Source organism: Opisthocomus hoazin, chromosome Z (genome assembly GCF_030867145.1).
Source record: "Opisthocomus hoazin isolate bOpiHoa1 chromosome Z, bOpiHoa1.hap1, whole genome shotgun sequence".
NCBI classification, from domain to species: domain Eukaryota; kingdom Metazoa; phylum Chordata; class Aves; order Opisthocomiformes; family Opisthocomidae; genus Opisthocomus; species Opisthocomus hoazin.
The window spans coordinates 76,500,259-76,637,333 of record NC_134454.1 but is presented as its reverse complement, the minus strand read 5'-3'; the positions used below and the strand labels follow the sequence as shown (position 1 = coordinate 76,637,333).

The window sequence follows — 137,075 nt, the reverse complement described above, 5'->3', positions numbered from 1 at the left end:
AAGTTATTTTGCAAAAAATGTTCTGAACAGAGATTTTGAAAAACAAAATTCATCTTGTAACTTTAAACACAGCTGAAATAAATTGTCAAACTTGCCAAATTAATTCCACAAATTGCCAGAAATCAGGCCAAGCATACCAGACCTTCCAAACACATTTCTAATGGGAAAGACAGGATTCATAGGTTTCAAATCAACTTTGCCAAGGAGCGTTCATACTTCAGCACAATCCTTCCACCTAGGCCACAGGAAGGTGTGGAACACAGGTCCAACCACCACTACTGTTGTAACACTACAGGGAATCTATTATTCTGCAAAAATGTAGAGAAACAAAGTCTTACACTAAATGATATCCTCCTGATAGAAATCTGGTTTGGTCATAGAAGCAGCACGGACGGTGATAGCCAAAGCGGTATGTGAAGTGATATGAAGTGGATAAGGCTCCAAGGATGTGTTCAAGAGCGAGATACCATTCCTCTGTGGAATTATGCTCATAGGGATCAGTGATCCCCTATGTTACCAAAAGATGCCTATTGTGTTAAAAGAAGCTATAAATCGAATTTATTTTGAGATTTTGAAAATCTAATGGAATGGTGACAAATGTTTTAGGCTATCTTTGTTTCCGTAGCAACAAATTATGAAGTCTTTATCAATACCGCAAGATTATGAGCCAAGCCAAGCAGAAATGCCCAGATCAGCGTTCAAGGAAGAAATGGCTCCTTAGAGCAAGGCAGGCATGGACTTGATTGAAAGACTTTTCAAAGGATCATGCACAGATTTGAAAGAAACATTGTTAAGAAGAAATTACAGTAGCAAAATGACACAGCTATTTTTGCTACATAACTTATATTCTGTATCTAACAAAAAGCTCCTGGATATGCATTTAAACAACTTGTACTAATTTAAATCCAAATTACTTTCCGTGCCATTTAAGCAGATGTATTGAAGCTACTGATGACTACTGAAAACAACATTAGAATGATAAATAAACTGCTCATTAATGATGAAGAGTCAGACCCTTATCCATCTTTAGTATTCTTAAATCAAGGACAGCACTAATGAAATCTGGTTTGTCATCTCTCAGTTTAAATGAAGACAAAGAAATAGAAAGCTTACTATAATCAAAGCAGGGTTCAAAATGAAAAGTACACAAAATCCCAACAGAATATGGGATGAAGCTGCCATCACTGAATGAACAATTGATCGTGATTCTGGGGCAGAAACTGAAATAGTCACAAAGAGTAGTGTTCCTTGTGTCGGCTCGTGTGTCCCTGACATGACTTGTCATCCCAGATGGCATACCTATATGTGAAGAAGAGCAAAGTAAGACATGGGATGCCTATAATTTGGCCCAGAAAAAATTAAAATTATGCAATAATCACACCCAAGACACACAGTCAGGACATAAACAGAGCTCTCCACTGCAATGAAATTTCAAAAGAAATGGGTCAGATAACTATCTAACTTGAAAAAGGTGTAAATGTTCTGCTTGGCTTTAGTTCTGTTAATAGGAGATAGGGGATCATATTTCCATTCTTTAACAGAATTAGTAGTAAACTTGGTTAGCCACATGGTAAGGAATAAATTGCCATGATGAAGAAGTAAAGCAGCAGTTAAAGTGGAGGTTCTAAGTGCCGATACTCCATAGCTTATGGAAATCCTTCTCCTTGGAAGTGCTGTATCATATGGTGCCACACTACATGCTTTTGCAAACAGAACTATCCAGGCACAGCAAGATTTCTGCTAAGAGACAAAAATGCCACCACCAGATTTTTAAAGTAAACTGTCTACCTCTGGCTCATCACAAGTTTAATAAACATTTCCTAAAATAACACATTCAGCCTTCTGCTTCTACTAATGAGATTTTCAATCCTTCTTCAGGTCACTCACAGTTCAGTTATGTAAAGAAATGTAGAAAGAAGTAAGAAATATGTTTCAATGGTTAATGCTACTACTAAATTGTAAAACTTTTATAAACTGATATGAAAACAGAGGTCAGAAGACAACATTGGATTTCACTTCATACTTCTGATGTCAGAAGAAGAGACTGGAATTATTTTGAAAAGTAATATTGTTGATATAATCAGTTACATTCACCTAAAATTGACACTTCAGTGTTTTGGAAATTGAGACAAGAACAAAGAATTTCTTCTGAGTTGCTGTTCTTTGGAAGCTTTACATGTATTGCACCTTTCACCTTGAATGTGAATGTGAGGCCTTCGGTTCTTTATAATATCTTCTTCTGAACTTAGAAGATTTTTTAAAAACAGGTCCAACTGTAATAAATGTAACTAGGATAATGGCAAATACTTTTAAAGAAATAGAAAAAAAAAAACCCTCTCAGAAATAAAGTTTTAAATTAATTTTAAAAATTCAGATCTTAGCAGATTCACAGTGACAGCTTCTGGTTCACGCTTTTTGTCAAAAGGCCAGAGGCAGACAGGATATCCGGAGCTAAGACACATTAGAGGCATGGCTCTACTTGAGGTAATCAGAAAAAGTAATATCCAGTGGATACACTTGGAGATGACAAACATGGCTACTTTGGATCAGATTTTTTTAATCTTGTGGAGACTTAAACTAAACTCACTGTTTTTAAAAGGATACAAGCTTCTGATTTACCTGAAACAATTGCAGAAGTTGCTTAAATACCTCAGAATCTAACCCTGTCCTCGCTGTAGTGATTGTTCAAGGTTTGTGTCAGTAGCATTAATATTCTTCATTTCTGATCTGATCACACATGCTCAAATCAAGCATGTTCTAACCCTTTCCATAAAAGAAAGGCATCCAGGTAGTGTTCATTCAATAGATGCTGTGACGATGACTATCTCTCACTTATTACTCACTTTGCATGTTTTACAGTTTACTGCACAACTGGAGGGCTTGGTTGATGAGGTGAGAGCAGTAGGTGTTGTTTGTTGCAATTTCAGTAAGGCTTTTGGCACTGTCTCCCAAAACAACCTTATAGACAAACTGATGACATGCAGACTAGACAAGTAGATGGACAGACAGGTGGAAACCTAGCTGAACTGCCAGGCTCAGACAGATGTCATAAGAGGCACAAATCCAGCTGGCAGCCAGTCACTTGACCCTGGGGATCAGTACTGTCACCGATACTGGAGCAAGTCCACTGAGGGGCCACAAAGACAGTTAAGGTATTGAAGTGTCTAAATAGAAGCAGGGGCTGAGAGAGCTCGGACTGTTCAGCCTGCAGAAGACAAAGCTCAGGGGGGTGTTATCAATGCATGTAAATATCTGAGGGAGGGGCAGGCAGAGATGATGGACCAAAGAAGATGGAGTCCAACTTTTCTCAGCGCCCGTCTTTTCACAGATGCCCTGTCACAGGACAAGAGGCAAGGGAAGAAACTGAAATACAGGAAGTGCTGTTTAAACAGAAGAAAAACTTTCTTACTAAAAGGCTGATTGAACCCTAGAACAGTTTGCCAAGAGAGGATGTAGAGCCACCATCCTTGGCAATATTCAGAACCCGAATGGACTCAGTCCTGGACAGCCTCCCTGTCTGACCCTGCTCTGAGCAGGGAGGTTGGACTAGACAATCTCTAGAGTTCCCTTCTGACCTCAACTATTCAATTATTCGATCATTTAATACAGGTCATAAATTCTTCTAAACAGGCATCTTACTGTCTTGTATATTAATAAAGCATAACGTGACAGTCTACAGAAAATTCTAATGATTGATTCTATTACACTCTGAACTGATCTAGAGGCTTTCTGTCACGTTTCGCTAGTGGGACACTTGGAAAAAGAAGGTCTTCTACTTTCTCTGATATGCTTTTTTTCAAAGGCTGAAGAATTATTACCATCTGCAAAACATTAACTGAATAAGCAACACCCAATAATTTAAAACATCTGCTTTTTTGTGAGCAAATCTGAAAAAACAAACTGAAAGCTTTCTAATAAAAATGCTGTCTATCAGCATGATCTTGAAGCAGTCTGACAAGTTGCCCAATTCCTTTATGGCTGGTGCCTTTTAAAACTGCTCCCTGTAGTGCAGCTGTTTGCTGAAGTTCCTGAAGTCTGTTTTGTCTTGCCAGCATTACTTTCCTTGCTCACAGTTCAAAGACATGCCATGCAAAGCACAGATTTTTACAACATTAACAATTATCATTGTTTATTATTTTATCTTGCCCTGAGTTTCTAGATATTTCTCAGCAACTTTCAGATATTTCACAGAAACACATGGGCCTGCCTTTATCTCACTGATGGTCTTCATGCCAAATATGGCACATTTCCTTTTTGCCATGTTGGTTATTTGGTGCCACACAAACAGCAGTTTCTTGTGTTCATGAAATCACTTACCCTATCATCCAGAAAACTCAGGACCATAAGCAATTGTCATCTGCACACTGAGCTACAGACTGGAACAATATAACGAACAGTTGGTTTGGCCCTTCCCTGGGATGGAAGAAGAGAAGACGTTAAAAAAACCTATTCATTCTTCCCTCTCTGGCTGCTGCTGGCAGCAAGTTCAGCACACCTGAATCATTGTGTGATCTTGGCATTGCCTTGGAGTCAGACTTTGTTCAAGAAGGTTCCACCGTCTTGCAATGAGTCTGCGTTTGATCACCACTGATTTTTATCTGAAAAGCAGAGTTCCCTCTTCACTTGCGCAGCAAAACTTTTGAATCTTTGTTATCACATTTCCATTAGGACTTTCCTGTGTTTGGCAGATGATGTGTTGTCCTGCTCATACATTTGAAGAAGAAATCTTTTTTCAGCTTGTTATTTTGGCCTGGATACAATCTTCTGGGAAGTTTTTAATGGATACTTTTTTCATCCTCTCTAGAAAATACAAGACAATGTCCTCTTTCCCTATCTCTAAGATTCTTTTGGACCCACAGCTCTATCTATTATTTACCATTTTTACTGAGATATTGACTTCAGTATTCCATTAACTACCTTCTCCTGAAATATCCCTGATGCTTATAAGCAACACTCTAAACCAGTCTTCATTATACTGCCTAAGAAAGCATGATAATTCAGTTTGTGGTTTGCTTATCATACTGACCAACAGTATCTCAATGTCCTCTTGTACTTGTCGGATGTTAACTAATGTCACTTTTTTATATTGTTAGTTTTTTTGACAAAAAATCACACCGTGGACGCCTGGGCCATGAATGAGGCTTATTGGCATTAAATTAATGCTGTTACTGCACAGTGAGATAATGTAAGTAATTAAGTTATAACAGTCATTACAACTATTATTATTATTATAGTTAAGACACATCTTTAAGCTATTTATCTTGCTACAGTGTAAAAACTGACAATATCATAGAGTAATAAATTCAAATGCAGACTTTCAATAATAAACGAGATCGCCTCCATCCCTACAATCACTGAGAAATACTGGCTTTTACCAGAAGGTGGTGCTTATGTGCCACGAAATAAAAACGACGACACTCGTCCGATCTCCGCCAAGTTCGACGGAGCAGAACAGAAAATACAACAAATCTTATGATTTCTGTGTTTTGTGTTGAAAAGATTGACTGAACTGTCAAAATAAGGAACCAATATCTTTCTTCCACAAGAGATGACTTTTCCAAGATTTCTAAACTTGGCTTTCATCTTATTTTACATGCAGAATGACAGTTCTAAAGAATTTTTAATGCTGTCAAATATTAGTCAATGCAAAAAACATTGAGAAATAATTTTTTTTTTACAGTAAGACAACTTATAAGGTGTTATAAGTATGGATAATTTAAATTTATATTGCTAAACACTTGACAAGAAGCTGCAGTATTGATAACTGGTTTTTACTATTTTGGATTAAGGAAATGTTTTTTAAAACTGGAAAGTGAAGATAAAAATATATCCTCAAAAATTTGCTCCAAAGAGGCTCTTTGAATTTAAACTGTGAGTTGTCTGGGTGTAAAAAGAATCTTTGAAGAAACCAATTTCTTTAAACAACAGAAATTTAATTTATGCATCATCTTTCATCTCAGAGGAACACAGAAGTTATTTTAGAGGCTTTGGTATTTAGTACGTAGAATTTCAGATGTTCTATTTAAAAAGCTTATTTGGAGAGGTGAGAATAGTACCCTCTCTTTCTGTTATCAGTTGCTTGTAAGTTCTTGATAACTACCTGTCTTGGTCTGAAACTTTGCTTAGTATGCCTCAAAAAAATTGTCAGATTCACTGATTTCAAATGCAGGACTGAAAGCACAAGAGACCAGAAGTTGCTCTTCTGTTCAGTGCCTCCACAGATTTGCTGTTATTCCAGAGCACAGCATCTCCAGAGATAACCAAACTCTTCTGGTATCTAAAATGCCATGATGCATAGCAGTGCTACAGTCACCACAGTTATTCCTGGCCATCAGCCCTGGTTCTTTCTCTACAAGCATGTAGCCTTTGCTGCAGACCTCTGTGTCTTGCTCAAGTTCTCTGCTGGGTGAGGGCATTTAGTTGAGTTTATAGATTGGATAGTAACGCTGTGGTGAATCAGGCAGATATCTCTCCAGTCTTGGTCGGATGGTGTGTCTGTATATTTTGTTCCAGGATGTGACCATTATTCTGTGAACATGAATTAATCTAAAGCTTTAAAAAAAGCCCAAAATAAACAAACAAAGAAACCCCAAACAGAATTACAGCTAAAGGGAAACAGGCAATCCAGTATGGCTGAATAATTTCAGTATTGAGATTTGGATGTTCATTACACTAACTATCTGCTTTCTTGACAGAGCCTATCTTCTTCACACCACTACGTATTGTGACACTACTGGGCTGAAAAGTTACCCAGAATTCAGGGCCTTGCTGGGTTATTTCCATTAGGATCAGGAATGGGGAATCGAAGTCAGGAAGTCTCCAGACCTATTTACAGGAAAATGCAGTCGAGGTTTTATTTTCTTGAAGGTACTGAAACCAGCAATAGGTAGAGTCTTCAGCTAGAAACAGCCCAATCCATTACCCTGGCAAGTTTTTTGCTCAGGACCCTCTATCCCACTTCTCAGGCTCAGATTTGCAATTATTTTCCCTCCGATTTAAATACATTCTGTGCCTATTCTGAAATTTTTGCCATTGGCAGCTACTTTGACTTGCTGCTGAATGTGACTGATAGCCAGAGATAGTAAATTCTGCCCTAGGCCTGGAGAAAAGCAGGACACCACCTCCATTTCCTTTACCTGCATCAACATGCACATCCAATGAGTGTGGATACAGTACTTTCAACCAAGATGCTGGCATCTGGACCGCATTTACTCTGTTACAGGAAAAAAAAAAGAAAATAAAAATATCCTCAACCAACTCAAATGTGCTGTCTCAATCTGTGGTAGGGCAGCAGAAAACTACCGAGGCAGATAGCATTGTTTTACTTCCTATCCCCACTGCTTGGTTACCAACTGAGTAGGCGTAGATACTGTTGAGAGGAATTGGGCATTATGTAGCAGTGGACTCAGATCTCTGAGCTTCAAAAGGAGTGAGTGTCTGCAAAATAAACAACATTTCCAGCCCTGTATTATTTGTTGTATATGCATGAGCAATGAAGGGAGTTTTTTTCAAACCTGGTTTGGTAGAAGGACAACGGACAAAAGGAATATGCTGCATGAGGAACAGAAAGTAGATCTACAAGTTGTCCTCACTTTAGTTTATTTCCTGGAACTACCTCTATCTGTTTTGGTAGAACATGAATGACTTAAAGTCTGAATGTCATCTACCTAGAGCTTGCTGCTTCCTTGTTAGGAGGCGCTTTTCCTTCTCTTTCACCTCTACTCTGTGGAGCTCAGAAACATGATATCTTGCACAGTTGCAACTGTGCAGTGTTAGCCTCCCCCCCCCCCCTCCTCGGAAGAACTGTGTGAGGGTCCCCACAGAAGGAGTCAGTCTCAACAGCTGGTCCAGTTTTTCTGTCCTGATCACCTGAGGAAACAAGGCTCGGGAGACCACACTCTATTTCTAGTGTGATCTAGTCTTAGTGAGCCAAGGAATCTCCTGTTTCGACTCTCTGCTATCTCATCCAGTACAAATTTGAATCGAACCTTTTCCCACAGCATAGATGTTCTTAGTATTTTTGTCTCATTTTCTGATGCCTGATAAGGGCTGAGCTGAAAGCGTAACCTCAGCATGATTCAGTGAAACAGTTACTCAACCAGTGCGTACAGGAAACCAGGCTTCACTAGGTCCAACACTCACTGCAATGCTTCTCGTTCCACAGAGTCACTGCCTCTCATCCCACCCTTCCACCTGGTGCCTGGAAGTCCTCCAATAACAGACTGTAGGTATTTCTTTCCCAGAGTTTCCCAGGAAGGGTGGCCTGCATGGTCACTGCCACTTCCTCACAGCTACTTGATCTACCAGCATACTGGGATTGTAGCTCTTGTTCCTCTTTAAAAACTTGGACTGGCAGAAATGCACTTTTTATTCAAGGCTTCTAAGGGGAGCTTCTGTTCAGCCACACCTCAGCCAGCAGAGTTGAAACCTCTGGCCAAGAGGTTGACATAAGGCATTGTGGGGCAGTTATTGCACAATGGTTAAACACAACAAGAGCAACGGCATGCCTGTACTGGATGTGGAGTTACTCAGCCCACACAGAGCTGAGGACTTGCTGCCTCATATGCGAAGGCATATTGGGGTTCTCTCTAAGGAAAGATCTGAACCACAGATCTTGATTTTTGCAAGTGTGCACACAGACTGCTGACAAAACCAAAGTCACCACCCCCCCCCCCACATAGAATTCAGTATTTTACAAAATAAGGGCTTTTCCATCCTAAAGTATGCTAAGGAGACAAAATAGATTAACATTAGTATAAATCCTGTTCTTTGTTTAACTGTAAATATGTTGCAGGATTCTCTCATCAGTAGTTCTGAGAAGCTTGATAGTGCTACACATCCACGAAGCAGCAGCATGAAGTTCACAAGGCTACCCTGTGTTGGACAGTTCTAGATTCTAGTTCGTCAAACACCTACTTCATATGTTTACACGGTGTTTTACATATTTCTGAATGACTTTCAACTTCTAGTAACACTACATTTGTCTAGTACTCTTATGATACTTTTTCATCTTGAAGCACTCTGCATACATTAACTAACATAATCCTCTTAATCCTCTTCAATAATCACTTAAGGACTTCTTGTTATTCCCCGCCCCACCCCACCCCCTGAAATGTTAAGGACCAAGCTGAAGGGTTGCTGCTACAGCATTAACTCCACGTCTTAAAGAAATCAACACAAAGCTCACCTACATGCATGGAAAACACTTGATTCTACTGCAGAAAATTTGAAGTTTTGCATGAAAGCAGTGTAAATTTTTAGAACACTGAAAAGAAATTCAGTAAGACTTTCTTACTGCATACGAAGTAATGAAAGAGTTTTTGAGAAAAGGTTGTCATTGCAAAGGAGTTAGAGGAATTAAAAAAAAATCTCTAAGAAATAGCCTAATACTTATGAAACACTGGTAACATATGCACACATATATTCAAGGATTTATTTTAAAAGAGCACTGTTGTATGTGCCTCATCTTTTACAATACTTCAGTATGAAAAAGTACTTCATACTGAAGAAACAGGTTCATTCAATAACTTGATACATATGATATTTTTCTCAGAGGTAACAAAGATGAACATGGAATGAACATGAGAAAGGACTGGTTAATCAAGATGGGAAAAGTTACATGTTTTTTTGAAATTATAACTTGAGCTCAGACAAAATGGATTAACCTTTTATAAACAAACAGAAGGTTTGATGAGGGAGACTTCTTTGAGGAGAAAAGTATTTTCAGAGAAGTCATGTGCTTGGGAACAAAATGAAACAAAGCTAATTCTAAGAAAAGTTTGAAAGCTGAGAAAAGAAAACCTTCCTATTCTACCAATGTTAACTGCTGTCAATGGGAATGTTAGTTTTCTTTTGGTTATAAAGTTTGGCTCAGACTGGAAAAAGAAGTGCTTGAATTTTAAGGACTGAGTCAATCGTTAGAATATTTTCTGCAATCATGCTTTTTCTGTATTTCTTTCTTGAACTTTATCCCAAGTAATCTTCATGTGCGCGCATTGCATGCTAAGCCATTAAGGGTTTTTTTCCACCTTGTTTTGAATGGACCAAGGACCTGCTTCAATAGAACAACTGCTGTACTCTAAATCAGTAGCTCTCAAACCATTGTTTGCAGTCATCCACAGAAAACTGGCTTGTCACATGGTGCTGGCTGTAACCTTGTAAACAGAAATAAAAGACATTAAAAAGACGTATTAAATACTTTCTCATGACACGGTCTCAGCAAATAAAACTGAAGTGACCATGAAGTGCTCTAAGAGAATTGGGAGTGTTCTTTGACGAATCTTGGATGCTGGATGTGATTTTGTGCACTTCTAAACATTCAGAAGCCTTCCACTGCTTCCCTGATGTATCAGAACTACTTACCACACAGAAATCTCTTATGAGAATAACAGTAAAGAGCAGTGAAACCAAAGAGAGAAATGCAAAATAAAAACAATAAACTTCAGGAGGGTAGATTCCAGTAAACTCAGGGAAACATTAGTTAAGAATTTATGGCAGGCAAGTTCATAGGGAAAAGGAGTTGAAGAGACCTGGCAATTCTTCAAAGAAATGGTATTGAGGCACAAGCACAAACTGGTCCTTTGCAGAGGAAGGATGGAAAATGCATAAAGAGACCAATGTGGCTAAGTCATGAGCTTGTTATTAGCCTCAAACACAGGAAGAGAGCACAGAGAAAGTGCAAATTAGGTTAGACTGCTAGGGACAAGTATTTTTCAGATGACACAAAACTCAAGCCAAGGTACAAACGGCTGCAATTAGCAAGGAAGACCAAGAGTAACAAGAAAGGAATATATAAGTAATAATTACATGAGTAACAATTAGAAGAGCAAGGATAATAGAGCTTTGCTCCATAGGAGAGATGAAAAGTTGCAGGGCTTCAGAATTCACTAAAGAGATTATTTTTGAACAGGACACTAACACACTTGACAGAGTGACAAAAACTGTGACAGTAGCTTAAAATAAGGAAAGAACAAGAAAAGCATTTTTAAAAGATGTTAGAAATTAAGGCAGTTTAAAATAATTTTCATATTAGTTTGATCTACTATCAAAATTCACTTAGCAAAATGCCTCATACAACCTCAGGGCATAAGCAATCCTCTGAGTACTTGTGAAAGAAAACTGAGAGACGAGAAGGGTCTACGGAGGGAAAATGTAATACACAACTTCAACGGGAGAGGAGGGAGATGGAAAGAAGAATTAAGCTTCAATTACTGGAAAAATCCCACTAACAAATAAACCACTCGTAAATGTCAAGAATAATGTTTTAGGTAGTCCTGCAAGGGGCAGGGAGTTGGAATTTATGATCTTTATGGGTCCCTTCCAACTTGAGATAGTCTATGATTCTGCAAATTCATGTCAGGCCCTTTACTATAAAGTAACAAGACTTGCAGCTGAGGACGCAGCAGATAGCGCCGTATTTCCAGACACTAGTAAGGCTTTTGACAACAGTTCCATCTGACATTCTCATGAACAGCTTAGGGAACTCTTTTCTTGACTCTTCTAATGTAGAGTGGGTGCGTAATTTGTTGGAAAATCATACCCAGAGAGAATTTATATTTACCTGTCAAAATGGAAGGAAGTATTGAGCGGTGAGGGAAGTATTGAGTGGTGAGTGGTGCCATGATTTGAATGAAGCTCAGCAGGCATGCATAAAAGTACTACATGAAAGCAGGAGTAATCAACCAGCTGTACAAATACCGGACATGGAACAACTGGCTAAGGAGGAACTAGGGGTAAATCACAAGCAGAATATGACCCAGGATTGGCTTGCAGTTACAGAAGAAGCCAAGCTCAGACTAGGTTATATAAATGGAATATAGACAACAGAACAAATGAAATAATCCTTCTAGTCTTATCAGCACTAATAAAATCACAGGGTATGCAGAACAGGGTACCCAGTCTGGGGTACTGCCTTTCAAGAAAAGCTTAGACCCACTGGGAAGAATCTGGCAGAAAGCCACCGGATTTTCAGACATCTAGAACACATAACCTAAATAAAACATAACCAAAAGAACCAAGAGATGTTTTTCTCTATACATGCACGTGACTGCCATCAGCTGATGGACCCGTTTTTCTATGTACATATGCAGCAGAATTTCCAAATTCAGACACAGTCCTATGGTTCCCATCAGGCATTAAATAAGCGTGGTAGAAGACAAACTGAAGTTGTGTTTATGCTTTCATTACTGTAATGAAAATATCACATTATATATCAATCGTACCTTCACACTCATCTCCAACTCAGAATTGTCATGTTTCTCAGCCCAAGTAAAGTGTAATACATATACATACACATACAAATACTGTTCCCAATTCTTCATGTTTATTTAATGCTTCTTCACTTTCCTTTTAAGGCAATGCATCACCCGAAACTTAGTAATGGTCTTCCTTCTAGCTTCCTTTCGTGTTCCTCCCACACACACAGCAGCCACCAAATACGCCAGCTAGATACCTTTAATAACCTCTCTTGCACATACTTGGAAAGCTCTCTTGAAACAACTCCTAAAAAAAAAGGTGCTGGTGTCCTGATCGCTCTGCTAGGTCTGCTTTCACAATTAAGCTTGTGCAATTAAAACAGAACTGAAAATTCACAGCAGACCAACTATGAAAATTCTCATGCTTAAATTTCACCTTGGAATGTGATTATGATAATGGAAAATTTACGGCTATGTCAAATTATAGGTTTTTAAAATCAGATTTATCCACTGACCAAAGACATTGAACACTCAGGTTTCCTGCAAATATAAAGCACTTTCCAGTACAAAATGAGATGCTTTTACAACACACTTTTCTTTAGTTCTTCTCAACGTGTTTAACAAGGCATTAAAATAACTCCAACAAAACACCTAGTCAAGTAGCTCACCTGTACAAAATAAAACACATGTTAAGGTTGAAGCTCAAGCCTCTCTTTGTACCTCAGTGTGCAAATCCCAATGACTTTTGTTAGGAATAATTCTTAGCAGTGTTTTGTTGCTAGTTTCTTTTTTCACAAGGGAATGAAAGAGAAATCCATACGCGACATTACTCTTGCAACCATGAGAGATGAATTACTTCAGTTTCCAAAAAACAGCTAGTTTGACAAAGACACAGTCTTCCATACATTACACACTGAATGCACAGAAAGAATTCTTGGAAAGAAACTGAGATTCATTACTGTTTCGAAATACTATGGTCAGAAAAGGTTCATATATCATGAAGTCAGCAAGTGGATTAATACAGAATAACTCATACTCTGTTTTGCCCACTGAGGCTAAAATCTTTCCTCTTTAAAATGCCAATTCTAGAATCTGAAATGGATTTGGAAACTGTTTAGAAGAGATTTTTTTTTTTAAACTGTTATTCATTTATTGTCCTGATAAGAAACCAAGATTTTTAGGTCTCATCTGCTGCTGCTTTTTGAAGGGTTAGTTAACAGATATACTACCAGGTGCTATGGAAGAATTTGAGATATCAAATATTATATATAAACTACTCCTTTTTCTGCTTTCACCAGCAGATAGTAAAAATTCAGCCCTTCACAATATTTAAGTGAAAGAGCAGATATAAAGACAGGTACACAAGAGTGCAGTCATACAGGTACAAGAGCACAACAGAGTCCTGGTTATTGCAGGAGTGGATATTATTTTGTTCTTGAGGACAAGGGGCTTCACGTACTTACAGACAATGCCTAAACAACAAGCTGATGGGTTAGATGCAGTAGCTGCATATTTGGGAAATAGCTACAAACACGATTAACATTGCAAAAATCAAGCACTGAAGAATTAAGAAATTCCCTCTGCAACCTTAAATTTTACAAGTTCACAGTATTTTCACACTGAATATCCTTGCAGATATCCTCCTTCAACAAAGGGTACGTTCCTAACTCAAAAAGTTTTGAGTCTTTGTAATATGATGTGAGGAAAATATATCTTCTTCTAGTGTCTTTCTGGCAACAGCTAAGCTGACAGTCCTGCAAGAAATTCCAGCCCAAGACACATGAAGTTGGGAAGAATTCTGAGCATTAAAAAAGAAGATTTCATAAAGTTTTAACAGAAATATGAAGTAAATTATTTAATTACAGTTATGTTACATACACACAGCTGTAGGCACAGACAGGCATACTCAACTTTTCCAGACTGACAATAACAGTAGAGAAATTTTGTGCCATTCTGGCAGTTACAATACTATTAATATAGGCAAAGGACGCATTTATAATTTTAAAAATATTCATGAAGTATCCGTAACATATACTTGTTCTGTAGGTAACATCTAGGCAACTTCATGTTTGTAGTGACACTTAAATTCTGATTGGACATGCTATAATCTTTTTTTTTCAGTTTAGAACAGTGGTACTTCTATTATGCAGCGATCTGCGTAATGCAGTCTTCACATTGTTTTGTGAGGGATTGTACTGTCTTTTCTTCTTCATTTCAGTGTGCTTCCTTTCTCAGAGTGTGGTTTCCTGTTTCATGGAGAATCACTTGCAAGTACCCTAGAAATGCTAGATCTTGCAATGAATCTAGAGGGTTACACTGTCTCTCTTGTTTTTGGGGTCTCTAATTAGCATTTGGTGCAAAAAGGATGCCAGTTACTGTATGCTCAACTGATTTTTTTTTAGGAAACATTTACTGATTGCCTAAGAGAAGAGTAAAATCACATACCTGCTACTAAGCAGGTGCTGATAAAACAAGATCTTATTCTTCTTCAGACATGAGAACAAGCTGTAGCCATTTCTAGTCAACAGCAATTGAAGAGAAGAGCAGGGCTCATTTGAAGTTTAATCCAGGCAGAGCACAGTAACAGCACTAGTTCCACTGTGCTGGTCATGTTTCTGTCCTCCAAGTGACCCTACAGGGCTCCTATTCCCTGTCTCAGCATCAATGCAGGGCGTCCCCTGAGGCTGGACACTCCCTAATCCACCTTCAGGAGGCTAGAAGGACTACATAATAGATGTAAGATTTATTTACAGGTAACTGGAATGCTGCAGTGCTATTCTGTGCCACATGGTTCAAAAGGTCTTACACCAGACGATAAGGCTGGCAATGAAAGGAGGCAATTCAAGTGATTTACCTAAAAAGGAAGGAAATAGTATTTTTGAGGTCAAATCACAGTTCCTGCAAAATCAGTTAATTCAGTGAGACCAGCTATTCACTCTGGTAAGATAACTTTAATTGTTTGCAAAGGTAGCTCTAGTGTGCATTTGCTAATTGAATAAGTACAATTGAAGTTCATCTTCTGTTATTTAGAGTTTTCCCCCTGTTTTGGTGAATGAAAAACACACTATTCCTTTAGACAGCAAGTCTTACTTTAATCACTAAGCACATTTTTAAGAAAAAAAAACACTTTGTTTTATCAACAGAGTTCTTATATACTATTATTTCTCTTCAGCTGTACTTGTAACAGCACAACAGGCACAGCAAGTCTTGGAGCTGAAAAGAAATGAGTGGTGATAGGGGGCACGTTTGCCTGCTCTTTCCATTTTCCTGGCTTTCATTGATGACCGCTGCTGGAGATCAGAGTTTGATGGACATTTTTGGTGTGGCACAGAATGGCCATTCTAGTATTCTGAACTGGTGATTCTTCCTGTTCAGGAACAAACAATGACTGATGTGATTAGGTGTGGTTTAGCAGATAGAAACTGCACTGCAATATGCTAATCTTTAATTCAGCTCAGATATCCAACGTTACCTTATCTGTGCGAACTTACACTACTCTCAAATCTTGGTCTCTAAAAACGCAGGTTATACATCTGGGAGGCTTAAATCAATTCATGACCTTATCATAAAAACAGAGGTCCAGCTAGTGGATTGCCGAGTTTCAGCATCCATGCAGGGACAGGAATGACTCTCACACATTGATGCAATGCACAGTCGATTCGATTTATTTCTCTGCTTACGTGGTTATATACATTTTTCATAGCTGCACACACGATCACGCTTATTCGGATAGGCTATAGACATAAATCACGCGTTGTTCACGCACCCCATATTCCCTTATGACTGGTAACTATGCACTAACGCTAATAGCAACAGACCGCCTCCACGTCCTTGAACACGTCTTGTTTTTGCTAACCCACATCATGTGCACTGTCAGAACTTTCTCAATTGTTATTCTTAGCTGTCCTTTCCAGTGGCCTGTTCAGTTATGCTAACTGTTTTGCTTAAGTGGCCTAGTCATGCTAACTCTCAAACTACATCGTCCCCAACAGTGGATGCTTCTATTACAATGCCATGTGCCGAACCTAACTTGCAATGGGAATTTGAGTTTATGTCTGTCTACATGACATAGAAATAAATAAGTCTGTGCTATACAGAGGAGTGTTGGTTTATTGCAGCTGCTCCTTGCAGAGTCATTTTAGCAACATACCTTTGCTGCACAACTGAGCATAACATAGAAAAATAGCTATAATTAGAGAAGGAAGAACTAGAAATTAGTCCTAAGTAAAAAGATCTGACAAGTTCCTGAACACTTGTCTTGCATAGCCACATTTTTCTAAAAAAACTCCTGAGATACTTCCTCCATTCATCCACGTAGTCATGGGGATAAAGTTAAGTTGCATCTTTAGACATACAGAGTTATCTGCCGTAACACACTAAACTCTGTCCGAATCAGAGGTGTTTAATAAAAGTAAATTGAAGAGCCTAACATTGGAAACAGAAGACTATTGGGAGCTTTAGAAAGGTAAGCATTGTGAATGGAATAGAGTCATAATGCCTTGATTACTGACAGGTTTAGGAAAGTGTTTTCCAGTGCAAAAGAAGCATAGTGTTCCATCTCCTGACCAGCATGCTTAAAACTTCGAGCCCGCAAGCAATAAGAGGAAGTAGCTGAAGGGCCATACAGTAGCACAGATCCTCAGTCTTTGTTTTTCTTACGTCACTAGTGTAAGATTTTTATCATTTGTTTGAATTCTGTATTTGAATTGCTTTTATTGCAAGCATTTGCTGCCCTCAGGAGTGGGCAGCTCAGTTCCCATAGCACTGTGCACTTTCTTAAAAGCTGTTTCATATGTACAGTATCGCGTTTCTGTGGTTGCTATGGTAATGAATGTACTTGTCTTTTACAAAATTACAGAGTGAAAAACAGGGATATAGAACACGAAGATTAAACAGCAGTGTTTTAAGTTAATTTCTGGGGGGGGGTTTGGCTAATTTGGTAACTGATGTTTCAGTGCACTGTACTTTCTTTCTGCTTAATATTAACATAAAACTGAAATAATATAATGAAAAAACCCCTTTATTTAGACAATAGAAGTTCTGCCTATTTGATTTGTGCATTATTTGCAAATGCATATTTGAATGTGTTCGTTTTTTAAAAATGTGTCAATAAGTAATCAGGAAAGAAGTATCTTGTTATTTCTGCATTTTCCTGTACAATATACTAATCCCATTACTTTATAATGTATATTTTTATTAGTGTTTTTACTGAACAATGGCAATGTGGCTCTTTGTGTCCAAAGCTAGAATACAAAGCAATCCCTGCACTGTAAAACTTATACTTTGAAGCTTAGGTGCCCCATCCAGTCTCATGTAAAGAGAGAAGCACAGTGCCCCTCACCAAAGGTTACTAACCTACAGAGAAAGAAAACCAGCTGGGATACAAGGGCAGCAAGGAAACAAAGGAAAGGGACATTGACAAAACAGAAGTATAAACACAAAATAACAAAACAGGACCTATTTGGGGAAAATGGAAGCTAATCTACTGTAGAAGTGATTGAGCATCTCACACACATACATTGTTATATACCTTCTATATAAACACACAGAAACACATGTAAACATAATCCTATACGTGCAAAGTATAAATGCAGCATATACCTAAAAAGGCATAAGTAAAAAGTGGCAACGTAGCCAAATCAGACAACAGATAGGAAATAAGCTACGAATGTGCAAAGATATATGGCTAAAAAAACAATACATTTTGAAGTGCTTATACCCAAGTAAGCTGACATTAAACAAAAAAGAACTACCTACACTCTGTACAGTTCTAATGCAACCATGACTGTAATACTGGATTCACCACATTTGTCTGAGTAACACATTAAATCCTTTTGCATCTGTTGGAAACAGCTTTTTCCAACAGTTAATCTCCTAGAAATGTTTCCAGTGATCTAGAAATACATTACCTTACACTTCATGCTATCACATTTTTATTACTCCAGTCTCAAGGCCATTCAAATCTTTCTGTATTCTCTTAACTAACTTCTGGTTCCTCCCAATCTTAAGACAGTGCATACAGGCATTATAGAGGTTCTTGCCTTGAGTTTAGGGTCTGAAATTATTGCATAACAGAGAAAAGAAATAATACACAAAACTAGATGAAAACCAAGGCCACTGAGCCTATGTGAGTTAACTATAGTGTCACACAGCAGGTCTGTAACTAATCCAAGACGTGATCCCAGATCACAAGGGTCTGAGGCCAATGCCTAAACTGCAAAACAGTGCTTTGTGGATGGGAATAATGCAAGGTAAAACAATCCCTAACATCATCACTGACACTACAAACTTGGTAGATTTTTAGTTCCTCTTAATGATATCAGTTGCAACCATTCTATTTGCAATAAACATTTGTCACATGTAAGCATTGTCTTGCGTTTTTTACATGTCACAATTTTTTTTTATGCTCATTCAAATAATAATGGGAACGTTGCTCATGTAGTAGTGTTTCTAGGAACTATTTAGCACATACTATTAAAATCCTGTTTGACAACAAGGATTATTACTTTCCCTGTGTGATTTTCTCTGGTATTTATTAATATAACATCTAAGCTTTTCATTCTTTTTAATTTAGCTTTTGCAACACTTACATGAAATGAAGGGGAGGACACATCACTTTACAGCTACAATAAAGTGGTTGAGTAGAGACTTACACATTCTAGGCAATTACTCTAAGGCATACATTATTTGCTAGGCTTTACCTGAAGCAAATGAGAAACAATAAACAACAAAAAGCCCCAAGTTTCATCATGGGGTTTCCAATCTTTCTTTTCTTTCTTTCTTTCTTTCTTTCTTTCTTTCTTTCTTTCTTTCTTTCTTTCTTTCTTTCTTTCTTTCTTTCTTTCTTTCTTTCTTTCTTTCTTTCTTTCTTTCTTTCTTTCTTTCTTTCTTTCTTTCTTTCTTTCTTTCTTTCTTTCTTTCTTTCTTTCTTTCTTTCTTTCTTTCTTTCTTTCTTTCTTTCTTTCTTTCTTTCTTTCTTTCTTTCTTTCTTTCTTTCTTTCTCTCTTTCTCTCTCTCTCTCTCTCTCTCTCTTTCTCTCTTTCTCTCTTTCTCTCTTTCTCTCTTTCTTTCTTTCTTTCTTTCTTTCTTTCTTTCTTTCTTTCTTTCTGTCTGTCTTTCTGTCTTTCTGTCTGTCTTTCTGTCTGTCTTTCTGTCTGTCTTTCCTGTGTTCGGCCAGGACAGGGTTAATTTTCACTGGAATCCAGGAAGGGGCACAGCCGGGTGGGCTGACCCCACCTGGCCAAACAGAGCAGGGCATTCCATACCATGTGCCACCATGCTGGGTTCCGGGGGGGGGCGAGCTGGGTGGCGGGAACTCACTCGCGGCTCGGGAGCACGTGGCGTTGGTCCGGTCTGGGAGAGCGGCTCTCTGGGTTGTTCGGTTTGTGTTGTGTATTCCCCTTATCTGTATCGTTGTTGTTCCTGTTCCCTTTGTTTGCTGTTCTGTTAAAGTGCCCTTATCCCGACCCACCAGTTTCTGCCTCTTTCTTTCCATTCTCCTCCGCACCCCGGCGGGGGGAGGGGCGGCCGCGTGGCGCTTTTGTTGCCGGCCGCAGCCAAACCAGAACACATTCTTTCTTGCATGCTTGCTTGCTTGCTTGCTTGCTTCCTTCCTTCCTTCCTTCCTTTCTTCCTTTGTTTTTGTTTGTTCTTTTATCTTTTTTAAACAAAAAGAACAAAAAATTTAGACTTACAGCACATCTGCTGTGTGAAAGAGTAACTTCATTAGCAGTTGCAGTCCTTAACAAGTCCCTGAGCGGTACCAAGACAAACTGCTACTTGACCAGATGCATAGATACGTGTTGAGAGAGGAACAATGAAACACAGAAAACCTGGACATAAATTTTCTTTAATATACTGTTTTTCAAATCTCCTGTACTGTCCATACTGCATTATGCTAAAGGATGCTAACTGAATTCTGTGAAATATATGCTATGTGTTCACACTTACAGGTCTTCTAAAAATTGTTAAGCAACCTGTATTGCGTCCACCCTTTGGAGGGAAACAGTTCTAATGATATACCAGTATCTTCTTAATTCCAATCCCATTCCCCTCGCCTAATCATTCTACCACAAACCGAATAGGATTATCTTCTGTTCTCCCCTTTTAATTTTCACCATGTTTCAACTTACAGTCCCTATGCATACAGTGATAAAAACAAAACAGAAGTAAATTCACCCTCTTAGTTTATTGTTCACTTTACCATTACCAGCAAAATTCCTATTCCCATTGCCTTTTCAGACATTCTCACTTGTCATTTTGTTACAGTCAAATCCATCTTGCTTGCATAGTAAATCTTGTCAGACTTCTCTCCTTTGACCTGCAGCTCATGTCCCCACCATTACCCGTACCTTTGTTCAGATTTTTAGCTACCCATCAGTTCCCTCTGTGAACTCAGTTCCAAAAAATACACTGAAAAAACTGCCACAAAAAGCGAGACTCTTTGGGTGACTGCAGTTTATTCTCCTCCGCTCTGTGCTATGGGCTACATCCTTCTTCCACTTACTTCATGGTGGCATTGGCACTAGTTGGACTCCTTAGATGGTCACTTTAATATCCTAATGTTGCTTAAGCCAAACAGATTCAAAAAAGCTGGGTAGGTTTCTGCTGAATGTAGGGCATCAACACAGCTAATGGTTCCATGATAAGTGTCAAGGCAAAGAACAGGATAATGTACCTAATGAAAGAAGGGGAAGGGGGAGGAGCAGGAAGGGAATGGGGATAAAGGGATGTGGCACAGATAATCTCCGTCCTGGTTTGCTCACTCTTCTAAGGAACTGCAGGCTAAATATAGTTTGTATCTGTCTACCTCAGCATTTTCCAGCCTCTTTTCTTATCAGTTCCCTGCCCATAACGTTGAGTCGTGTCCCATCCCCCTCCCCTCCCCCCCAGTTCAGTACTCCATTCCCTTTGCCCATCTGGCACTCACAAGTCAACACCCAGCTCCCCATACTGCCTGTGGTTTGATCCTTCTCTCCACCGACCTCCAGCCAGGAGTTTCCTGCCCAGGCACTGTCTGCACAACTGAGTGCAGGAGAGACCCCTCAGTTCCCAGTGTTTGCTTGCCTGGAACTGAGCTGGCCCACAAGCAGCTGGGAGTAACTGTGCCGAGAAAGGGTTTGTGCCTTGGCTACCAGACAGCATGAACAGCTGTGTTTTTGGAGTGATGTGTACAGGCTGGCCCGGATGGAGAGCTGAAAGAGGCCGTCTCCATCAATCTTCAAGTTAAGGTGCTGAACTCCGAAGAAGTCTTGGAGCATGTTCCAAGTGAGGTAATTCAAAGTGTAACTTGGCTATGAGTGGGTGGAGCTCCATGGAAATAGCTATAAGCACACTCTGCCAAACTGCAAATACTGTAGTAAAGAGATGGCAGGGCTTTCCAAAAAAACGGCTGATACGTATCTTGTTTAATTTGAAAGAGAAAAAGGTTTATTCCATCTGAATGGAACCATTATGTACAAAAGCATTCCAACAAATATTCAGTTTATGACATTCAGTCTGAAATGGGGGTAAAAGCTTGAAAAAGCTGTAAGCAATCAAAGGCAGATTCTTAATAAAAATGTCAGTTTCATAAAAGAAAGGGCTACCAGCACTACCTATAATTATTGCTGTGTACATTACAGCTACAGGATTGTGTGGTTTTCGACAAGTTTATACAAGTTATAGCCTATTTCTTGCAAGTTCAAGGAAGTTGGTATCACAGAATTTTCTGCTAGGAGAAAATAATTCCACAAGAATTAGTTTAGGCAGTGCATTCACACAAAGGAAAAAAAAAACAAAACATCATACTTTAAGAAAAAGCCAAATTCATAGTACAAGTCAGGATTATCAGCATTTGTAATGGGACAATATGATGCAAGTCTCTGCAAACAAACAGAGAGTTCTCATAAATATGAAATATGAATGGCCTGAAATGCAAGGACAAGAACTGTAGACATTGGGCAGAAGTTAGCTAATGATGTTAATTCAAAAAGTAAGTAATGTGGTCAGACAGTGAACTACAAAGATTTCATTAACTGCTTTGAATGCTGTAAAGGCTTATAATGTACGTACTCTAAAGGCTTGTTTTACTACTAAAGAAATCTATCTTAAAGCAATTTATATAGCATGACAAGACAGCATGAATTTCGCGTTTAGACCTTCTTAAAACCAGACCCTCCTCCAATTTTTAACAGGTGATGTTCAATGGGATCTGGAAAACCAGCCTAGCTCTGTGAAAGTTTACCTGTCTTTTGGCCGTGTTGTTAATGTAGTTTGTTCATCCTAATGGATCGAGTTTATGGAGACTAGACACAAATTACTGTATTTTTTGAATAGGCACAAATGAAGGGAGGATTCCACTGACAGCTCTCTAGAGCTTTGGATGACATGAGGGTAAGCAATATAAGGTAAGGCCAATATTGACTGATTTTGAAAATCTTTACCAAACTGTTTTCACTCCTGGAACTTTTTTTTCCTTTATCAGGCTGGTGGAGCTTTACACCAGAATGGCATAAAGTCCATCTGTGGAACTTAGTGAATAACTGATCCTTCAGTTCACTGCACAAACAGAAAAAAGGCCATTTTGGATGGATCAGAATGATTTGTTGGCTAAAATAAACCCTGCCCCTTATTTTCAGGTTTTCTAACTTTTTCCAATTAAATGTAGAAAAGTGAGACATTTCAAAACAATGACAAAATACAAAATACACTTATATAAATCTGCATTTTGTTTTCAAAATCCCTGAAATTACTTGCCGAGTTGGATGAGTTTCACCTGAGATTACTTTTTCAGATGACATTTTATTTTCTATTTTTTCCCCACCTACTATTTGTTCACGTATGTTTTAAGTCTTGGTTAAGATGTTCGACTGTGATTTCACAGTTTACAGATTAAAATTAATTCTATTTGGAAAAACATTAAGCAGTAATTTCTTTTGCAGCTTTAAGACTTTTGTTCACCTGCACACAGTGATAAATGTAATAGAGGCAGTCTAAAACAGCAAAAGAAAACAAGAAAATTCCCAAATATATCAAATTACTGTTAAAACTTTTGTTAAATTGATTACCTTGGTTCTGTGTGTTTCTAAAGAAACAGATGATGAAGAAAGAAAACTAAAAAAGGTCAATAGCAGTAGGCATTGGTTCTGAAAAGTAGCCAGTACTGTTATGCCTGAACTAGATATTTTTTGTGACAAAACCAAAAGCTATATCCTTGTAATGCTGTTGGTCATGAACGTGATCAAACAAATAAAATGTGATCTGGGCTAGTCCAGTCTTTTTCTGGTGAAAGTGATGGAAGTATTCATGTGCATTACAATCCATTAACAGAGAAAATACTATTATCCATTGTGGCCTGAGTATAAACACTGTCCAGATTCTTTTGAATTCCTATTGAGAAAAATAACCCACAATGGAATGAGACACTTCTAATCTTGCCTGTTTTTTAATTTTTTTTATTTTTTAAATAGAATTTCTAAGAAGACTCATTTTGATGAATGTGGTAGATCATACTACATGAAGCAATTCCTTGATCACAAGTCCAAGATAGTCTTTCCAGACAGCATGCAGAAAAAAAATCTTCTGCTCTCCGCTTGCTTGTATGTATATGTTTCCAACATACGTCTGCTTTTCAGATGTTTTTAATACATGCAAACACCTTCATCCTCACCTTCCCTTTCATAGATACTGTACAAGACCCAGCAAGTACCCAAAATCTCGAATACTGATCTACAAACAACTTAGCATTTAGATACTAAAAGGGTGCTCAGTCATCATCCTTCACCTGCCCAAGAAATAGTTCACATCGCAAAGTTTAGCGTCACAGAAAAAGCAAGGGAAGCTGGAGTCCGTATCATATGTTAGCAGCTTTTATGCTTCATAAATTTCTGGAAAGCTTTTCTTTCCTAATTGGGGAAACCAGAGTGACCTTGTTCACAGATTCATCGAAATGGTTCCCCAGGTTTTGTGTTTGAATGATGTCTCACTCTGGTTTACGCATCAGTCAAAGAACAATAAATGTACGTGTTTCCACATCTTGACTGAGTGGGTGGCAGCTAACACCCTGATCAGTTTGAGTGAAGTCTGAAACATCCCCAGGCCAAAGATGCTCTTACTAGCAACCATACAACATCTAGTGTAACATCATGTTTTTCTCTAATGAGCTACAAGCAAAATCACATCTGCATATGTGACTGTGGGAAAAGATAAAAGTCACAGGAAATACCTGACAGGAATGCAGACACAAGCTGATCTAAGAAACTAAATTGCTTGCCCGGCCAAAAGAACTTGCTGCGAGACAGTGAGAGCCAGACGGGCACAGAACACAGCGGGAGAAAGAGAATGACCGCTGTAACAGAAGCACCGGTCTGTTCGAGTCTGTTTAAGATCAAACTGATGCTTGAGACTGAACTGGCATCATGGAGACTACTTGGGCTCGGATACTGTAGGGTGTTCAGCGACGGACATGTTGTTGAATGTTAACAAGTGCCACAACTTGCCTACTGTGCAGCAGCCATGGCGCAGCCTGGGAGAGAAGCTGGGCTGCTTAGCACAACGGCTTTTCACGCGACCTCCCTGTCCTTCAGCAGGCCACAGTGTGATCCAGAAGAAAAGTCCGGGTGGGCCAGGGCGGTGGTCCCAGCTGGCAGTGCACATGCAGGGGACAGGGCTGCAGTGTCCCCCTGCCGCCATTAGCCCTCAGGAGCTCTGGGAGCCTTTCAGAGGTCTCTGCTGAGTCTACCCAGCAACCGCAGAGAGGGTGCAGAGTACCCGGTTCTGATTGGCTCAAATTCCCGTGTCGCCTGCCAATTGGCTGTTGCCACACTCACAGCCTGCCCTTCTGGAAGGTTCTCCACATGTCGGTGAGGTCTCAGCCGAGGGAAGCCTGGTTAAGTCATATTCAGTAATGCTGTGACAGTTTTTGGATAATACTCGGTACTTAAAATATATTGTGAACAGCCTTACTTTCAGACGTAGAAAATACAACACACAAACAGAGTCTGAACTGTATTCGTGCTTTTTGATTGCTGTATTACCGTGTAACGTATAGAAATCTTTCAAAGCAAGCTATAAAATAGCTGGTAATAAATTGCAATTCCTGCCATAGGAAGGTGAACAGAAAGCGCTCGGACAAGACTCAAAGCCAGACACTGTACTTCCTGTCTTTTAGATCTTCTAACATGTAAATTGACCGTTACAAAGAGGATTAACTACTAGCAGTGTACGACTGAAACCCAACATTCAGCCCCGCTCTTTATTCACCACCAGAACAGACCAGGTGTCCAGAATCCTAATGCTTGGCTCTGCAGTTTGTGTTTATATGATCTGCATACTAAGCACAAGTCACTATTATTTTCTGGCTTTAATTTATTGGTGGCCTTAACAATTGGCTATTTTATTGCTAATTGCACTTCAGATTGCCAGTATAAAATCAAGCATCAATTGGGACTCTAAACATGCACTTAATTGAAGTATGGTTATTTTTAAAAATAGTTTATTTTATCAGGGAATTAGATTTATGCTCAGAACCCTCAGACTTCCTCACAGAAAATTACCTTGTGGTATTTTAGTTACGTTAATGGCTTAAGTTTAGCATTATTTTCTTAGGAGAGCTTTATAATATGTACTAGAAATGGGATGAAGGTATAAGAAATTACTTTCAAAAGTTGCAATAATTTAATCACATGTGTATCTGTGTCATTGTGAAATGAAGCCTCAGGCATTTTAGAATCTCCTCTCAGCGCTTCTTGCAAAAACAGGCCCAAGTATTCTTACAAATTCCATTTCGGAAAATTTGTCTTGTTTACCGAAAGTCACCGCAAGGCTTCAGTATGTAGTTGAAAGTATGTCTTGTCCTGGTGGCTGTGGGACAGAGTGGAGGGCTGCAGGGAACATTGAGTCCACCACGCCTAACCGCAGATCTGGATGTTATTCAGGTACAGTCTAGTCCGTATCTTCTAAGAAGTAATTTCTACTTGGAGGAAGTGAATTTGTACCACATGGCTTGCCAAATATTTTGGGATCTGTCTTGCTGAAAGACACCATGAAATAATAAAAGCTGGCTTCTCTCCCTGGAGCTCAGAGAATTTTACAGATCTAGAAAGAGAAGTCTCTTCTTAGCCCATTTTTGTAGATGAAAAAATACTTAGGTTTAATAATTGTAAGTTACTTACCCTTGGTCACACTAAGCATCCCTTGGAAAGCTTGAGGCAGACACTCAATCTCTCATTTCTATCCTGTGCTCTACAAGACCATCATTTTTGGGTAAAAAATGAGGGTCATCTTGACGTGCACAAAATACAGGGGTCAGCACATAACTCAGAAACAAGATCCACTCTACACAGTGCAAGACTGCATGCCTACTCTTCCAGGGCCTGGCTTCATTTTTTCACTTCAAAATACTGTCCAGTCAGAGTTGACAGAGTTTTTGTATTTCTCTATGTTTACCAGATGTGCAGTTGCCTGTGGTGAAAGTATAATTTCTAATGTTATGGGATTGCAAGGTCAGAAAAATGTAGTGAGATCTATGGCAGCCATGTAGTCAACTCTTGGTTATGCATAAGTAGTTATTTGGGTTGCTCTATACTCAACCTTGCCAAACAAGCTTGAATCCTTCTGCTGTCAGAATATCAAACGGTTGTGTTTCCATCCTGTGAAACACAGCCCTCATTTTGCCAGCCATGGAATAGCCTTGGGTGCTTTGAACAGCAGTGAAGCCATTAAAGTGCTTGGAATAAGAGAATGAACATAATGAAAATGTAAACATAAAATTTAATACCGAGAAAAATACTACTAAAACCAAATTGTATCTGAAACTCACATCATAAAAGTAAAATTGTGGTAGCAAAATCATGGTAGCAAGTGTCACTTGTAAAATTTTCAATTCATTACAAAAAACTTTAGAAGGATATTTTAATGAAATTCTTTAAAACATTAAACCTGGGTTGAAAGCTGTAAACATTTGATGGTTTTTAATGCATGATAAGCAGTAGATTTAAAATTCTCTGTGGAATATGTAATCTCAAGTTTACTCTGCTTTTTAGCTCCCAGAACTGAAATCCTCCCCAAACGCATTGGAATCTCTGTAATTTACTTGAATGAACACACCCACTGCTGAAATACAGACCTCCCCCTTCAGCCTCCCGCCCTGTGGAGAGGCACGCAGTAGTTGTTCCAGGCCGTGCAGCAACTCAGCGAAAAGTGGGAAAAATTTGTAGGGCTACTTCAACAGGTAGTTTTTCCTTTTAATCTTCACAAAGACACAAAGGTAAATACCCTGCTTTTGAGAATAGTGCAGTAAATATTTTCAATATTCAAATGAGGACAAGGGCTTGCTTTCACACTTCATTAAAGTGGTAGCAGCAGCTAGTGTGCTATAACATTGCTGAGACAGTACCTAAGACAATGTCTGGCACAGAGAAACTACTATGAGCTGAAACACCAAGATGGTACAACAGCAGCAAAGTTTTTTTCCAAGCTATGACATACAACTATTGAACCTAACAGAATAATTTTAGAGACTTCTTTAGATTACACACTGACATAGGATTTGGCTAGGTTATGTAACACCTACAGCATTTTCTCTGATGAGAAGCGGTCACCTCACAGCTGCGAGGTGACACTTAAAACTGGGTTATTGGAAAATGGGCATTAGACTTGAAAAAGATTATTACTCCTTCTTGCTGCTACTCCACTTTTGAAGCAAGAAAAATTAAACCGTCATTATTTATAAACCCTGAAAAATGTAAACAGAGTACTGAAACTTTACTAAACTTGAAGTTTTCAAGATTCTTTGTTATTTGTCTTTAGAAATTTGATAATCTCATGTGACAGAGGCTTGGCAGACCTCTACTTTGTGCACAGTCATTGTTTAATTGCTCTCTAGAGCTGCATTAAGTTGTAAACACCAACCTGTGATTCTTTCCCATATTTTTAAAGTGTATTGTGTGTAAATAGAAATGAGGAAAAAAAGCCTAGAACAGGGATACACTGATTCAACCTGCTAAGATTGAAAGATACATTTATTTTATGAGTGCTTGATTTTGAAGGTCATATCCATATATCATATCTGTACATCATGTGTCAGGAATTGTACCCTTATTCAGCCTGTTCTACAGATTTGGAAAAAAAAGGTTAGATTGTCAGTCTGGCAGATATACATATATATACTTATATTTTCACAGTGTTGTCACTTTTCCTGTTCTGTGTTCCTTACAATCATTCTGAAAACCTTAGAATTAGCTCAGCTGATATTTGACTTACTTCCTAATAATTGTTGTGTCTGAGTTACATGGAAGAGATCTCTGTCTTTATAATCTACTGTAATACACATTTATGTGGCGCTTCCCATTGGGATAGAACAAAATGCTTTTCAAAGATTTGTGAGCGGAGGATGACTTTTCACTTGTATTTTGTTAAAGAATAAGGCGCAGAAAGACTGTATTTTCAAAACTTTCCGAAATAGCTGTGCATGGGCCATTTTTCAGACAACCCGCTTGAAATATTTATAGTGAGAACCTGATGCTGAGCCTCTGTCTTTTAACTTTGTTTGAGTGGTAAATGTAGATGTTCAGTCCTTTTGAAAATCAAGGACAGCTCTCTCAAATGTTTTATAAAGATGGTCGTCACTTTTGAAAATTTTGAGCTGCATGGTATCTCATAAATTACAGAGGATTTCGGTGAACAATTCAGGATCACATACGCAACATATATATCAACATATGCAGCCCAGTTGCTTTAGCAGGAGGAGTCACTCCTTTCCATTATGACTTTTGCATTTTACTGCTGAACAGAATGAATGGCCTTTTCCTGAAAAGGTATTTAGTTTAAGGATTCAAACCAAAGAACAGAAAACATATTTTTCTGTACCTCTAAATGCACTTTTGAAGTTCTAGTTCTTACCAGACATTTACTAAAGGATAATCTTTCACATCTCCTTTTTCAAGCCTAGTGATAAAGCTAAGTTCATGAATATGTTAAGCTTAGTACATTTGAAAGTGCTCTGAAATAACTTTGAACAGGAAAGCATCTGGTTCTTATTTATGTTAGTGAGACCCATATGTGTGCAGCTTAGGTCAAAATATGCTCCGAGTGATTTATATGTTTGCAGATGGTCCCTATCTCACAGAAATAACTAGAAGGACTCTCACTGAGTTGGAGAATTTTACAAAGGAAAATTTGTTCTCTAGTTTAAACCGCCAACACTGATAGATTTCAGCGGGAATCATATATTCATCCACACATGGAAGAGTGAGAAATAAGAAGAAAGCCAAGAAACATAAACACTACCTGTTTGTATCTATTGATGTATAAAGAATAGTACCAGGTACTGGTCATCTAAATAGAACACTAGAGTGAGGAATAACTATATATAATTGCTAAAGAAATGAGACATAAATAAAATTAAGACTGCAGAGATTAAATCCAAGTTGATTAGGGTCCTGTCGGATCCCAAGCTATATACTTCATTGTATATTTGTATTTGTATACTATTTGTATAGCTTCTATTTCCAAACAAACTAAGCTGCTGATAGACACACAAGAATATTATAGTTTAAAGGCTATGAAATACAGAGTTTCTCCTATCTGAAAGCCTGTACTTTCAATTGAAAGCCTCAGTACTCTGAAATTCTGTTGGGATGTCTTTACTCAGGGGGAGCAACTCCAGAAGACTTATTCAAAAAGTCCATGAAGTTCTGGGCTGCAACTGCTGTAGGTGCTAAAAATGCCACAGATATCCAGACCTGTCTCTGTCTGGGTGGTTCTTTGATTGTTGTGTCTAAATTGCTGCAACTCAAGCTAATAATTTTTATTTAACAAAAATCTATTTATTTCATTTTATTTAGGCCACATATTCAAAATCTTTGGTGCCGCAGGATTTAACTTCTGTTCATTATCAGACCAGAGTTTCCCAAAAATTTTGCAGTGTAACTCAGATAAATACAGTTTACAAGGAAACAAGAAGGGAGCTAAGCTCTCTAGAGATCTCCATTTCAGTCCTGACCATTCACTACCCTATCCATACTTCTAAATTTTTACTCAGTTTAGCACTGAAGCTAGCTTACCAGCCCTGTAAGTGTACACCCCCTGTTACTGTCTATTTACTGAAGTCATAATTTTAAAAGGGGAATGTCTCATTTCCATAGTTCTTCCTACCATGTAAATACTATTTGTCATAGGTTATTACCTAAGACGAAACTTGTTGTTCTGTTTACATGGCAAACTAAGTCTTTGTGACAAAATAAATGAAGCCACATATGCTAGAGAACATCAAGAAGTGCTAAGAAATTATCAATTCCAAGTCCTTTTTCCTCCCTTTGCTATGGTTTCTCTATCTATAAAATGAGTAGAAGATGCAGAGTTACCTTGTGAAATACTTTCAGATCTGCAGATGGGAAGCATTACGTGACAAGTAGGTATTATTTTTTTATTATAACTAATGTTAGTAATATTGAGTAAAATCTACATTTTGAGATACTAGCTTACACAGAAGTTTTGTGACTTTAGACACCCTACAGAGATGCATGTAAATGGAAATATGTATTTACTTTAGTATCTCCTTTCACATCATAACATGTCCAAGCAGCTTTACAGTAAGTGAGTAGTTGACAAGCTGAGCTTACAGCAGCATTCTTTCAAACTCTAATAGGAGACAGTGCTCTGCATGTATGATGAAAGACATTTTGACAGTCTGAAAAGACATGCCTGAAAATTTGAAATCTTAGGAAAATAATTACAATAAACTGGACAATACATGCAATACACGTATACTTTTTCACTGTGCATGTGTTGCCTGATATCACTCTTTGCCTTAAGAACTGAAAATGAAGGCCTAACAAAAGTTTTCAGATTTCCACAGATAATGCTACATTCCAGTAGACGTGGGTTGAACTGTACTTACAAAATTCCAGGATAACTCTTTTTACATCTTTTCCCTTTGTTTAGCTATCAAAACTCCTTATTTAGTCCAACCTGTCTTTCAGTAGAAGCAATTTATGTCTTCATGTCTGACCCACAGAAGAAAATATTATGTGCTATATCAGTGACCTCTACAGCAGAACATAAAACAAAACTGTAGTACATTTTCATATGAATGTTAATTTTAGAATAATAATTAGTTTTAAAATTCTGTCATTCTTCAAATTGTAAACATCTTCCACAATACATTTGCTTAGGGGTTTTGGTTTTGGGCTTTGGTGTCTTGCTGTTACATATTTGGACAAAAGAAATGTAGTAATCACTTCATTCATAAGTAATTTGCTGTCCATTCTCTTGCCTAATTCTTTCCACCAGGATGACACTAATCCATGGACAGTGCACATGAAAGTGTAACCTACCAAATTAGTGAATAAAACAGAAACCAATCCATAGCCTTTACTGGAACTGGAAGCTATAAATTCTGTGAAGATTCAACTGTGACTTTATTATAAGTAGTTGGCTACTGTGCAGGTATGCTGCCTCAGGATCACACCTGAAGCCGAAACATAAATCATAATATTGTAATTCAATCGCTAGTTTTCCTCTGTGCCACCTCTTTAAAGACGTCAAAGCAACTACCCTTGCCTTAAGCGTGTTTTGTACCATTCTATAAACTTGCTGAACTTACTTTTGTCTGAATGCACATAAACTCTTCTCCCTAAATTAAATGAGAAACTATGAATAACATACACCTCATACAAGATTCAGATTTAATTGCAGATTCAGATTGCAGTGAAGTTTAGATTTGTTTCATGAAATGTTTTTGATTAAAAGAACAATTCATGTTTTGTTCTTTCTGAAGATCAAGACTTTTTTCCGTTTGAGAAGGTGATATTTCTGACTAGCTAGGTGAAGAACCCACAGCAAAAACCACAATGCAATTCAAACATTTCCTGTTATGAATTATCTGTGAATGATAAGACACCAACAACCAATTTGTTTGTTGTTTCTTATATTAACTGATTAAACTGATTGAAATTAAACTGATCTGAATTGTCTCATTACTGTCTTTTTTTCAGAATTTTGCTCATGAACAAAGTAACAATATATTTCAAGTGCCTGTCCAAGTATTCAGTACTTCATGACACAGATCTTCAATATATTGTCTGCTGCACGTTTTGTGATGCTTGCTTCATGCTAGGCCTCACAGAAAATAGCACTTCCCTGCTATCTAGTGTACTAGTAGGCTGTGCTAGTAAAGAATGGAAACAAACCTAAACAGAGTGCAGTGATATGCAGTTTGAAGGTGCACTATGGCAGACCAACACATATTATATAAATTTACTGCGGGAATTCCAATTAATTGAACCCAGCCAATGAAGCTGTGTTGCCTGCAGCTTCTAAACATGACTGAAAAATCATAAAAGGTAGGCAAAATTAAAGAGCAAAATGAGACAGGTATGTAACTTCCTTATGTGCTCTGAAGTAGAACAAATACCAGTGGAAGGGTGGGGATGTCCTCCAGTAAACTTTGCTGTACTAACATAAATGAACATAAATGAACATTAGTGACAAGTGTCAGCAGAATTTGTGTCCTCCAGCAATATAAAAATTAATAATTTACACCTACTGCGTGTGAGTTATCTAAGTAATCATGGATTATGATTTTAGGCATTATATTAGGTGTAAGTCAGTCATACATGTGCATTTTGAGCACCTCTCTGATGGAAAAGTTTTACAGAATTTTATGTTCTTGTAGGAGGCCTTGAAACCATGGATATAAATGGATGCAAAAATTGACAAGCAAGGTATATAGGAAGAGGAAATTGGTCTTTATTAGACCAAATGATGTAGCTGGAAAAAAAAGGCAAGTGTTTTCCTTTGTTACTTTGTATTCACTTAATTTGAAATTATTTTTATAGAACTATATCTGTTTCACTCTACCAAATTTGATGACTTTCATCTTGCACTTTCTTTTTTAAATAACTGCACTTTTTCTGAGATCTTGGCTTCAAAATTAAATTCATTAAGTTCCCAAAAGTCTCTCAGATAGAATAAGACATGGGGAAAGTTTTGCCTGTGTTTGAAACTTCCAGATTTCTCTTTACAAAAACCATTAGTACTAGCAAGTCAGAGCATGTCTCAGATTTATGTCCTGACTTTTTCAACTGTAATTTCATTGCTGTTTTCTGTAAATGTCTCTGCAATGTCAACCTTACGAATGATTTCCGTAATCATTTTGTATGTAAGATTTTAATATCATTTCAGCAGCAGCAGAATAACTGGGATAGAAGCAATCTCTATATGTAGTGCTAGCACTTGATATTAGTATTCAGATTAGTCAAAAAGTTAGGGTCAGCTTCCCTTTTTTTTGGCTGAGTTTATTTCTGACAGTGGCAGCTTTTATTCCTGGCTTACTGTAAAGATTTGTTGTTCCTTTTAAAATACAGTTCCATACAGACATACTTATATGCATTTTGCTGGTAAAGCCAGCACAAGAATCCACAAAGAGGAATTAAGATTCCTGTTCACAAATCTCTTCCATTCTACAGAGGCCAGCCAAATTGAGCAGCTACACAGCTCACCTCCAGCCCCAGCAAGTCAGGAAACTGAGGGAGGATGCATAGTGTCTGAATGTTTTCAGGTGCAGTTGTGATCCCTTGCAATATATTTATTTTATTTCAGATTCACCTGCACTCTGATTGTTTCATAGTGAAGGCTATTATACCTCATTACATCTTTGAAATTATAAAACCCTGGGCATGAAAGGCAGATAAATTACAAAAAATGCTAGACCTTTTTAGTTGGTTTTTGTATTGATAAAAATTGCAACTTCTGAATGTGAACTTCAGAATCCCTAGGAAGAAGAAAAAATAGAAGAATCATTCATGGAGGCTTATTGGCCTATGCTACCCCGTCACACAGAAGAAATGAAGAGCAAAATCATGAAGCAGGTTCTTCTAACTATTATTTTTCTCTATGCACCGGTACATTGCAAGCGAGCCTGAACAAGAATTCCAGAAAAATGCAGCAGTGGAAAACGTGATTTTTGTGTACAATGACTGCAGTTTTGAGAACACTGCAAAGAAGTGAGACCCATCACCTGTAACAGAATCATGTTACTCACCATGTCCCAAGGAACCTCTATTCATTTTTATGTGCCACTCAAGCATGGTGAGTACTCATTTTTTTGAAAAAATGCTTCCTTCTTCAGTGGTGACAGTAACTGCCCACAGTGCTGCTGTTTGTGTGTTCTTCCTCTTCCAAATTTTGGTCACATAATTCATTTGTTTACGAATACCATGGCAACAATGACTGCTATGGCAACTGTTAATAAACTACCACAAGAACACAGAAAAGAAAAGGAGAGAAAAGGAGAGAAAAAAAAAAAAGAAGAGTTAGGCAAAGGAAAGAAGGAAGGGAAGGGCAGAGAAGGGCAAGGGAGGGGAGGGGAGGGGAGGGGAGGGAAGGCAAGGCAAGGCAAGGCAAGGCAAGGCAAGGCAAGGCAAGGCAAGGCAAGGCAAGGCAAGGCAAGGCAAGGCAAGGCAAGGCAAGGCAAGGAAAGGCAAGGAAAGGCAAGGAAAGGAAAGGAAAGGAAAGGAAAGGAAAGGAAAGGAAAGGAAAGGAAAGGAAAGGAAAGGAAAGGAAAGGAAAGGAAAGGAAAGGAAAGGAAAGGAAAGGAAAGGAAAGGAAAGGAAAGGAAAGGAAAGGAAAGGAAAGGAAAGGAAAGGAAAGGAAAGGAAAGGAAAGGAAAGGAAAGGAAAGGAAAATCAGAGAAAACACATCTTGCACTTTGCAGGAATATAAAACATTTTTATCTTCAGCTCACTTGCTACAGGACCAGATTCCATTACATTCCCCTTTCTCACTCATTGAGTTAGGGCACAGGATTGATTATGGAAAAAATAGCTAGCAGAAAAAAATCAGACTATTTGAATTTACCCCATAAGCTGAAGTTTCCCACTTCCGCAGAGCTCTCTTCGACTTCCACTACGCTGCTGACTGAAAAAACTTCTTTTAGTAGACCTTAGCTTATAACCAGCCATTATCACTGTTTTCACAAGTTACATGGGTCATAAAAGTTCACAAGTACCAGACAACTTCTAGTGTATTTAGCTTCACATATCTACTGTACAGATAATCCAGTGAGCCAGGCAAACATTTTGCAGAGGAAAGACTGAGATACAGAAAGAGTAAAGCATCAGACGCTTAGCTGAGTGCATACAGTGTAATGAATTGCAGTCCACAGCAAAGGCATGATACACTTTATGCATGCCCCTAGCTGTGACAAACATTAATTAAATGCATTACTTTATAGTTCAGAAATGCTGTAAGAAAGAGATCATGGTATTTTAAAGGCCAAGTTGAAAGTCATGGAATCCAAATCTACTACAGCTATACTTCATCACTACTATGTTCATTTTCAGAAGGCTTAAAACAACCTGCATGTGTTATTTTCATTCATATAATAAACAGTTACCAGCATGGCCATATTTATAAATGTCCTAAGTTTCAGTTTAAACTTGGAGTTTCAAACTAAACTCCAGCTCACAGGGCAGATAAGACTATTTTCCTCACTGAAAGAATTTATAGTTCTTAGCAGATTCTGTTTGTTTCTTGCACAGAAGACTTTTCAACCTAAATAGGCCCTGCGGGTTTTAGGGTTTAAAGCGGTAAACCCTCCCAAAAAGGGTAACATCTTTATTAAGTTACATTCACAGAAATCTTAACTGAAGAAGAGAAGCATGTAGGTTAAGTCTGAGTAAGAAGGGAGTTTGAGGACAGGGCACCATGTTCTTATGAGCTTTGAAAATCAGAAGACAGGACCCATCTGAGAGCACCCAGTATCTCAGTGAAAATCTTAAGGGTGTCCAAGAGGTAACAGGATAATTCAGCTACCTGCATGGGCAAGTCTGGAGGCTGCAGTATGTGAAAGGGAGATCTTTAGGTGAGCAGACCAGAGATTCTTTGACATCAGTGTGACAGCAGGGAAAGAACCTAAACTCCACAAGTTTCTTCTTCGGAGAGTTTGCAATGTGTCGTCTCCCTTGGATACAAAAACAATGGGGTTTTGAATCTGCTGAACACAAAAGTGAGAAATAGCAACATTTTTTCTTATCATAGTTATTTTAAAGAAACCTTTATCTGGCTTGCAGAATAAGCAGCACTGGGGTATCACACAAAACTATTCCTAGAAGTAGCGTATGCAACTATAAAGAAAACCTGCTTTGTCAGTGTATTATTTAGTAGGTCTCAGTCAGCAGCCTTGGAAAGAAGATAAAATTATGAACTAAAGAAAGAATGCAGTATTACAACTCACAACCACATTAAAAATTGTTAGCAATGGAATTATAAAACATAAGGAGTCACAGAATTGCTTGCAAATGCAGCACACTCTGAGTTCCCTAGTATTTCTCCAGGATTTCAAACAGCACTTCCCAAACACATATTTTCTTCATAATTTATTTTTGGAGAGGAGCTAATTTTGCATACAGAATTCTAAAGAGAAGCTTTCTTTCTGCAGCATTTTAAATTCCTGAATATAGACAGTCATAACATATAAATCATGTAAATTAAAACGTGTGTGAACATGAAACAATTTTACTCTCACTAATACCTACTCAATGCTTAAAACCTAGTGGAATCTAGTTAGACAAGATTGACAGAAGAATGAAGATGTTTGTGTGAGAGCTGGGTGATATCTACAGCCTAATGTACGATGGCTAAGTAATGGCTGGACGGTGATATATGAGAGATTTAAGCCACAGATTTATAAAGGAAAAGGATATTATTTTATGGTTGTGAAAGGACATTATAGTGAAAAAGGTTCATGAAAATAACTTTGCTACCGTCATGGTGTCTTGCAGAAAACATTTGAAAGTAGCTGAAACAAAATACCAAGTAATACATTGTAGGAGACTGAGATGGATTCTTTCCTCCTGCCTGCTCAGAATATATGAGAAAGCAGTAAAAGGGCAGAATAAATAAGGAAAAAAAATGAAATCCACATCGCCTCTTTCCATCTTGTAGAGAATTTCTAAAGCTGTGAAAATGAGGGTCCTTTGTGGAGCAGACCTATCAGCCAGAATGACTCCTGCGCTAGTTGTGCTCTCTGGAACTCAGCTGGAGGTGTGGGGGACACGGAGTCATGCAATCTTCATTGAGTTTTCCATCTGTCATTGGATATCTGCCATGTTTGGGAAATAGGCACTGTTCTCATTTTTTTCTCCTAGGGAGCATTCCTCCCCTAAAGGAGAATCGTTCACTTATGCACATCCTTGCTCAGACTGTCCTACTCTGCTGCCTTCTTTTGTAAGGGGATCACTTAGGCAAAAAGTCTTGTTCCTGCACCTCATCTTTTAGAGTTATTTCTAGCTGTTCTCCCCAGCTTGTACATTGTGCCTCCTTCATAGCTGGCTCTTAATCAAATTCTTTAAATGCTTTATGTTCATCACTTTCTTAAACAAAAACACACTACTTGCATATATCCTGGCTTCATTAATAGGATAACCACCACCACTAAACACACACTCCAGCATTCTTCAAGGAAAGCGTCTGTCTTTCCAGCATGATGCCAGGTACCTTCTCCCTTTAAGAAGCTCTCATAAAGTAAAAGGATATGCTGCTAGGTAATACTTGACATTTACCCCGGGAAGACAGCACATCAGAGGGCAAAACAATAACTGAAGTCAGGAAAGTACTTGTGGCAGAACATCTTCCAAGACAGGCATAAGAGGCAAACAGAAAAGACAGTTGTTACTCTGCACCTTTTGCCTCTGAACAGCTGTTATGCATATATCATTTCATATCAATAATTATCATTGGCAAATACAGTAGCAAATCTTTCATCTTCACATCAAAAAGAGACCTTTCCAAGGGGTACTCGTATGAAAGGGAAAATCCAGTTCTTTATACTCATGTTTTCAGAATGCTTTATTTACATACAATGCAGGTGCAGGTTAATTAATTACAGAAAAATAGCATTTTTTTCCAAGTACTGTGACTAAAGGGCTAATTTTTATATTAATATCTTTGTACACAGGAGTCTAAATTTAGGATTTATGTGTAAGACTCAGGTAAGTCATTTATTCCACATACATTTATATTATGCTGTTAGCAAACCAACAAACAAAGAAACAAAAAAAGCCCTAATTGGGAAAGTTATATATTCAGTAAGAAAAAACAGATTGTGTTATAGTTTTTATATATATTATATAATTAATGTATTGTATCAGATGATGCCACATACAGCTATCAGTTAACATTTTTCCAAACCATAGGCTCATTTCAAGAATTATTTCACCAAGGAACATCTTTAAGTGATGTCAGGTCTGATCTGGCATGACACAAATTACTTGAACACCTTTATAGACAAAAGTGATAAAACAGAAACGTCCCATTCCATTTCTCCACCCCTCCCGCCAATAAAATGAGTCACTAAAGGTTTGGAATACTTTCTGTAGTCTTTCCTGATCTGTTCTTGAAAGTCCTTCACTGGGCAAAATCCAAAGCATGAGTTTAGTACTGAGATGCTTAATTCTTCAGTACCTAAAAGTTGAAATCCAAGGTGCTGATGAATTCCCTGCATAGTGACTGGGAGAGAGTTACATATCTAGACACCAGCCGGTGTAAGGCGGAGGTAATACCTAATCCAAGTGGCAGGAAATGTTAAGGAAAAAAGTGGTTTGAAATGCTGTGTCTTCCTTGTCCAAAAGCTTTAGTTGTGGAACTTCAGTTCAGAGCTCGGAGCCCTTGGATACATGTTGCCACTGGGACATGCATTTGCCTGGGGAGCCACTTCCAAATCAAGGAGGTGACTGAGCTGAAAACTTGCAATTTTGCTATTAATACCATGAAGTCAATTCTGAGCCAGATCAGTCCCCAGAATCGGCCAACTGTTTACCTTGGCTAGCATTCATTCTGGCAGATAAGACTTTGGGCAGCAGCTTGAGCAAAGGCTTAAAGAAATAAAGAAGCTGCAGCTCAAGGATATGGTATAATGGCACAGCCAAGTACATCCAATAGCTGAAAACTGCTAATAGGCAGAGCAGCTGTCCCCTTGGTCCCTGTTGGTATGTTTCTACTCCTTCTCTTGCATTAGCAGTGGTGCTTCTTTGACACTTCAGTGGTCTGTGTCAGGAAGCTAAACTGACTTAAACAAACATGATCGGGGGGAAAAAGTCGCGTTCCCATCAGATCTCACCGCTGTCTCTGCATCCACTTAGATACCGTGCAAAACACTGAGGAGTGCAACAGGGGTCAGAGAGGTGAGGTGAGGGCAGGACACACAGCAAACAAAGTGGAGACAGGCTGGACTAGCTGCTAGAGCAGTCAGAATTTTTTGATGTAGGTGTTAGATCACTTCAGCTGTTAACAGCAAAAAGTAAAGTAATGAGTTTGAGTACAGGCACACAGGTCGTTATTTTCTTCTATCAACATAAAAGAATGTAAGTAGGGACTGGTAGTTTTACCTTTAACATGGCAGTTTAGTGATTTGAGTACTTACCTTGTCATTAGAAAATATTGGTCGCGTTCAGTCTCCCCATGTGAGATTTTGGATGATTGCTGGGTTTTTTTTACTTTGGTCTAACATCGTACATGAAAGACAAATGTGAAACGAGCACATGAAATGTTTATTTTGGAGTATTTTGGTCTTCATAGAATCAGCAAAGATAGACGAGTAAAGCATTCTACTGTTTATCAGAAGATAAATGAGGCAACTACAGAATCATGCAGGAACAAGAAATAAGATTTTAAATGTGTATGCTGTTAGTTCTGTAAAGATCAAAACTCCCTCTATAAAACGAACTCACTTTGCATTGTGCTTTCTATAATGTTTTAGCATTTGTTCTGTCTAGAAGTACAATCTGTACCCATATGAGAAAAGATAAATTTAAACAGATTTTTTTTGGACTCCGTCCACCCCATGCAGTACGGCTATGACCTTATCTTCCTGTTCTTTGCACTCTATGCTTTAGTTTGAATACACAAATCCCTGAATAGTGAATACAAAATAGCATCTCTTTTTTCACTTTCCCTCAGTTTTACAACTTTATATGCAACATTAGTTAGGTCTAAAAACGTTTCTCCAGGTTTTAAGGCATTCAGCCCGTTGCCTACTTATTGTTATGAGTCTTTACAGACATCCAAGTGCTAATAAATGCAAAAGAAAAGAACCTGTTTTTCGTGTTGCCAGAGGAAAACTTCAGACAAAAGGAAAAGCAGGAAAGGAAATATTTGTTCAAGATTCTCGAAACTTCATTGAGAACGTGAGTTCTAGTTGTAGTAATGGCATTTCCTGCACTTTCACACACATCTCTCGACTGAAATAATTTATGTGTAAGTAAAATTATAGTGTGTGGTGATTGCTAATGCTTTAATCATGCTATGCAGATACCAAAGTCACAGCTTCTATGATTTCTTATCTTACCCCTTCAGAAGAAGAAGTAGAGTAGGAACACATTTCAAACATTAAATAAATAAGCCCAGTTTCCTCTTTTGCATCTCTTATGACTCTAAGTGTGGTTGCAGGAAAAGAATTGTAGCCTTAATACTGTTGGGGAGGGCTAGTAAAACATGTTTAAACCTCTTCCCTTCTTCGTCCCCATCTTTGGCAAAATTAAAAGTAGAACTTGGGCTCTCGAGTGTAATTTGTGCAGAATTTAAAAGCTTATGTTTGTGACAAGCCAAATCTGCAGTATCAAATGTTTTAAACCAAAACTTTTTACCTGTCTCAACTTGACATACTCTGCATTCCAGATGCACTGTCAGCTATCCAGCTCTCACCCGAAGCCACCCAGAACCCAGAGCAATGCCTGTGTCTATGTCCTCAGAAATGGGGCGGGTGGGGGGGTGGAGAGGTGTGGGAGGGGGAAAGTGTGCTCTGCAGTAGAGAGAATGAAGATAATATTTGCCCTAAGATAGAAATTCTGAGTGAAGGCAAGAATTTGTCCTGAGGGTTTATGCTGCACAGAAGTAGGTGTAAATTATCTCATTCTTATCTTCTGCAAATGTGCCCCAGGAATTTGAATTCCTTCTAGACCACTGAATTAGGGTATCTCAGCACTAAATTATTCCTGCATCTGGCATGACTAGTTTCCTAGCCTCTTTTATTCACAAGATCAGATTTTTCTTAAGTTGTTTAACGACAAAATACAATTTTACAAAAATATAAAGACAGAATATAACACTCTCTCTTCTTCCATCTCCAAAAACCAGGAACCTTAAAGGAAAAACAGTGGCAAAAGTTTGCTAATTAAATACTGTTGAAATTTGACTTGTTCAGAGCATCCATTTTTGTATATATTTAGATCTGTCTCTGTACAAATTTTAAAATTTTATTTCTATAAATCATGGAAACACATTTCTGATGTTTCTAATGTTTACATGTAATACTCCAAACCTTCATGCAAAAATGGCTGAAAAGGACCCAGCCAGCTAACACACTGAAACAAGTTACCAACCAAAGCAGTGGTTAGGATTTAACAGTTCTTATCTGACAGAAGTGTCTAACATGGAAGAACAGAGCTAAGAACCAAGATGTTCAGGGTAGATTTAAAAACTGAAATCAAAGAGTTTAAGAACAAAAGGGACATGCCGCCTGAAAAAAAAAGGCTGTCTTACCAGTTAACAGTGAAAGGCAATATGCACAAATAACAAAGAAAACACTATACTCTAAGGAAGGAGCCTGAAGTAAGGGGTGAAGTCGTTGTGATTTCACCTGAATGACCATCTTCCCAAACCCCAGAAGTGGTAAGGGAACAGAGACACAAAACATCGTTTCCTCTGTCTTTCACAAGACAGCTGAAAAATCCATGGCTCCTCTAATTCTAATTTGTTGCTAGACTGTAACAACAGCTGTACTGGGTCAGTCTGAGGATCTCTCTAGTGCAAGACTTTGTTTCCAGTAGTGGCCAAAAAGAGGATCCTTAGGGAAGAGTATAAGAACAGAACAAACATCAAAGAACAGACGAAGCACACAGTGACTTCCCCATATACTCATCCTGTGTTACTGGTTTATACTTGCTCCAAGTATGTCTTGGAGGATTACGCTAAAACTAGTGTACCCTAAGGCTGCACCGTGAGCAGGGTTTGTTTTTTAAGCTAGCCAGGGAATTTTGAGGGTGTTCAACCCTACATGGTGAATACTAGTGGCGAAATGGAGGACTCTCAGGGACGTGTCATACAGAGAACCTGTGCTGAAACCAGTAAACCAAAAAGCCCTGGCAGTCCTTCGGTCATTCAGACCAAGAAATTAGGTGTATTTCTCCCCAGAAGGTACACTCGGCCTGTGTTCTAGCAGGAGCCAAATGAAATTGGTAATTTCCAAGTCCCAGGCTTAGTCGCAGACTTATCTTAGCCGGAGGAAAACTTACACGGGTGTTTGGCCAAGGTTGCTATATACAGCTTGAAAATGAACAACTAACCTGTTGAATATGAATTTTATTAAACAACACCTAGCTGCACAGTTTCATAGAACTCATGAAAAGATGTGAGGTATAGATTTTATACCAGGTCAGAACTTCTTAGTGTACAGGCAGCTAGTGGAAGTCCATAGCAAATTCTGTAGGAGAAAGTAGCCAGGCCACCCCCTCACTTGAGACTCTGCAAAAATCCTTCATGATCTGCCAACAGAAGAGAGACAAAGAATCCAATTTGCTGTAAAGTGGCAGACCCAGTAAAGGCCAATACTATCTAATTGCTGTCTCCATTGACTCACTACTTTGATCAGTGCAGTTTCTCATTACCTTCCTGATTTTACCCTGATTTTACTTTTCCAGAGCTTATGATAATGGAAAAAGCTCTGAAAGACTGCACGAAAAGAGGAAGAAGGGGAAAACATTGCATAAAGGCCATATAGTGCCACAGCACAGCTCTCAACTACATGACTAAATGTCCATCCCCCCTAAAACAGGGCAGTATAACAGTCCCTGGCAAGTTTTGCATGCTGACGTATGCCCAACCACTTTAAAAGCATGAGCTGGTCCACAGCAAAAACAAGACCAGGTAGCATGTTTCAGTTAAGCAGAATGAACAGCTACAGATCAGTGCTGCAACTCGTACAATGGCCCTGCTCCATTTATTAATACAGATGTTGTGATACCAGTGCAGTAATTTATATTATTAAGTTCTAGGCAAAAATAGAAATCCATATTCGAGGGACACATTCCTAGCACTTAAAGACTGTACTCATGTTGTATTGACTTCATGTAACAATGATGAAGACTCATTACTGCATCATTTATCGAGGCAAATTTAAGCAGCCTCTTTTGCACTACACCAATAAACATACAAAGATGCATAAGAGCATTTAATTTTTTTCCTATGAGAAAAACCAAGGAATTTAAGTAATAGCTTCTGCTGTCATTCATGATGGCATCACATCCAGTACCAGAGAAATCTTCTTCACATATGAGGGTCCTGTAATATTCTCTATAAGTAAATAGAGAGAAACCTCTACAACTACTCACTTCAATTCTCACCTTGTACTTCAGTCTAATTTTGTAGAAGCTTTCATTGAGAAAAACCTTTTGAGGCCAATATAAATCTACGCATCTGGGATGATCAGCTAACTAAAGGCAGGTTTCACTGTATATATTGTATCTCTGCTATCGAACCCTTTTTGTTATTTTAGAATGAAACTGACTCACATTCTTTCCTCCATCACATACTTCCATTGGTTTAAGTTTACTAGCACTGTGAATAGACACTGTTATAGTGACTGAGGTACAGCTGTATTGATGGAGAAAGGAAGATCTGGAATGCAAGAAGCAACACACCAGTGCGCTGCAAGATCTGAGTGCTTTTTCTCCCTGTGTCAGTGACGAAGGCTTTGCTTTTTGTATGTCACTCATTACATTTTCCAAAACGACTGTGTGGCAGTGGGGAAATTCACTTCCAGCACAAATACATCCCCTGTGGGCTACACCCTGATCCCTCAGTCTGCCCTACTGGAATTTCAGAGCAAGAGAACTGAAGGACAATTTGAGTCTGTTTTATGGTGATGCACATCTCAGGCCAAATTTAAATAACATTACATTCACTTCAGCAAAATATAAATAAATTCCGTAGCTCAGGACAGTTTTGTTCCCTGTTTTTGTCTTTTGAGCTGGCTTAAGGTCTTTATCTGTAGTATGCTGCCACCTAAATTACATTCTGCTGTGTCTTCCAGGGTAATGTCCTCAACACAATGGTAGTGTGCAAGGTCAACAGCATGCCAACAGAATGACAGACTTCTGTGATTTAAGGCCTTGCTTCTCAGGGCCTTGTCCAGTTGGATTTTGAGTATCTCCACTGATGGGGACTCCACCACTTCTCTGGTCCCCTATCAGGTTCCAAAGTCCATCACCTTTGCTGTAAAAAAATACCACTCTCATATAAAGTCAGATTTTAACTCATTCCAACTTGTGTCCATTGCCCTCTTGTCCTTCCACTGTGCACCTCTGTAAAGACTCTGCATCCATCTTCTCCACACTCACCCATATTTGAGCTATTTGAAGATGGCAGTAACATTTGGCCCCTTTTGTCTTCTCTTTAAAGGCAGAACAATCTCATTTCTTTCCTCATGCCATATGCTAAAACCCCATGACAAGCTTCAAAGCTCTCTGCTAGACTCGATACAGTGTGTCATGTCTTTCATGTACTGGGGAGCCTAAGACTTAGTGCAGATGCCTGACTGAGGTATCACTAGTGCCAAGTAGAGGGGAAATACATTTTTCCTTGACTTACCCACTGCACTCTAAAAGTCATCTTGTTAATGTGGTTGGCCTTCCGCAAGGGCACAGTTAACGTATCTGCAAAAATACATTACTTCTAACAGAGGTAAGGATGCATATGCACTGACACTGAGTTACAAAGCCAGTAAAAACAAAGGTTCTGTTTTGATTGTACACTTAAATGTATCATCAGGCCTTTCTTATTCAAATTTCAAACAAAACAATTATGTATGTCTTATATTTTACTGTCCAGCTTAGGAGATATTCTCCATTTGAGATGGCAACGTACTCCTTAGCCCTTAAGGGAAAAACAATACAAACATTATTTGATCTCAATGACTAAAGAGTGCAATAGGAAGAAATGTTCAAAGAGAGAGATGCAATGAGAAGCAGCAAGGATGAGTAAAGGCATGGGAAGAAAGGCAGAGGGACTAATGAATGGGCAAAATGGGTGGAGGTAGGGGAAAGGGCAAGATAATTATTGTAGAGGTGAAAGGTAGGGAAGAAATAGTCTTTAGTTTTTATAAGAACCTGGCAAGTCTGGCTACATTAGCAAAGGTCTTTTCTTAAGCTCTAGAGCCTACTGCAAAAACAGACCCTGCTGACCTCCTCCTTCAAACCCTTTTAAAGTCTTAAATGCTACGAAATCTCTTCTAGTGTTTCAAATAAACTCAGTGACTGCTTGCAGTTTGTGAATCCTTGATCAGTTTTTTGGCTCTGCATAATCAACTTTCCGCAGCACACTGAGAGTCTGGCATTGCTTCTCAGCAGCCAGTGCCAGCAACAACCTGAGTTTCAACCACCTTAAATTTGGAAGGATTAAGAATTTAAATCCAGTGTCTTATTTGGCCTAAAGGAACATTTTATGCTTCGATTTTATTTTTTGACAAAAACAATCACGAGGACTAGCAGTTCTCCCTAAAACAGCTTATTTTCTGTTAATTTCACTTTTCAGCTTTCAAACTTTGCATTCAAACTACCCCTTCTATTTTTTATCTATTTGCCCCAACGGGATCAAACAGGGAATTTTTGTGTAATGAACTCCTTTCTCCATGACCACAGCTTTCACTGTGGACAGCAAGGACGTTGCAAATAGGGCTCTATTTATTTATTGTATTTGTTATATAACACCCATCCCCATGTATCTGGCTGCTCTACAAATGTTAAAGACAAGAATAAATAAAATAAGGCTATACTCAGTGGCCAGAGAGAAGCAGCTGTTCTGCCAAGAGAACAGCCAAGAAAAAACAAGTCAGAGAAAAGAGCTGTTGAGAAAATCAAGATAAAATGATCAAAGATGCACTATCCAGAAAGGTCAGCAGAGTTTATTATTGAAGCGTTCGCATACCCTGTCTGCTTGATTTCCATATATAAGCATTTTACAGTCAATCCTGGAGGCTAATGCAGGTGGAGATGCTGTGAAAACCTATCAATGGAACCAAAAAATGCTCTGCAGCTATCCAAAAGTCATGGCAGTGTGAAAAAAAGACAGCATTGCAACAGCCAGCTGTAACTGCTTAACAAAGCTGAGGATGGTTTACCTTCATTTTCCAGAGACACCACCACAAACCACGTAAAATCTACTGTGGTTGCATAGCAGGAACCAAACAGAAGGAAATTAAATTATCTTTACTACTAAAAATAAAAGTCAATACAAAGGTACTGTAGAGAAGTAAGTTTTTCATAACACAAAAAAAACATCAAAATTCCATAGAATTAAAAAAATGTATTAGCACTCTATTTATCTCCAGTCCTGCTGAGTATCTTATACAGCCATTAGTAAACTGTTCAAAAATAAGTCACTCTAGAAAACAGTGGAGGGGGGGGGTGTTCATTATTCTATTTGTTTAACACAGCAGAATCCAGAAAATGGATTAATTTCGAGTCCCAGCAGTACAGCCATACGGTCTTAAATTCTCAGATAGTATGAATGCCAGCCAGATCCTCCCAGCTTTTTAGTCAGGATACTATGTGAATATGTTGAACCCTGCCTGGAAGACGCACAGACAGAATCAGTTCACAGCAGAGCTGAATTATGTCATTTGTACTACTGGGCAGGCAATGAGACTGTTCTGCTCTTTTGCTATTGCTTTTTTCTCATGTTCCCTGCTGACCTGGCAGGTTCCACTGGAGATACCTACTCATACAGTAGTGGAATATGTGTATTTTAGGGCACACTTAGGGTATGTATACTTCCTCTCTGTGGCTGTGCTGTCTCAAACATCTACAACTCCTATTTGTCCCTGGCTACTCACTCTTGCACCCCTTGCAGCGTTTACCACGTTTTCTGTTCTGGCAGGAGAGCTTCTCTGCAAATGCTTCCTAAAACATTTCAGTCAAACTGAGACAAATTCACAGGATTCAGCATGGAATCTTACATGTATGTCTGGTTCCTAAATAAATCCTAACAGTTTAAAGCAGCATGGGTCCAGGCTAATTTATAGTAAATAAAATAAAGTCATGACTCCATAAATATTACCTGTTGTTATAAGAACTTTACACTCTCTGCTTTTTCCCTTTCACCACCAAAATCCTAAGCACCATTAAAATTCCTTCTGTGATGATATTGCACTTTGGAAAACCCTCCTTTTAAAATTCCAATAAGTAATTGGAAGTTACTTTATTTCCACCAAATCTCTCCATAAGGCCTCAAGCTCCTGGCAAATTTCCAGCTATAATGATTTTGTGGCTGTTTCCCACCCCTGTATTCCTTTTAATGGTCCTTACTTCCCAATGGAAGAAAAACAAAAGAAACAGAGCGCATTCCATGCAACTCCGACAGCAGGGCCAATTCCCCAACAAATTGATTTGTTTGGTACAGCCTACCCTTACTCTGTGTCTTCAGACAGAAAGAACTTCAGGGCACAGTCTGTTGCTTTTCTGTGTTCAAAGGACAAAAAAGGCTCAACCCTCCATGGGAACCTGGACCTGGATTCTAACAGATGCTTTGATGTCCCTCCATTATCAGTCCATCCCTACAAGACATCTGGCTCAGACTGCTGAGGCTCTGCTGCATTCGTCATCAGACATTAAATCTGTGTACAAGGGGACACACATTTCTTCTTCTTTTAAAAAAACTTCTTGTCCTTAGTCTCTTCGTATGTCAGCCTGAGCACAATGAGTCTATCCCTTACAGTCTCTGAATCTGATCACGATTTACAGCATGGAAGAATCCTGTCGTTGCTGGCAGCCCAACATGAGCTGGCCCAACAGTCAGAAAGTGAATTTTCCAATAGACATGTCCAAATATGGATTTTTGAACATGCAAAAATTACAGATACAATAGTCACAGTGGTAAGTACATGGAATACAAATTGGTGCGAACATTTTGACTCCATTGTCCATGTGAAGTTATACCCCCATGCAAATACAAAAGGTGTTTTCTAAACCGTTCTTCATGCTAGGCCCAAACCGAACACGCGCAGAAACTGAATTACCTCTTCTCCACGAAGCAAATATTGCTTTTGATTGCAGGACTGAGGCTTTTGGCAGGGTACCAGGGAGCTCCCAGTGTGGCTGCCTGTATCACACAGAACTGTATATGGCTAGAGGGCAAACCTAAGATTCCCACTGTGCCAACATATCAACCTTTGTAAACACAAACATGGAATGAAAAATATGAAGCAGTAGGACTATATCATGCCAGCGGTACATAGCATATTTATTATTCCAGTGCATATGCTTTGAATAAAACTATCTTTGTGGGGGTTCCACTGCCATTCTCCTCAAAATCAGAGATTTCTAAATGCACAGCAGCTGATGAGAATAATTTTCAAGCTGAAAAAATCATATGCAGGTTTAAGATTGTCTTTCTTACAGCCTTTACAGTTTTTATTTTCTCACTATGATATATCTCAAATCACTGTCAATCAATGAGTTGCATCCATTAGGTACCCTTGCAATGCAGTGTTTAAGGACAGCAGCTCTCCCAGCCTCTTCAGTCACCAGCTTCCTGCCATTCAGTGGGTTATGGAGAAGGTGCATACTGTAGGAATAGTATATCACATAAACCATCTGTGATAACAGAAATTTTCACCATTTGAATTGTCTCTTTTCACAGCTATAATGTGATTAGAACCTTAATTAGAAACAGATCTGAGGAAAAGAAATAGTTTTCTAAAGCTGTTATGATTGTTCCATTTTTAAATATTGATAGAAGATGGGAAATAATGGAATAATCATTTCAATTCAGTTTCACTCTTTCAGTTAATTTACATCTAAGTTCTACATGCAATATCTTCACAGTAGCCCTGGGAAAGAATTCATAGCTTTTACTGTAAGCTATGTCAAGTGTCATTCTTTTTTCTCTGAGTTTGCCCAGAGACTGCACATTTTTCTGAAAACAAAACAGCATATTTCTATACGTCATCTGAATCACAGCTCTCACATTCTCATGTGCTTGGAGAATCCACTTTTTGGTCTTCATTCACAAAGAACTCACAGGCACCACCAGAAAGAGAGCTGTGCCAGGAGTAAGGCAGCTTCAAGATCAAAGTGCAGATTTATCAAGAAAACAATCAAGAATAGGAAAACAAAACCACTTTAACTATACAAAGTCATAGTACATTCATACCAAGAAGATTTCACTCATTACCACACTTGTGAACAAAGGGGAGAGGCAGGCATAAAGAGGAAAGGCAGAAAGTTAAGGAGGTTGCAAAAATGTAGCCGAAGTTATGTCCCTCAAGTTTCCTATGTGTGTAACATAATCAGTGATGGATTAACATGCTGGAAGTGAGGGATTTGGAAGCTATTCTGAACCTAGAAGAATGTCTGGTGTAACAGAGGTGTGGTAGCTATTTGGAACAGTTCCCCCAAAATTTTCAGAGAGTACCTACGGCAAAAATATTGCAATATTAAAATTTTCTAATGGCATTCTTGTTTTAATCTTGGTAGAATTTAGAGCAAGAAAATGCAGGAGGACCTACAGGGAGAAGAAAGTTAATGTTTTCCTGTCTGCAAGACTCTTGTTCAAATATACTACAGAATGCTATACTGATGGCCCCAAAACACTGTAAAAAACATTCTCCAAATGACATGATCCTGTCAGTTTAACAGAATAAGCTGTCGTGGCAGTAAAACTAGAGAAACAGTATATAAAGCTGGTCCTATATGCATTTATCCTTTGAGGATCCCTTTTAAGACTTCTCTGTCCCAAATCCATCAGTTCAGAATTTTTCTATTTGCATATTTGCTGATCAGTGCGCAGTTTGCACAGAATTCCTGTGAGTTAAAAGTCAGTGCTTGTACAGACTTTCACGTGTATGAGTACAGCAAAAAAGCCAGGAAATTGTCTTACATGTACAGTTAGAAAAGGAGAAAACGTTGGTAAGAAGGAGGCTCTTTTTGCTTGTTTGTTTAGGAAAGGCCAGGCTGTTTGTGATCAAAATCAGGAAGAGAAGGATATTCTTAGGATAGCAAGGTAGACAGGATGTAAACTACTCAGGTCTGGCTGCTCTCATTAATTCCAAGTAAAAGTGTGTCCACTTTCTCTGCCCTGTGGTAGAACTAACATTCCTGTCCAGAGAGTGAATGACTTCAAAGATCTTAGCATGAGAAGAATAGTTTTTAGATTAACACATATAGCTTATTTAAACATGGAAGCCTAGATTTAGAATCACAATGTTTGTACTCACTCTATGGCAGCACCCAGATTTTACCGAGTATTTTTCTGGAGAGCTATTTATCTGTTGATAATGTAAAGAGGGGCAACTAAAGATGTAGAGCCCTCAGCATTTAGCCAGTTTCAGGAGCAGAATCAGATTTTTGACTAGAAAGATGATAAACAGGTACCTCTTTGTTTTCAAAAACGTGCATAAGATCATGTTTCACTAATTATTCAGCATATGAGCTAATAGGTCACTCCGAAGTTCAGAGAAGTGTCCATTTCTAGTGACAGCCATTTTCCAAAGAAGCTATTGCTCTCTGCTTCTGGCAAACACATGCATCAACAGCTACAGTCTGTCAATCCTGTAGCCGCATATTTATAACATAGGAACCTATTCGACATAGCATCTCATCAGCTCTTCTACCTCAGCTGTTGCTTTGGGCTGCAGTTCCTATTGACTCATAGAGGATAATCTGACTATTCCTTCATTTACCACCTTTTTTAGAACCAAAATCTCTGACACTAACATTTTCTATAATCATTGTAGCAAAAAAACATAGACATTATCTTGTCTATAACAATAAAAAAAATCAGCACTTGGCAATTACAAATGTTGTTTCAGCCCAAATGATAAAAACTTTTACTAGCTAAGGATATGCACATATACATATAACCAACTGTTTACAACTTTCTGGAAGATACATCGAATTTGCTTTACGCACAACATCAAAGCTGGTTTTGAAAGGAAGTTCATCCTAGAGTAATTTCAAAAATTACATGAATGACATTTGAGAACTGTTAAGACTAAGTCTTTGACATGAAAGTATTTAGTATTGTAGTTGGTGACTGATACACAAACAAACAATGAATATAGTATGGAAAAAAATAGTGCTGTGAGTGTCAGTAAACACAACACATGCTTAAACATGCTCCTTTTCTTCCCTGGAAGTTTTTTCATATCCTATGCCAGTTAATTTCATAAGATGGATGAGACCATCAAAGATCATAGCTCTTCCAAAGGATCATCTTCTTCCACTCTGCCCACCTTTCTACTCCCAGCTGCACTCTCCTGTCTTTTATTCTTACCTGGCTCTGATGCTTGTTGGATCCTTTTGTGATCTGGTTCAAGTTGCAGAGCAACAAGGAGTTTTGAAAGAGGAAAGCTTCTAAACAATTTGTAGATGACTTCATAGCTTGTATTCCAGCAATCTCATTTGTTGGCCAAGAATTCCTTCAAAAGCCACATATAGCTCTTAGTACTAAACTGCAAATTTTGCAAGCTCATGAAAGGCAAATACAGATATCATAAAAGTGTTCTCTTCTGTGGGCTGATCCCAGCAAGTAATGTGATCAAATGGCCACCTACAGAATATTCATGAGAGTAATGGTCTTGTTTAAAGATCTTAAGAAATATCCAAAGCAACTGGTGGATGACCTAACATGTTATCTCAGATTGAAGAAGACCTTCTAAACAAGATAAAAATCAGCTATTAAACAGAAGCTTCACAGGATCCTCCACAGTGACACCTTTTCAAAACATTTGGCTTCAACTCAGCCAAAGATACTGACTTATGCTAATGCCAAATAAAATTATAAGCTTTTATCTACAAGCGATCTTAAAATCACAGTGTAGGAATATGTTGATTCATCTCTACTAGGAAGAATGGGTGATTTCTGCTATTTTTTATGATGCTTAAAAATTACCTCAAAACCTTCTAACTCTCATAGTTCATTTAGCATCTCGTAGAATTCATTAGAATAATACCTCTTATTCTACTTTTAAAAAGGAAAAGTTCATACTGTGTAAGGGTTGAATAATATACATTCAAATAGTTTAAATAGTTTCAATAGGCAGCACCCTGGTTGAATACATCTTGTGTCTTCTTGTTCAGAAACATGTTAAAATAGTGGCATATATGAATAACTTTGAATTTTCAGACTGAGTTTGATTGTTCAGACAGAATTACACCTTTGTGGCTGGTTCATGCAACATTTTCCATGTAAAGAACAAAAGTTGCATCATATATAGAATACCATTGCCAATATTCCACAGTAAGTGGAGATTCCTCTTTGCTGTTTGATTTTAATCAGCTTGTGCAAAAAATTTACACGGGTTTTCTTTTTTAGTATTCACTCTAAAAGTCATTATTTTGTTATAGTAGTTAATCTAAAAGCCATTATTTTATTAAACTCAAACTGCTGTAACCTGCTACAGGTTTTGAGGTTCAAATCTGAAAAAAATAAAACACTGACAAACACGCAGTTCCCTTTGATTTTGCAAGCACTTCTGCAGTTCTGTTTCACACAAGATTAAGCAAAACAAAACCCATTTTCCCATGTTGGACTCCTTTTGTAACAATACTATTTACTTACATATATTTTGAGGCCTAAAAAATACTGAATGTTACTCTCTCTTGAAGAATGGTCTACTGTGTCAAAATGCACCTGACTGTTTTATCGATAACTTTACTATAGATAGCTGTGAAGGGTACATGCTCTTTTGCTAAAAGATTCCAAAGTGACAAATATAGTAATTTCATTTTTTAAAATTTAAAAAGAACTTCGTGAAATAGTATTAATATTGCATATAAAGTATGTAGCAATCAAAAGCAAAAAATAATGAAAAAATAGCTGAAGATTTATTTTCATCTTGCTGTACTCTGATGTACCATAATATGCCATAACATTTATAGTCTGTTACAAATAGTATTTCAAAATGACTGCTGGGGTTCTAATTAGACATATACTACACACGTTCATACTCTTAGTTACAAATGAGTATTCCAAGGAAAATAAACCAGTGTCACGCGTTCTAATACCAGTTTTCTTTACAGAGCAGTTCTGCTGAATAAGAAGTGTGCAATTTAAAAAAAAAGGAAGGAAATGTACAAGAAAAAGAGACAGATCGTAATAGAAATTGTCTTGCTACTTGAAGATTGCTATGCATCCTGGGTGCGGAGACCTCAGCGGGAAGTGATGTATGACGACACTTAAAATAGTGCTGTATTGTACTGTGTTAAAAGCCCCAGGAAGAAGTGAATAGTTCTGAGATCTTGAGACTGGGAGAGGCTATTATCATGTACTGACACCCTGCTTCGGGTACTGAATGTGTCCCTTCTCCAGGGCTCTTATCTGAAGCACTCAGAAAGTGAATAGAACTGTTAATTGTTCTAACAGTGCTTAGAACTCCAGAGCTGAAACCTCCCTCTGCAAAGCAGTTTAGTAACAATTTTTTTAAAAATTAAAAGGTCAAGAGGAATCTAGAAGATCTTTTTTAAGCCTCTTCAAACAGCTTTCTTATTGTAATCTACATAATCACAACGACAAAATAAAATAATTTAAAGGTTAGAACGTACTGATAACTTATGAAAAGAGATGTGATAGGTCATTTTACATTCAACGATGTGATGTCAGAGGAAAACAGTTCAGGAAACAGTCTGACACAGAAGAAAAAAAAATCTAGTTTATATTTATCTTTCAGGTCTCTATGGAAATTTGGGCTTTTATGGAGATTAGCTTGTGATGTTTACTGGAAGAAACTCTAGGAAACCAATATTTGGGATGAGAAGAAGGCCTGAGATTACCCTGTATCAATCACAATAACCAACATTATAGTCTGGCAGGAAAAGATTACTTCTGTAGAACAAAAAAGCACTTCAAAAAGCCATTAAAGTAAGTAAAAACCCTACAAGGAAAAAAACCATCAGCAGAGCGCTTTCTCTTGAAGGATGAAAAATATTGGAATATTCTATATGAACGCTGTGTCTAAAAATGATCTTACATAAGAGAAATCTAGGACACCAAATGGTGAAAAGCTAAGAACCAGAACCCAAATTAATGCAAAATCCTGATTGATGAATGGTGATGGAAATCTGATACCTAGCTGATCTCCATCCCAGAATACTGGGCAAAATGCTTTTCCAGGATTATCTGAATATTTCTATTTAATAAATTGCCTGGATACACATTCATTGGATATACAAACTATGTGCTTCATGACTCCTACACTATGTTGTCACGTTTGAGGCTTTGAAGGTCTTGTACTAAACATCTATATTTTTAATGTAATCCAGGGAAAGTTCTGTCGTAGGCAGAGAGCTGCACTTTCTGGATCACTGCTCCCACGTCTTACAGAGTAGCGAGTTATCTGTGGAAGATTGATAGAGGGGACTGAAGAAACGTGAAACTATAACGAAAAAGCCTAAATATTTTCTAGTTTTTAGTAGTCTTTAGTACTGTAATGGTTGTTCCTACTGGATCTTCGAATCAAGATGACAGTCGCTGTTACAGATGGTTCCTGAAGTTTCTGGTAATGCAAATAAAGTACACTAAGGGTTATACTTCATATCCATTTAAAGTATAATTTTGTAGTACATTGCAAACGTGTAAAAAACAGCCTCTATTCAAAATGTTTACAGAATAAACATTAAATACACAAAACCTACACAAGTATCCACATCAGTGGAATTAGTGGGAAGTGAAATTAGTAACATTTTACACTTCTTTTGCACTACATTTAGAGAATCTTTAGGTATCAGAGGAAAAAAAAGAATGAAGCTGTTCACATATCACTGCCAAAATGGGGGAAATACAAAACAAAAAATTTTTATCCAAGGTAAAGAGCATTTGATTTCATGGTACTCACATATGTCCATCTAAGTAAAATATTTTTCCTGCAGTTTAAACAATATTTCAACTGTTCTAACTACGTTTTGTATGTAAACAAGAATTCTGAGTTACATTTGTTACTGAACTACTGCAGACTTTAATTATTTGTGATTATATAAAGTTCACATAACTTGTTTTAAGCTGTTTGAATACAGCATGACAAAAGCAGCTGAATGTGATCATCTCAGTTCATTCATCTCTCATTTTATTCTCCTATTTTCAGTCACTGAATCACTGGAATTCTCTCTGTAATAACTTATAAGGAACCTGATCAAAGAATTAAATGCTTTCATATTCCTAGGCTTAGAGGAAATCAAGAATAGAGAGTATTTTTCAAGAAATATTCAGATCTCAGAGAAAATACTGCTTTTCTCAAGATGACACCTTCTCATAGGAGAAGTGGTTTTAATGTTTAGGCTAAACCAAAATTCCTAGCTAATTCCACAAAGAATTTCATAGTGATTTTACAGAACTAATATCAAAGCACGGCTGAGTGGATTCCTGTTCAGCACTTCTGAATCACTGCTCATTGAGCAAAGCAAGCACTGTACAATGGGGGTTTTGCCTGAGAAAAAAGTGAGTCAGGAGACCTGGAGTCCCATTGTCTTCACGGGGAGTTTTGCCTCCAGATGAAGTGAGCTGGGACCTCTGGTGAGTGGAAGCCATTCACAGAGCAGCTAGGTAAATCACCCAGCACAGCACCATTTTGAAGTTAACACTAGGTGATGGACATAACTGGAAGAAATACAACATTTTTGGAGCCATGTGAAACACTTGTATAAAGCAGCACTTCAAATGTATTGTCTCATATTTCCCCCTATTTTGGTATGAGTGGGTTTTTTCATTGTTATTTTGAAAGGTATCTGGCTGTTCACTCCGACATGCCATTTGGTTTAACAAATTCATTAAATTAATATCCTTTTTGCGTGCAGTCTGTAGGCAGAAGAGACATCTCTGTTAGGAGGGGGAAGAGTTGATATCCTTGCAGCTGAAAACAGAAATCTGTTCCACTGTCCATACTCTCTATCACCATTTAGTTGGAGGAGGGAGAGATTTCTAACTAACCAGTTCTCAGCATGCTGCTATGTAAGTGCATATCCACTGATCTATAGAGACACTCACAGCTATACATTTGTGAATACAAACTCCTCCATGAACACATGTCAGTACGAGCAAGACCTTCAATCCCATTTCCCAACCCAGATGAAAGTTGGCATAAGCAGAACACAGGGGAAAACTAAGGGGGAAAAAGGAGATAGAGTGTAGTAAAGCATCATAGAATCATAGAATCACAGGTTGGAAAAGATCTCTAAGATCATCGAGTCCAACCTTCCACCCAACACCACCATTCCCACTAAACCCTATCCTGAAGTGACACATCTACATATTTTTTAAACATCTCCAGGGATGATGACTCCACCACCTCCCTGGGCAGCCTATTCCAATGCCTGACCACTCTTTCAGTAAAGAATTTTTTCCTAATATCCAATCTAAACCTCCCCTGACGCAGCTGGAGGCCGTTGCCTCTCTTCCTATTGCTAGCTACTTGGGAGAAGAGACCAACACCCACCTCACTACAACCTCCTTTCAGTTAGCTGTAGAGAGCAATAGCCTTCGCTTCTCCAGACTAAACAGCCCCAGTTCCTTCCTCATAAGACTTGTTCTCCAGACCCTTCACCAGCCTCGTTGCCCTTCTCTGGACACACTCCAGCAGCTCAACGACTTTCTTGTCGTGAGTGGCCCAAAACTGAACACAGTACTCCAGATGCAGCCTCACCAGGGGCACGATCACCTCCCTACTCTGCTGGCCACACTACTCCTGATACAAGCCAGGATGCTGTTGGCCTGTTGGCCACCTGGGCACACTGCTGGCTCGTGTTCAGCCGGCTGTCAACCAACACCCCCAGGTCCTTTTCTGCCAGGCAGGTTTCCAGCCACTCCTTCCCAAGCCTGTAGCATTGCATGGGGTTGTTGCGACCCAAGGGCAGGACCCGGCACTTAGCCTTGTTGAACCTCATACAGTTGGCCTCAACCCATCAATCCAGCCTGTCCACAACCCTCTGCAGAGTCTTCCTGCCCTCGAGCAGATCGACACTCCCGCCCAGCTTCGTGTCATCTGCAAACTTACTGAGGGAGCACTCAATCCCCTCATCCAGATCATTGATAAAGATGTTAAACAAGACCGGACCCAACACTGAGCCCTGGGGAACACCACTCGTGACCGACCACCAGCTGTATTTAACTCCATTCACCACCACTCTCTACACTCGGCCATTCAGCCAGTTCTTTATCCAGCGCATGGGCAGCCAGTTTCTCCAGAAGGATGCTGTGGGGAATACTGTCAAAGGCCTCATGAAAGTCCAAGTAGACAACATCCACAGCCTTTCCCTCATCCACTAGGCGTGTCACCTGGTCATAGAAGGAGATCCAGTTGGTCAAGCAGGACCTGCCTTTCATGAACCCATGCTGGGTGGGCCTGATCCTCTGGTTGTCCTTCACATGCCCAGTGAGCACACTCAAGATGAACCGCTCCATACTCTTGCCCGGAACTGAAGTCAGGCTGAAAGGCCTGTAGTTCCCAGGATCCCCCTTCTGGCCCTTCTTGTAGAAGGGTGTTACACCGGCGATCCTTCAGTCATCTGGAACCTCCCCTGTTAGCCAGGACTGCTGATAGATGATGGAGATTGGCTTGGCCAGCTCCTCCACCAGCTCCCTCAGAACTCTTGGGTGGATCCCATTCAGCCCCATAGACTTGTGAGTGTCCAGGTGGCATAGCAGGTCGTTAACTGCTTCCTCCCGGATTATGGGAGGTTTATTCTGCTCTCAGCACTGAGGGCTGAGTACCCTGGAAATAACCAGTCTGACTATTAAAGACTGAGGCAAAGAAGGCTTTAAGTACCTCAACCTTTTCCTCATCCTTGTTGACAATATTCCCCCTCACGTCCAATAAGGGATGGAGATTTTCCTTGGCTCTCTTTTTGTTTCCAATGTATTTGTAAAAACATTTTTTGTTGTGCCTTACAACAGTGGCCAGCCTGAGTTCTAGCTGGGCTTTTGCCTTTCTAAGTTCCTCTCTGCATGACCTAACAAGACCCCTGTGCTCCTCTTGAGTCGCCTGCCCTTTCTTCCTTAGGTAGTAGACCCTCCTGCTTTTCCTGAGTCCCAGCAAGAGCTCCCTGTTCAGCCAGGCTGGTCGTCTTCCCCGGCGGTTCGTCTTGTGGCATATGGGGACAGCCTGCTCCTATGCCTTTAAGGCTTCCTCCTTGAAGAATGTCCAGCCTGCCTGGACCCCTTTGCCCTTCAGCACTCTCTCCCAAGTGACCTTCTTAACCAGCGTCCTAGACAGACCAAAGTCTGCCCTCTGAAAGTCCATGGTGGTGGTTTTGCTGGCTCCTCTCCTAACTTCACCTCGAACCAAGAACTCTGTCATTACATGGTCGCTAAGCCCAAGACGGCCTCTGACCCCCAGATCTCCCACCAGTCCTTCTCTTTCAGCTAATCACAGGTCTAGCGAGGCACCTGCCCTGGTAGGCTCCCTTACCAGCTGCGTCACAAAGTTACCTTCCACACACTCCAGGAACCTCCTAGACTGTTTCCTCTCTGCTGTGTTGTATTTCCAGCAGATGTCCGGGAATTTAAACTCCCCCACAAGAACAAGAACTAGCAATTGTGAGACTTCTGCCAGCCTCTTGTAGAAAACTTCATCTACCTCTTCATCCTGGTTGGGTGGTCTGTAACAGACCAAGCCTTGTTGGCTTTCCCCCCCATCTTTACCCATAAGCACTCGACATTGTCATCACAATCATCGAGCTCTATACAATTGAAACAGCCCCTAAGATACAGAGCCACCCCACCACCTCTCTTTCCTTACCTGTCCCTTCTGAAGAGCTTATAGCCATGCATTGCAGCACTCTAGTTATGAGAGTCATCCACCATGTTTCTGTGATGGCAACCAAGTCATAGTTGTCCTGCTGTACAATGGTTTCCAGCTCCTCCTGTTTATTGCCCATGCCATGTGCACTGGTGCAGATGCACTTGAGCCAGGCTGTCAATCTCACCCCGAACCCTGGCATGCCACACCTGGGTTAATCTCTGGTGAGCTGTGCGATGTCCCCTTCCCCCTTCAAACCTAGTTTAAAGCCCTCTCAATGAATCCTGCCAGCTCGTGGACAAGAATCCTTCTTCACCTTTGAGACAGCTGGACTCCATCTGTCACCAGCAGGCCCGGTGCCGTGTAACCCTCCCCATGATCAAAGAAACCAAAATTCCACCAACAGCACCGGTCTCTGAGCCACCTGTTAATCAGGTGACTTTTCCTGTCCCTTTCAGAAAAAGAACAAAGTGGCAGGACAAGAAAGCCTACAGGGAAAACAGAACATGAGAGACAAAGAGAAAATGAGCATTACACACTACACAGCGAAGGACCATAAACTAAGGGATGATGTGGAACAAGGGATGGTGTGGAACAGGTGTCTAAGAACCAAAGAGGGTCAAGAACTAAGCTTCCTTCAAAACTTGGATTTACTGATTCAAATCAAAATAAGACATGTCCTTAATAATTTTTCTCTGACTCAGAGGAAAGTAGTGGTGGGGTTAGGAGTAAAAAAGGGAGCTAGGAGAAGTACAGGGAAAAGGCGAGAAATGAAGCTGCAAAAACATGGGAGTAGCTGGCCTACCAAGGGAGGGAGGACAAGGGTGGGATGTAGCGCTGTCTTGGGGTAGCGGTTCAGAAGGGAGCAGAAGAGATGGAGGAAGTGACTACATGAAAAAGCAAACCTGATACATATTATATAGGCTATCTGTAGATGAAGGATAGGATACTATGCTATAGCTGAAATATTTGATTTACATGTTTCTTTTAACACTTTCTGGTTGAAATGAAAAGACCATTGTTTGTGATTTTTCTGCAGATGTATTTCTAATGTGTGTCAGAAGATCTTTCATTGCACACCAAATAAAACTAAATAAAAACAATGTATAGTGTATCAATCCTTTGTGTTGATGCAGAAAAGACAGTTTTAAAATGTGGACTCAACACATTTTTGTTTCTTATTTTCTTAAATTTTAATTAAAGTTTTCTGAATTTCTTTTGTACAACAGTAACAGTCATATCCTCTCAGACACTGAGTGAAGAACCTAGTCCTTCTGGACAGAACAAATTGAGCTAATACATCACACCAGTAATATGTCATCTTTCCTGTGAAACATACTTGCTCACCCTCCTATCTAACTCTTGATTTTGCTATAAAGATGATGACAGGTATTTGATTGCATTTCAAGAAAAAAAATGAATAGTAAATATTAAGGGACCATTCTGATTTTCTTTTAAGTAAATCAAAGATTACGAATGAGTTCTGTGGGCCCTGGATCCCAGCAGAGAATGGAATTTCAGAATGAAAAACACAGCAAGAAAATAAATGCTGACGACCACACAGTCTGAGTGTCTGGATGCCAGGAATACTATGAAACAAAAGTATTTTGAGATCTTCCATGGTATATTAAACAGAGATCATCTAGAAGAACCTACTGACTTTAAATCATTTCAGCCTATGTGAACTGGAAAGATAGATGCAAAGAAGACTTTCTGCCATTCTGTTTTCCAAACCTGATGCTGGTTTTTCCCTTGCTGAAAATCTGCATATTTTCTCAGAGCCTGTTTCTTTCTCACAATAAACAATGCAAAGCCCTTCTGCCAATAAAGTGTCCAAATGCTAAACAGTTGCTATTATAGTCTTTATTATAACAGCAACTTTGAGCTGTGTGCTTTTAAATTATAATTATTTCTACAAAAGATTTTTATGTGTCTTGATTGCCATAATTATTATTTCATAGTAGTAAATGTGTATTTAAAAAGTCATGTTAGCTTACTGCTCAAAATAAATGAGTTTCCTTAAATGAACTTCATACAAATGTGTGGTTTTCTTTGTATGTGTCTTATTTGCTATGCTAACAACACACAAGGATGTATTAAACAGCCAATAAACTATTGTTTCAGTATAAAAATAACTATGGACAAAGATGTCAAATGAAAATCAATGATTTATATGAAATATGTTTCACACAGATAATAGCAGATGTTAATTCAGAAGTGTGCATTTCTCTTTAATTCTGTTTCTCACCCGTCTGCTCTTGCTTTGTTTAAGGAGACCATGTCAAGAAAACAAGGTGATGAAAAAGGAAAAAGGAATCGGAGACCATGTCTGTTGTGCAGGCTAGCACATGTATTAGCAACAAACCTGTACCCTGTGTAAAGAACATCCAGTATAAAGAGCATCTCAGGGTCCAAGATGTTTAGTTCTGCAACTAAAATTCTGGTAGGGAATAAAGACAGAAAACAGTCATCCAGTGGGACACCCACCAACGGCGCCATCATCCCAAAATAGGACCTATGTCAGATCATTGCTCTGTTGCTACTGTGACCAGCAGGGATTGGAGGTCACAATTTAGAGTACCCGTGGCAGTGTGTACTTCCAGACAGAGCTTTCCTAGGCGCCTCTCAGTACCCCAATCGATTCACAACCTACTGAAATTTACAGCTGATCAGGGAAAGGGTTTGAAAAAAAAGGAGTCAGGAAGAGGAAACAGAGAGGGACCTGAGAGAAAGGGGGTAGCAAGTTCTTTTGTAAATAGCCACAATGCTGTATGAACTTTTCAAATAGATCTGTCTGTCCGTCGGCACCCATTTAAGTGGTTGCCACTAGCTGTGGGAAAGCCGGTGAAGCTATACTATACAGCGGTTTGCATCTGAAACACTATCAGTTATTGATGCTATCCTTTCAGACTTCTTACAATGACACAACCCCATCCTATCTCCTCCTAGACAACCTTGCCTATTCTTTTGTGAGAATTGCTGCATTGTACACGCAGACATTCACATTCTTGATAAGACAGTCAGGGGAAAAGATCACAAGCCACTTCCTCTGCTGGTATAACTTGATTTCCCTTCCCCCTGCTCCTGAGAGTGAGTGGGTGATCTGACTCCCTGTGTTGAAAGGAAACAAGGTTGTCTATTCAGCTGCAGTCAGACTCACAGTATGTGTTAAGGCCCGGACAGCCCGTGATGCTGAATGGAGATACTAGAGGTTCATGTTTCTCTGCTGGGAATATTCACAAAGCAGAAAAGGAATGCCGCGTTTTTGTTGTACAGCTTCTGAGTGAAAACTGACAGAAATTGAAAGTACAAAATCATAGTTATGGCACAAGACCTCAAAATCTAGGGAAAAAAAGAAGACAGAGGATTTGTTGGCCGGTTTGAGTGCGCAATGTTAAGGCTGTAATGGGACACTAAATACAAGTATAGAAACAGATCACTACAAATCTGTGTCCTTCTGATTAGATTGGCCATTACTACTAATCATTCCGCTTAATCTCAGGCAAAACACTTTGCTTTCGAAATATTCTTTTGATGAAATTGTAGCATTGTATAATGATAATTTAATATTTACCATCAACAGAACATTTTACAACATAGTTTTAATTGACAACGGAGCTTGACTAATGATTTACAATGCATCAAAGAGAAACTCAGATTCAGCATAACCAGTAGATGGAGTTTCCTACTAAAACTGACCAACAGCAACATGCTTTGATTCATGTCATGGAGCAGTCTTAGAAGGTGTGGACTGGATTCCTTTAGGAGAAACAAAACCAGGTCATACAGTCCAAGCACTAGCAAGTATTTTTGCTGCAAAATGAGATTACAACTAATCTAAAGTAACACTCCTGCAGTGAGTACACTGCATATGTCACATCCTCAATACCTACTACAGATCTACAGAGCTTTTCCTGCAGCTTTTCCTATTTGCTAATAGAACATAACCTGTGTCCTTTTTGATATATGTAAAGCACATGCAAGTATATAAATTACAGCACACTCTCTCTTCCCACTGTCTTCTACAAAGCAATGTGTTAACTTTCATTGCATGAGATCTCAATAAAAAAAAAAAGTATATTTTTCACTTCTGGCTGGTCAAAACTGAGATATTTGTCAAATCTCACTGTGATAAATGAAAAGAAACAAACATCAAACCTCAATTTCTCATACTCATTTTATCACGCTCAGAAAGCAAGAGCCAACAAAGTGTTTCCAGAATAAAAACATACCATGATGCTGTGGAAATACTCAGGAGCCTAAGGCTGCATCTTAGCTCAGCCAGCTATTTGCTATCTTATATGGATTAAATATGATCTCTTCGAGACTCAGTTTCTTCATTGGTGCAATAGTCTACAATGGTAATTTACAGTTCTAAGCTGGTTTGGACCTTGCAAGGGAGTCATATATATCCTTACTTTGTCCAACTAAACTGAAGACTGAGGACATACCGACATATCGTCTACCATTAATAAACTTATTTATTCACAAGAATTTTTTTCCAGTTTTGCCAGTGTGGTTTCAACAATACTTCACTGAGCTTCTGCCTAAAATTCCAACACTTCAAAGATTCAGCCAGTATTAATTTATAGTGCTGATTTAGTAATATGAACACTGGGTTACTTTGAATGTTAAAAAGCTTATTTCAGCTGGGAACCATGCACTCTCATACTAGATTTATTAGTATCTGGGAAATGAAATGGTTGTACAGCTTGCTGTTTCATTTCCACTTCTTGCATTTGCTGCAACTGACTTCCCTGGGTTTTTGTTTGATAGCTCTAGTCAGCTGAAAACAACAATACTTATGTTTGAACAACAGCTTCCACTGTAATACCTGTACTTATTTTACAAAAGCACTCAGATACTTTGCCGACATTTACTGACTGATTTTGCTAGCCACAACCAAACAGGGTTTGAGTTTACTATGACGTGATTTCAGCTGGCTGAATCCACACTGCCTGTGAGGATGAGGTCCAAGTTAAAGCCAGTCCTTACCCTATACTTGCACTTCCCTGCTTTGCAAGTTGCCTGGTGTGTTGTCAGCCAAGGGCTGCAACTGAAGCCCACAACACAAGTGCTGACCTAATATGACAACATAGACAGGCTCATCAAGGCGTTAGGTCATTCCTTGTTGATTTTTACGAAAAAAAACCCAAAGCATGTAGAAATGATTTTGTCAATGTAGAATTGGTAACAGCAATGACTGATGCTCTGTGTTACTCTACAAAACATACCAATGCTTTTGTATATTCTTAGTGTTGGTTGATCCAATCTACAGTCTACACTTTTCTAGAAACTTTTATGTTTTAAGTTTCTCTCCTAGAGACTAATAATACAATTGAAAATTACAGAGAGAAGCATTTAACCAGTAACATTGCAAATTTGTCCTAGTCAGTACGAAACACCTTATACTAAATCTGCTAGATCTATTGTATATGTAAAAGGAAATTCCAGCGCATTGTAATTTCATGTATCGCGGGGTGACACCTGACCATGAACTGTGATTCATTTGTTGCTGTCCAGGGATATCTAAAATACATGTTTATTGTAATATAAGGGATAATAGACTTTATATAGTATAGTTTCCTTATTTCACAGTCAAAGTTAAAATCAATAAAAGAAATGGATGTTAGGAAAGAAAATAAATTTTTGAACAAGAGAAGGTTGCCAAAAATCTCTTAATATTCTGTTTTTCTAAGGATTGTGTAATAATGTCTGTTGCCTGCTGAGAGCTAATAAAAGTACCACTGCTGAAGTTAAGGTAAGCAGTACAACTCCTTGTTGTCTATTTTCATTTTTTCTCACTGAATAGCTAATTCTCTCACAGGATTATCCTTATTTCTTATAGACTCCATTATTAATGAAAGCATAAACTGTTGACATACTTTTGGATCACCTCGTTTGGGGCCTGACCCTTGTCCCATTAAGGCAACTGCAACATTACTATTCATATGGACAGAGGGCAGAATGAAGTCCTTATCCAGGAGGTTTTACAGATAGTATGCCATACTCCAGAAAGAAAGATCAAAAAAAGCAGATCGCCAAAGGTCACTTAAAAGGTCACCCATCTCCAGGCAAAATGGTGAAAGTATTTTAAAACTGTACTGCAAAAAAGAAGAATGAGATAGACATTTACGCCGACAGGTATAAGAAAATACAGCAAGTACTTCTACCTTTGCAACACAAGCTGTCAACACTTTTTCTTGCTTTCCTAAGTCAATTAATAACTAAATTCAGATGCTTGCTTTCTTTCTTAAGTTGGATACCTAAGATCAAGATTCTACGGTACACAGTTCATTAGTCTTGAGCAAGTTTGCATTGTACTGCAAGATTATTCTTCTCTACTTTACATGTCATTCTTTGACGCACTTTCAAAGTAGAAAACACTTCAGCAAAACTGTTGCCGTGATTGTGTGGAAATAACACTGCTCTTAATCTTATTTTGTGCCTAACTATTTTTTGTGTGTCTAGTACATAAGATTATTTCTGTACACTTAAAATACCTTTCCAGGAAAAAACATGTTAAACATTAAAAGCCACATCATCGATAAGTAAACTTCTTAAATTATATTTTTAGCATAAATTTATGACATTTTTAATTTGCAGTATTTGTTAATCTTGTAAGAAAATACACTTTAAAAGTCTCATGAAAGATACATTGAAATATAATTATTGAATATTTTAAACTGATTTTACCAACATTTAAAATGAAAGTGTTACTATAAAAAGTGAAAGAAGGTCTTTGGGAATTCCCCTGACTCTCCTCTGCAAATATCTTTTCTATAGTAGAAACTTTCAAATGCTAAAAAAACTGAAGGCCACTTCTTTCTCAAAAGTGGATGTTTTATGCTTTTCCCTTTGTCATTCATTCCATGCTATTGAAACAGGCTGAATGGGGCTTAGTACCAGTGAGTTTGAATTGCTAGACAAAAGGCAAGTCTCATCCTGTGTTTTGAATATCTACAAGAAACATACAAAGAATTATAGCTGATTATGTTTTTCTCTGTTCTTGATAATGCTCCAGTTGCTTCTGAGAGATATGTCTGGTTCCCCACCCTGGGAAGGGTAGACGGTGAATAACTGTCTTTAAGCATTCGAAAATTCATGATAGCTTCACACCATCTCTCTTTTTAGAAAAAAAACTAGTATGGTCACGCATTTTACCCTTTATTTTAAAAGCACAGGGATAGCCTTACATAATTGTGTTTAGGCTTTTCAGATCTCCAGTCTGGAATATCTAACGCAGAAGCCCACCAGCCTCCCCTGCTCTGTGTATGTGCGATCCTTCAGTTCTTCCTGGGCTCTGATTTTGCATTTCTAACGAAGCTGAGCTGACAAAGCGTGAAAGTGGTCTAAAAGCAAAAACAAAGAAAGTGACCCTGCTTTCACTGTGCCAAGACTAATCAATATTCCAGAAGCTCAGCTTTCCCCGCTCTTCTGATGCGCTTTCATTTTTTTCAGCGTTGGGCTAGCAGTCTCCTCCCCTTTCCTTAAGTTACAGGGATAGTAAATTGCTGTATGCCAGAGCACATGCAGATTGTCAGTTTTCTCTGTCTGCTGCTCGCTCAACTCTGCAGCTCTGCAGCTGTACTTGCTGGGAAACCCCTACCTTACCTGGCACTACCGTGTTCTTAGAGTACCGAAGATCTGAAAAGGTGAGCGAATTGCTTCATTTGGGGGGTTTTGAGGGTAAAGTCTGAAATTTTCACTCTCTGCCTTTGTATGTTACCTAATGTAATGATCCTTTTGGCTGTACCCATGCTGTTTCTTGATATTAATGCAAGTTATGATGGATGGATTAGCTACATTAATTACCTTGAAAAGAAAAGGCACGGTAAATTAGCATCTTTTTTTACAAAATACTAAAATTAATTGTTCTGAAAATAATCCTGCTTGCACACGGTAGTCGTGCCTAAACTAGAATACTTATGAATTTAAACATCTAGCTCAGTCTCAGAATGTTCCTGCTCTCTAAAGAAGCAAAGCATATACCATTCTCTTAAAATTCAGAGACAATATTGCACTGAAGTGGCCATCTTGAAATATATGGTAGAAGCAGCAATCAAATCCTATAAAAATAAATTTGTTAAAACATGGTATTTCCTCTAAAACATGCTGTTTAAAAACCCTGTATATTGATATTCTAAGTGCTTCCTAAAAAAGGTGTTTAGGCACTAGATTTATTAAAAGATGTTAGAGTTGGACTGTGTATAAATGGAGAGAGATTTCAGTAGAAGCAACTAACTCTATCCATTTATTAATTTCTAATTTCTTCATAAAAACATGCCAGGGTCTTAACTAAGACTTCAGAAAATGGTGTTCTTGGTCTGGAAAATATGTTTGTGCAGGCTCCACTACTAAATAAATTCACACCAAGAAGCCACAAAATAATTCACTTTAAAGTGAAAATTAATGTCCTAATGAAGGATTATTAATGTAAAACATTTTAGCGTTGATTCAAGGTGTGATTTCTTAAAATCAGATTATATCCTCATAATAGTTGTCAGGCCAAGCCAAGCATTACTTTGCAATGTGAACTGGTATTACAGTTTGAAGCAACAAGCAAAGTGGTACATAACTTCAGATGTTTTACAGATGTGCTCTGAATAGTTTATACACTTCGAAGATGAATGTTATCAACATAAAACTGTCAAAGCATACCTTCTAAATAGTGGTTGAGGGAGAAATAAACTATTCCTGCTGTATTTTGCCATGTCAAAAGGAGGATTTCAGCCAATGCATTCAACTATTTAAAAGCATGTGAAATGCAGAACATTTTAAATGTATCAGTTCAAGCAAAATATGGTTAATGTGAAAGTGAGCTAGAATTTTTTTCAGATAATATGGGCCTGCTAAATAAATGAAAAGCAAGCCTGACAGGTAGTTTTAAACATTAGACCACCTTACACTTCTACAAATTGTACTAATTTTACTGTAGTATATCTGTAGGAACTGCAAAATAAAAGTTACTCCTGGGTCTTACAGCATGACAGCAATTCAGATTAATTTCTGAAGACACAGGACACATGTCTGATCAGTCCACATAACAGTTTTTTTCAGAGTTCCTTAAAAATCATTGAGGCGATTTATCAAAAATGGCAATCAATAATTTAGCTAGTACAAATAATATAAATTTTACAGAAACATGAAGAATATTTGCTTCCTTGTAAACATATGGCTAATCATTCCTCTCAAATCTATGGCAATATTTGATATTTCTTGTCTTGCAGGTTTCTCCAGTACCTCCCACGGGAAAGAGCCTTCCACTCTTCTGAAGGGATATTCACAGAAGTTAATTGTAAAGGAAAACTTTCTGAAAGACAGATGACTAAAGGCAACGGAGAAGATCCAAAAACTGGAAGTAGGATGGAACGCATTCAACAAGGAGTCCGGAAACGTACACTGTTGGCGAAAAAAAAAGTGCAGAGCATTACAAAGGATGATGTTAAAAGTTATTTATTGAGGAATGCCTTTGTGCTCTTCACCGTTGTTGCTGTGATTCTTGGTGAGTAATTTGTTCGATAGGAATATTCCATTCTCCAGTGCATTTGACAATGACGATTTGCCTGGGTGATTTGCATTACAAATGAGGTCCCAAATTCTTCTGCACTGATAAGAATGTTCTGGCTTAGAGAGTTTTGGCTTTGACAGCTGCATGTTGAAGTTTAGGGAAGAGCCATTTTAATTATTCTGGTATTCCTAAGAAGAATTTAGGTGAAAAAAAATCAGCTGTTTTATGGATTCTTCTCTTAAGAATCAGATGCAATAACTGAACTGAAGGTTTTCAATGAAATCTTTTTCTACCAAAGCCAGCTGCAGCAAAGTGCTCAGGAGGCAACTTTTATTTACTAATCTATCAAATAATAACACCTTGCAATGTCAAAGAGAAGTCCTCAATGAATGAGTGACATTTCTGAGCAAAGGTGTATATTTGAGCCTCAATCTTTTCAGTTTTCCTTTGATAAATACAAGACATTCAAAAGTAACTGCAGGCTTGTGCTTTCTCAATCAATCACAATCTTACACATGCATCTTTTGGATGCAATTGGGGCAACAATGGGAATGCTACTTATTCAAAGAACTGCAAGATAGCACCTGATTAAATGCCTTTTTAGAGTATATGGAGAGGAATCCAGAACATCAAACAGCATTTAGATTTGGAATGCACCAAAACGTACATTTAAAATATTGCTACACATGTTGAATTTACATTAGAAAGACAACCTACAGAGAAAAACATAGGATTTTTTATACAATTTTTCTTTTATATAATTACGAGATCACTTTTGGTGATTTTCCTTTAACTACAGGTTTCCTAAATGACACCATATGTTTCATGAAATACCATTCTTTATAGCACGAGCAGGAACACTACGGCTTTACTGTACTACTTTCATTTTAATTTTATGGCTAGTTTAAAATATAAAACTATGAATCTGCTCATGAAAACACGAATGTTAGCATCTAAAGATAAAGGTATATATCCTACATCTATTTACGTCCTAGTGTCCTTGATAATGCTGTTCTGTATAAATCTGTTTGCTATGATTCTATAGCTTTTTTAAGAATTAAAATTTTAGGGCTTTACCTTTATTGTTGCTTGATAGCATATCTGCAGGGTTAATTTAATTTTGGTTTTGAAGGTCTTTTTCTGGTAGATAGTTATATTAATTTGCATATTGGTAAAATAAAGTATATTGTTGCTATAACAGAAATGTCAGTCTCTCCTACCTATCAACAGTATATCATCACAAGTGTTTTTAATTCCTAAATAATCATTTGTTCAATACAAACCCCCCATTAATGTCAGAGTTAAAATATTTAAGCATTTTATCTGCAGTGGTCAGAAAAAGCAGAACAAATTAAGCAAGTTTTGAAACACTCTTCAACCTCAAAGGAATGCAATTGTTAGATTGCCACCTGTCTATGCTGCACAAGGCCAGTGTGCTCTTGCACTCTTTTCACTGTCGTCTACCTCTAGTGTGACTCCCATAGATTTGGCCATATGGGAACAGAAACGTAGGCTGGACTAGTATTTTTACTGTTATTTCGTGTTCCAGTTAGCTTCAGATGACTAGTAACACGCCTGCCTGTGGCTCCACTACCACCTACAGCAATGGCAGAGTGCCAGTAAAGCTGGAACATAAGTTGGAGAACTAATGAAAATGTGCAGCCTAGGATGAGCCGGCTGCTCCAATTCTGCTCATGAACCTGTAGACATATCTGGTGTAATATGTGGAAAATAGTGTCCTCATTACTATGATGGGATACTTCAAAATTTTGTCACATTTTTTATTTGTGGCGTTATTTTACAGTATATATATATGATTAGGACAGTAAGTTGACACTTGGTAGTCCATAAAGAGGTAAGATTTGGGTGTTTTGCAGTTTTTTGCTGTTGTGGAAATATTCAGAACTAAGGAACAGTTGCCTAAAGAGTTTGGAAAACACTCAGTGGTTGAACTCCATCTGTCTAGTTTGGCAAGGATTAACTTGTTATCATCTCTCAGCTGTTTGGTGACCTGTGGAAAATCAGATGGTGGGCTTGATCCCTTTCCTAGGAGACAGTAATCAATATTGTGAAAGTAACTCACCAATTAGCACCACTGGCTGTCTCTTCAGAGACGCTTCAATTTGAGTGTAGGTGGAAATCAATCTATACTCAGGACAGGGTTGAATCATTTACAAGAAATTATGTTTAATGCTCTCAGTAATCTAAACACACAGACAACATCACTTTTTAGGGCTGTCAGTCCAACAATTTTTGTAAAGACTAAACTTAGGCAAAGCAAAATTTTGGCTTTAAAGAGAGTAACATTTCTTCAGAAACGTTGCTTTCAGGCTTGGTTTGTCAAGGAGCAGACATGAAAAAACTTCTTTAACAGAGCATTTCTGATTTCTTTGCTGAGCAGCATTTGTGCTGGTAGAGGTTAAGTGTATAGGATCATATGTCTTAGCCCAGTTTCAGGACTACAGTTTCTAACAGCACTTGACTTTCTGTCTGTGGAAACGTGCACTTTGTTATGAAGTGGATAGCTGCAATATGTATTTGTCTGTGTTGCATACTGATACTCTGCAGACAGAGTAAAGATTTTCTGGAATTCACAAGATAAGGAGAGATACAGTCATTTACCCCAACTTCCATTTTTACTCTGATTCTGAACTGAATTCTAAACTGAATTAACTAGCTGCTACAATACAAAACCAATTAATCTTTAAAAACTTAATGATGAACATGTAAGAAGTTATAATTAATGTTGAGAATTACTCAGCACTACTCTCCATTTCCCAGAAACCTCCAGAAAGGTCTTTCTGTCTTCACATCCTGCATAGGCAGGGTCTGTCTAGCACATCGTCATAATCATCATTGTTGCCAGTTTTAGTGAAAGTTAAATTGCTTTCTAGCCCTTTGAGAAACTTTGAGAAAAGCAAGGTCAATGAGTAAGTTATGGTGCAGTTTGAAATTTCAGATTCTTTTGGTGCACCTAGTTCTGCAGTGGATCTTGGCAAGGGCAAATAGATGGGAACAATTATGTGAGGTGAATTTGGGAAGCTGACTGGTGGTAAATTCACGATGTCACAATGACCAGGAGCAATTTAAGGTAGGCTAGGGGTCTTGGTGGGTCAAGGAAAATCTGCAGGATGTCTTACAAACTTTGAAGTGCTAGCCAAATTACTGACGAAATCTCAGGCAGCGCCCTCTCTCCCACGCTACTTAGCTTCATCCTCCTGTCCCAAAAACGCCTTCCTTTCAGATACCCTTCCTTCAGGAGACCATCTTGATTCTCTGCAACTTACCTCCTATTTTCCAGAAATGCCACAGGAGTCCAGACTTTATTCTGGCAGGACTCCTAAATGCCAAAGAATCTCCTGTGGATTCTGAATTTGTACTGAAGGAAAGATCAAGACACACAAAGCTACTGAGGAGACATCCTGTGAAGCTGTTCACAGAGAAACACTGTTTTAACTGAGGGGCTTAGTGAAGTAGAGGGAGGTTGTGGAGCCAGTACTATAAAAAACAGTTTCTGTATAGTTATGAAGCCATGATAGCTCCAAATTGTTAACTGAAATCCCCTTTGCACTGCCAAAGTTTGATGCTGCAGCTGTCCACCGCGACATTCAAGGGGGATGGAGGAGGATCCAGTTCTGTTTTCTGACTACCTGTCCACCAAAGGGAGCGCAGGACTGGCTGTGTCATTGAACCCAATCTTCTGTAATTGCGGGCAATCTCACAATAGATGTGAAATGTAGATAGGCCCATACAACATCTGTTCTACAACAGCATGCACCGTATATAAGATTCCAAGATTTTCCAATATCTTCATGAAAACAACTAGTTAGAAGTACAGGAAGAAGACAGGAGAGACAAAGGCATTGCCAATGTCCCTACATCCCTAAAAAAAAGAAAAGAGTTAAATAAAGTCTGCAGAACATCCTTCATAATACAGCAGCCAAAACCCCCACAAAACTCCCCCAAAAATATCAACAGTGAAAAGCTGTGCAGAGTACCAGATTTTCCTATCTCAACACACCCTAGGTCTGAACAATAGTTTAAAATGAGTCCTAAGAGGTACAAGTCTGTAGTTCACAGGTAGACAGAATCCTGGATAATGCCCACAAAAGCGACAGTCTCTTGCAAGTTGAAGTGACATCTTTTCTGCTGCTGGCAGATCCTCAGTATCCACTGAAGACTGAGGCTGACATACCCAGAGAAGGGTATTTGACCCCACTACACACTGACAATGAACATGATGACAGTGCCTAAGGCAGCCTTGGTAAAATTTACATGAGTAGAAAGCAAAGATCCATCACTATAGGAGAAACAGCTGTGGGAGGTGAGTCCTAGGTAAGAGAATATGTTAAGCTATAAAGAGAGAAGTACGATACCACACAAAAGAATAAGATATACATGAAAAAATCAAGGCAGTTTGTGGACAGCTTCAGAGAAATTAATTCTATTTATGCTGAGCTCACAGGCTGCCTCTGTCCCAGGGCTCTCCTAAAGAACCTGTCCAGCACAATTGCTTTCCCACTGACTGACAAAATCTTCATAAGTAACATTCTGAAAAACTGCAAAGTAAAGCCTTAATTCTTTTTTGAAGTCAACAAATAGTTTTATTTCGGGGAAAAAAAACATAAACAGTCACTGTAAGATCCAGAGGAACACTTAAAAATTCAAAGGAGATGATTCTTTTCAAAAAGGAGAAAACGTATAGAAATACACAGAACTTTAATTCTGCTGATGTGTAGCCAGTAATAAAAGTCGGACTGCAAAATATGAACAGTACGCTAGTTTAGCAGTTACTTGCAAAAGAAAATTATATTAATTTATTATCACAATCTTAATTTCTTGTCGTACGCTCTGGTGTTACTGAAGTGAAACAGCACTGGTTGTTTGACTGCCATACGTGGCACAGAGTAAGGATAAACTTCGCTACTTTGTGAATCACAGCTGTGCACTCTGGAGACAGCAGCTGTGCATGTACACACAGTCAAGATACAAAATGTGCTAAATACAGCCTTACTACCTTCTTATTTGCTCTAAATTGTCAAATCAGTGGACTTGCAATGTGGAGCTCCAAAAAAGTTTGTCTGAGTGGTCATAAAACAATCCAGAGAAACACATGTTCACTGCACTCTGCATACAGCTTGTGAAAAGGAAGGTGAGATTCTCAAAATTCTCTCTAGGAATTAAATTTAAGTTTATTTATGTAATATCACTTCTTACAAAGCAGACTTCAAGGGTGTCCTGGGTGGAATGCAGGACAGTAATGGCATGAGACATTTGGGATGTTTACATGGTTTCTCAGAGATTTCACAAGAAAATTCCCTGAATGCCAGTAGAATACGGCAATCATGCTATCAGAAGATATGTTACAACAGAAATAGTGGTCTTGTCAAAGACTGTAAAAAAAATCTTGTGTTGAGCATTAAAGGGGACTAAAAAGGCATTTCAGCATCAAAAGAACTAGTATTAGGGCTTGCCAGTCCTTTCCACTTTTCAGTATGCCTGCAGTGTAGTCACTATGGTGACTGCAAAGCAGTACAAAATTGTAAGAAAGGTGCCAGTGATTTATATACTGAGTAAATGTTTAACGTTGTCAGATCCTTACTAGCACCCTCGCTACAGTAAAGCTACAATGAGTTGTCATCTGCACTGGAACGCTTTTGAGCTGGCCAAAGTGAAGGTATAGCTGAAGATGGCATGTTCAGTTGTTTATGAATTCCTGAAACTTACATTCACGTGACTTAAATTTCTCACGTAATTTCTTGAAATAACCATGCATCTAAAAGATTAGATTTTATGACACCCAAGAAAAAATATTTTTATAAAATATTGATGTATTTAGGTGAATGAATGTAAAATGCATTTGAAAAACTAAACAAAGAAATCCAATACTAAAGAGAGGTAAACAAGTTAGATTTTTCTGGATGTTACTAAGGCTGCTAAAAACGTACAATATAAACACAGGTATTGAGATAATTTGGGCTGCAACATTGACTTCTAGATCAGCAGCTGAGAGACATTGACTTTTTTACCTTTTCTTGCCTTGTTAAAGAATGCAGACTTTCTGGAACCACAAACTGCAAAAAATAGTCCATGCTGTCACATTAGTTGCGTATCTCCTCTGTCCTTCCTCCTAATTCCTTTCATTTACTGTGCAGTCACTTCAGATTTTGTATTTCATTCAGTTTCAGATTACAACTCATCTTCTTTGGGATTTAGTATATTTTGTCATATATTTGTTTCTCAGCATATTACAGCTCAGTTCATCCTGGATCTTTGGAGCGTTACAGCAATGCAAGTGATAAAAAAAAAAAAAAAAAGAAATTTCTAAGAGGTTAGAGATTTCTTCCTGCCATATTAATTTCTCTAACAGTGTTGTTCATAGATTATACTGTGGTGTCTGCAGTGTATATTAGAAAACAAATAGGCTTCTCACTGAGGAGTTTAAAATTAGTCGTTTATGCAACAAAAAAATACAAGGTATGCAATAGTGAAGAATCTATGGAAAACAGGGAAAGAACAAATGGAAAATATTCTAGAAAAGTTTTACTAAGAGCTGGATTATTAATCTATTATGTCAACGCATCAGACTTGAAGTTGTACTGACTTTATATTTAATCAACAGGATGAAACCACCATGTCAGTAACGTTATAAAATCCATACAAAAGAAATTTATCTTGATGATAGATTTTATAAGGCTTTTTTTAACAAGAGAGGAACATAATAGTTCTGGTGAACGATACAACAGCAAAAAGGATAACAGTTAAAAGCAGGTAAACAATCAAAGAAACCAGAAGGATAACAGAAGAATCAGGAGGACAACAAAGTGTTACTGTTACTCATATTTTGTGGTTGTTCTCTCATGTCGTTTCACTGAGCAGCAGTTATATCCACCTTTTGAATTCTTGTTCAATTCTATAAATTGAAGAAATGCATTTTCCTGCTTGAAATATGACTTGTCTCTATTTTCGGTTGGCATAGATAGGAGATCATAAATGGAAATCAGCTTGACAGTTACAAAGTGTGTACTTGGTTTTCACCATCTAATGTAACTCGGCATAACTGAAAATTCATTTATTCAAAAAAAGTCTAGAAAAATTGGTCCAAAGTGTTAAGCATTATTTACACTGAAACATAAGCTAGTCCCTCCAACTGTCTCTACTAAACACTCAGGTTTTACTAGTCACAAGGACTAAATTAAAAAGAAACATAAAATTGCCTTCGTGCGAATATAGCAGGCCAATTACTCAGGGAATTCCTAGAAGTGCTAACCAAAGGCAGTTGATACATAAAGCTACTGCTTATATTTGGATATCTTTTAAAATAATTTTGACTTGGGAATACACACATTAAACAAACACTGCTGTACAATCAGTCCTTCGAAGACTAAAATGTAGGCAAAGGAAGCTGCATAAGGAGTCCACATCTCAGAGCTGGGTGTCTTTTTAGAGCACAAGTGAGAGCTAGGAGACTCAAAAGTGTAATCACACAAGTCCACAAGCTAAGCGTATAACTGCCTAAAACTTGCCAGGAGGAAAAAAAACCCCAACAAACAGATTTACGTTCCTGCTCTCACTCCTTTCGAAATGATGGTGTCAGGAGCGCTTGAGGAATCGGCTTACTCTTTTCCTTTCAAAAGGCAAGTTATAGGAGGATGCAATTCCATCATTCCTTTCAAAGTTGTGTCATCGGGTGGAAGGAAATGCAAGAATTCTAAAGGCAAATACATATGCCAAAAAAACAAAGGGCGGCATGATATTTTAACCTGATAGCTAAAACACTCATATACAACAGGGAGCCCCAGGTTGTGAAGTCATCCTTTGAGCAAGAACGCAAACACAGGGCATCCCAAATCCAGGTAATCCTCTGCACGTGTATGTCAGTCATGTTCATTTTCTAGACCCTCAGGACTTAGCATGGAATTAGGCAAATAGAAGTTCAGGGAATGGCAATTCGGAGAAAAACACAAGCAGAACAGTGAGAATTGAGGGGTCTTTCAAAACAAATGGAGAAGTGCCCATTAACTTTATGGATTTCCAGAACTAAGATTTTTTATCTAGAGAGAGTTTGAAGGTCACAGTTCGGACTCAGGTACTGCCAATGTAATGAAGTATTGTTCCAGGTGCCAGTTTCCCTTTGCTGATTTTGTGACCTCTAAGATAGGGAAGTCCTTTCATTCTGAATAACACCTAACAGTGAGGAGAGGTGTCACAGCCTGTATGGAAGCTACATCTAAATTAATCCTCTATGCTACAACATATACTTCAGATGAGTTAACTTCCAAGAAGTTAGGCATGAGACCTCTTTTTCATCAACTGAAATGAAACACTTTTGGAAATGCATGTGTTGAAAGAGGTTGTTGACCTCTAACTAAATAGATGAAATGTTCTAGTTATGAATAGTTTCACAGTCATATTGAGGTTTTTAGGGACAAAGTGGCTGAACTCACAAAATTAAACAGCTAGGGACTGAAAGCATCCTAACTATCTTTTTAAAAAAACGGTAACATGATTCCATGTATTTCAGTCATGAAACTGATTTCCTTATCGAAAGAAATCACTGAATGATAAATTAAACATAAATATAAGATTCTGGTAATGCTTACACCTGATATGGCAAAAGTCTTGTATTCTACAATAGGAAATCTTTCCCTTCAGTCTGCCCAGGTTGTTTGTATGTGTCAGCAAAATACTGGATAGAAAAATTCTTTAAAATCTCTTAACAAAGTCTGCCACGTGAGTTATGTTCCATGACCCAAACAGTTCTGGCATAGGCATATCTTGATTCAACAAAATGCTTAATCCTCCGAGCCAAACATCTCAATTACAGATTTAGACTATCAGAACCAAGCTAAATTAGTGGCTGGTTTTGCAGCATGAAAAGTTGGGCTTTCTCCATAGAGATGTGAATGTATCATTTGAATGTCGCACAAACGATGGTGTGAAACTGTCAAGGAAGCCTACAATGAACTATTTTGTAGTGTATATCTAAGGTGGAATTAAAAAAAAAAATAAATCCAACTATCAAAGTTGAATTTCCATCTCCATGTTAAACTACACTAGAAGTTCTTCAGAGTAGAACTCTGTTTTCTGAGCATGTTTGCACAAAGTTCTTGGCACTGAGAGATCTCAGTCTTGTTGACTGTGATCCCTCACTATTAGTGTACTGTAAAAAAGGACATAATAATATAGGTGAGCAGCTGAAACTGTAATAGAGAAAAAGAGAATTTGGTGCTGTTAAGGACTATGTCAGCTCCCAGTTGAGGAAAAACAGGTAAGAAAGAAATGTAAAGGTAAGAAAGGAACTATGTAAACTTTAAGAGAGTAGCTTTCTTATCTGTTGGGAACTATTCTTTATGCAAGTAAAAACATTAACATTAATCGAGAAAGTGAAACAGCAATGTAAACTTTGGCACAAAAAAACAGTTATTACAGTAACTTTGTAAAGCACTGAGTAGTACCATAATTCTAAACAATAATTCACAAAATATAATCTGGCATATATTCTGAATGCCTGATCTTTTTTATATGCATAGTAAGAGACAATTCCTGAATTTTGATGGAATTATTTGGTATTTTTTGCATGAAAAGTACTTTTTCTATAACTCAGAATCTAATAAGAGTGCATAAACTAGGAGTAGTTTGTCTTTCAATAAAGTCTGTTGCCTGAGGATGAAATCAGGAATAATGTCCCTGTTCCATGAAGAACAGTCTGCTTCAGTGCCAGCACTGAAAACCTTTCTTCGTTCCAAATCCTCTACAAATGCCCTGCAATTGCTAGTCTTATAAATAACAACAAAAGAGAAATCAAAGGTGATAAATAAATACAGAAACATGTCAAGGAAGACAAGGGAAAAGCTAAGAAAATAATTGAGGACAAACAGAGAAGCAGAAGTTGGATAAAAAGAGAACAATCTTTTGGATGTGTTCTCAAAGGAAGAAAATTGCGTCCTAATTGGGGAAGAAGGGCAAATGAACCAAAGCAACTAGGGAGAGAAGGGAAAAAATGCATGAGTGTAACACTGGAGCCAAGAAGTAGCACAGGACAGATTTCAGTGATTTTTTAAAAAACTTTTTAATAGCATTCAGATGCTGTTATATCCTCAGATCTGGTGTAAGCAGCATCTCATAAAACAGTGATTTTACTCACTCCTTAGCTACATCAGTTCTTCCTTACAGCTTCAGACTTCTCGTTCCACTTGTGTGCCTCTGTCCACAAAATCCAAGGAGAGGCTGCCATGTCTGCCAGTAAAGACAACGTGCAAGTGCCCAACCATAGTGATAAAAGTGTTTCAGAAGTTCAGGCAACTCCAGAGTTAAGCAGTGGCAAGCAGAGATTTTCAGTGTCTTAATTGTGAGCTGCGAATGAAGTGCCTATGTATCTATGATATTCTAGCTCTAAAAACCCATAAAATGCATGAATATTATAAAATGCCTCTGGATCTCTGCAAATTGCAACTGAATAGTGGTGTTAGGAGGCAGGTGGGTCTGACGCACAGTGACTGCAGCACTGTGGCTCCGTCTCGTAGTAGAGCTGAGAAGGAAGCAATTCTTTTACATCAGTGCAACTCTTACTTCACTATATGCTTGCTTTTCTCTGAATATGTCTCTTTTTATAGCCTTAGAATTCTGTCCAGGTGAAATCGGAGGCTTTATTGCCTGATGTTTTCTGATCCTTCACAGCTTGATTGAGGCAGGAGTTTTGGCTAAATTGCTTGATATCTGGATGTCTCGGAGAATTAAGTCAACAAGTTGTAAGGCATCGCTTTGCTGCTAGAGCCATCTCATACCGCAATATATAATATCATTCAGATCTTCTGGATCCCAGTCAAGTCCAGGATATCTAGCTCTTTCACAGTGCTTCTCCCACGACACCCCTCATGATATCTCTCAAGCGAAGGAGTGGTAGCTATTTGTGTTCACTTTAACCCGTATACCACTTCATTATAGCCACCTGTAAGAGCTATTTGGAGAACAGATTCTTAAGCTCTCTAGTGCACTGGCATCATCCAGTTAAAAGAAAAGGAGGCTATCACCCAACAATTTATACACTTAGACATTGGAGATTCTCTGCTGGGTATCTAACAGATGATAGCTGTAGAGGAATAACAGCTAGTTTAAGACAACTGGCAACTTGGTCTTCTTCAGGTCTGAAACACAAACAGAGAAGCAAGTTCATGTGGAAAACATTTGCTCTAAATTCAGCCCCAGAAGAAGAGAATTAAAGGAATTTTAGATTACATATTAGTTCCAATTCTGGCTTGCCATAGGAAGAGTAACTGGTTGCTTATGATTCTGTGCTTGATTAAGCCAGTCCTATCTGTCTCTGGCTGCATATTTCCACTCCAAAGTGTTTGCTTTCCTCCCTTGCCTTCACACCAGCACCACCATCGTCTAGCACAGCAATAAACCTTACCAGGGAACTAATCTGGCAGAAAACTAACCTAGTAAAAAAATAGTTCCTCCCTGGTTTAGCTCCCAGATGAGCTTATCTCGGTATCTGACAAGTACAATTGCATTGAAGTAAGGACTTTGGGCTTGTCTAGTTTAGAGAAAAGGAGGCTGAGGGGCAACCTCATTGCTCACTGCAGCTTCCTGAGGAGGGGACGTGAGGAGAGAGGTGCTGAGATCTTCTCCCTGGGACCCAATGACAGGACACATGGGAATGGTTCAAAGCTGCACCAGGGGAGGTTCAGACTGGACACTGGGAAGTATTTCTTTACTGAGAGGGTGGTAAAATCCTGGAATAGGCTTCCTAGAGAGGTGGTCGATGCCCCAAGCCTGTCAGTGTTTGAGAGGCATTTGGACAATGCCCTTCACAACATGCTTGAACTTCTGGTCAGCCCTGAAGTGGTCAGGGAGTTGGACTAGACAATCGTTGTAGGTCCCTTCCAACTGAAAATACTCCTCTTCCCTCCCCTTCCCTTCCTCCCCTTGCCCTCCCCCCTTCCCTCCTCCCCTTCCCTCCCCTTCCCTTCCTCCCCTTCCCTTCCTCCCTTCTTCCTTCCTCCCCTTCCTCCCCTTCCCTCCTCCCCTTCCCTCCCCTTCCCTCCCCTTCCCTTCCTCCCCTTCCCTCCCCTTCCCTCCCCCTTCCCTCCCCTTCCCTCCCCTTCCCTCCCCTTCCCTCCCCTCCCCTCCCCTCCCCTCCCCCTCCCTCCCCTCCCCTCCCCTTCCCTCCCCTCCCCTTCCCTCCCCTCCCCTCCCCTTCCCTCCCCTTCCCTCCCCTCCCCTTCCCTCCCCTCCCCTCCCCTTCCCTTCCCTTCCTTCCCTTCCCTTCCCTTCCCTTCCCTTCCCTTCCCTTCCCTTCCCTTCCCTTCCCTTCCCTTCCCTTCCCTTCCCTTCCCTTCCCTTCCCTTCCCTTCCCTTCCCTTCCCTTCCCTTCCCTCCTTCCCTTCCCTTCCCTTCCCTTCCCTTCCCTTCCCTTCCCTTCCCCTTCCCTTCCCCTTCCCTCCCCTTCCCTTCCCCTTCCCCTTCCCTTCCCCTTCCCTTCCCCTTCCCTTCCCCTTCCCTCCTCTTCCCTCCTCTTCTCTTCTCTTCTCTTCTCTTCTCTTCTCTCTCTTCTCTTCTCTTCTCTTCTCTTCTCTTCTCTTCTCTTCTCTCTTCTCTTCTCTCTCTTCTCTTCTCTTCTCCTTCTCTTCTCTTCTCTTCTCTTCTCTTCTCTCTCTTCTCGTCTCTTCTCTTCTCTTCTCTTCTCTCTCTTCTCTTCTCTTCTCTTCTCTTCTCTTCTCTTCTCTGTTAGAGAAATTAATATGTACAGGAGTTACAGAGCCTGTGTGTGCCTGTATCTGTCTCTCCTGAACTAAAAGGCATTTCTCCTTTCTTGGAATGAAGACTCAGAAAATGCTCTTTAGGTTATCCCATCAAATATACTTTGTGTGAAGGACCTTTAAAGAGGGTCATAATTATTACATCTTTAGGATAGGAAAGGTCAAAGAGATGTAATAACACATCACTGATGACTGTATAATACAAGAAGTAGTTCTCAAGTGCTTTAGAGCAGCAACTCTGCTGCGGTCCTAAATCAAATGAATGAGTAAAAAATGTAGTTAGCTACTAACAATAATTAGCATAATAAGAGCTAATCTTTAAGATTAAATTAGTAGAAGTAACAAAACCATCACAAAAAAGTCTGCTGCCGTATTCAAGTATTGAACAGGTCAGTTAGTTATCTAGTATTTAAGTTCAACAAAATGGTTTCAAAGGGAACATACCTCCCTACCTACATAAGGAAACCAGAAAGTAAGGAAGTAGCAGGTGATATCAAGGAAGGGGAGGAGGGGGGGAAGGTTCAGTATAAAATTATGGAAAAAAAAGGTGAAAATCAAAGGCATGCAAGTGAACTTGTGAGTCTGTGGTTCTTGTGGTATGCAAAGAAAGAGATTAAGAATGATTGTGATTTTGTCGGCAACTTGAAGTATTTCTTCATCCCTAGAGAAGTTATTTACCTGTTTGTCTGAAGTAAATACAGTTGCAGCCTTATCTGAAACTGGGTGTTAGAAGAAAAAGGTGTCAGAACAAAATGGTAAATTAAGCAGAAACAAATTACTCAAAGAACAAAAGCATTCATTCCAGAGCACTGCAGGAACATAAGAATGAAATGGCTGTGCAGCTAACAAAATATACAATGTCCCATTAAACTGGCTGGAGCCTGAGTCTCTTACTGGCTCTAGCCCAATTTCTATTGTAGAACAAAAAGTCATTTTCCTTGCTGGTTACAAGATTTTCTGGAAGAGTATTGTTAATAGATGTTACTTTATGCACTGTTCTACCTAGTTTTAGGTAGTCTTCTCCACTTAAGTTCTCTGTTTCTTGATGGAAAAGAAAAAGTACTTCTGTATCTCATCCACTAAAGAAAAGGATATTGATACAGACCTCATTTGACAGTGTTTTGAGATTTATTGGTAAAAAGCAGAAGTGTGTGTATCTCATTGGTGTATTCTGTTTGAACTGGCAAGAACTCATACGGTAAAGGCAGCTCCTGCACTGTTATGAATATACCACCTAGTAATTTTCTCTTGAAATATGCTTGAGTGATTTTTTTTACCAGCTAAAAAGTGAAAATTGCTGGGTTTCCTACTTTCTGCATGAAAATACTGTAGAGAGCATGGACATATAAAAAATATTAACTCCAAATAATGGTGTGGTCTTTATTCCTGTGTGTTTCTGAAATAAGATAGAGACTAGAAGCTCATAAGGATTCATTGTAAAAACTGAGACATCACTTCTTTAAAAAAACTGCTGCTATTGTTCACTTAAAAATGTCATGCCAATTAGGAGCTTCCTTATTCTCTTAAAATTGTTAAGTATTTGAAGTGGTGAAAAAAATAAATTCTCTCTCTTTATTAAATTTTTATATCTAATTCTTCAAAGTAGGCCAAAGAGGAAGATAGACTTAAGCTTCCCCACAGTTCTTGAATGAGCATTTCGATCTGAGTAAAGGGTCACCGCTCATCTTCTAAGAGTAATGGTTCTTCTTCTTTTTCATTGACGTGGTGTTTTAAACCCATCTCTAGGTGTGCAACCTATTTCATCCATGCAACACAAAGAATCATGACAAACAGCTCTTTACCAGTGTGCAACCAAGACATTTTCTCCATGAAGGATTTTAAAGTTCATTTTCAAATTTAATTCAGGAAATTTTATCTAAGTTGATCATACTCTGGTAGATCACTACAACATTTTTCTTCTCTAAAAAACAATCAAACAAAAAAGAAGTCTCCATAACAAACCCATTCCTAAAAAACTGATTATTAAAACAGTATTAATTTTTGCCTTGCTTCTTCAGACCCTGATTTCAGTGCTTACTTCATCACACTTTAACCTTCATCTATTTTAAAAATGTTATATACAAAGTTGTATGTTCCTTAGCAATTGCAGGTATACCATAGTTTTTAAAGCCTGGCACGAAGACCTTATTTCTTCCTTTCTGGTACTGCAGCCTAGAAGTGAAAACTCCAGGCCATTCATCAATGTCTTCCTACCGTAGGAATAAGCAGTCCCAAATCACATCTCCCATTTTTGCCAGTTCCATCTCATTCCCATCACTGTCAGAATTATTTTCACCTTCTGCTCCTTTCAGGTTTTAAATCCTCTCTTCACTGTATTAATACAGATTGATTTTTATTTTGAACATCTACATTGGCATAAAAATGCCATAAGATGATTTAGTTCAAGGATTGCTCTGCTTATCATCAGGATTCTCTGCAAATTGTTTTCAGTAAATTTGACTATGTCACTGAAAAGAACATCTAAGAAATATTTTTTATAACTATTTTGGTTTGCTTCTTCATTATAAACTGTATAAATTATTCAGAAATATGGTTCTGTTATATAACTGTACATATGTATAGAATCCAGGTCCTTAACTTAAACGAGTACTACTGATTTCTGTCCAGAAAAAGCCTAACAAATTCTGTATAGATATCTACTCTTCTTGCAGTGTAGAAATTGTACACCTTTTACCTTTTGAGTAGTCAGGCTCTGATAGCATTGATTAGTTGTTCTTTTCTGTTACAAAAGGTACACAGAAACCTGCACAACAGGTTGTGGGAGCTTGTTTCACTCACGGCTTTGTTTGATTACAATTTTTGGGATTGATCGGGAACTTGAAGCTTTTACTGAGAAAGGCCAGCTCCTGTATTCAGTCTTCTCAGTGTTGATTGTGGAGTGTGCTAAGCACTACAACGCTTACCACTTACACAGATGTGGACAGTTGTTGAAATACCACACAGCTTCCAAAGGCTTAGTACCTCGTACCCAGCCTTACTTCCCCATTTTATTTTGATACGTTGTCACTGTGTCTATCTTTAAATCATCATTATATGTTGTTACCTCACTATTTAAAAGCTGTGAATGTTGGTTCTGAGATATTAATTCAAACAAGTCAAAGCTACCCTGCCAAGTTTGACTTTTCTGTTTCAAGTTCATAATTTTTGTAATAAAACTTTGTCAGAAAGGATGTAATACCCAGTATCTAGGTATTTAAACTCAGAACAGAAAATAAAATTTTATCTCTATATATTCTAAAATAAAGACAGACTGGTAAAATCGTGCTGTTCACTTTCACTGTCAAAGACTATAATGAGGAAATAATTTACTTACATTCCTTCTTGCACAGCGAAGATCATTATGTGAACACAGCTTTCAGAAACTTCTGTGAAGTAAATGCTACTATACGTATTTTACAAGTAGGGAAGCTGAGTCAGAGAAAGGTTCTCATGGCTTAGGCATGACTGCATACAAATTTACAGCAGTGCTAAGATTAAGGCAGAAGAGTCAGTAACTATCAGGTATTGGCCCGGTAGACTAGAACACACTCCCAGGACACATTCTTTGTACATCGCAGAAATTCTTTTTGTGAACTGCAGTGCTGTAATTATGCAAAGAGCACTTTAGGACAAAAAAACACCAATTTTTGGCTCAATGGGTTTACATGCAGCTTCAGAAGCTTGCTCTCACTACCAATAATACTCATTCAAACAGACATCTACTCAGGCCCTGATTCTCTCTTAGGCCACTTTGTACTGTTTGGACAGTAGTGGACCAGATAATCAAGCCCTTATAGTATAGCATAAGGACTAGTTCTTATAGCAGCCTCAGAGACCCTTACTAACTTCAGTGAGGCTTTGTACTAGTGCAGAAATTAATTCATGTCGAACTAATTGCAGGACTGTGGCCTAAGTAAGAAACTGGTCTAGCTCTGTTTGCTTGTTATCAAGTTGTCAAAAGGTAGTGCTCATTAAGTGCAGAAACAAAGGGTCCAGATGGATTCTTTATATCTGAGAACGTGTTTCCCGTATAAAAACAAAATAATCAGTAACACTGCAGTGGAATTTAAAACCTTCTGGAAAAGAAGCAAAACTAAAGCAGATCTTTAAATGAAGAATAATTCATAGGCCCTTCCTCTTTGCAGTTTATGATCTACTTTTACATAAAAAAATCATTTATGCAAAATGCACTTTGATTACCTGAGTCTACACAACGTGAATGAGACTAAAACTAATGCCTTCTAGTCCCACTGCTCTCTTCCATGCTGTGAAGACCATGCTTGATTCTGATCGTGCTCTACTCTGTGACACTGAGATTTTTTGTGCTACACAAGACATTTCTGGACTCCTCTAACTTAATCTACCTGCTGAAGTCCCAAACAGCATGGTCAGACAAGGGTCACTAACATGAGACTTATAGCTGTTTCCTTATGTCCGCAGATGGCAATAAGCTAGTGTAGGAGGCAAAACAGCATATTTTAGCTAGTAAAATTTGGCATGAAGATATTATCTGCTGTACAGATGCACCAATCTAAAATCTGATTTAAAAAAACCCAAACCACAAAGTGATTAAGAATTGGAACTAGAAGTTTCCATAAGTGTTCAATGTTACAGCATTTTCAGGACACATCCAAGTTCTAACACGATCTAGAAGTGAGCTTGAATGCTCTGCTGCCTAACATCGCTGAGGATACAGATTCATGAAAAGTTTTAGGAAACTTGAGTATCATCAAAAAGGGCAGTCCCACTCTTCTCCAAGGCACATTCCTACCTATTCCTTCATGAAGGTACCAACACTTGGCAACCATGCACACAAATTACCGCAAGGAATTGACCTGGCTGAAAATTAACCCAGTAAAATAAATACTTTTTACATCAGGATAAATTCTCTGATCCAACTTTCTATACAGCCACAATTAGCACAAATGCCAGTACTAGACAGTGGGGAAGAACATAGAGTCAGGAATGGAAAGGATATGTAGTTGAGTTTCACCATCTGTATGGTTAAGTAGTGTTCCAGATCCTGGCTGGATATAAAAAACCTACATGAGACAGGCACCAAACCATTTGACATTCAGTAAATTGTAACCAGTTCACAGAATCACAGAATCACAGAATGGTAGGGGTTGGAAGGGACCTCTGTGGGTCGTCTAGTCCAACCCTCCTGCCGAAGCACGGTCACCTACAGCAGGCTGCACAGGACCTTGTCCAGGCGGGTCTTGAATATCTCCAGAGAAGGAGACTCCACAACCTCAATGTGTGTCAATTAACACAACCTCAGCTGTGTCAATTAACTAAATAGTTAACCAAATAATCAAATAAAGCAGTTGGTGCCAAGTACAGAACAGGCTCTACGAAGCTCTAGCTGAGAAGTTTAGGTTCCCATGTCAGCCCATCTGTGGCTTCCATCTGTAAATATATCTCAATCACCATTTATCTGTTCCCAGAAAGATAAATGGATCAGGGCACTCCCTTACCCCACTCCCTCAGGCATTGAAACCCACCACTTAATGATCCAGTAAGACCTTTCACCCCTGATTAGCTGTTTCTTTGCAAGTGCCTGTGTTTCTGAAGGCAGGCCCATGTAAAGCTACTTACCCTCTGATGTTGTTTTGATGTGTAAAGACCTAACCATAAGCGGATTCTCAAATACATCTGGATTCTCAAATACGTCTGTCCAGGTTATCTCATTCAATCTGAAGCACATCTACACTATCAGGCCCCACAGAGTTAACAGACATAGACAAGACTTCTGAAGGTTGGCAGCTAGTATGTGTATGCGTTGCAGCTATGGTTACACTCAAAATCCCAGTAGTCAAAGCACTTGGCTACAGCAGCAAGGGCTCTTTGCTTTTCATTAATGCAAAAGATGTGCCGTTTGCATTAATTCCGATTTTAAAAAGTGGCAGCATGAATAACCTTCAGAATCCGCTACAATGAAAAATAATTTAATGGCTTCAGTAGGCCTGCTCGTGCTAGTGGTTGATATTTGAGAGAGCAAATCAGGAGTGCAATCTGGGACATGATAAAAACTGCATGTTACAATCATATACATCAAGTAAGTACTATACAGATATTCATGTTCAGATGTTACTATTACTTTAGAAGAGTAAGTCATGATATCTTTTCTGTTTCTTCAGGTGTAATCATTGGATTTTCTCTCCGATCATATAAGATGAGCTATCGGGAAGTCAAATACTTTTCATTTCCAGGAGAACTACTCATGAGAATGCTGCAAATGCTGGTCCTGCCACTAATTGTATCCAGTTTAGTCACAGGTAAAAAAAGAAACAGGTTTTTCTTTTTGTTCTTTTAAATAATTTGTTAAAGATGCACATGTCAAATCATAGAAAATGAACATTTCTTGTCCTGGAAGTGTTACAACCTGCAGAAAGTGATAATTTTGGTATTGCTGTTTTAGAGAGAATGTAACCAAAGATTTGAATTAATATACAAAGAAACTAAAGATACTTTTCCCAATTCCAAGACAATCTAACTGTACAAGTTACCATATGTAGCTGTTATGAAACTGACTCTGTACTCCACTTTCTTCTCTTACTTTCTGAACAGCTGTATTCCTCTACAATGTCCTGTTGTTATCAAAGATCATGTATTTCAGAAAAATAGTTCCAAGACCAAAGAAAGTTTAAAATATTGATCATGGGCAATAATCCGTGCCTGTAAACCCAGATCTGTAAAACGTCTGTCTACCTCCTAATATTTTAGCAACAGATTAGAAACAGTAGGTGACACATGGGACAGATTGGATACTTTGGAAGGAACTCCATTCCATCAGTTCCGATTTGCTATCTTCTGGTCAGCAACTCTGTTAAGTTTCAAGCCCTCTTTACTAAGTTGTTCCTTCAGCTAGAGATATAATAATTAATTTCTTATGATGGTGTATGTCTTATCATTCCATCTAAGTCTCATGGAAGAGCTCTCTGATTTTTTATGAATGTTCAGGGTGTACCTATGATGTATTTACCCTATGAATTATCCGAAGAAAAGAAAGCGTGGACTTTGGTCTATCCTCAAATCAGTGGCACATCTTGGACAACTTGATCAAAATCACCTAGACCTAGTATCTAAACACGTACTACACTACCTTAATTGTCAAAGGATCCGGAGTGTATTAGCTGTTCTCTATTTTACTGATTTTCATATATTTTTTTAATGAAGATCTCCTCTTACAAATGCAAATGATCATAGACTCCATCTTCACAGATACCAAAGATAGCATGTATGTATATAAGCTGTTAATACCACAGCAGAAAACTAGACTATTCACAGTTACAAAATCATTTGCCTTCTCATATTTCAAGGATAAAGTAAAGCTTGTTTCTATACACACATATTATATGGATACTGAAAGCTTAATGCCCACTGAAATGAGAGAGAAATTTATAAATCTTGTAGGGGAACCAATGACAGATTTTATTCCCAACCAGTGTATAATTCTGTTACATGTCATATCTCCTTGCTGTCTTCTTGTCCCTTTCACCTGCAGAATGCCCCAGGTTGGCTAGACACTGATAGAGCCATTAAAAGTAGAAAAGGAGAGGCATCTACCCTTCTTCAGTGTCAGCTATGACAGGCACTGCTGCTTCGTTTTGTGGGATGAGTTATTGCAGGAGAAATAACCTGCTCAGTTCTTTGTACCTCTACATCCATATTGATTCTCTGAGATAGCTCAAGGTAAAACAGGACATTAGGTAGGTCATCCTATACAAGTCGTTGAATTCACTTTCAAAATTCTAAGCAGAAACCTTTTGTTCAGAGGAAGATGAGGAAATGCACCTCAGAGAGTCATACGTGTCACAAGGAGCTGGCCTTGTGATAAAGCAAGCTCATTTGCTGTATCACCAGGTCTCAGAGATTTTGTGAAATACCAGAACAATGAGTTTCCAACTAATTCTAATGTCCAAAGAATTTTCCGTGTCTGGATTCAAACAACATACTTCTTTTTGATAGCTTTTTTTTCTTTTAAATTCTTTGGAGCCCTTTATCCTTTTTTATGTTCTTTTCTCATAGCAATAATTTCCTTTATTACATAAAGGCTTTTGGCAAAGAGAAATCTTATCTATCAGTAAGATTTGTCTTCTTATCATACAAATGCCTTGCAATATTAAGTGGATTATTCTTAGAGTTTCCCTTTAAAGTAGAGGTGGTGATTTTCAAGGTGAATAACAACATTTTAAACTTCTTTGGTTGGGCAGGCAACTATCAGAGAAAACTCTGCAATTCACAAATGACAGCTTTCATTCTTTTTAAAAAAACATCAAATAGAACAGGACAATGTCTTTTTTTCATGGGATTAAAAGACATTTCCCAGTTTATTGCTAATAACTGTGGAAAATCTGTCTTCTACACTGACCAATACCTCATTTAGCTTAATTTTTTTTTTTTTAAGATGCTCCTACATGTTTACTGCAGAATCTCATCTCAAGTAATTATACAGGTATTATTATCCTCAGAAAGATTCCTCCAGGCTCATGCACACTTATAATCTTATTACTTCTTCCAGCTGTAAATTATCTAAATAAATATTTTTGCTGTTTGTAGGCATGACAGTGTCTCTCAGATATGATGTTCTGGGTTTCCATTTGTATTTATGTAAATGTGCTCAATATAACTGGTTATGACAATATTGAAACGTAAGCTCCTCGAGGTATTAGCAATGTGCTGGGGATAATTACACTGTTTCACAGATTTTGTGAATGTCAAAGTAATTAGAACAATAAAAACAAAGTAATAATTATAGAAGCTATGGGCTTTATGTAAGTGAAAGATAAATTGATAAACTGGACTACTGCTATATGGGTAAAAAGTTCTGTTGGTTATTCACAAGCCCTTGGGAAAGTAAACTGTAAAAAGTGATGTCAACCCAGTCACATTTCTCTATAGTCTGTTTTTGTGTTTTCATGAAATAAACAATGCAGAATCACATTCAGACAATTTTACTCACATTTGCCTTATGACTTACCACTCTTGCATGTGGCTCAAGCAGCTATGCAGTTTTCTCCATGATTGTATCTTCTGATGCGTATGTTACCAGACATGTATCAACATCTGCTTGGGAGAAAATGGAGGTTATTTGCATACTTTTCACCATCTTTTGCTGTTTATAGGAAAACATAATTATATTAATATCTGTATTCTTAATCTTTTGTGGTTTAGACACAAATCCAACTGCATACTCTATGCTGGTCTTTACTCTCTGCAGTCTTTCAAATGGGAGAACTCCTAAGTCAGCATTCCCAATCAGTATCTCTTACAAAGTCAAAGGCAAAATTAAAGCACATTATACAGGAGGCAGCATAGATAAACAAAGAAATAGGTGAAGTTCCCATGTGGATTATTTTGTGGCCAAGTCTGGCCCAAATTCTTATACAAAGACAGGGCTGACAATTTTGCTCCATTTCTGTTTTGAATTTGCTGCCATTACGGGAGTCAAAGTATTTTATACCTTCTTATTTCCTTATAAGATGAAGCACTTGACATAAACAAATTTCTGAACATAGTTTTTTTAAAATATGCGTTGTGCCTAAAATATACACATATGATAACAATTAAACTTGTCATGAAATAGGTAAAGACTGCAAGATTTGCACTAGCGTTAAGAGCACTATACATTAACATTTTTTGAGCTGTCACTGCAAGATCATAATGAAATTGAAATTCCAGCCCTTAAAACTGGCCCACAAGTTTTATCTGAGTGTTTGAATTATTCACTGACTTATAAGGGCATCAGAACAAGGTACCTTTTCATAACCAAACCATATCTGTCCTGAAATCACATTCAGAAAAATGATTCATGATCAGTCTTAATAAAAAACATAGTGGGATCATAACATATGTGACACGTATTAAAGCTAGGGGTATTTTATAAGGGTTATTTGCAAATATTTTGCACAATTTTGGTCACAGCTCAGTATAATAGACAGGCTGCTTCTCCTTCCCCAAAATTTTGGAAGCTTGGAATTTGGTAGTACAGGGACCACTACTTTTAAATGCAAGAAAACTAGTATTAGATTCTGTGCATTTCTTTCAAATATCTTTGTGTGGTCAAGTAGAGCAAAGCATAAAAAACCCAGTGAAGATCTGAGACAAGTTTTTATTGCACATTGCAGGAACAGAAGAATTTTTTTACCAACATAAATCAAGCTGGAGAAAGAGAAAGGGAATGTAGAAACAGTGAAATACCAAGGTCCCTTGCTTAACAAAGATTATACAGCAGGTCAGCAATAACATAATCAAGCAAAGATCCTGATCCTGATCATGATGATCACTAGATGATAATGCTTATCCAAACTGTTAATGGGGCTAGCACTAGTGTGGTGCAAATGGATCTTAATCACAGACCAGGATTTTGTGTGTAAGATTCTGTACAAACACAAGGAAAAACACCGTGTATCTTCTTACACAAAAGACGGCTGCATAGTAAGAACGGTTTAGAAGACAGAGCATGGAATGTTTACCTCAAAGAAGACAAACATATTAATATGTAGTCTGTAGTGTGTCTTTGTTTATATTCCCTCCCCTTTCTAATTCAAATAACAACATGACAGTCTTTCATGGATTCTACAAGATACAGAAGCTTCCCTGCCTCTGATGCAGCCTTTCAGTAACTGACTGCAACACTGATAACTGCAGGAGACACAAGAGACTTTCCTTCGGGCAGGCTCAGAGACATAAGGTTTTCTCCCCAGACTTACCCAACATGTTCATAGTATTTGCCACTACAAAAACTATAGATAGCATGAACAAAGCATAGAAAACTGTAATTTCGATGTGTGGATGCCTCTTAACTAACCTCGGATGTATGGATCACGCTTTTGATTTCAGCTATCAAAGGAGGGCAGTGAATGGTGACAATGTTAAAAAGCAGTACTAAGGAACGTGGTCTGTCTCCTCACTGAGATAAAAACAAAGGCACATAGAGTGACTCAAGTAATAAAGCAAAACACAAGTAGAGATCACAATTAACAGCCACGTTGCAGATGCAGTTACTTGAAATTATCTATAATGAAACAAGGTTAATACTCAAAGAAGCAACTGTACTTGAAATTGTCTTCAAGACACTCCCTTACTTAAGTCAGGAAAAACACAGCATCTGGATGTGAACAGATTCAACTGCTGAAAAGACAGATTTTGCCCAAAGCAACTTATCAATGTAAACTGTGGAAAACTAATGCTGTGACATGCCGTGTAACCTCAGGCAAATCCTGTTTCCCTTTTGTATCTCTGCTTTCTTCCTCCTTTCAGATGTAATGCTGGTGAAGATTTTCTGTAGATACTAGGCAGAAAAGATTACTATATATGATGAAAATTTTAATTGAGACATGTAGATTAAGTTGTCACAGCTCAGCAGGTGAAAAGTATATAGCTATTTTCACTACATTGCTGCAGAGGTGGAAATAAATTTAAGCAAATAATTACAGCAAGTATGGTATATGGGGCCATCACTGAGATAGTTGCTGTAGAATACTGCACTCAAAGTTACTTAGTGACTGCTTGTGGCTAGGTATGATGATATCACAAATAAGCAGATATGCATAAATGGACTATTTTTTTTTACTAGATACAACTGTTTAACAGGAATGTGTTAGCCATGAAGTTACAAAAAATATTGTCCTGAAGTTAGCATACTGTGTGATAGACTTAAACCAGGTTGTATGACAGGGAACTGTGATACGGTGGCATGGCCTCCCATATCCAGATAGCAGCTGTACGCAGTCTTCTGTAAAGACATAGCTCTATAAAATAGTACAGTCTCATGTTATTAAATTAAAGAAATTAAGTTTTGTATTTACCTTTCCAGTATTAGGAATGAGGCATAAATAACCCATCAAGTGTCACTGGATGCAAATGCTGTTAAATTTTATCAAAACACCTGTCCTCTAGTAAATTATTAGCATTTTTCATTTTGACAATTGTAATGTTCTTTATTAATATGTTAAATTAATAGCGGTAAACTTAAAGGGCCAGATGTTTGAGTTTTCTCATCCTAACTCCTCACATCAGAGCACATATAAGGAAGGTCTCATAAAGAGACCTGTGCATCATCTCTTCAAAAAAGCAGCTGGGCATCCATCCTGCGTCTAGGTTTGTGGAAGCAGGAGGCATAGTGCATGAAGTCTCTACGGAGTTCCAGTGTTCTCCTGTCTACTCGCTAGCAAGTTCATTGTGTAAAAAAGGCTATCACTTACTGCAAGGTCCCAGGTGCTGTCTCATATCAGCCACAAATATTTATGGTAGTTTCAACAGATGGAAAGTCTCTCATTCAGCAGGATTCCAGAGAGGGGAACTAGTGCTGTGGAGCCATCATTATCCTTCCTCCCAGGAAGAACAAGGAGGGGCCTAGCAGTAACTCCCTTTAATTCATTCTGGTAGAACAGATTTATAACCAGTGCCTGTGCAAGATCCTGGGGACTCACAGTAAAGCTGGAAGCCAAAAATATTAATAAAAGTCAGTCTTACTCTTCTGTGTTTCAGATTAAGAAATGCAGCATTCCTGATTCGGTTCATATAGTTCATATATGAAAAGTAAGAAACAATTAGGCAGTGTTTGCTCAACTGAGCTGGTCACCACAGCAATAAACTCATTTTCCATATTCTAAAAATTGGAATTTTCTGATTTTACCAAAATTCTCTGATTTTTGTATGCCCTAAAGAAATTACTTTAGAAATGAAACTAGGCAAAACCCATCAAATCAATGAAAAGTTTTATAATGATCTCTGTTGACCCTAGTTAGGCAAAAGATGAGAACTGACAGAGTCTCTATGACTGAAGCATCTTTTGGATTGCCAATGTATTTTAGCTGCCTATATATTTGTATTGGAACCTTTTGTACAGAACCCTGTAGATAACCTTCTGCAGGAGTAATCCGTCTATGAGTGACAAATATATGAACTTCCTAGGAGTGTGCTACTTTTTATTTATGCCTTTCTTTTAATACATAAAATGTTATTAAAAAGGTAACTTATCTTCTTTTTCAGGCAACTCTTGCCCCATCCAATACTACATAAGCATGTCAACATTGCCAAAGCTGAATTGCATGGCATTTTTAATTCTACACACTTCTACATTTTATGCACACATCAGTGTATGCATTCATATAGCTATTTATGTATGCAGTTTGCATAACTGGATGACAGTGCTATTTAACTTGAACATCCAAATATTTTTTCTCTTATACTCTTTCCTTTCTCTTTCTTTTTCTCTCTTCGTCTTTCCTTTTTCCCACAAATAAGGAAAAATCATGCTTCAATTTTTCTGTCTCCAAAACCAAGACTGGCTAAAATTATGTGTCTGCAAGTTACTATGTTTGTAAAGATCCAGTCATCTTGTAAACAGATTTCCCCTAGGGACGAAGAAAAAATTGATGAAATATTACTAGTGTCGATCTATGTTCTGTAACAATTTAATCTCAAGCTAGAATCTGTATGGTAGATTCGGGCGAACAGCAGCTAAAAATACACAAGCATGAAACTTTATACACATAATTACTTTAAAAGCCTGCTCTTCAGTACCTGTGTTACTGTATAAATCAAACATCTATCAAGACTGGCATATAGCCTCTTATAATTATTAATTAGAGAGGCACTGAAAGGTGAGAACATTGGAACCTTCTCATACTGTTCCCCTCCACAGTTTTTAAGGGAATGTGGGCAGGAGAAGTTTAATAATTATGTCAGGTAATTCTAAACTATATTTGACAAAAGCTTTTAAAAGTTAAAAAAAGTATTGAAGTAGCACGCAACTGCATTTTGGAAAACCAATAAGAAAAAAGGTATGTTGGAAACTATTCAGCTCCTAAAAACATCAGTTTGCAAGTTGAAACACCAGAAGAACTATGTGCATAATCAGTGTGTGTTGGCAATCGATTTGACTATGATTTCTTGAGTATGTTTCCTGAACAAGTTTTTAAACAGAAAGTGCTCCAGGAGGAAACAAACTATACCCATTTGGAAGTCAGAAAGCATTGTGCAAGGCATGGATGTTAGAAAATCATAATGAAATGTCATACATATTTGTACAATAAATACAGCTTTGAGTGGAACCTCTTATTCAGGAAGTGCTATATATCTTCATCTATGCAATTACTAACAGCAAGGACCTGCAGAAAGGATCATTAAATGAAAATATAACTCACTTCTGAAACATTTCTGAAGCAGTTTTGCAATATGAACTACACAGCAATCTATCTTCACAAGAGCCTGAGAGAACAATTGTAAGTGAACACAGATCCCACTAAAAATTACAATGCAGTAAGAGCAGAAATGAAATTCCTTCTTATAACGATACACTGTACAAAATAAAATTTAATTATTCCTTGAAAAAGAAAACCTAAACATGACAGGCAGCATCCAAAAGCAGAAAGTATGCAGCAGTGTAGTTTTGAAGTCTTAGTCTCTACAAGCAATAATACACAAAAAGCAAGGATGTTGAAGAACAAATTCTGCAACAATTCAAGCCAGCAAAACTAAAAAAACCCTCTAAAAACACTGAAGTTTCCTAGAAGCCCTTAATTGAAGTCTGATTTAAATTTAGTTGCAAAATACAGCTTTTCTTAGTGGACCACTACTTTTAGTTGTTTCACAAAATATTGAATAACAGTTTGCTATGCACTTTTATTTAGTTTGCATTTTGCATGGGATTCCAACAGTTGATAATAGGTAGCAACCTCCCATCCACAAAGACTTAGTTTTAATGTTTTTATCTCAGTTCATATGACTAACATTAAGACTTTGTTTGCTGTCAGGCAAGTCACTGGCTAAACAAAAAGTAAAACTATTTGGGAGAACACTGAAGAGTTAAAGCATCTTGCCTGAGCCCTGATGGACCATTGTAAATCCGCACTGTCTCTTTATTAACATTTCTATTTCAGTCAAAGGCAGAAGGAGTAAAAATATCTTAGGGAAAACTCATATCAGTTTTCTGAGTTTAATACAAATGAATATGAATTGATTACAGATAAACAGCACATCTGAAAAAAAAATTAAAAATACTATGAAATGTAAAACTAGCTACATTGGAGTGTGAATGGAGAAGACTTGGGTTTGTATTTTGTACAGCAAAATGTCCAAAATGCAAAACCAAGTCTCCTCAGCATTTTGGCAATTAGGACATTAAGAGCAAGCATTTTGTCCAGGATATTGAAGAATGAAAATATAAAGAACAACGCTTTCAACAATGAATGACTTTGTGATAGTGTGATAGATGAACTAGAATGGTGCCAAGGGCAAAGTAATGCACCTGGGAAAGGGGAACATGTTACATCTATGCTACACCAAATCACAAGCTCTCAGGTGGCAATTAGTACACAGGTAAGAGTTCTCAGACTCTGTGAACAGTCCAAAGGAGGGGACAGGACTTATTTGTGGAAATGAGTTCTAGTGAAATGCAAGCAGAGATTAAACAGACGACAGAATCATTTATAGAGGCTTAGATGGAGTATTTATTATTACATATCTATTACATATATCTGTTATGTATTATATAATCTGGTTTTAGGTAGACCAGAAGAAAAAGAAATGGGTTGGCCAACCATCAGACTAACAGATTTCCATAGGTTTATGTTATTGTTGCACTCCATAGAATTTCTTGTCAGATTGAAGGGGTCTCTCTATTTTCACCTGTTAAGATTTCACCCACAAATCACTCTAAGGCAATGAGTACCGTCAAGAATTTCAGCTTTCTGACAACAGCACTTTTGAGAGCCAGTACAAAACCAAGTAAAAACTCTTTCAGAGTCAGAGAATCATCTCACATCAAACAAATGTAAGTTCACTCCATTGACATGAAATTAGACTTCAAAAATATAAGGGACCAGACAAATCATATGTCAAGAAAGAAGGAAAGAACTATGCACAACAGTATCAGCAGCTCTTAATTATGACACTCTTGGGAAACTGACAAATAACAACAGTATAAGAGCCATGTCAACCTATGACAAAAAACAGCCTGAAAATATGTGAAGAGTAACATGCAGAGATAGGCATACAGAGGCTTTGTTCACCCTTTGATAGCTGTTACTTTCCTACTTCTTTCACCTCTTCATCTCTGGCCTGAACACAGTGTTCTGCATCCTCATTTCCTATCTGTGAATATAGCACAACTTCATCATATTTGCTTCCTTGTCAGTTTGTCTTTGCTATAGCTGCTCATGAAGACCAGAAGAATTTAATCAACAAAGTTCCTAAGGCTGCATTTTGGGGACAGGAGGAACATTACTGGGGGTACTTGCACACCAGGAGAAGTAACACCTACCATCTTTTCATCAATGCTGTAAAATCTGACAGACACAAAATACTTCTGACTACACAGCATCAGATGTGTACACTACATCAGATCATTGCAGAAGGACCAGCTGCAGACCAAACCACAGGCAGAGGGCTGTCATCTTTCAGAAAGGGACTGCAATGCTATCATTAGGTCCTCTACCCTTGTTTTCACCTCTGATATTTTTTTACATGTTTTGATAATAGGCATTTACCTTTAATATATTATTTACATTGAATTCTCAAAATTAATTGCTGGATCAGCTACATGCTGTCCTTCAGACATGTAATTGGATTATAATCTTCCATAAGGCAGATCCATCATTCCCATCACTACTGGAGGAAGAGATACTGAATACTTGTCTCTTCATAGCAATGCTGGATGGCCCACCAGAGTTCTGAGCAATGGAGAACAAGGAAAGTCACTGTACACCACAAGAGCTACAGGACTCAAGCCTTGGTCTGGGTTCCAGTAAGATATTGGATTGTCTGGAGGAACAGGAAGGCTGCCCAGCTTATTGTTCCTCCTGGTATTCAGCTGCATGACACAGCTCTCACTGATGATGGAGGATGAGAAGGAGAAAACAGAGACATCCAGGACAGAAATCTGTAATGATTAGTTGAGACTACAGATATAATTAAGGATCAGCAGCATCTGGGATTTGAACTGCATGTTAGGGAGTCACAAAGCAGATCCTGCATCAGCTACAGTTTCTTTCATCCAGACACTCCTGTTCGTGCATATTTTCTCTTTACTTTCTCTTCCAGGCTGTTTCTGAATATATTCTATATACTCCAGTTCAGATCTTGAGAAATGAACACAACAAAATATAAACAATGCTGTTGTATATGACATGAAGAGTCTCTCCAAAGATATCACAGCAAATATTTAAGAGCTTGCCCGGTTGCTAGGAATTGCTTTCCAGTTGTGTCATAGTTCCTTTTCATAGCTGATAACTTTTTGCAGAGATGTGTCTGACACAGGATAAAATATATTTTCCTTATTCCTTTGTTGCAATGTTGTCTCCAGATGAGTGTCTGAGGCAGCCATGAACACTGCAAAATATTTGCTAAAACCCAGAATCTCCTTACAGAGTTGCCAGCCTTTTTTAATATGGTGGAAAGTCTCTCAATGTGAACTTCTCCAGGCTCACACAGTCTGACCTCGTTTTCTTCACGCAAGTGTCCAGGGTGTTGTTATACTGCTGAAGTTTGATGCAAAACTCATGTAACACACCACTGGTCCCAGAAATGACTATTTTCTGTGGTGATGGCTTATTCTAGAAAGCATCAGTTTTAACTACCTCTGGGCATGCTCTGCCACTTCTATGCAGTGTCTCAAATATTTTACCAGGGCCATCCTGATGATGCTTTTCCCCATTTACACAAGACCTTTTTCCTTTGATTCTTCCTAGGACTTGATATTCCCAGGTTTGACTGTATGATGCCACTGATATATATCACAAGAAAGTTTATTCCGAATAATGAAAATCCCATGGAAGCAGAGAGTAGCAAGTGCATTCTGAATTCCAGAAATGGAGAAAAGAAATTCCTACAGGCCCCTACTTGTTCTCAAGGTTGGCCTTTCTTGAGTCGCCTGTCTCAGGTCAACAAAGTTTGTATATTTAACATTCCTGATCTTGGCCAAGAGTTCATCATTGTAAAGCATAGCATTTGCATCTGAAAGAGGGACATGTGCAATCAGTACCATCACAGATTCCTCAGAGGTTTTTACACTTAGCAAAACAGGGCACCACAAAATTTCAGTTCCTGCTATTGTGAAGACAGTTATACCTAGCAAAATGGCAAGAAAAGCACCTGGGATGGCAAGCTCTTAAGTTTTGGTTCCTCGGCTCACCAGACACAGAAGTTCCATGTATTCCTTCTATTGATAGTATCTTGAAAGGACCTTTTCGTCTGCAGGAGTCTGTCAAAACCAGATATACCAATGTTGACCTACAAGGAGAAGTAAAAGCTACTAGGATACAGAAAGACTTGTGAAAACAAAGTCTCACAATTTACAGGGCCATATCATGTGCAAAGTGAAAAGATAAAATTCTTTACAGTTTCACACAACTGAACAGTAATTCAGTTCTAATACTGAGTAAGAAATATGCAAATAAAGAAAACAGTCGAGTGTTCAACTATCATGCCAACAGAAGATTTCAGATCTTAATGTTATTCTTAAAGACCCATCATCTCCTGTCAAGTATTAAAGAAAATTAAATTTCTGGCTCCATGATTGTTTAGAACATCTCAAAAATAGATCCTGGCTATATTCTGAGAATTCAAGAGTCGTACAATAAAGAGCACTTATTTGAAAAAATGTTAGGTTTTAGGATATTCCAGTATTTGGAGAGCATGACTTGTAATTCCTGAGTAGTTAGAGTTTTCAGATCTGGTATTAATCTTTAAGCAATGTTAATCTTCTCTGCTTCACTGAAGAGTTTGAAGGGCTGGAGGCACACCACAAGTTGTGAGGAATTTTTTTGACGAAGTACATTAACACAAACATTTATTTAGATGCCCCAGTTAACCACATTTTCAGCACCAGGCTTCAGTTTGTAATAATTATATAGTTAAACAGAATTTATGTCTTTTTGGGTAATTACACCTTTTCCTCCTCAGACAACTATACCCCTAGCTCCTTACAGGTGGTAGATATTAAAAAAAAAAGTACAGCATGCACTAGAAGTACACTATTTGCACTAGAATCAACATACTGATGCTGATTCTTTCCTCCATAAACAGCTCTCTTCTTTTCTCTCTGCTTGTATGCAAAACTAAATAAATTTATTCTGACATTTCACCACCCACTTCTAACTTAGATCTGAATACTTAGATCTTATCAGAGATTCTCCAGTGAATATAGTTTCTTTTCAGAGCAAGAGAAATAGTAGGTTTCGGTCAAGAGTTCACCTAATGAATATCTATTTCATTAACGAATACATTCTTGCACTGAAAATCAGCTTTGTCCAACATTTCCAGTTGCAGTATGTCTTAACTTCCCAAACCCTGAAAACAGAGTACGCTAACTTACTAAGCCTGGCTAGTATCTGTCCCAAGGCTAACGAAGCTGTGCAAAGGGCCCACATCCATACAGAAAGTTAAGCTTTTAAATTCGAGATAGGATGTTTGTTTATTAAAAAGTAAACAGGCTTCTTTTCTGTTCTGCAGAACATCACAGTTCAATAACAAGGGTGATCTAAAAAAGCCCGTCTTCTCTTTCCTGTGTTTAGTTTAAAATCAGCTAATATTTTCTTTTGTACCTCAGACTTCTCAAAGAAATTCATATCCTCAATCCTGCCTGCATGCAGATGATGCCCAGATGGCAACTGTGTAACCCCTGAACTGTGAAAGCCAAAACCTATTTTTCAGCAGTACTTAGCATTGTAACATCCTGGAAAAGAGTTGAATAATATTATTAAAAAGCACTGATTGCTACTGTCAGGCATTCCAGAGGAAGTCTTAACTTCTTTCCATTGCCTCCTACAAGTCTGTAAGGTGTAGAAAGACAAAGCAAAAAATGTACAGCTTTGATGTTGCAAGGCTGTAACTGAATCAGTGACCCAAAGTTCAAGAGGTCACTGAAACAAAGGAGAGAAAAAAAAGAAAACAAAAGCCTGTTCACATGAAACTCCAATTCCACACTTTCATAATGAGTTCTCAGAACAGCCTTAACATCATTACCGAATTGTGAAAAAAAAACCAAATTATAACGACAATTTAAAATGTAATAGACTAATTACATCTAAAGTAATAACTCCTTAATTCACATGGCGTATTACCAGAGGACCTTAATTCCACAAATAGGAAGTGTTTTTTGCCTGAAGTTGATTTGATTGTTACCCATTAGATTCTTGGACGAGATTTAGGGTGTAATTAAATGACAATTTACCCCTATGGTTCATGAAAAAAATTGAAAAATGCTTAAGATGTTAGGCATTGGGTTGTTCTTAAGTATTATGAAGATATTAACTTATGGATTATAAGTGGTGTTTTAAAAAGCTGCTAGTTCATAAATTTAAAAATGTCTACAGAAATTTTTTCAAATTACGTCTGCATCAGATCCCATATTCTTTGAAGAGACTTTGTTATACTTTATAAAGGAGGTCTCAGAATGTTTCTAGATTCTTTATTAATACAAGATTCACTTTCTGAGGCCATGTAAAACTTAATGCAGAATTTTTCTTATCAAATCAAACTTAACATTATTCTTTGGAAAATGAGAAACTAAAAGCACTCTGTATTTTCAAATAAGATGCTGTTCTGCAATTTCTCATGCAAGTAATGACTTAGAGACATGAAAGAGCTCCATGCATTTCCTTCTGACACGGTTGGATTATACTGTGTAGTGGCACACCTTATTTATACCTGAACTATCAGAGGGACTGAGGCCCCTCTATACTAGGTCCTGCACCAAAGTCTGTACATTACTGGGGTAATGTCTTTCAGGACAAACTTCCACAGACTGAAAAGATGTTGTGCCAACATTGCTGACTTCACTGTCGTAGATAGATGACTGAGCTAATTTTACATCAATATGGGGTGTAGGATAGCAACCGCAACAGGGAGCTCCATGCAAAGTGATTTGTGTTTCTTCATGTGAATGCAGATAACACTACAACTTGCCAGAAATTAAATTTATGCTTGAGGTGTGAGAGGAGAAAAGTCAGTGAACAAAGCATGAATCCATCAAGAACAGCCTATGCAAGTTATACATACTGTTGCAAAATAGCACACGCTCAAAAAATGCCTGGCACATGGGAAGGAATGTAATAAACTACAGGGATTACAAGCATATGTAAACACCAGCAGGGTGTATGTAACTTCGACAAAAAGGAAAGTGACAGCTCCATGAGCAGCTCAGATAGCTCCATGAGCAGCTCAGACAAATTTTCTGGGAAATCAATGGATAAAACAGCAGTAGATGAATGAATTGTTAGCTTGAAAACAGAATTAAAATTTATCTCTTCTAAGTTGGATACCAATGCTCCAATCAGTGTTGTGTCACTGAGAAGACTTCTGAAAAAAAAAAAAAAAGACAGAGAAATTTTTATTATTAATATACCTGGTACAAGGATAGATAGTAGCTACTGCAAGAACAAAAAATACGCAGGATTCATTAGTGAGTAGGCAGTGACTAGAGTAACTTCAGACTACCAAGAAAAATCAAGTCTTATTGAACATATCTAAGGGCAGTGTCACACTATTCTTTTCCAAATTACCATAATATTGCTGAATTAGCAAAGACAGGTAATCTCAGGGTTTTAAAAATTGTGCTAAAATTATGCTGAAATTGAAATTCCAAGCAGAAATCCAAATGCGAGGTTGTTACCACATGCATTAGTAACACACCACCATTAGTTCAAATCTTAATTGAGTAACATCCAACTGGGCAAAGCTTTCCAAATGATTGCTGTTGCATGAAGTCTATAAAATTAACTTAAGTAGTGTCAGATCCCAGTGGACAAAGGTCCAAATAAAAGATACTATCACTGCAATGGACTCTATTATCGGAAGTTTTAGTGAAGAAGCCAAGAACTGGCTGGCTAACAATACTGGATCACATTTTGAGTGAGAAGGTGATGCTTCCAGCATAGAGTTGTGACAAGTTACAGATCAGTACATTCCTGTACCCCAAATCCCATATCATTTTGCACACAGACGTATGTCTCTATCCTCTTTTTGACAGGCAACCTGAATTTTCCATTCTTTAAATCTTGCATCCCTCTGACTAGAACTATGTTCACTTTGTTTTTCTAACAATTTAACAGAAGTGTTTCTTCAGACATCTGTTACATATTGAAGATGTAAAAGAAAATACATTTTCACACTAGATTTCATTACTAGCCACTGTTCCTTTACGGACACTTTGAATCTCACATCTCTATTCTCAAGTATATCACATTATTTTTTCAGTAGCAGCTAAAGTAGATCAGGAGTGATTTAGCATAGTGAATAGTTTACAGTTTCGTCAGATGTTGTATAGCCAGTCAGACAACAGAAGCACTGTATGTACATGGAATGTTGTTTAATAAGTGCTTCACAGACAAAAACACGTCTTTGAAGGACTCCAGGCACAGTCTGCCAAAACTCAGACCAGCGTTTTAGCAGAGTACAAGCTTCCACATGTATTTTAAAAAATTGTGTCATGGATATTTATGGAGCACTAAGTAATGTGCTTGACACCATTTAGAAGGCAAAGGTATTTTTATCAGTGGTATCTTGCCAGGATGCGGCACACTTCATGTTTAAATTAGGTATTTTTGGCAGTATGTTCAGAATAAGTGAAAATTAATGTTTTAATCCTTGGGGAATAGACACTTCAGCCGAAGTCTTAGAACTACTAGCATATTTATTTCAGTCTTGTAACAACAAGTCCTGTAGGTTTCAGGCTAACTTAATGTGCTTTGGCTTATCACCTACCACAATGAACTTCTTTCCTAATTAAACTGAAATAATTTACCACATTAGATTATGCTTTTTCTTGAGCAAATGTGCTCATTTTTTCACTCCTGATACAGAAAACAAGCCACTTCATGCCCGGCAGAAGAATCCCACTTCCAGGAAAGCTTAGTCCAAATATCTGGACATAAAAGGATGTCTTTTTAGAATTTCACTGTGCAGGTAGCAGCAGTGTTTTGTTACCAAAAAAACTGTGAGCTGCTATTTTCTGTGTTCCTGGGTCTCTGATTCTTGGCTTGAAGACAGTCAGTTCTTTGTGCTCTGTTATTACAATGAGGTAGCCAAAGAAAGAGAGTCTTGGTTTGAGACTGTCAGCTGTTACTAATCACTGCTCCATGGCTTGCTGTGAATCCCTCTCCCTCCTGCTCTGCTTAGCACACATAAAGAAGATAAATTACTCTCTAGTTTCCCTTCAAAAGCATATTGTTTGGCACATTCCAATACTGTGAGCAAAAGATGGAATAATGCAAAGAGTTAAATGGGTATCTAAACAGCCCCACAGCAGGGTCCTTCTCAGGCAGACGTGAGTTTCAGGAAATGTACTTTCCTACTGATTCTCCAAATATGTTCTGTTCTCTTGCAAACCCAAAAAATAAGTCAACTGTACTTTTCAGAACAGTAGAGCATGTTCCTGTAAGAGGTTTCATGTAGTAACACAAATATCACTGACACTCAACAAATGCTGCTTCTCAGTGTACCGTGGTTACATATTTCATCTTACTGGGAGGTGAAATGCTTCGGTGTCTATAATAGGAACAACAAGCACAGTCTGAGAAGGTTTACAGAATTCTTCCCTGCCCTCACAGACTGACACTGTCCTGATACAGAGAAGAATTTTGAAGGAAAAAAAATCAAGTTATTTGTGCATGGAAACAAGCAAAGCAAGAAGTGAGCAAGGTTGTGGAACACTCAACCATGAGAACGGTTAGGGTAAAAATAAGAACTGATTTGGACCTCAAGCTCAATAAATTTCTAACCAAGACTGATAATATATTTTCCTGCTGTATGAGAATGTTGTACTTGATGGCCCAGGAAATACTTCCCAGCATAGCTTCCTGTCTTATTTTTTTGTAAGATAACAACTAAGCTTGAGGTACTGAAAACAAGCAGAGTTGCATAAAGTGAAGTTATTCCACTGAAAGAGCAGTATCTCCTTGACAAAATGGTCTTTCATTATTCGTGGTTAACTAAAAGGTAAAAATCACTGTAAAGCCACCAGATATTATTCGGGCCTCTACCATTTACGCCTGTCAGTGATGTTCTGATATTACCTTACCATGGTTTCACAAACATTTTCATTCTAATAGCTAAACTGAGGCTAGAAGAGCATGTGTTTGCAGCCAAGAGAGTGAAGGATGAAGAAACACGGCCATTTGTAAAATATTTCCCCTTAAAAAGAGTTAGAAAGGGATAGAGGAAAGGTATTTGAAGCTACACCTATTTGCTAGAACATTTTTATGCTGTTTCCATGAAGAAATATGGGACCCACAGAAAGAGTAAAATGTTCAGTTTGCATCACTCTTGCACGTGCAAAAGCTTTCAGAATCACTGAGAGATATCCAGTACCCACATTCAGGTATATATCAAAACCAGCACTCTATGAGTAACAGAAAGAAGTACCTATGGCCGGGATAGGTTAGCATTCTCCAGAAAAGGTATTTTTTCATCATACACAACCTTCACTGTGGTAGTGGAGAATCCATAAAGAAAGGTACATCGCTTTATTTAAGTGCTTATGTGGACTCTTCTACATGCTGTTAAGTCCCATCTTTCTGTTGAAGTCTATGATTTCTCTGATTGACTCATGCAGTGAGATTTTTTCCTACATGTTAACAGGAACATGTGTGTATCTTCGTAAGGGTATATTTTTATGCTGATTTTTTTCAAAGGCAGTGCTAGCTTCAGTAGCTGTGGCGCTCCAGAGCTCTCCTGAGCCCAGGTGCTCTTTCACACGCCCTTGTTCTCTCCTTGCCATCAATTGGTGGATGGTGTTTGCTCAGCTACCTGATGAGAATAGAGCCAGATTAAATATAAGCAGGGGAAAGTAAGGAATGCTTAACTTGCTTCAGCAGGGCTGCCACCAAAGAGCAAAGGATGTGGTTTAACAATACGTCAAGCCTGAAGTAATGGAAAACTGCTGGCAAAATGCTAGTTTTCTGCCCCCAGACAGGCTCTCCTTCTGCTTCCCTTCTATGAGTTCTGGTGTTGGTATGACATGATTCTGAGATCATTCAGAATGACAAACTGACAGAAGGAATAACCCTGCAAAATGCAAAGGTGGTAGATTTGTGGTGGCAAGGTATGGGGCGGGACTATAAAGCTGTGGGGCAGGTCTCATCCTTTAGGAACCGGTCTTTGCCATTTAACTGTCTCACTGAATTGTATTACTATATCCCAGCCACAGGTTTCATTAGTCAGCTTGGCTTAATCACAGTCATGTAATTTTGGATGAAATACAATTATTAATTTTCCTCTGAGATATTTGCCCAGTGTTCTTAATGGACCTGGAAAAATTTATAAAACATCTAATTTCACTATTTAAATTTCTGTATTTAAAGAAGGCAGCTTGTCATACCAGTTCATGCAAAAAGGCATACATGTATTTTATGTGCCTTCAGGAAGTCACTAGCTGTATTAATTTAATATTAATTAACTTCACCAATGCATATAGTTCTTTGAAAATGTTATTCAGCTTTCTTCATTGCAGTTTTATTCTTTTACTCCTACTGCTATTAAAGTATTAATCTAGAGTTTAGACCTGATCTTGTGAAGGGCTCGTTTATCAAAGCTTTAAACATTTTTTAACTTTTGTTTTCTGGGAGTTCTCAGCACCACTCAGGACATGCTCAGCAGCTATCAGAATAAAGCTCTAGAGATTAATCATGTTAATTAAACTCAGGCAATACTTCCACTGTCTTTACCTAACTATTGCTTTTCCCTAGAACTCTTCTGTCAGCATATTTTACCATGACCTTGCACAGTGTTATTCATTTCTACAAATCCTCATCAACATACACAAAAGTGATTGTTCTCATGGTCTCACACTGAGAGTTTACTCGTCACACAGTGCTTAGTGGGTGTAGGGGGTTGGGAGTAGCCCATATAAGACTGATTCATTAGGAGAGTGAGAGACAACCTTAAAGAAACAAAATTAGGGCAACACTCCAGAGTCAACAGTTGCCATTATTGCTGTTCCACCATAGGAGTCCTTAACAAACGACTGCAATTTCCTAATGAGGAGACTGTAAAAAATAAACAGGAAAATCATTAGCAAGAAAAAGATGCTCTGTTCATAAAGTTTTGTTTTTAAAGACCAAGTCCAAAACTTCTAAAAAAAATTTATATAAAAATCTACATTGGGAATAAAGTGCCATCAAGTCAGTTCTAATACATTTACTAAGGAAAGAAATTATAATGATCATAGAAATCCTCTTTTTTTTATCTCCAATAGTCAATATGTATAAGGATCAGAATGCACAGTTTGTTCTACACACCCTTTCAGAACTGGTTCATCATTTTCACAGAATCACAGAATCCCACAATGTTCAGGGTTGGAAGGGACCTCTGTGGGTCATCTAGTCCAACCCCCCTGCCGAAGCAGGGTCTCCTACAGCAGGCTACAAAGGAACTTGTCCAGGCGGGTCTTGAATACCTCCATAGAAGGAGACTCCACAACCTCCCTGGGCAGCCTGTTCCAGTGCTGCATCACCCTCACAGTGAAGAAGTTCTTCCTCATGTTCAGACGGAACTTCCTGTGCTTCATTTTGTGCCCATTGCCCCTTGTCCTGTCGCTGGGCACCACTGAAAAGAGTCTGGCCCCTCCTCTTGACACACACCCTTGAGATATTTATAAGCATTTATTAGGTCCCTTGCAGCCTTCTCTTCTTCAGGCTGAACAAGCCCTACTCCCTCAGGCTCTCCTTGTAGGAGAGATGCTCCAGTCCCCTCATCATCCTCGTAGCCCTCCGCTGGACTCTCTCCAGTAGCTCCTCATCTTTCTTGAAGTGGGGAGCCCAGCACTGGACACAGTACTCCAGATGAGGCCTCACCAGGGCAGTGTAGAGGGGAAGGAGAACCTCCCTCGACCTGCTGGTCACACTCCTCCTAATGCACCCCAGGATCCCATTGGCCTTCTTGGCAGCCAGGGCACACTGCTGGCTCATAGTCAACCTGTCGTCCACCAGGACACCCAGGTCCCTCTCCACAGAGCTGCTCTCCAGCAGGTCCACCCCAAGCCTGTACTGGTGCACGGGGTTGTTCATCCCCAGGTGCAGGACCCTGCATTTGCCCTTGTTGAACCTCATCAGGTTCCTCTCCGCCCAGCTTTCCAGCCTGTCCAGGTCACGCTGAATGGCAGCACAGCCTTCCAGTGTATCCACCACTCCTCCCAGTTTTGTGTCATCAGCAAACTTACTGAGGGTACATTCTAACTCTTCATCCACGTCATTGATGAAGAAGTTGAACAAGACTGGGCTGAGTACTGACCCCTGGGGGACACCACTTGTTACCAGCCTCCAACTAGACTCAGTGCTGCTGATGACAACCCTCTGAGTTCTGCCATTCAGCCAGTTCTCAATCCATCTCACTGACCACTCATCCAGCCTACACTTTCTGAGCTTCCCTAGGAGGATGTTATGGGAGACCGTGTCAAAAGCCTTGCTGAAGTCTAGGTAAACAACATCCACGGCTCTGCCCTCATCTACCCAGCCAGTCATGCCATCATAGAAAGCTATCAAATTGGTCAGGCATGATTTCCCCTTAGTGAATCCATGATGATTACTCCTGATAACCTTCTTTTCCTTCACTTGCTTTTTGATGAGCTCCAGGATAAGCTGCTCCATCACCTTTCCCGGGATGGAGGTGAGGCTGACTGGTCTGTGGTTCCCTGGGTCCTCCTTCTTGCTGTTTTTGAAGACTGGAGTGACATTGGCCTTTCTCCAGTCCTTGGGCACCTCTCCTGTCCTCCAGGACCTCTCAAAGATGATGGAGAGTGGCTCAGCAATGACATCCGCCAGCTCCCTCAGCACTCATGGGTGCATTCCATCGGGGCCCATGGATTTGTGGGCATCCAGATCGCTTAAGCGATCCCTCACACAGTCCTCCTCGACCAAGGGAAAGTCATCATCTCTGTAGGCTTCTTCTCTTACCTCCGGGGCCTGGGATTCCTGAGGGCCTGCCTTGGCACTGAAGACTGAAGCAAAGAAGGCATTCAGTAGCTCTGCCTTCTCCTCATCCTCTGTCATCAGGACACCCGCCTCATTCAGCAGCGGCCCCACATTGTCCCTAGCCTTCCTTTTGCTGCTGATGTAGCTGAAGAAGCCTTTCTTGTTGTTTTTGACATCCCTTGCGAGCTTCAATTCCAGGTCGGCCTTGGCCTTCCTCTTTGCAACCCTGCATGCTCTGGCCACATTCCTGTATTCCTCCCAAGTGGCCTGTCCCTCTTTCCACATTCCATGGACCTTTCTCTTCCACCTGAGCTCCGTTAGAATCTCCTTGTTCAACCATGCAGGTCTCTGCCTCCTTTGCTCAATTTCTTTCTCAGGGGGGAATGCACCGCTCCTGAGCATGGAGGAAGTGATGATTAAACAGCGACCAGCACTCTTGGCCCCCCCTGTCTTCGAGAGCCCTGGCCCACGGGATTGCTCCCAGTAGCTCTTGGAGAGGTCAAAGTTACATATTTATAAGAACATACCACTACGTCTCAGCGGGATTCTGACTTAGAAGCGTCCAGTCATACACCTGCAGATTGTGGCCTTGCGCCAGTGGCTCCTCAGCCAGTGCCAGCACCAGGGCTCTGAACCTGTGATTCCTCTCATACTGAGCAGGATTACTACTATCATGTGCAGAGCAGCTGAGGACTCTGGGCTTGTCTGGTTTGGAGTGAAGGAGTCTGAGGGGCAACCTCATTGCTCTCTGCAGCTTCCTGAGGAGGGGACGTGAGGAGGGAGGTGCTGAGGTCTTCTCCCTGGGATCCAGGGATAGGACAAATGGGAATGGTTCAAAGCTGCACCAGGGGAGGTTCAGACTGGACATTGGCAAGTGTTTCTTTACTGAGAGGGTGGTCAAACACTGGAAGAGGCTTTCCAGAGAGGTTGTCGATGCCCCAAGCCTGTCAGTGTTTGAGAGGCATTTGGACAATGCCCTTCACAACATGCTTGAACTTCTGGTCAGCCCTGAAGTGGTCAGGCAGTTGGACTAGATGGTTGTTGTAGGTCCCTTCCAACAGAACTACTGTTATCAATACACAAAATTTTCCTTTTTGTGCATCAAAACTAATTTTAAAGAAACCAAAATTTAAAAATACTTTAGGCAACATTTTCTTGTTACAAACACAAAAGTTTTAGTATAGGAAAGCAAACACATGAACCTCTTATTCTTTCCATAAGTTTCTAAAGAGAAGCATAAAGATTTCAGGAACAGGGACTTTCAAAAAAGAGTAGCTGATCATTTTAATTGTTTTCAAACTGAAATTTTACATGTGGGTAATGCATACACTCACAGGCACACCCACTGCCCTAGTGACAGAGTCTCGCTTGCTCTGATAAATGATAAAATAATCACCGAAGGTACTAGGATCAGTCCGAAGTAGTGACTGGTTTTTTTTAGGAAAAGTAAAAGAAAGTGAATCTTGCTACTTGCCCTTTTGTTCAGTGGCATACTACTTACTGATGAGTGTAAAGAAAAAGAACCCATTTAAAAACTGCTGGTTATGGACCCTAATTTGGCAAACCATGTTAGTTAGTGATTAACGTTAAAGACCAATAGAAGTCCAGGAATGCTTTGCTGACTAGGGGTTCGTACACAGAAATGTGGCCTCTGTAATACCACCTGCCAACCAGTTATCACTGTGGTAAATATGCATATTCCATCTAATTGTGTAAGTACGTATATGCCTTGTTTCTCAAAAAACTCACAGGCAGAAACTCTCAAGTCCTGTAACAGAAAAATGAGATATATGCATGAACTTAAATCTCACACGGATACAGTTCTTAACCTATGAATTGAGAGCATTGGACTTCTCTGCAAGAAATCAGTAGATATAGTTGCACTAATTAAAGGGAGAAAGTGTTCTGAAGTTGTAGGACTTTTTAGCATAGCCTCTGCTTTTTGGCTTTTAAAATAATTCCCTGGAATTTATTTTTTGAACAAGCAGATCCAAAGCTATTATTGGCTTAAATGGTATCTGAAGAGAAATGCTCAGTGTATTTTACCTTTGATCTTACTGTGAATTACACATAATCATAGAATCAAAAATAGTTTTGGTTGGAAGGGACCTTTAAAGGTCATCTAGTCCAACTCCCCTGCAGTGAGCAGGGACATCTTCAACTCAATCAGGTCGCTCAGAGCCCCGTCCAACCTGGCCTTGAATGTTTCCAGGGATGGTGCATCAACCACCTCTCTGGGCAACCTGTGCCAGTGCCGCGCCACCCTCATAGTAAAGAATTTCTTGCTTATATCTAATCTAAATCTACCTTCTTTCAGTTTAAAGCCATCACCCCTTGTCCTGTCACTAGATGCCATTGTAAAAAGTCTTTCTCCAGCTTCCTTGTAGGCCCCTTCAGATACTGGAAGGCTGCTATAAGGTCCCACTGGAGCCTTCTCCAGGCTGAACAACCCCAACTCTCTCAGCCTTTGCTCATAGGAGAGGTGCTCCAGCACTCAGATCAGTTTTGTGGCCTCCTCTGGATCCACTCCAATAGGTCCATGTCTTTCTTGTACAGTACCATCCCTCTGTGTTAGCGTGCTCTAGTATAGTCCAAGGTTACACATAGATTATGTACAGCATCCTTTCAATTACAAGAAAATTAAAAATACTAGAATCTACACTAGATTTATAAATTCTAGAATTCTGTATAATGTAGAATTATAAGTACAACATAAAAAAATTTAATTGACACAAAACCAGTCATAGTATAGTAGCTATTCAGGAAAGTTGCTGTATCATTAGTTCACGATAATTTGCAGAACCTTGATCAAGTCAGGTGAGCGATCAGCACTATCACATTAACAATTTAGACTTTTGAACAAGGTGCTCTAACCAGATTTTCTCTCTCTTTTTCTGTACCCTTTCCCTCTTTTTCTCCTTCCCTTGCAACTATGCTACTTACTTACTTGTTGCCTTCCCTACATCCTAAAATATTTGCATTTCTTCTCTAGGACCTTCGTTTGCCCTGACACTCTGGAGAACTGCTTGTCATGTCTTTATTTCACCCACATTGTGACTGATTCCTTGCTTACTTCTCAATAGAGGGAAGAGTAGGTGAAGGGAGAGGACAGGGGTAAGGGCTTCGGTTTGTTTGCAGTTTTACAGACTTATGCCTGCCCCCTTTTTTCTTCTCTTCCCTTCCTCACTCCTTGTCTCCCTCCCTCCCCATCAATACTTCAAAAATCATTCCCATTCATGTTGTGTGCGCGCACACGCTGGGAGAAATTACAAGTGCTCTGCTCCAGGTTGCCTTGACAACTTCGAGGCATCCCTGTGCGTGCAGACCGGTGGCACAGTGAAGTTTCCCAGGCCCCCTGGGGAGGGGGAGGGAAGAGGAAGAGAGGAGGCCGAGGTGCCGGAGCCAGCAGCCATGTGGAAGAGAGAGCAGCGAGCAGGATGAAAGGGGCACATACATCTCCCGCGGGATAATGGGAGTTTTGCTGGCTGCCTGTGAAAGGACACACTGAGGGTACAATGGTCTGTGACACATGAAAGCTTTGGAGCGAACTTTATTGCTTCTCCACTAAGGACCCTTCCAGGGTCCTATTCAGCTCTAAGAAATCTTGTCAACATCTTAAAATATAAAGAAAACAAATCCCCTCATTTCCTCATGTTTTAAAAACAGATTTAAAATAAGTTTTAGATAATTCTTGATGGTGGTATGTGGGAAGCTTTTGCAGTTTCAGCCCCGGATGGTACTGAGTGTCCTTCTTGTGTGTTCCCTGAGTTCCCATTAACTTCAATGGGAGGGAAGGCTGCCCAGCAGCTCCCCAGTTAGGGCCCTCTGAGGTGAGAACTTGCTTCCTCCTTATATGGCTTTCATTCATACTTAGGCCCGTCAGCCCTCTGCTTTGAAGGCTTGCTGCCATACATGCCATGAGCGGTTAGAGCTCAAGAAGAGAGAAATTGCTGTTCTCTACTTTCAAGCTGAGGAGTGATTTATATATGACAAGCAGGAGTAGGAATGAGACTGAGCAACCTAGAATAAGGCACCGCGTAGTCACAGCCAGAGTGTACAATAGGAAACCAAGCTGGAAAGCAGCTTATAATAAAAGAGCATGACTCTTGCTCCCTGACATATCACTTGCACATGGTTCACCAGTCAATCCCAGAATCCATCCAAAAAAGAATAGGATCACAAGCTCTAATCCTTCAACACAGCAGTCTTTAGTGGTAAGACGTGCCCTGCACTGACTCCTAGTGATTTTTGGAAAGTAGGAGACTCAACCCACTATCAAGTGTGGAGTGCAAAGAGAGATCAGGCTTGGTGAAAGCAGTAGTTGAAAGCTGTTGCCTGCTGTAGCTGATCCTACTTCGGCAGGGGGTTAGACTAGATGACACACAGAGGTCCCTTCCAACCCCTACCATTCTGTGATTCTGTGATTCTGTGATTCTGTAAGTACATATGCCTGCAAATGTTCTACAAAGACAGTGCTCAGCAGCTGGTCCCGAACCTATTACCTTGCCAGGGCAAGATGCTGGGAACTGACTGATTTAACATCTGTGCATTTCCAAACTTTCCTACCAAACCTTATAGGTTAACCTTTTCATGTTCAGGTTGTAAGTCTTAGCTAAAATAAAAAAGCACTCAGCCATTGCCTCTACTCTAGAAATAGCAAGTGAGAAAAAAACCCCTGCAATTAGAATATATAAAGTTTATTCAACTTGTATGCATGCATTCATTTTCACTTTTAAAATTAAGCTCCATTTTAAATTACCTACTGATACTTTAAAAATAATATTTGTAACAAATGCTTTCTGACACAAACATTGTGCAAACTCAATAGCAGATGTGAAACTCTCCAAAAATTAATATTATTTTCACATATTTGTAAATTATATTCACATTGTTTTGCATTTGCATTAGTTTGAGGACTCTAAAATATAATCGATTCTCCATCCACCAACAAGAGGGTTATAGGACTTATTTCTCCTTTGTAAAGATAAGAAAACTATTTATTACTTGGTAGTATCCACCATTTTCCTCACAGAACTTCAAAACATAGATGTAAACTTACCACAAGCATTATAATCCAGTTTTACAGATGGAAAACCTGAGCAGAGAAATGATCAAGTGCTTCAAATGTTTGATTTCCATCTTCTGTTTCTTACTGTGCCAGTAACACTTTGTTTTTCCACTACATTGGCACACGTAAATCAAGCAAATCAGGGTGCAATTCTAGTGATCCTCCTTTGCAATTCACTTTGTGGGTACAAATCTTACTGGCTCTACTGGCTTCTGCAGAAAGGACAGGCAAACACTAGCTGCAATGAAAGGGTAAGTAAGTAGCATGTGATTGGTTTTATACTTTGAAGATCTGATCAGCGCCTGGAACACATCCTTGATCTCAGTTACATCAGTGACTAGTGTACTTTCACTGTAACTCCAGTAGCACATATTTCGTCCCTTAGAAGACAGGCAGAAGTATGATATATCTACAACGACTTGAGAAAACTTGTAGTTTCGCCAGGTCTTGATTCTAGCTTTATGTTTCCATACTATTTATATTCATACAGTCCTGTTGCCTTGTTTTAAATGCTTTCTCCTCTGAGATAGGTACCCTGAGCAGAAGGTGCTCAGCCTTCACTGTATTTCATATGTTCAAAGATGGCATCTAGATCTGTGTGGGCAGTCTGCAGAAGTGTGTTCTGAGACAGATGGTGTAGCCCTCCAGATGGAGTATGGGGAATTTATTGAATACTACTTGAAATTTTAAGGAGAAGGAGCAAAGGGGCATAATAAGGAGAACACTAACTGCACCTGCTTGGTACAAGAAAGAGCATTTCCATCTCTGACAGTCCTCATGAGACACTGTTTCTCAGAGATTCAGAGCTCTTTCCCTGGCAGAACTGCACCTTCATTTAAAAAACACAGTGCAGCCCTGTTGGTGCAATCTGATGAACAAAACACTTTAGCAGACGCCATAGTGAGCACCCTAGTATTCACATTAGATCAGATGCATTAAGACAAGCCAAGAATTAGGATTAATGTCGCAAGTTTTGCAAAGCTTATAAAAGACTCTAAATGCTTATTCATACAACAGTAAGGATTTTCTGAAACAAGCTAACAGCATTTAATCTGTTTTAAACTCCCATGGCTTGGGACAGAGGTAAACTGAGGTCATTCCACTAGGAACTGGAGAAAAATCGTCATACACATTAATTGTAGCAAATATTATCAGCATTACTTGAGAGTACTCTATTTTCTGTCTTACTGTTACAAATCAGATGCAGCACATTTCTAAGGCACATTTTTCAGACTATGGTAACTATGCTAATCAAAAACCATGAACTGACGCACTGGAATACAGTGAGTACCACACTGCAACAGATCAATAATCTTTGCTTTAAACAAGGTGTTAACAAAGCACAGAAAGCGGTAACTCTTGCAACAGCAAATTCTGTAACAACAAGCATTAGGGGTGGGATGAGAATACAGGGGCAGTACAAGCTGCAAAAAAGGGCCAGCTTACCTTGGGTAGCTTTAAGTGCACGGGTCATCAAAACTCTTCCCACAAAACCATTTTCATCATGCTGAGTTTATACTCTTTACTCACAAGTGTATGAGGTGAATGTCCTTGTGCTTAAATTTACTAGGAATTGCTGCCCTGGATAGTAAAGCATCAGGGAAGATGGGAGTCCGAGCAGTAGTCTACTACATGAGTACTACGATCATTGCTGTGCTGATTGGTATAATCATTGTGGTCATCATCCACCCTGGGAAAGGTACTAAGGAAAACATGCACAGAGAAGGCAAAATTGTGCAAGTGACAGCAGCAGATGCCTTTCTTGATCTAATCAGGTATGGCTATGATATTGCACATTTTCTGTACAAATAGCAACAACGGTAATATTTAGAGTCACATGAGAACAGAAGTAGAGAATTTTAGACAGTGACTGCAGAAACTAGCCAAAATTCTTTCAACTGTGTGATACCAATACCTCTAACCCGTACAAGGCTACAGAAGAATACTTTGATTTATTTTCAAATCAAGCTGTAGCAAGGGAAGAAACTGGTTTTAATATTGAAAGAAAGATTCTTTCTTTCATACACAAAAGAAAGACTTCTGTTCTGCTATCTGCATGGGTCTTTTCTCCTCCTTCCATAGCACAATCTTTATTACCAAATGCCTCTGCTTTCCTTTACTTCCAGCTTTTGACAGTTTTCTCACTTCACTTCAATCCCTGATTTAGCTATTCATCTTAATTTTGAATTGTAGCCACCAATCTGGGTGCATCTACTCAACTTGTTAAATTGCATGGATGGGAAATAAATTCCAGGAACAGGCAAGTAAAATGCTTGAATTAGAGGGGCACAGATATGAAATCTTGTTTTCTCCTTGCTCAGAGACTCTGCAATGCCTCTTTTATAGAGCTAATGTGTCACAGATGTATTCCAGGGAGTAGGGAAGCTGAGGTTTTTGAACTCAGGAGCTTTTCCACAGGTAAAGCCACCAAAATTTTGTGTTCCACTAACCCATTTGGAGAAGCCAGAGACATGGAGAAAGACCTCCAAGAGTCATGCTGCCAGGAAGGGGGACTTCAGAAAGACCCATGAAGAGGTTTGCACTCAGATTCCTCAAGATTTATTCAGTTAGGCTGCTTCTAGTTTCCTCAGAAATGACATCATTCTGGAAAGCAAGCAAACGCCCATATGTAAGAAGTATACACACACATATATAATTATATGTGTATGTGTTATTATTAAAGAATACTCAAAACTTCAGAAATATTTATTTCACTATCTGAAGACTCTGAATCAAGTGATAAATCTCATGATATACTAGGCTACGTGACTGCAAAAATTGTTCCAGAAGTAGAAATGCATTAAATATTTAGAAGTTCTTTATCAATCTGGATTCAGAAAGCATTAATAAATACAAAATACAAAATCGGCACTGACCCACAGAGCTTTGTTCCTTCAGTATTTTAGCTAATATTCTTCTCCAAAACCAGACCTGCTATACAATATTGGATAAAGAGATTGCAGTTGCCAGGATCTATCCAACCCTACTACATTTTGTCCTGACAATTCTACCCAGGCCAATGCTATATGCAAAGCTCTACTTCCTGTATATATAATTGCATACTTGTCTTAGGATTCTTTTGAAAATTAGCTCACCAATTCTTTTGTTAGATGTGTGCCCACTTCAGATATTATTAGAGTCTTATTACTTCTCATGTTATTTTCTCTCTTTTTCCCAGAAATATGTTCCCTCCAAATCTGGTGGAAGCTTGCTTTAAACAGGTAAAAATGTTTTGTTATTTCCAACTACGGCATAATAAATTAAGAAATTGAAATGTAACAGCATTTTCTTTAGGAATATCATGCACTTGTACTTACAGCAGAAACAAATCTGATGTATGCTGTCAGTTGCCAAAAATACACAAACCAAACCAAACCAAACCAATCAAATCTGTGCTTTGTTTTCCATCACATTGTCTCAGTATTTGCTACAAGAAGAGAAGAAAACACCTGGCACAGCAGAACAAAAACCAAGTTTTATCAAAATGCCAAATTCATAAGTCTACAGCAAGTAAAGTCAAAACAGAATTTACTCTTCAAAAACAGTGTTACGTTAATTTGGGAGACACTGAGATATGCACCATATGTACAAAGACTGTAAGATATTTCAAGAATATCATGTGAGAAATGTGCATAGGTTCGAAAGAGGAACAACTGTTTTGTGGATTTCAATAGCAAAATCAAACCAGAGGACTTCCTGTCACCTATGGCAGAAGTGCATAGGAATGCTTTTTCTGTGTTGCTTCCCAAATTTTTCTATCATTAGCCTGATCCTGATGGCCTTAGCTGTTCTACACAGAAAATAGTAGTGACTAGTCACATTCCTTTTTTTAAAAGGAGGACATTACAGATTCAGTGAAACCTATAGTGTGTATTTCCATAATGTCATTGCTTTCTTTTGACCCCACAGACTATCTTGAACTGATATTATCTACCAGTTATTGCTGTAGCAATAAAAAAAAAGCTGAAATGCAGAGGTCAAGAAGCAAGAGGGTAAAGCAGAAACTTTTCGAAGTCCAGCTGAGTTACATCTTGCAGAAGAATTGAAACAAAACAGTAACACTTCCTTCAGTCATATAAACAGATACCAAAACAAGCAGTGACTTTCTGATTAAAGATTTGGTCAATGTTAAAGATAATCTAGACCCAGGTCCAAAACCAACAAATGCTATGCCTCTGTTTTCAGTAAGGATGATGATGAACTCAGGACAGTAATGCAGAAGAGAGTTACAGAAATACAGAAGTCTATATCTAAACTAGAAACAAAATTCTAAAAAATTAATGTAAGAAAGTCAGTGAATTATATCTCCTTTATCTCAAAATAATGAAAGAAATTGGGCATAAAGTTACAGAACTTGCAGCTAGTATTTTTAAGAAAACGCTCAAGTTGGGAAGTTATTATATATAACTGGTGAAAGTAATCATAGTGCCTTTCAAACTGCAATTTCAAAAAGATTTGGGAATTTATTTAAGCAGTTAATATTAGCTCGACCTCAGTAGTACTGAAAGATATAAGTACCCTGAAGGAAAGTGTAAAGACTATGTAATAAGTGAAAAAGAAAAATACATTAAAAAAGAGACAAATATATGAAAAGAAAAGATAAAGAATAAGACAAGTTTCTGAAACATATATTGTACCAGAAGAACCATCTTTCTTCCATAAGATTGCCCATTTTCTTTTTTTTTTCTTTTTCTTGTGTGCCAGAAGTGCAATGGATTTAATGTCTTTGGATTTCTGTAAAACTGAGTTTTAATTATAAGTGCAACAAAATAGTTGAGCGGGGGATAAGATTATTGTAAAAATTGTAAAATTTGTGGAAATTTTAACGGAAGTTGCTGCAGGACTGAGCACACCTCAGTTGATATTTTTATGAATGACATTACTGTAAGATGCACACAACAAAATGTACAGATGACAAGAAAGTCCAAGCACTTTGTATTGAGATATATAACAAGTGCTAAAGAAGATGGTGTGTCCCTAGCACACTGTAATACTATGAAGTCACAACAACAAGGTGAATTGTCTCTTTCATACATTGGCATGCTTGGTTATCTCCTAGTAGCTCTTCTTTACGGGTGAAATAAACATTTAGAAATTAACAGTAATTTCTGTTTTGAGATGGGAAGTCATCATTAGGAAGGAAAAAAATAAACCAACAACTCCTCTATTTCAGCTCCAGGACATATATTAGGTGATATAACTCCAAGAGAGGAAATAAAGCCAGAGCAATGTAACTATCTGGAATATTGAGTATACTCTGGTCATTACATTCTTAGCAAGATTCATGCAAAATGAGCACAATGGTGAGAGGAGTTGCTGGGATTGTCAAAAGAACACAGCATATAAAGCAAAATGAAACTCGATTTTAAAACTATTCAGGTCAAAAAAACAAAGTGGGAACCGAGCTGTATAAGATAAAGAACAACATTTATACAATAAGTAATGGAAATCACTATGACTGAATTTGAAGTGGGAATTAGAAAGCTTTTTAACCTGTATTACCTAAAAGGTGAGCTCCTGGAAAAATCTTCATTTAGGAGTCGTGGGAGCAAACTACCTCATCAGCTTTAAGATACAGCTTGAAAAATTCTTTTGCTAAAGTATCCTACAGCAACAGAAAACTTAACTTAGTGACTAGCAGTCCTAAATCTATGTTCTTAATTAAAGATGTCCTGTAGATTCTGTTTACATTAAGTATATTGTATTTCTCATGTGCTCAACAGCTTAAAGGGATTTCCAAAAAATGGTTCAAAAAACAGGAAATGTTTCATGGAAGTGTTTTCTGACTTTCAGCAGCAGCTATGCTTGCTGAAGCACCAGGATTTTAAATTTGTCATACCTTTTAAATCAGGTACCAAACCCTAGGTTTTTAAGTATAAGTTGTTTGGTTGTAGCAGATTTGTTAAACTATAACACTTTGCAGGAGAAACAAGTATGTGTAAGATTCATAGGTATCCTGAAGACTTTTTACCTCGGACTCCATAACTTTCTTTTCAAAAGTTTACATCAGATTTTTCACATGTTTCTCAGAAGATTTATGAAGAAGGATGATTCACCTGGGTCAAATCGTGTTCTGTAACACCATGTTTGCTGGCCCAAACAAGGAACAGACTACTGCTCATAGTCATCCACACTCAAAGGTTAATACTGATTCAGAGCTTTGCGCGCCTGGAAACTATCACTGGCATATGCACTCCACATTTGAATCACATCTTTTGATATATTAGCTGCTCACATTCCATCTTGTAGCATCCTTGGGCAGGTTTCTTTCCTGACCGAGATCTGCATTGAAATCTACTGAAAGGTTTTTCTTTCTTTATCACCCTGGCCAGCAGATAGGTCCTCTAATGACTGTGTTGGTACACACAGCAAGCTGTGAACCTATTACTTTTCCCAAAAATAGCAAGCACTTCCCAAAGCAGCTCCACTAACACACAGGACCAATTATCTTTTCTGAAGTTTTTCACCTCAAAAGATCAACTTTTATTCAAATTTTGTAACACCAAGACATGGAAAATCATAATTTCCTTCATATAATTAACTTTAATGAAGTAAAGTTGCTTATCTGGCTGTGGAATTGCTCTCCTGCAAGTTGAAATGGAGCTGTGTGGAGAGGGCAACCAAGGTGGGGAGGCCTTCTCGATGGAGTTGGAAAAGCCTGCATAGGCTTGCTGTTGGGAGAAGAGTCATGAGGAAAACTGGGACATATTTAGGAAGAATCTTCCTAAATTTTCTGCTGTTCCTCATTCAGACTTCTGGTCCTTTGGATTCCATTTCCTGCTCTTCTTTCCCAGTAACTCTGTGAGGCAAACAAAGCTGCCTCCTCTTGCTTCTTCTCCTCCTTCTCCATCTTGGCACATTTTCTTCCCCCGAAACAGGGAGAGCTGTGGAACAAAATGCCCCTTCCCATTCAAAAAGGACTCCTCATTGTGGATCCCAGAAGCCAGGAGGAGCCCCTGTAGGAAAGAGAGTCCACAGAAAAAGCTAAGGAAATTTTTTCACTCAAACCTTTCAGCTGAATCAGCAGAACCATTTCAGGCATTCAGCACCATGCCCCAGCAAAGTCTATGCAGACAAAGAGCCACCCTTGCGTAGCAGGTCAAATTCAGAAGAATAATCTGGAAAATGTTGGGGTTTAGCTTCACTCTGCTCTTCACTAGTTACTCCCTCTCTCCTTGTGAGAGACCAAAATCCCTTGTGCACTCTGTCTGTATCAGGACCTCCTCCCATTAAATCAGTGGCAGATAGCGATCACTGGCAACAACAGCTTGTTAATCCAAACCGCATGTGCTCTGATGCTGGTTGCTACCTTCGTTATGCACAAATCATTTGGGGACTTTGTGATTTTTATCAGTAATAGGAGAATCTAATAAGACTGACAGCAGAAAAATATTCCACACATACCTAAAATCAGATTACTTTGTTCAAAGTTTTATCTATACCATTATAGTCACCCCCAGTTTAGGGATATATATAAAAAAATCTCTGGATTTATCTTTCAGCTCTGACCATTATGTCTTAATTTCTCTTTTTTTGTTAAATTCAAAATGCTATCTAACCAGGGGCTAAGTAGTTGTAAGCACTCTTGTTAAGCAGATACTGCTTTTTAACCTCTTGTTCTCTGTGCTGTGCTCTGGGGATATATCGTAAGACAAAAGAAACACAAGTGAACTTCGGCCATCAAGCCAAACAGAATACAACGATTTGGGGAGGGTCTGTTGTGAATAGGTAATTTGATGCCAGCTGAAGCTTAAAGAACTGGAAAGGTGCATCTGATAGCTGCATTTATTCTGAGCTATTTTTAATTAAATATTCTTTCCTGAACTCATCCTTATTAAGGGGGTTGGAAGTATTAATCAAACATCCAGACATGAATACTAATTAATGCATATTCTTCATGATAATTTTGGCTAGTTAAGATATACTTTAACTTCTATTATAAGCTCTTTTGCAGACAATTTAGAATACTTTCACACATGTCCACATGGAAGGGAAAGAAATAGTGAATTAGGAAGACGGGATAGCACTGCATTATTTTAATTTCTTTTCATTTTTTAGGCTTCCGTTTAAGCCAACTAAAAACTGCATCATCATATAGACTTAGCACAGACAGTGCTAATTATACTATCTCAGAGTACTGATCATAAATGACGAGTTTTCAGAGAAGTTACCCAAGCAATTACCTTGTCTGCAAGTTAACCACTGGAATGTGCTACTGCCATGTTGTAATGTTGCCTCTTAAAAAGTCATGCAATATATTCAAGTCAAATTACTGTGGGTATTTTGTACTACTAATGAAAACAAAATAATAATGAAAATGTAAACAACTATTTCATTATATTATGCAATAGTATTGTCTATTTCAGAAGCAGATAACTTAATTAAAAATAATTTTAAAGCTGTTCATTAGTACTGTACCTTGTAAAAAAGTCCAGAAATGTAATTATTTTTATATTTTACTTGGAGATATGTTGTTCATAGAAAGCTACTAATATTAATAGGTTCCAAATAATATTTACCTTGCCCCTTATTTGTTCTTTATACATGATCTTAAGGAATTACAATGAGTATTTTGCATCTAAAATCTTACCAGGCAAAAATACCTCTGCCTGGAGACAAAATGCACCAAACATCCTCAGAAATGACAGAACCTCAGTGGTATTGTCTAGCCCATCACAATTTATCAGTGTAAGCATGTGGACTTCCAGCAGAACGCAACCAGCTCTTCTGAGACCCGTAAGCCTACAATCTGTTACATGAGCAGTTTTTCTTTGTCTAATTTCTTCCATTACTGAATGTTGCAAAAGAACAAGGATCTTCAGAATCACTGTGTGATATTGAAATGACAGTTTGAGCCACATGAACAGCTGATAACTCTGATTCCCATGAAGATCAAGATCTCCCTGAAAGTAAGAATCTCAATGATCACAAAATGATCTCTGATCACCCGTTCCTCTGCAGAGCAGTAATAGTCAACTCTGCTACTACCTCATCTATTTCAAAACCTTCGACATTTTCTGTCATCTTGAAGGTAGTCTTTCATCCTGTCACTCCCCATAAACAGTTGGCTTTTTCACCATTCTGCACACACAAAATTTGTTTTACGGTGGTCAAGCAACCTTGTGTTTTGCGGTTAGTCTTTAGGCTCAGATTCCCATTTTGAACCTCACTGTAAATGACTTTTCTCCACTGCTCTGGAAGGGGTTCTAGAAAGACTGTTCTCCCCAGTAACATTTCTGAATACTTAACTCTGACCAACAGGGTGAGTCAACAGAGAAGATCTACATCTCTGTGTACCAGTCTAGTAGCTGAAATGGAAACGGACTTTGCTAAGCGAGGTCCTAAAATCCTTATTATACCCCTAAAGAGACTTGACTGATAAAGAGTTGAAGGTATCCTCCTGCTAAGACAGAATTCCAGAATCAAAGCACAAAAAAAGCTGAATATGCTTATTACAACCTAAAATTATTTCTAACTGGGTTTTTAAAAGTAAGAAACTTCATAGGATTGTGCTTTCTCCACTGTGGTTGCCAAACTATTTCTCAGAGCCCTGTCACAGTTTTTGAGCCCAATGGCCAATTCCAACCTAAATTGGCATGAGGGAGGCAGTTCTCAGACAAATTAAGAGTGTGCTGCCGCTGAAAGAAAAGCAGTTTATGACTTATTTCCTGGCTTATTCCAACAGGCAGGAGCCAACCAGCGAGTCAGCACACATCTAACACTAACAGCTGTATCACATGCTGCTTTTGACCTAGTCAAATAGGTAGCAATGAGAGGAGGACTGAGGGCAATAGAGGAGAATCAAGACAAAGTCATTTATGATGTGGATAAGTAAAAGAAAATGAACAGGAAATTTGGCGGGAAATTAGCCTTCAGTTCCAGTCCTCATTAAGCAGCTTGCTTTTCACATTTGTCTAATCTGTATGCCCACAAATCCAGCATAATTACACCCTTCAGATACTTGCATTAAGAAATTTTTATGTAAGTTTTTCTTCTACTGGAAAACAGTAATAAAAATACATGTATAACACAATTATCGCACCAGTACAGATTAAAAAAAAAAATTAGAAGTGTTTGATGTACAGTGTTATGCAGCAATTTAACATTCCTGTAAGTATCAAATTAAAAACCCTTATTGACAACTTCTAGAAAATTTCCATTTCCAGTCTAATACCTCTCTGTCACTTAAAGAGACAATCCCATCCCTCCCTCCTTGGCTGTGTAGTTCCAGTCTCAGTGTTTTGCCCTCTCTGGCATTCATCAGTCAGTGAGCTGATTCACCTCCATAGCCTTTACCCAAAAATGGCCGCTTTTTTGCTTGACAAGTTTTCTGCCAATTTAAAAAGCAGAATTGGCTCACTGAGAGGTGAAACTAGAACTGACACAGAGGAGAAATTGTCACAAGCTGGATGTGAGTGGGTGAGGGAGTGAAACTGGGATTTTCTATGTCAGCCAACTGTCACCCAACAGCTCAGCTGTCTCCTCTAACCACAGCACAAAACAAATTTGATTTCAAATTCAGGAATATCTGACCTCCGTGGAGCCTTGTTCAGCTACATCTTATTGAGAAACTTTCAGTAAATCTCCTGTAAGCAAGTTTTATTTGAAATTCTGAAAGACTTCAAACCTTCAGGGTTATACATCAAATATGTGGAAGGAGTGCATCAAAAGTATCCAGGTGTGGAAAATCACAGAAAATTAAGTCAATGTTCATAGACACTAATACTCAGGTTTCCTGTCTTAGTCACAATTACTCTATTTCACTCAAATACTTTTGGAGTGTGTAACAGTCTCCAGTTATTACTAATAATACTACAGGACCCGGACTTCATATTTGTTTTTTGTTGGCAGGCCCGAAGGAATAAAAATCCAAAGTTGCCAAATAACCTTGACAGCAGTATCTCATTGCTTTAATAGGGTATTTAGCATTCTGAGATCTATTAGAAACATTTTACTAGTGATATGTAGTGTTCTTTGTGCTCAGCAGAATTCAAGCAGGACAGGGCTGCAGGGCATTCTGAGCCCAGACAGAAATATTCAGCATGAACATTTTTCTTTTGAAAAGCATTAGGTGGTGAAAGATTGGTTTTCAAAATAGATGTTTAGGAGCATATTGAGATTTTAAAATTGATTTGCCCATTCCATAATGGAACCATTTAAGGTAGAACCCTTTTCTTAATTAAGAAAAGTGGTGATGTATGATTGCAAAGCATAGAAAACTAGCAGCTTTGCCATAGCAAAATAAAAACAAGGTATGATACATGTAAGTTACTTTCAGTCTAATTTTTTCTGATTCAAAAAGATGAAAAAGTAAGGAAACAGCAGAGCACATGAAAATATTTTAACTAGCTAAAAAATACCTATTCATTTAACAGCTGGAAAAATATTATTGGGAAAAATAACAAATTATAAAAATGCAAACTATGAGTCAATATTCTGCATCTTTGACCTTGTCATATTTATGAGAAAACAAGTTATGGAAGCAAAGATGACGATTTAGTTTCGAAGTTACTATGGATTTTTGTTGCTTTCAGGAAAGCCATGTTATCCTTGCAGTACGTTTTACCAACAAATATTACACATGGAATTCAAACATCCTATAATAGTAATTCATAATTTAGTGTCTGATTTTTACCTTTGCTTGCTTTGATTCACAGAATTCCTATCTTTCTTTTATTTTTGTTTTAACAGTTCAAAACTAACTATGAAAAGAGAATGTTTAAAGTAGATATTCCATCCAATGACACATCCACAGTGGCTGCTATAATAAGCAATGTGTCAGAAGCAATGGAAACCCTCACTCGAATGAAAGAGGAAATAGTTCCTGTTCCAGGTTCTGTAAATGGAGTGAATGCCCTTGGCCTGGTGGTTTTCTCAATAAGCTTTGGACTGGTGATTGGAAGCATGAAGGAACAAGGTCAGGCATTAAAAGACTTCTTTGATAGCCTTAATGAGGCTATCATGAGATTGGTAGCTCTAATCATGTGGTAAGTGACTCTCTGATAAAGTCCATTTTAAGTTACTACCAATATTTTTTCATCACAGCCAGGCACTGGATAGCAAGAGTCTGTTTGGCAGGAAGTTAGACAATAAGATCTTAAGCACCTTGTAGCTTTGTTTTATAAATGAACCCAAGAACTGTAATTCTGGATGTCAGCAATTTGCCCAAACATGCCTACTCTTCCAGTACATACTTACTCTTCCAGTGTGTTTAGCTTTTGACTTAAGAAAAATAGAGTCTACGGCAGAACTTGCTAAGATTTATGTCTTCATAAAGGTAGCAATCACAACAGCATGTTATCAAAGTTTCCTTATGTCCTAATCTGACTTCTCTGAAGGAAACCGACAAAGCCATCCCATAATCTTATTTCTACACAGCAAGACCTTGTTATCATTAGTTTCCAATACCACTGGTTCCTGCAGTTTTGTAGTGCATATGCATGTCCTTGCATTGTAGCTTCATTGCTTACGTATACACATAATTTTCCTACTTTCTTTATTATGCTGAATAGGTATATAAAATCAATACTTTTTCCCTCAAACATTAGATAAGAAGTTTGTTCAACAATGAAGATTCATTAATTGTCACATAGACAGTTAAGAAAAGAAATTATGTCTTGTTGCCCTCTTTACTACAGAAAACAAACAAACAAACAAATCAACTCCAAAAGCTTACCCAAGAGCACATACACCTGGATACAAAACTAAAAATAAGGGTATTTTTTTCCAGTAACTAAAATTCTGTTCTGCCAGGAAACATGTGTAAAAAGCAAAAATCTTTCCTCCTTCTTTACAATCATGCTTAAGATGATATAGCAGTGGATAGGAATCGTTAATCCTGAGAAATTTCTACATGGATTTGATGGCTTAAAATGCAATTGAGATATGCTGGATAAATTTTATGCTGTGGTAATTTAGCATGAAAAGACAAATGGACATTTATAAAAATAAGGCTATATCAGAAGTCCAGCTGCAGTAGAATTATGTCGAAGTTCTATGCTCAGCACTAGGTCTTTCTTCGTCAGTAGCTGTGCTTACCGATAGGAGAAAAAAGATCATACTACCTTTGTTGCTGCTGCACAACACAATTAACCTCTGTCCTACAGACAGCTTCATGCTGAACTATTTATCCAGTGCCCCACTGGAAAAAATGGGGAATGGCCAGAAGCAGCTTGAAATCATTGGAAGTTATCAGCCTTCTGTGTGGGCTGCTTCCCCAACAACGTGTAAAACAGCACTGACGGCATAATAGAGCTGCGCACTTGGCATAAGCTACAACTATGCCGGTTGAGCCTTTGTTCATACAGACAGAATTATCACAGAATTGGCTAAACTAGCTTTTAAATGACATTTCAAATCCAAAGGGAACTCATCTCCGTACATGTCTGAAAGGCGTGCTATAGATCTTGAAATCCTTGTCAGATCCTGAATACAACAAGGCCTATCAGAAACATTCACTGCTGTGGTTTAATCCAGGTTGAAGTGTTAAGAGTTAAAGAGTTAAACTCTTGAACTGCTTCTGAATAATTGCAGTCAATCTAACAGTGAAATCCTACATTCATGCATGCATATAAACAGAAAAGATATGCTTGAGGGAGTGAATTCCTTCTTTGTTCAGTACAATAATGGTTTGATTTCTTACTTGCAGGTATGCTCCACTTGGAATTCTCTTCCTGATTGCTGGAAAAATTGTTGAGATGGAAGATATGGGTGTGATCGGTGGTCAGCTTGCCATGTATACTGTAACAGTTATCATCGGTTTGCTAATTCATGCTGTCATTGTCCTACCTCTTCTCTACTTCCTGATCACTCGTAAGAACCCTTGGGTATTTATTGGAGGCTTAATCCAGGCATTAGTCACTGCTTTGGGAACATCTTCCAGGTATAATACAATATCTTAAGGCCATATAATTTTTACAATATTATTGGTTTGAGAAACAATTTTGCCTAATGTATTGGATAATTCTGTATTTTAGTATTCACTTGGGTGCTTTATTTCTGTTCTGCTTCTCTCTGACAGATGTAATTATTATTATATTGACTTGAACTCTGTTTTCTACAAGAACCCCTGAACAGAGATTAAATGAGTTTGTTTGGTGATGCAGACTGTATGGCCAGAATCCTTGTGACTTTGATTAGGCTCGGTGTTTGGAAATTTAAGTAGTTTGCAATGGCTTGCTGGTAAAGGATGCAGTTGGCAAAGGATATGCATGGCAAAATGGAGCAGCAAACAGGAAAGTTCATAGGGAATTCTGACAGAGCTTGAGAGCCCTTATTGGCAGCTGGCATTCTGTACTCAAAAGCTTGATGGCCAGTGATGGATATACAACTTGCAACAGAAACACCACTTCTGTTCTTTGTTAATGAAGTCATAGATACATCATAAGAATAAAAAAATTGTTTGCATATATGATGAAAGGAATCATTATTGTAATCAAATATACATTTCTATATCATATGACCCTTTGTAAAACAATTTTCTTTTTGATAGATTTTACAAGAGTCTCCTAAATGTACATGTTTTAAGTCAGACATTCTGTAATACTAAATTCCAGTCCCTGGTGCTTGGGATTATTTTGAACATCTGGATGAGAAGCTATTGTGAACCAGTAATGTAGAATCTGATTAAGTTTTTTATCACTGAAAAAGCTCTAGGAGTGTACATTAATAGGTAGAGGGGGATAATTACTAATTTCACATTTAACATTTTCATGTCAATCCTTGCAAGATTATGGAATGCCTGAAAGGGAATTTAATTACTAATAATTTTTAAAAGAAGATTATAAAACTAATGCCAGTCAACATAGTTTAAGAGAAAATAAAATGAAACTACAACTTTGGTGTGTAACAATAATAATGTTAAGAGGTTGTGTTCCAGCTTCTCTAAGACTTTCCACTTGGCGCTACTCAAGATTCTGAGTAAGAACCTAGGTTGATTCAAGAGAGTGTATTATACTGCAAGTGGATTTAAAAGCTGTTTAAAATTCAACTGTAAGTTGACTGTCATCAAAGAGATTTTCTAGCACAGTCCTCCTCTTTACATTTTATCAGTATTTTGTTTTATCAATATTGACATAGTTTTCAAAGACTTGAAATCTCTTAAGTAGCTAGCAGTGAAGAGGTCACTAAGACAGGGTAATCTGAAAAGCTGGGTCTTGAAAAAACTCGTTACTTTGGTGTGATCGGATGTAGAGATACATCTTTAAGAAAAAAAGAGTCCAGACAGCTCTTACAAAATGGCCTCCTTATCCTTCCTTCTGATGCAGTGTCTCTGAAAAGGAACTTGGCGTCATGGGGGCGAAATGGGCGCTACTGTAGCATACGAAGCCAAAATATTCAATTGGTTTGGTCTTCAAATGAAATTATCATCATTTGTATTGTATTTGGATGTAGCATCAGGGGAACAAGACTAAGTGGTGTACAGGGCCTGGCTAGGACAGAGTTAACTTTCTTCATAGCAGCTCCTACAGTGCTGTGTTTCAGATCTGCGACAAAACACTGATCACACACTGATGTTCTGACTATTGCTGAATAGTAGTTGCACAGCATCAAAGCCTTCTCTGTTTCTAACTCTAACCCCACAGTGAGTAGATTAAGGGGTGTGGAAGAGGTTGGGAGGGCACACAACCAGGCAGATGACCCAAACTAACCAAAGAGATATTCCATGATATGTAACATCTTGCTCAGCAATAAAAAAGGAAAAGAGGGAATTTTAGTGAAGCTAGACATCTTTTACTTGAGAACTCATTGGGCATTGGTCTATCTGTGGAAGGTGGTGAGTGATTGCCTTTGCATCACATGTTTTGTTTTGTTTTCTTTCCCTCTTCTTCCACTATCCTTCACTTACAAAACTTTTTTTTAATCTCAGTTCCTACATTTTCTTGATTTTACTGTTCCTTCTTCTTTGCCTGTCCCACTCAGGGTGTGGGGACGAGTAAGCAAGCGGCTGTGTGATGCTTACCTGCCTACTGGTGTTAACCCAATGGTAAAGCAATACAATCGTCCACCAAAATTACCTTTCCAGGGAAGCCAGCAAATAAATAAGAGAAAACATGCTGTTTACTGAAGGCTTGAATAGCTCAATTTATATAACTTTAGGAAAACAACACTTAGGGATGACTCAATCATGACTCCATGACATAAAAAATGAGAAACAGGAATGTTTAAATAGATTCTTCTGCCTAGCAGACAAAATACTGAAGTTAGACAGATTCAGACTAGGGACTACATAAAGAGTGACAGTAATTAACCATCGGAAAAACTTTCCAAGAGCATTAGAAAAACCTCCACCATTATAAGTGTTTAAATTCAGCCTTTGCATTTTTAAAAAAAAGTTCTGGTAGATCACATAAAAATTAAGACAGAACAATCTCTCCTGACACTCTTTTCATTCACTTTTTGAAGAATTTATATCCTGTATTATCTTCTTTTTTCCATTTCAGTTCTGCAACACTACCTGTTACATTTAAGTGTCTAGAAGAAATAAATGGAGTAGACAAACGAGTTACAAGATTTGTACTCCCAGTTGGTGCTACAATTAATATGGATGGAACTGCTTTATACGAGGCTTTGGCTGCAATTTTCATTGCACAGGTTAACAACTTTGAACTGAACTTTGGACAGATTATCACAATCAGGTACAGAAGCCATTATTACCCACATTTAATAAAAACACCTTTATGATGACTCCTTATTGCTGTTATATGTGGGATTAAACAAAAGCATCTATAGCTAAAACCAAGAACTGCTACAGTAGCTCACTAACTGTAATAATTTACATCTTCTGAACAGAAGAGGTCCCCAAGCATATATTCTCCATTAGGTAAACCTTTAAAAAGCTGTAACATGACACACCTACCACTGCACTTGGTAGAGTCAACAAGAACAGTTTTTAATGACTTTTAAATTTTCTTTCTGAAGAACTCATGCAGCTGTTCAGAGGTATAGACTTACAATCCATACCAGCTAGTTTATAATGTGTGTACAAAGCTGTAGAATAAAAGCTTTACAGTGCTAATGCTAGGAGAGCTAGTGCTTTACTAACGGTTTCAGGATACAAGTAGAGCAAGCTGCACAAGGAACAATAACACCATTTATTACATGAGATGGTAGAGGAGGAGAAGATAGGTATATTCTCAAGCACACAAGCCTACATGTTTGAAACAGAACAGCAAACAACCCTCTAAGTAGCACTCGATGATAACCGATCTGCGTTAATTTTGTTATATTACTCAAACAGTTTAGGAGAAGAGGGTGATGGTACACCTGCAGAAGAAAGAAATGTCAGCAAGGTGAGAGAGGGACACTGTAGGAGATAGAGACATGTATTTATCAGTCAGGAACACTGAGTGGAACACTGAAAGTTCAGATATGATGAACTGGGAATGTAGATTTTCAAGAATTGCTTCTCCATGAAAACCACCAGCTTAATTTAATCTTGATCAACAGCAGGCAAAACACTGCCTTCACACTCCAAAGCAATAGTTCCTCATTCCTTAGTACTAGAGCTGATCCCTGCCAAATCACCTGGCAAAACAAATTCTTCCTAAACCAGGTGTGAACAATATTTCTATCAAGTTACTAGACTGTATGATTCAGGGTTTCTGGCAGCTTTCTGTCTTCTGATGACATAATGCCAACTGCTGGAGGACAGATACTTCACCTGGTATGAAGTAATAGTGAGATGGACAGAGAATAAAAGTTCTTGCACTAGACCTGCCAGGACAAAATTACCTCCTCAGCTTTTCTTTTCACATGTTTGAGCTTGTGGATTGAGTTTGTTCAGTGGGTGGGGGCATGTAGCTATAGTGGTTTTGTCTGGCCCTTAGCATCTATTAGGGGATTTATCACCTTAGCAAAATCATGTTTTGAAGGTTCTGGATAAAGGTTTAGGGTAAATATCTTGGATTCAGATCCACACACCCCTGCAGCTATGCAGTGTTCAGATAAGGGACTTGACTCATCTTTTCACTTACTACTGAGCAAATGCCTTCTTGCTTCATATCTGTTTTTAATGTTTGTCAGATGATAAAGAAACTTTACGAAGGAAGTCAATTAATTGCTCTTGCTATCTTCTTGCACAGCATCACAGCTACAGCTGCCAGCATTGGGGCTGCAGGCATTCCTCAAGCTGGACTTGTCACCATGGTCATTGTGCTTACATCAGTAGGTTTGCCTACAGATGACATCACTCTTATCATCGCAGTGGACTGGTTCTTGTAAGTATTTTTGTGGAGTCAGTAAGGGCTTAGACCATATTTAGAAGTCCAATAGCCAGGGACATTCTGGCAATACTGCAATCAGTGGTGCGCTTCTTTTGCTGTGGAAGGCAGTTGGAAAGAAGTGTTTAAAAAATCACAGTCCTTGGAATTAATATATTATCTTAGAGCAGACAATTACTTAATGATGGTTAGGGAGTTACTTAATGATGGGGTGTTCTTTAATGATGGTAACTCTAGTATGCAACAGGGTTATTTAGAAACCTGGATCCCTAGGGTACCAAGAAAACTTTCACACACACTGTAATTAAATTAGCAAAGAATTGCTTTAGTTTTCTGGTTTTTGTAGGATGGTAATGAAAACCTTTCCACCAATCTGGCTCAGAGCTGTCCAGATCTGACTCAGTTCATTGCAGCCCTGATGACTGTCTAATCTAAGAAAGGTTCATAAGTCTACCCCATGGACACAGAAATGAAAAACAGTTGTGTAACTCTCTTATTTGCCGCTCAGTTTTTCCAATTCTCTGTCTGTAGAAGACTAACTGACACCTGTAGGTATATGGGGAAATCCCTTAGGTCCAGGAACTAAATCAAAGGCATAAGGGTTCCTCCAACATGCATTTTGTCTAACCCCTATTAGTTACAGTTTCCAGAGGCTTTTACCCTTCAGTCTTCTCAGGTGATCCCTGCAAGAAATTGCCTGTGTTGTTATTAGAATATAACGTCTTCATATGACTATCCAACCACTTGCCCACAGCCTTATCTAGGTGGACGCTTACTGAGTAACAGTTCTAGTCACCCCTCATCAAGCTGCCTCCTACATCTTCTGGGCAGCGCTCTCTCAGAGGGCTGAATTGTTGTAATTTAATTTGAATTAGTTCATCAGAATTCCATCCTAAATTACCGATCCTAGTTACTATGGTCAGGAGGGATACGACCATAACAAGGTAGATTCTCGTTGGCTTGCGTGTTCAGAGGATAAACACGCAAACCACCAGAGGATAGAAATGCCTCCGATAAGCATCTGCCATTTGCTCCATTCCTCTTCCTCATCACACAGCTGTTTCTGTCTCTGAAGTTGCCAAGAGTATTAACACATTTTGTGACTTCAAATCCCAGCATATATGTCAATTTCTGTAGAAGAAATCATGGCAACAACAGTTCAGATAAATGAATATACATAAAATAGCTGAAAAATCTAGTAGCTATCTAAAGGCCATTTTAACTGCCAGTCTGCTTGCTTCCCTGAGAAAGTGGTGAAACCAAGGCTAACTCATTATTACTTCTTAGGGATCGCCTCCGTACCACTACCAACGTCTTGGGAGACTCCATTGGAGCAGGAATTGTTGAACATTTATCACGACATGAGCTGAAGAACAGGGATGCTGAAATGGGTAATTCTGTGATAGAGGAGAATGAAATGAAGAAACCATACCAACTGATCTCACAAGAAAATGAGAGTGAGAAACCATTAGACAGTGAAACCAAGATGTAGGGTAAAGAAAGCATGAGTCCAGTACTGCAGGTGTGGAAAATACTTTTTCCAGCCATTTATATCTCGAGTTCACGAAGTTCACTTATTCTTTGTTTTCTCCCTTTATGCTAGCACTGGAAAGAATTAATGAAAATACATTCCAAATCAGCAGTGATCATGGTATATGTTGGGTTCCCACTTAAAAAAAAATCAACAGGCAACAACACTGGTCCTGCTAGACAAGTGCTAACTGAGGATAAGAAAAGAGAGATTGTTAGTTAAACAAAAACAAAAATCAGAGTAGATGTTACTCAGTCCCATGAACCTTTTTTTTTTAATGAACTGGAACAAAAAAACAGATCACAGAGCCTGAAAATGCTTATATTTTTTTAAATACCTGTTTCTAACATCTATAAACAGGCAATCAACACTTCTAACTTGGTAACTATATCCAGCTAAATAACTTCACAGGATTCTTGCTTTTTATCTGATTTTTTTCTCTAGTGTTATACTGTTGTTCAGATACTAGCAGGACAACAAAAAGGACATTAATTGAAAGGATAAAAATGGGGAAGATACATAAACGAAAAAAAATACTCTTAATCAGCACTTTTACCAGCTGAGTTGAAATATTTCTGAGAAAGTTATTTTATCTAGATGCAGTTTGTCACATTAGCCCCAGCTGGTCTCAACAAAAAATTAGCCTGGTCAGCTCCCACTGACTTGCAAAAATTTACATATGTATGTATGTACCTCCAATCTGGATTTGCCTCCTTAATTTCAGCATCACAACCCAGCTGAACAAGCCATGTATGTAAGCATTTGTAGCAGCAAGGCCCTAGGCTGTATTGACTCTGGGACAGAAAATATGTCTTCATCTCTGTTTAGAAAAAAACATAGCATGCTCTGGGTACGCCAGTTACCTACTTAACAAGCAATAATAAGAACAGCAGGCAGTGCCAGCCTTCTGCAGAACGTGCAGAAGAGTGAGATGCTTAGATCCTAAAGGGACTGCATTCTAAATCTGCATCCCTGAGACCAACAGGAGGTTTTCTGATTGGAAACCTCCCCAGTGCTTGGTCATCTCACTGGTAAGTTATAGAGCTATTAGCTGGATTTACATTTTTCCATCTGGAGAAGGAGGCTCCCCATCTCAATGTGAAATATTTAAATCCTTGTGTGTTTATCAGTAGCATCTCAAAAAGAAAAAAATCTTTTAGAAAGTAAAACTAATGGGTGCTTTTTTACTTTTTACTAGGAAAAATATACACATTGCAAAACAGTAAATACTATAATAAATGTCGAAATTTTACTTAGAAAGTATTTTAAAGCGCAATATTAGAAGTTTCTTTCAGGGAATGGACAAGGAAAGAATGGAAAAAGGGAGATATTGCATTTGTAATCCTGTGGCTTTTTTTGTTCATTTGAAGATTATTTCCTGATGAAGTCCTTTTCTAGAAATATAAATTACGTATTTTTTTCTTTTTGCTTTGTATTATTATAGAGGTTAAACTGGAAAGTTTTATAATGCAGTTACAGCCAGGGAAATGAAAAAATATTAATTGACAGGCACAATAGTGTTAAGTGATCTTGTTCATTAAAATGTTTGGTTGTCTTCTTTCTCCTTCCCCCTACCAAAAAATTCTGATGATGGAAATGAAGGAGTCCCTTGCAATGTCCCAGCTGCCCCTCAAAAACCAGTCAACATGTTGCCTCTGTCACTAAAAGAACATAAGTACCATGTAAAAATAACTGAAGTGAAAATGTCAGTATGCTGGTTGAAGGCAAACCTTTTCCCAGGCAAGACTGCCTTTAAAGACTGAAAACTCCTGCCCATCTTCTCCAGTTGAGTAACTCAGACAATACAAGCAGCAACTCTCCAGTGAATGAAGTGAACAGGGTTTAATATAGAGTATTGAGCAGTCAAACCAACAAAGCTCTAAATGAACCTCTGACTGAGAGGAAACACATATGGGGGATTTTTTTGCTAACAGAATGCAAATGTAGGATACACACAGGCATTTTATGATATGTAATTAGAGATATTTTTATATAGATACTGTATTCAGAATGTGTGTATAAACATTAACTGTAGAATTTATGGCATAACAGTTTAATTTCTTGTTATGATTTTGTTTGGAAATACATTGCAAAGACAATGTAAATGGCTGTCTTTCTCTGACATCAGCTGAGAAAAATGAATTGTGTCACAAAGAATGTGATCTTTTTTTATACTAACTTTGTTTCTTATGGAAATCAGGTATTATAGAAAGATTCCCTTCCCCATCCCTCACTGGTTCTGCATTGGTATGCACCGAGAGTGGATTGAGAAACATTACTTTGTAGATGTATTTTCAATAAAAATAGTTTTACATTACTGCTTTTTTGTGATTTAGAATTTCTTTCAAAGGCTCTGTGATAGAAGCTTCTCACAAACTCAGAGCCAATGAACTCAGCATGTGGTTTCAGGAATTCCACATCAGGAATTTTATACAGCAGGGCATTGATATTGCAGGGCTTCCTCACTTCAAATACCTGCGTACAGTTTCAAGATCAAAAATAAATAAGTAAAGGGGGGCAGGGAGGAACATTAAAAATCAAAAGAACCAATGTTCATCCTACTTAGGTTCATCCAAATTCAAGAATATAAATTCATACTGATATCTGCAAAATACTAACAAAGAAGTGTTTACATTTTCATTGATTCAGCTACTGCAAAGCAGCATGTTCATTTTAGGTGTGTAATTAGATGGTCCAAAACGCCCATTGACTGCGGTATTACAGCGTCATAGCATTACAACCATCCTAGACAATATACTGTTTTTCTCACAGAAGTGTTTTGTAGTGGTGTCAGGGTTCAGTCAGCAACAATATCAGCTAGCAGTTATCTCTTTATGGAAGCGAATGTCTTGTCAGAAGGACTGGGAAAGTATAAAAAACACAAGCTGAATGACTTGCATCTGGAAAGTTGTGCTGCTTGGAGCAGATGGAGGCAGTGAGAAGTCCTGCCTTCCTGATCATACACCAACAAAATACTGGACAATGACCTCTAGGAATTCATCTGGGGTATCTTGAGTGAGAACAATATATAATGCAACCAGTGCTGTAAAAAAAAAAAAAAAAAAAAAAAATCAGAGAAGACATAGTGTTCTAAAGTGCACGAGCATAAC

At 38.5% G+C, this 137,075-nt stretch overlaps 1 protein-coding gene across 1 annotated transcript; it reads left to right on the top strand.

Annotated features, from left to right (window-relative positions):
- Nucleotides 1-66,452: 66,452 nt before the first annotated feature.
- Nucleotides 66,453-136,282, top strand: SLC1A3 (solute carrier family 1 member 3). The gene is made up of 10 exons (XM_009943647.2): nt 66,453-66,608; nt 68,184-68,458; nt 87,369-87,506; nt 115,784-115,988; nt 117,392-117,434; nt 125,905-126,200; nt 127,862-128,095; nt 130,656-130,850; nt 132,297-132,431; nt 133,722-136,282. The coding sequence occupies exons 2-10, from the start codon at nt 68,278-68,280 to the stop codon at nt 133,924-133,926; spliced, it is 1,632 nt and encodes a 543-aa protein (XP_009941949.1). The 5' UTR covers nt 66,453-66,608; nt 68,184-68,277; the 3' UTR covers nt 133,927-136,282.
- The last annotated feature ends 793 nt before the right edge of the window (nt 136,283-137,075 follow it).

Coding starts and splice junctions, on each gene's coding strand:
- SLC1A3 (XM_009943647.2), top strand. CDS start 68,278: ATGACTAAAGGCAACGGAGAAGATCCAAAAACTGGAAGTAGGATGGAA. Junction 117,435..125,904: donor TGGAAGCTTGCTTTAAACAG/GTAAAAATGTTT, acceptor TTGTTTTAACAG/TTCAAAACTAACTATGAAAA. Junction 128,096..130,655: donor GCTTTGGGAACATCTTCCAG/GTATAATACAAT, acceptor TTTCCATTTCAG/TTCTGCAACACTACCTGTTA.